We start from the raw sequence: 144,179 nt of genomic DNA on the forward strand, positions 1-144,179 counted from the left end.
TGAGTGACCTGACCTGACCTTTTCAATCTATTCAATATACATATATACTTACTGTAACTTACTTATCTATTATTATTATTATTTTCTTTCTGTAGTATCACGTATTGCATTGTACTGCTGGTGCTAAGTTAACAAATTCCATGACACATGCCTGTGATCATAAACCCGATTCTGATCACAAGCAAAAGAAAATCTGCAGATGCTGGAAATCCGAGCAACACACACAAAATGCTGGAGGAACTCAGCAGGCCAGACAGCATCTATGGAAAAGCGTACTGTCGACATTTCGGGCCAAGACCCTTCATCTGATTCTGATTCTGAGTTCTGGCTGCCCCGTTATAGGAAGGATGTCAAGGCTTTGGAGAGGGTGCAGGGAAGTTTTAGAAGGATGTTGCGTGAACTTGAGGGCATGTGCTAAAAGGAAAGGTTGTTTTTTTTTCTGGAGCAGTGGAAGCTGAAAGGAGATCTGATAGAGGTTTATAAGATTATGAGAGGCATAGATAGACAGTCTGTATATTTTTCCCGGGGTTGAAACGTCTAATACCGTTTAAGGTGAGAGAGGGTAATTTCAAAGGAGATGTGAGGGGCAAGTTTTTTTACACAGAGAGTGGTGGGTACCTGGAATGTTTTGTCTGGGGTGCTGATAGAGGCAAATACATTAGGGGCTTGAAAGAGACAATTAGACAGACACATATGAATGTGAGGAAAATGGAAGAATATGGACATGGGGCTGAAGAGATTAGTTTAGTTGGCCATTTGATTATTTATTGATTACTAATTTAATTGGTTCAGCACAACATTGTGGGACAAATGGCCTGTTCCTGGGCTGCACAGTTCTATGTTCTGTGTTTATAGAAAAGAGTATTTTTGACACAATATATTTTGGGGGAGAAAATTTCAGTCAGTTCTGTTTAGCTTGCATGAATAGCATTTGATGACTTTCCGTGCAACTGTGGCAGGGCTAAAAATCAACAACCTGTTTGGCTTTCAAAGAGAACAAATACATTAATTGATTTCTGCAGTAGGAAAAAAGATGAAAGAAAGCATGAAAGCGAGATCAGTGGTGAGATCAGAGATCTGCACTCAACCATAGGTCAACACCTCAGCAGGTACTTGGTGACCTTCCTGTGAACACAGAGAGAGACTAACTCCTTAAGCTCTAAGTCAACAGAGCGTTTTACAAAAATAACAATCACCTTTCATTTACATTATGCTTTTACAGTGCTTTTGGGCTTTATTTGCAGGCATATAGACCACAAGGCCGTGCTGCGACAGTATCAGGCACAGGGCACCGCTTTGAACTTATTTGGAGAGGGATATGTTTGTACTGGAGGCACTCCAGAACAGATTGGCCAGGATGGTTCCTGAGGTGGGTGAGTTCTCATGTCAGGGGAAGTTCAGCAGTTTAAGTTTGTACACACTGGCACTCAGAGGAATGAATAGTTGGTGATCTTACTGAAGCAAGTGAGATCCTGAGGGGGTTTAACCTGTTAATATTAAAAGGCCTAGACAGAGTGGATAAGGAGAAGATATTTCCTATAGTTAGGTAATCTAGGACCAGAGGGCACAGCCTCAGAATAGAAGGACGGCCCTTTAGAACAGAGATTAGGAGGAATTTCTTTAGCCAGAGGGTGGTGAATCTGTAGAATTCGTTGCCATCGATGGCTGTGGGAGCCAAATCACTAAGCGTATTAAAGTGGAGGTAAATAGGCTCTTGATTAGCAAGAGAGTCAAAGGTTACGGGGAGAAGGCCGACGAATGGGGTTGAGAAGGATAATAAGTCGATTAGGAATGGCAGAGCAGACTCAATGGGCCAATGGTCTAATTCTGCCCCAATGTCTTATGGTCTTATGGTCTATGGTGGTAATGGCATAGATGCTGAGGATGAGGAAGGGGGGAATCAGGAAAGAGGGGGTCCACACAGGAGAACTGCAGCAAAACAGACAGTTTATCCTCAGCCTCACCCACAGCTGGGTTAAGACCAAAGGAAACTAAAAGATGAACAAGGGGAATCTTTTTTCACTCAGAGGGTGGTAAAAGTGTGGAACAAGCTGCCAGCTGAAGTGATGGATGCAGGTTTGATTTCAAGGCATGGGAGGGGTATGGAGAGCTGTGGTCCAGGTGCAGGTCAACAGGACAAGGCAGAGTAATAGATTGGCACAGACTAGTTGGGCTAAAGGACCTGTATAAGTGGTACAGTGCCCTACGACTCTACGACTTTAACACATCATATTCTACCCATGTAGTCTACAACCCAGTGCTGTGATTGTTGAATTTTGCAACTTCAGGTAATCTGCATTTCTTGTGCTCCCTTCTCTCCCCTTTTGGTCCACACAGGTTCTGCACTCCCCACTCAGTTCCACCTGCCTGTCACCCACACACCTACTGGGTCTTCTATTCCCTCCCCAATTAATTCCATCTCTCCATCGTTCCTCCTTCATCTGGTTCCACCTATCACCTTCCTTACTCAGCAGATTCCAGCATATGTCGCCTTTTGTGTCACTTCTGATCTTCCAGATCTAAGGCAAGAGGTATAAAGGCCTTAGATCCCACACCACCAAGTTTAGGAACAGTTATTATCCTACAAACATCAGGCTCCTGAACCAGCGTGGATAACTACACTCACTCCAAATCTGAACGGATTCCACAACCTACAGACTCACTTTCAAGGAGTCTACCACTCTTGGCTTTCAGTGTTATTTTACTTGCGTAATCTGTCTTCTTTTCACCTTGGTTGTCTGCAGTCCTTATCTATAGTAGTTTTTGTAAATTCTATTGAATTTCTTTATTTTTCTGTAAACACCTTCAAAAAAACTGAAACAGGTTCAAATTAAAGGTTGAAGGCGGAATACAGGGTTAATGGCGAGTTTCTTAGCAGTGTGAAGGAACAGAGGGACCTTAGGGTCCATGTCCATAGATCACACAAAGTTGCTGCCCAAGTGGGTAGAGTTGTTAAGAAGGTGTATGGTGTGTTGGCCTTCATTAGTCAGGGGACTGAGTTCGAGAGCTGCAAGGAATACTACAGCCCTACAGAATCCTGGAGAGACTACACTTGGAATACCGTGTTCAGTTCTGGTCGCCTCATTATAGGAAGGATGTGGGAGTTTCAGAGATGGTGCAGTGGAGATTTACCAAGATGCTGCCTGGATTAGAGAGCATTTCTGATGAGCTAGGGCTAGGGCTTTTCTCTTTGGTGTGAAGGAGGATGAGAGAGAGGTGTACAAGATGAAAAGAGGCATTAATCGAGTGGACAGCCAGAAACTTCTTCCCATGGTGGAAATGAATAAGACCAGGGAGCATAACTTTAAGCTGACTGGAGGAAAGTATAGGTGAGGGGGATGCCAGAGGTTAGTTTTTCACACAAAGTGTGGTGGGTGCATGGAATGCCCTGCTAGGTTGGAAGTAGTAGCAGATACATTAGGGGCATAGGCACCTGCTTACTTACTGTATATACGTGCCTTGGACTTTTGCAAAGTACTGTAAGTCTGACAGCAATAAGGAACCAGATAAGGATTTTGAAACCACTGTCCACTTGTTTCCACAGATGCTGTCAGATCCTCTGAGTTCCTCCAATAGGTTATTTTTTTGCCTGAGATTCCAGTATTTGAATTTGCTTCAGACTCAGAATTGGAATCGGGTTCATTATCACTGACATATGTCATGATATTTGTAGATTTTTGGCAGCAGTACAGTGCAAGACATAAAACACATTCCTGTAAATTACAATAAACATACAAAAGAGGAATAGGGAGATAGTGTTCATGGATTCATAGACTGTTCAAAAATCTGATGGCAGAGGGGAAGAAGAGATGGAGTGTGGCTCCTGTACCTCGTCCCCAATGTAGTAACGAGAAGAGGATATTTCCCCAGATGGTGAGGGTCTTTAATGATAGATGCCACCTCCTTGAGGCGTTGCCTGTCGAAAATGTCCTCGATGGTGGGGATGATTGTGCCTGCGATGGAACTGGACTCTTCAGATATGACAATTGGCTGACTTAATCTCTGAGCCAAGAACAAGCCCAGTCTCTAATCCTACCCACTACTAGCTCCACGGTTTTATACTTACCATGGCCTGGATTTACTGGGACGGGCCCAGTGGTGAGAGATATGTCGATGACCTGGAATTGTTCTTGTTCAGCAGAAAAGGTGGAGAAGTGATTTGACGTTATTATTTTACCAGCAGCTGGTGATTTTCAATATCAGGTCTTGACAACCAGGCCATTTTTTTTGAGGATTTCATTACAATTCTGCTCTCATACAGGAGATTAAAATCAGGGCAGTGATTGAAAGTTCAAAGTTCCCCGATCCACTTATCAGACAGGATCTGGGATCGAGAACAAAGTTCTCAAAGCTGAGAACGCTGACGTCTCTTTCAAATTAAACAAGGTGACAAGTAATGATCAATTGAGGGACACAAAACATCTGACATTAATGTAATGTTTGCCCTAAGGCTTTTCGCACAGTGGTTTCACCACTGTAATGATATTACACAAATGTGTTATCATATGTCTACACTGAGAATGCTTTTGGATAAATAAAAGTTATCAAAAGAATACAAACATAAGAACCTAAAGCAAGAGAAGGCCTGTCAGCCCCTCAAGGCTGTTCTATCATTCAGTAAAACTGTGGCAATCTGCTGAAGGAATTTAGTGAGCTGAGCAGCAGCTGTGGGGGTGGGGAAGGAATTGTTGGTATTTCAGGTCGAAATGTTCCATCAGGACTGGTTGCAAGGTTTCGACCAAAGACATCAACAATTCCCTCCCCCCACAGATGCTGCTCAACCCACCGAGTTCTTCCAGCAGATTATTTGTTGCTCCAGATTCCAGCATCTGCAGGTTCCTGTGTCTCCTCTGCAGCTGGTTTGAGCTCTTCAATCCTACTCTCTCTTGGTACCCCTTGACATTCTCTAGTTCAAGAATCTGTCATTCCTTGCCTTGAATATAGAGCTTATATGGTCATGGAGTCATTCAACGTGGACGCAAGCCGTTCGGCCCACTGATTCTGTACTGACCACCAAACCTCCATATTACTCAAGTCCCATTCTAATTTCAATTTTATTCTCCCCACATCACCATCTGCGTGACAGCAGCTATATTTCATTTGGAGCTTGAGGAGATTTGCTACGTCACAAAAAAAAACACTCGCAAATTTCTACAGACGTACCGTGGAAAGCATTCTGATTGTATCACTGTCTGGTATGGGGGGGGGGAGGTTGGGGGGATACTACTGCACAGGATCGAAGTGAGCTACAGAGAGCTGTAAACTTAGTCAGTCCCATCATGGGCACTAGTTTCTGTAGCATTCAGGACACCTTCAAGGAGCGATGTCTCAAAAAGGCAGTGTCCGTCATTAAGGACCCTTATCACAGGTCATACCTTGTTCTCATTGTTACCATCAGGGCGGAGGCACAAAAGCATAAAGCACACACTCGATGATTCGGGAACAGCTTCCTTCTCTCTGCCATTCATTTTCTGAATGAACATTGAACCCATGAACACTACCTCACTACTTTATTTTATTTCCTATTTTTTTGCACGACTTATTTAATTTATTTTTCATATATATATATATATTTGCTGTAATTCACAGTTCTCTTTTTCTCTCTGTTATTATGTATTGCTGCAAAGACAATTTCACGACATATGCCAGGCTGGTGATATTAAGTCTGATCTGTTTCTGATCGGCTACCCACCCAGATTCTAACACTCACATCTACGTAATTCAAGATTCAAGACTGTTTATTGTTATTCTTCAGCACAAGAGTGTAAAAGAGAATGAAATGATTGTTACACTGGACCTGATGCAGCATAAAAAAACACAATTAGACGTCGACTGTAAGATAGAGGAGCAGAATTAGGCCATTTGGCCCACTGAGTCTGCTCCACTATTTCATCATGGCTGATCCAATTTTCCTCTCAGTTCCAATCTCCTGCCTTCTCCTCCTATCCCTTCATATCTTTAACACTAAGAATTTATGAACCTCTGCCTTAAATATACAATAGGACTTGGCTTCCACAGCTGCCTGTAGCAAAGAATTCCACAGATTCACCACTCTTTAGCTAAAGAAATTCCTCATCTCCGTTCTAAAAATACGTCTCTCTATTCTGAGGCTGTGTCCTCTAGTCTTAGACTCACCCACCACAGGAATCATGCTCTCCACATCCACTCAATCAAGGCCTTTCACCATTTGATAGGTTTCAATGAGCTCACCCCTCATTCTTCTGAATTCTAGTGAATACAGGCCCAGAGCCATCAAACGCTCTTCATAATGACAAGCCATTCAACCCTGAAATCATTTTCGTGTACCTCCTTTGAACCCTTTCCAGCATAAAGAACTCAATAAAGAAACAAAAATACAATAAATAGGAATATAAATACAGCAATCCTCTGAAACACAATGTACAGGTAACAACTATATTCAGAGATTGATTGTGTGTGCAAATGTCTTGGGCACACAGATGTAGCTAGGGTGCCTAAGACCTTTGCACAGTACTGTATTGGTCAATGTGAAGCAGAGAGGGAGTTTGTAAATCTGGCGGGAGAAAAGGATGTTGGGAACGGTGAAGGTAGGGCTCTGGGGGAGTGATATGGGACAGGTGGCAGAGAAGGTGTGTCAGGAATGAGGTGTGGTCAGGTGCAGAGACACCCAGCAAAGTCATTTGATTCCGGACAATTGGTTTATTGACCATTACAGAATGTCTCTCTGGTGCTTCCTGCAACCTCCCCTCTCCCTTTACTAAACATGATTCTCCTCTCCCTGACCCCTTTTCCACCTCCATTCCACTATAGAGACCCATATCAGAATCCGTTTTATCATCACTTTCATGCCATTAAGTTTGTTTTGTTTGTGTGTGGCAGCAGTACAGGGTAATACATAAAATTAATACAGTACTGTGCCAATGTCTTGGGCACCCCAGCTATAATATGTGCCCAAGACTTTTGCCTAATTCTGCGTGTAAAGTGGCGCTGGGTGATGTGTATGTAGTGGTGGTGGGATTCGTTCATGTGTGGAGGTGTTGATCAGCCAGACGGCTTAAGGAAAGTAACTGTTTTTGAGTCTAGTGTGCATGCTGTGTAGCTAGCCTCATACCTGCTGAGAGTGGGACAAACAGTCCTTAAGCAGGGTATTACTGGCCTTAATGATATTGCTGGCCTTTTTCCAACACAAACAGTGCCTACAAAAAATTATTCACCCCCTTGGAAGGTTTCAAGTTTTGTTGTTTTACAGCATTGAATCACAGTGGATTTAATTTGGCTTTTTTGACACTGATCAACAGAAAAGACTCTTTCGTGTCAAGTGAAAACAGAACTTTACAAAGTGATCTAAATGAATTACAAATATAAAACATAAAATAATTGATTGCATGAGCATTCACCTTCTTCAAGTCAGTATTCAGTAGATGCACCTTTGGCAGCAATTACAGCCTTGAGTCTGTGTGGATAGGTCTCTATCAGCTTTGCACATCTGGACACTGTAATTTTTCCCCATTCTTCTTTACAATACTGCTCAATCTCTGTCAGATTGCATGGGGATTGTGAGTGAATAACCCTTTTCAAGTCCAACCACAAATTTTCAAGTCCAACCACAAATTCTCAATTGGACTGAGGTCCGGACTATGACTTGGCCACTCCAGAACATTAACTTTGTTGTTTTTAAGCCATTCTTGTGTAGCTTTGGCTTTATGCTTGGGGTCATTGTCTGTATTTTGCTGCATTCATTTTACCCTCTACCTTCACAAGCCTTCCAGGGCCTGCTGCCGTGAAGCATCTCCACAGCCTGATGCGGCCATCACCATGCTTCATGGTAGGGTTGATGTGTCTTTGATTATGTGCCGTATTTGGCTTACACCAAACATAGCATTTAGTCTGATGGCAAAAAAGCTCAATTTTGGTTTTATCAGACTATAGAAACTTTTTCCAGCCGAGTTCAGAGTCTCCCACATGCCTTCTGGCAAACTCTAGCTGAGATTTCATTTGAGCTTTTTTTCCAACAGTGGCTTTCTCTTTCCCACTCTTCCAGAAAGCTGTGACTGGTGAAGCACTGAGGCAACAGTTGTTGCTTGATGCAGTCTATTCCATCTCAGCCCATCGAAGCTTGTAACTCCTCCAGAGTTGTCATGGTCTCATGGTGGTCTCCCTCACTAGTCCCCTTCTTACACGGTCACTCTATTTTTGAGGACGGTCTGCTCTAGGCAGATCTACAGCTGTACCATACTCTTTCCATTTCTTGATGATTGACTTAATTATACTCCAAGGGATATTCAGTGACTTGGAAATTTTCTTGTATCCATCTCCTGACTTGTACTTTTTAACAAACTTTTCACGGAATTGCTTGGAGTGTTCTTTTATCTTCATGGTGTAGTTTTTGCCAGAATACTGACTCACCATCAATTGGACCTTCCAGATACAGGTGTATTTTTACTACAATCAATTGAAACACCCTGACTGAACACAGGAGATCTCTATTTAACTGATTATGTGACTTCTAAAACCAACTGACTGCACCAGTGATGGTGTGTCTTATTAAGCGTGTTTTATATTTATAATTAATTTCAATCACTTTGTAGAGATCTGTTTTCACTTTGACACGAAAGAGTCTTTTTCTGTTGATCAGTTTCAAAAAAATGCTAAATTAAATCCACTGTGATTCAATGTTGTAAAACAATAGAACATAGAACATAGAATAGTACAGCACAGTACAGGCCCTTCGGCCCACAATGTTGTGCCGACCCTCAAACCCTGCCTCACATATAATCCCCCACCTCAAATTCCTCCATATACCTGTCTAGTAGTCTCTTAAACTTCACAAGTGTATCTGCCTCCACCACTGACTCAGGCAGTGCATTCCATGCACCAACCACTCTCTGAGTAAAAAACCTTCCTCTAGTATCCCCCTTGAATTTCCCACTCCTTACCTTAAAGCCATGTCCTCTTGTATTGAACAGTGGTGCCCTGGGGAAGAGGCGCTGGCTATCTACTCTATCTATTCCTCTTATTATCTTGTACACCTCTATCGTGTCTCCTCTCATCTTCTCTCCAAAGAGTAACGCCCTAGCTCTCTTAATCTCTGATCAGAATGCATACTCTCTAAACCAGGCAGCATCCTGATAAATCTCCTCTGTACCCTTTCCAATTCTTCCACATCCTTCCTATAGTGAGGTGACCAGAACTGGACACAGTACTCCAAGTGTGGCAGTAAAACGTGAAATCTCCCAGGGGGGGCTGACTACTTTTCGTAGGCACTGCCTGTCCTTGATGGCGGGTGGACTGGTGTCGATGATGTGATGGGCAGGTTAACTACCTGCTGTACTGGGGGCAATTTACAGCGGCTGATTAACGGACCAGCCTGCATGTCTTTGGGAAGTGAGGGAAAACCAGGGCACCCACAGGAAGCCCACGTGGTCACAGTGAGAACGTGCCAACGCCACCTGAGGCTGGGATTGATCCTGGGTTTCTGGAGCCTTGAGGCTGTGGGCCAACTAGCTAGTGGAGTTGCACAGAGCAACAACCACTCTGCCTCCTCAGCTCTCTTGCACCGCATATATAGGTGACACAGAGGCAAACCTATTAGCATAATGCTTTACAGCGCTCAGTTATCGTGATCGGGTTAGATTCCCGCCACTGTCTGTAAGGAGTTTGTACATTCTTCCCGTGACAATGCGGGTGCTCCAGTTTCGAAGTTGTACGGGTTAAGGTTTATAAATTGCTGCCATGCTAAGTTGGTGCCCGAAGCATGGCAACACTTACAGGCTTTCCCCAGCACCTCCTTGGACTGTGTAGGTCCTTAATACAAAACTTTACTTTACTTTATTGTCGCCAAACAATTGATACTAGAGCGTACAATCATCACAGCGATATTTGGTTCTGCGCTCCGCGCTCCCCGGAATACAAATCGATAGTAAATATTAAAAATTTAAATTATAAATCATAAGTAGAAAATAGAAAAATGGAAAGTAAGGTAGTGCAAAAAAAAAACGAGAGGCAGGTCTGGATATTTGGAGGGTACGGCCCAGATCCCGGTCAGGATCCGTTCAGCAGTCTTATCACTGTTGGAAAGAAGCTGTCCCCAAATCTGGCCGTACGAGTCTTCAAGCTCCTCAGCCTTCTCCCGGAGGGAAGAGGGACGAAAAGTGTGTTGGCTGGGTGAGTCGTGTCCTTGATTATCCTGGCAGCACTGCTCTGACAGCGTGCGGTGTAAAGTGAGTCCAAGGACGGAAGATTGGTTTGTGTGACGTGCTGCGCTGCGTTCACGATCTTCTGCAGCTTCTTCCGGTCTTGGACGGGACAACTTCCATTTCACTCTATGCTTTGATGCTTTGATGCACATGTGACAAATAAAGCTAATCTTTAACAATCTAGAGAGTTCGAAACTTTCATAGTCCTCTGAAAGAAGAAATTCCTCCTTGTCAACATCTGAGATGGGCAACTCCATATTCTGAAACATCGACCCCTAGCACTGGATAATCATGCTGAGGGAAACATCTCTTCAGCATCCACTCTGTCAGTCCTTACGCAGAATCAGGGGTAACTTTAGTTATATTGCCTCTCATTGAGTCGTAGAATAATACAGAAACAAAAACTAGCCTTTGAGACCAAATGATTCATGCCAACCAAGATGTCCATCTAAGGTAGTCCCATTTGCCCATGTTAAGCCTATATCCTTCTAAAACTTTCCTATCCATGTACTTGCCCAAATGACCTTCAAATGTTGATATAGTTTTTCTCTCAACCACTTCCTCTGGCACCTCATTCTATATATGCACCACCCTCTGCACAAAGAAGTCTGTTTTGAGTGTAATTTCCTGGTTAAGATTTTTACTGCTAATGCTGTAGGATATTTCATTTAGTAGCGTGTTTCCTGCTGGTGGAATATTTTGGTTTTTGCTAAAGATGTGGAGCTATGATGTTCAACTTAGGAATGTTGTGTCAGCCGATCAGGATGGTGGAATTGGCAGAAGGTTATAAAGAGAGCTGGGTGGAGAGAGATTTGTGATGGATACTGATGGGGTTTATGTTCTTTCAGCAGGAGAGGCTGAGCAGAGAAGATCGGGAAGATGGCCAATAGGATTTGATCGGATGGTAAGATGCGATTGCAAGGAGTGCTTCGCAGGATGAAGGAATCCAAGTTGGGAAGCTCTACTGATGATTGGTGATGAGAATTCAGTGCCATGAGTAACAGTCATACCCAGCTTTTGGACAATACGAGCTCCAACAATGTACACATTGAGACTGGTTTAATTGTAATGGGCCCTTTGAGTTTTTTTCTCTTAATGACTGGTTGATAAAGCTGAAATTAGTAAATACACTTTCTTTATAATTGTATGTGGTGTACCATCTGTTATTTCTTGCCGAATGATAATTGTGTATCGTCAGTATCCGCTCAAATCAGGATTCTGTTCATTGAAGCATCCCAGCTTTCCTGTTTGGTTGAACCAAAATTATACTAACCTGAGATGTATATTTTTTAAGTGACCTTCTGACTGCTGAGACACGTGGCTGTTAGCAGAGTTCGTTATCAAGCAAAGTTTTCATACGAGCCCTGTGAGGGGGTTACATAAAATTTTCTCCCTCATCTTAACCTATGTCCCTTAGTTCTTGATTCCCCAGCCCCGGGGAAAAGTCTGAGCACACTCATCCTATTAACGGTCCTCATGGTTTTATACACCTCTCTAAGATCACTCTCCAGTAGTATAACCTCCCCATCCTCTCCAAATAACTCAGGATGTTGAGTCCTGTCAGTATTATCATAAATCTTTGCCCTCTTTCCATCTTAATGCTCATCCTATGACAGGGTCACCAGAACTATGCTTCTATTGAGTACAGGTCCGACCTGATCAGCCTTTCCTGATACATTATCTGCTTCATGCAGGAATCAACCTGGTGAACTTCCCCTGCCCTGCATCAAGTCAAGCACTTCTTCCTTTAGGTGGGGAGAAAAAACTGTATACAGTATTCCAGGTGTGGTCTCACCACTGCCCCCAGTCCCATACGCTCTGGTGAGCAACTTTTAAATGTCACCTCACTGAATCCCTTTTGAAAATGCACATAAACAACACCCAGAGGTTCTCTTTACTCCAGTCTGTTTGTTACAGAGAGAGCTCAAAGAACTCTGCTACATTTGTCAAACACACTTTTCCTTTCATAAAGTTATACTGACTCTATTTGATTGTCTTATTTCTTGTCAGGACCACAGACTTGACTACGCCATGGGTGCCCCCGAAGGCAGGCAGCTGAACGGGGTCGGCAATCACGTTTCTGAGTATGCACATTCCAGCCAATCATTGTTTCATTGTGGTTGTATTTAACTCCATTCCTTTTATTTCAATCTTGTCAAGTCTTGACCAAAGAACGGCAATGGCAATGCTCCCTGCTTACTATTCTGGGAAAGAAGAAGATTACAATTTAGACTGGTGCTGCAAAGGAGCGATATTAATTTAATATTAAGTTACGGCCCCCAAGATGCAGTGACGGTATCAGCTTTAAGTTCGAGAGTTTAGCTAGTGGCCCTGTTGTCCTGTTGTCCTGGCACTTATTATTTTCGATTCTTCTCCAACCCTTTATCTTTCTCACCCACCTGCTTTCACCTATCACCTTCCAGCCAGCCTCCTTCCCTCCCCTCCACTGCTCAATTCAGGCATCTCCCTCCTTCCATCTTAGTCCTGATGAAGGGTCTCGGCCTGAAATGTCACCTATTTACTCTTTTCCATAGGTGCTGCCTAACCTGCTGAGTTCCTCCCGCATTTTGTGTGTGTTGCGTTTTATTTTCCTTTCCGTCTGTACAGTTCAGAATCAGGATCAGGTTTAATATCACCAGCCTATGTCATGAAAGTTGTTCTTTGTGGCATCTGTACAATGTGATACATAATAATAGAAAATAACTGTGAATTATTGAAAATAAAACGTGAACTGGTTAAATTAAATAAGTACTGCAAAAATACAAAATAAAAAAGTAGTGAGGTGGTGTTCATGGGTTCAATGTCCATTCAGAAATCAGATGTCAGAGGGGAAGAAACTGTTGCTGAATCGCTGAGTGTGTGTCTTCAGGCTTCTGTACCTCCTTCTTGATGAAGCAATGAGAACAAGGTTTAACCTGGGTGATGGGGGTCGTTAATGATGGACACCGCCTTCCTGAGGCATCGCTCCTTGAAGATGTCCTGGATACTTGGAGGCTAGTGCCCATGATGGAGCTGACTAAGTTTATAATCCTCTACAGTTTATCTTGATCCTGTGCCATAGAAACCCCCGCCCCCCCCCCCCCGCCAACCGCTATACCGGACGGTGATGCAGCCAATTACAATGCTCTCCATGGTACATCTGTAGAAATTTACGAGTATTTTTGGTGACACACCAAATCTTCTCAAGCTCTTAATGAAGCATAGCCACTGTCGTGCCTTCTTTGTAATTGCATCAATATGTTGGTCCAGGTTAGATCCTCAGAGATATTGACACCCAGGAGATTAAGTTTAAAACTCAGTGAACTGTTTGTTCTGCTTCTGTGTCTCTCCCTCTGCTCTTGGGTCATCATCACACATCCTGCCATCTCATTATTGTCCTGTTATTACTTCTTCAATAATGGATTTCAGAATTTGATTCAATGACAGATATACCCTCTTTCCACTTTAATATGCACCTAACAAAGTGGCTAGTGAGTGTACGTTTGTGGTCTCCAGCTGTTGTAGCCCATCCTCTTCAAGGTCTGATGAGCTGGGCATACAGAAATGCTCTTCTGTACTCCAGTAGTACTAAAGGTCCAGGTATAGTCGAAAGTTCTGACTTAAAGTGGCCCTGGAGAACTTCAGCAACTTCTGGTTGGTGGCTAATGAAACTAGGAAAACAACTAAATACATTGATAATCACACTTTTCCTGGCAAACGATCATCACAAATAATAGTCTGTAATTTCCCTTTGTACTTGAAGGCAATTCAACATGGCAGAACCAAGGCGAGGCGAGGTGAGGTGGCGGGCCCATTGCCAGTGGCGAGGAAGACCGAAGGTTTCATCGATTTGAGCGCTGTGCCGAAGGCTGAACTGAGGTGGCAAGGTCCAGGCACCAGATTCGACTGAGCTCGATGTTTGCACAGAGACTTAAGCGCTGTACCTAATCGGAAGTGTCAGTTACAGGCTGAACCAAAGCAGCGAGGTCTGGGCCCCAAAGCGTATCAAGGTGATCGGACCTGATGTTTGGATGAGGATTTAGGCGCCGGGCCGGATTGAAACGGTCAGGATGTCAGGTCCCGAGCTGAGGGATGGGTTGGTTCAGGTCACTGCTCCAGGAGGTTTACTCGGTGCTGTTCTGAACTATTCTGAACTATGGGACTCTCTTGCAGACTTAAGAACGCAATTTGTTTGCGTTTTTTTCTCTCTGTACATTGGGTGTTCGACAGACTTTTTTAAATATGGTTTTTTTGGGAATTCCTTTATTTGTGGCTGCATGTTGGCAGACAAATCTCAAGCTCGTAAAATGTATACATACTTTGATTGTAGGTGTACTCTGAACTTTGAACATTGTTGTAGTGCATAGTTATTTGAGTTACTGTTGTCTTCCAGTCAGTTTGAATCAGTCTGGCCAATCACCTCTGACCTCTTTCATTAACAAGATGTTTTCGTTCACAGAGTGCCGCTCACTGGATGCATGTTGTTTATTGCACCATTCTCTTTAAACTCTAGAAACTGTTGTGAGTGAAAACCCCAGGAGATCAGCTGTTTCTGAGATACTCAAACCACCCTGTCTGACACCAACAATTATTTCACTTAGATCACATTGCTTCCCCATTCTGATGTTTGGTCTGAACAACAACTGAACCTTTTGACCATGTCTGCATGCTTTTATACATTGAGTTGCTGCCACATGATTGGCTGATTAGGTATTTGCATTAACAAGCAGATATTCAGGTGTACCTAATAAAGTGGCCACTGAGTGTAAGCTGAACAGACTTACAGCTTCCTATTTTCATTCTCCATTCCCTCCGTCCCTTTCTTAAATCTTGTCATTATATTTGCATTTTTCCCAATTTTTTGAAATCTGTCAAGAATCCCATGTATTTTGGTATATTTCAATAAGTGTAGTCACTATCTCTGCAGCCACCTCCATTATTACATAGAAACATAGAAAATAGGTGCAGGAGTAGGCCATTCGGCCCTTCGAGCCTGCACCGCCATTTATTATGATCATGGCTGATCATCCAACTCAGAACCCCGCCCCAGCCTTCCCTCCATACCCCCTGACCCCCGTAGCCACAAGGGCCATATCTAACTCCCTCTTAAATATAGCCAATGAACTGGCCTCAACTGTTTCCTGTGGCAGAGAATTCCACAGATTCACCACTCTCTGTGTGAAGAAGTTTTTCCTAATCTCGGTCCTAAAAGGCTTCCCCTCTATCCTCAAACTGTGGCCCCTCGTTCTGGACTTCCCCAACATCGGGAACAATCTTCCTGCATCTAGCCTGTCCAATCCCTTTAGGATCTTATACGTTTCAATCAGATCCCCCCTCAATCTTCTAAATTCCAACGAGTACAAGCCCAGTTCATCCAGTCTTTCTTCATATGAAAGTCCTACCATCCCAGGAATCAATCTGGTGAACCTTCTTTGTACTCCCTCTATGGCAAGGATGTCTTTCCTCAGATTAGGGGACCAAAGCTGCACACAATACTCCAGGTGTGGTCTCACCAAGGCCTTGTACAACTGCAGTAGTACCTCCCTGGTCCTGTACTCGAATCCTCTCGCTATAAATGCCAGCATACCATTCGCCTTTTTCACCGCCTGCTGTACCTGCATGCCCACTTTCAATGACTGGTGTATAATGACACCCAGGTCTCGTTGCACCTCCCCTTTTCCTAATCGGCCACCATTCAGATAATAATCTGTTTTCCTATTTTTGCCACCAAAGTGGATAACTTCACATTTATCCACATTAAATTGCATCTGCCATGAATTTGCCCACTCACCCAACCTATCCAAGTCACCCTGCATCCTCTTAGCATCCTCCTCACAGCTAACACTGCCACCCAGCTTCGTGTCATCCGCAAACTTGGAGATGCTGCACTTAATTCCCTCATCCAAGTCATTAATATATATTGTAAACAACTGGGGTCCCAGCACTGAGCCTTGCGGTACCCCACTAGTCACCGCCTGCCATTCTGAAAAGGTCCCGTTTATTCCCACTCTTTGCTTCCTGTCTGCTAACCAACTCTCCACCCACACCAATACCTTACCCCCAATACTGTGTGCTTTAAGTTTGCACACTAATCTCCTGTGTGGGACCTTGTCAAAAGCCTTCTGAAAATCCAAATATACCACATCCACTGGTTCTCTCCTATCCACTCTACTAGTTACATCCTCAAAAAATTCTATGAGATTCGTCAGACATGATTTTCCTTTCACAAATCCATGCTGACTTTGTCCGATCATTTCACTGCTTTCCAAATGTGCTGTTATCACATCCTTGATAACTGACTCCAGCAGTTTCCCCACCACCAACGTTAGGCTAACCGGTCTATAATTCCCCGGTTTCTCTCTCCCTCCTTTTTTAAAAAGTGGAGTTACATTAGCCACCCTCCAATCCTCAGGAACTAGTCCAGAATCTAACGAGTTTTGAAAAATTATCACTAATGCATCCACTATTTCTTGGGCTACTTCCTTAAGCACCCTGGGATGCAGACCATCTGGCCCTGGGGATTTATCTGCCTTCAATCCCTTCAATTTACCTAACACCACTTCCCTACAAACATGTATTTCGCTCAGTTCCTCCATCTCACTGGACCCTCTGTCCCCTACTATTTCTGGAAGATTATTTATGTCCTCCTTAGTGAAGACAGAACCAAAGTAATTATTCAATTGGTCTGCCATGTCCTTGCTCCCCATAATCAATTCACCTGTTTTTGTCTGCAGGGGACCTACATTTGTCTTTACCAGTCTTTTCCTTTTTACATATCTATAAAAGCTTTTACAGTCCATTTTTATGTTTCCTGCCAGTTTTCTCTCATAATCTTTTTTCCTCTTCCTAATTAAGCCCTTTGTCCTCCTCTGCTGAACTCTGAATTTCTCCCTGTCCTCAGGTGAGCCACTTTCTCTGGCTAATTTGTATGCTTCTTCTTTGGAATAGATACTATCCCTAATTTCTCTTGTCAGCCACGGGTGCACTACCTTTCTTGATTTATTCTTTTGCCAAACCGGGATGAACAATTGTTGTAGTTCATCCATGCAACCTTTAAATGCTTGCCATTGCATATCCACCGTCAATCCTTTAAGTGTCATTTGCCAGTCTATCTTAGCTAATTCACGTCTCATACCTTCAAAGTTACCCCTCTTTAAGTTCAGAACCTTTGTTTCTGAATTAACTATGTCACTCTCCATCTTAATGAGGAATTCCACCATATTATGGTCACTCTTAACCAAGGGGCCTCTCATGACAAGATTGCTAATTAACCCTTCCTCATTGCTCAAAACCCAGTCCAGAATAGCCTGCTCTCTAGTTGATTCCTCGACATGTTGGTTCAAAAAACCATCCCGCATACATTCCAAGAAATCCTCTTCCTCAGCACCCTTACCAATTTGGTTCACCCAATCTACATGTAGATTGAAGTCACCCATTATAACTGCTGTTCCTTTATTGCACACATTTCTAATTTCCTGTTTAATACCATCTCCGACCTCACTACTACTGTTAGGTGGCCTGTACACAATTCCCACCAGCGTCTTCTGTCCCTTAGTGTTACGCAGCTCTACCCATATCGATTCCACATCTTCCCGGCTTATGTCCTTCCTTTCTATTGCGTTAATCTCTTCATTAACCAGCAACGCCACCCCACTTCCCCTTCCTTCATGTCTATCCCTCCTGAATACAGGCTGAATACCCTGGAGTACAGGCTGCCAAATTCAAAGACACTTCTCAACCTTTGAGAAGCAGGAGAATTTTGTTGCGAGGCAAAGTAAATCAGCCATTATCAAATGGTGGAGGAGACTTGGTGGGCTGAATGGCTAATTTTGCTCCTTAGTCTTACGATCTATGAGCTTATCATCTTTAGGAACATTAGTTGTCGTAACAATCTTTTTTTCGTGACTGAGGTTGTCTCAATGTCCTCCCTTTGAAAGCATTTGATTATTTACCTTTCTGGGATATTCTTTGTGAGTTCTGATGGTGAAGATTGAACCAAATACTCATTTAGAATCTGTACCATTTCTTTCGTTGTCATTATTAATTCTCCAGTTTCAGCTTCTAAGGGACAAATGATTACTTTAGTTCTCTCTCTTTATACCTGCAGAAGCTACAATTATATTATTTACAAATTTACCTGGTCATTCTCTCTTCCGCTCCCCCCCATTGGGCGGAAGCTATAAATCTCTGAACCACCAGGCTCAGGTAGAACTGTTATCCCTCTGTTGTAAGACTATTGAATAAGGGAAGGGAAGGGGAATGTCGTCGACTCAGACCATGAGAGGCCTGCGTCGGGCATTTTCATGTCTTACAAGGCGCAGATTGGAAGTCTGTGTGGGGCTCCACTCCTCGCACAGACATTTGAGCAACGTGTGATTAAGTGCCTTGCTCAAGGACACAAGCACGCTGCCACAGCTGAGGCTCGAACTAGCGACCTTGAGATCACTAGACGAATGCCTTAAGCACTTGGCCACGTGCCCAACACAACAATAAGGTGGACTATTAACCCTACAACCTACCTCATTATGGCTTTGCACCTTGTTGCCTACCAGCACCGCACTTTCTCAATAACTGTAACACTTCATTCTACGATCAGTTACTGCTTTCCCTTCTACTACCTCAGTGCAATTTGTAATAAAATTATCTTTACGGATGACATACAAAACAAAGGTTTTCAATGCACCTCAGTCATGTGGCAATAAAAAACAAGTTTGTCAATTTATCAATCTACTGGGGCTTCTCCTCCTCATATTTTTTTCAGTAATCCTTTCTTGCTTTCTAAAAATCTTATTGCATATGACCAGCCTTAAGAAAAGTTAAGGGCTAAGGGGATCTGGCACAGAGACAGAGTTGAGGACTGGGGTAGATCAGCCATGGTCCTATTAAACTGTGGATATGTTTAAGGGGCAGAGTGGCCTACACCTGCTCCTATCTTATTGTGTTTATTGTACTTCACAGCACTGCATCATCCTTAACGTCCTTGGCTATCCATGGATGGTGCATCCTGCAAGGTACACAATACCCTTCCAGAGGGCCAACATCTCAGACAATCTATCCTAGGCCCAACACCGTGATATTCCTGCTCTTGTCTGTAGGGTCTCCCCATTTCCACGTGGGTTTCTTCCAGGGGCTCCTGTTTCCTCCCACATTCCAAAAATGTACTGGCTTCAAAATAGTGGATACAGCCCAGTCTGTCACCGGTAACGCCCTCCCCACCTTTGAGCACAACTACAAGGGCTGCTGTCACAGGAAAGCAGCAACCACCATCAAAGACCCGCACCATCCAGGCCATGCTCCCTTCTCACTGCTGCCATCAGGAAAGAGGTAAGGAAGCCTCAAGTCCCACACCACCAGGTTCAGCAACAATTATTGGCACTGAGTCATCAGGCTCTTGAACCAGAGGTAATAACTTCGCTCACCATAACACTGAAATGGTTTCACAACCTATGGACTCACTTCCAAGCACTCTACAACTTGTGTGCTCGATATTTATTGCATATTTATTTTTTCTTATATATTTTTTTCTTTTCTTTCTGTGTCTGCACAGGTTATTTTTTGCACATTGGCTGTTTGTCTGTCTGTCATTTGCAGTTTTTCACTGATTCTATTGTGTTTCTTTCTATGTACTGTGAATGCCTGCGAGAAAATGAATCTCAGGGTAGTACATGGTGACATGTATGTAGCTTGATAATAAAGTTACTTTGCTCTGGTTGGTAGGTTAATTGGTCACATGGGTATAACTGGCTGGAACAGACTGAAGGGCCTGTAACTGTCTTGTATCTGTATCTCTGAATAATAATAAAAAGCAATCACAAAGAAGGCACAGCAGCGGCAATAGTTCATTAGGAGCTTGGGGAGATTTGATAGGTTGCAAAGACTCCTGCAAATTCTCCAGGTGAATGGTGGAGAGCATTCTGACTGGCTGTATCACTGCCTGGTAGGGAGGCTCCAATGCACAGTATCACAAGAGGGTGCCGAGGGTTGTAGACCCGACCACTTACATCACAGGCATAATCCTCCCCACCGCCGTAGATATCTTCAGGAAACGGTGCCTCAGGAATCCATCACTAAAGACCCTCATCGTCCAGGACATGCCCTCCTCTTGTCACTACCGTCAGGGGAGCAGAAGAGAGAATGACCAGGTAAATTTGTAAATGATATAAACGTAGCTTCTGCAGGTATGAAGAGAGAGAGCTAAGGTAATCATTTGTCCCTTAGAAACTGAAACTGGAGAATTAATAATGACAACGAAAGAAATGGCACAGATTCTAAATAAGTATTTGGTTCAGTCTTCACCATCAGAACTCACAAAGAATATCCCAGAAAGGTAGATAATCGAAATGCTTTCAAAGGGAGGACATTGAGACAATCTCAGTCACGAGAAAAAGATTGTTACGAAAACTACTGTTCCTAAAGATGATAAGCTCATAGATCGTAAGAGAAAGGAGCAAAATTAGCCATTCAAGTCTCCTCCACCATTTGATAATGGCTGATTTACTTTGCTTCGCAACAAAATTCTCCTGCTTCTCAAAGGTTGAGAAGTGTCCTTGACTTTGGCAGCCTGTACTCCAGGGTAATAATGGAGGTGGCTGCAGAGATAGTGACTGCGTTATGTCTGGCACTGTAATTTACAGTATATTCTACGACCTGCACTGCACTGCTGCTACAACACAACAAACTTCATAGCATACGTCAATGATAATAAACCTGATTTCTGATTCCGATTCTGAAATTTAAAGAAGCAGCTTGTTCACTGTTTGACTAGAAGCTGCTGAGAGGCGTACTCACGATAGGTTATGATTCTAATGGAAGATTGCACTTCAACAAAACGACAATAACGGCCTCACATTGGATCACATAATTACAGAATCAGGGACTAGTACAGCACAGAAAGGTGTTCCTCTAGTCCTAGAAGTTAACGTCAGCTTTTTGTATAAAAGTCCCTTTTGTCCCACTTCCCTCTTTTCCCATTTAATGACGACATTTAAAAGACAGTTGGACAGGTACAAGGATAGGGAAGGTTTAGAGGGACAAAAGGGACTGGCTTTGATGGGGACCTTGGGCTGAAGGGACTGTTTTTGGTGCTGCATGACTCCATAACTTCTCCAAAGATCATCACCTTGTCATGGTGGAGAGGCTTGTGAGTTCCTGAGACCCCGAGAGTGATGCCACTTGGAGCTTCGCCACCTGGCATTTAGCTCCTGGTAGGGTCATCCACGGCAGAAAGGTCGGGGGGCGGGGTGGGGGTGTTTCCAGAGAAAGTCCTGTCCAACCAAGAGCTCAATGGTGGATCTGGTGGGAGACGATGCCACATCACAATGGCAGTGAAGATGGAGGGAGGCTGTCACAGTGAAGGGTCCCCGTGCATTCCGTGTCACTGGACCCTGACCCCGATCTGTCTCGGACTGTGCGGTGGCTCCCTGTGATCACCCTCCCCACATTAAACAAATTTATGCACAGGCGTTCTCCAATAAGTGAGTAACCCCTTAGGAGAACATCACAGTAAAAGTGTGGCTCGAGTGATCACACAGTTACTACGGCTCCCTGACTCTATTTCCTTGTAACTTACTTAAAGAGCAGTCAAAATTCATGTTGATTGCTCCTGTTGAATCTGACCCATGACCTGTCAGGTAATACATTCCAAACCTAAACCTTGTCTGTATAAATGTTCTCTCTCCTTCTTGTTGTCTGGCCCTTCAGCCCACCACCGAAAATCATACACCTTCTTGTTATTGATATTTCAGCCAGTCAAAGCAGCTTCTCAAATCCATCATGGTTTAAAACACTTCTGTGAAATTTCTAGGCCATGCCAACACTCCTGAAAACAACCTCCAGCTCCTGTATTCTACGCATATGACCATAAACCCAACTTCCTCTCACCAAATTCTCATCCTAAATGTTCTCTCCCTCTGCTACCAGCGCATTGTGAGTGCAGATTGTACTCCATGAAATCTCCTCTTGACTACCTCTGCTCTAAGAAAAAAACATTTTTAACATTCCTCTCTCCACAGGATTGCGATCCCTGCACCTACATTAACCGCCAACAATCTGTGCCCTATACAAAACATTCCCAAAATGTAAGTGCAATGTCTGGCACAGTCCTCTGACTGAGGCTGAACTTGGCGTAGTCCAGGGGTCTAAGACCTCTCAGTTAATGGCAGGGCTTAAAAAAGGTTGGTAACCCCTGGTTTAGCCTAAGAACCTTGCTGTGTCACTATGCACCCTGTTTATGAAAGCGGGGATCACATGACTTTCACTGACACAAGAGATTCTGCAGGTGCTGGAAATCCTGAGCAACACACACACAAAGTGCCAGAGAGTATCAGTAGATAGGTAGTAGGGAAGGCAAATACAATGTTAGCATTCATTTCAAAAGGATGAGAATATAAAAGCAAGGATGTAATGCTGCAAGACATTGGTCAGTCCACACTGTGAGCATTTCTCGTCCCCTTATCTAAGAAAGGATGTGCTGGCCTTGGAGATAGTCCAGAGGAAGTTCACAAGAATGATCCTGGGAATGAAAGGGTTAATGCATGAGGAGCATTTGATGAGGGGGCTTATCATTGAAACCTAAGAGAGAGTGTGTATGTGGAGAGGATGTTTCCAACAGTGGGAGAGAGCAAGGCCTCAGACTACAAGGACATTCCTTTAGAATAGAAGTGAAGAAGAATTTTTTCAGCTAAGGGGGTGGTGAATCTGTGGAATTCATTGCCACAGATGGCTGTGGAGACCAAGTCATTGGGTATATTAAAAGTAGAAGTCGATAGGTTCTTGATTGTTAAGGGTATCAAACGTTATGGGGAGAAGGCAAGAGAATGGGGTTGAGAGGGACAATAAATCAGCCGTGATGGTATTTAGAACATAGAACATTACAGCTCAGTGCAGGTCCTTTGGCCCGCAATTTTGTGCCGACCTTTTAACCTACACCATAATCAATCTAACACTTCCCTCCTGCATAACCCCTCCATTTTCTTTTCATCCACGTGCTTGTCTAAAAGGCTCTTAAATGTCCCTGATGTATCTGCCTCTACCTCACCCCCACCACTCTGTGTAAAAAAACTACCTCTGACATCCCCCTATACTTTCCCCCAGAGCTGAACATAATATCAAAGTCTGCTTTAAGCCATGACTTTGATATTATGGCTTTAAGCCATGGAATAGACTTGATGGGCCGAATGGCCTAATTCTGCTCCCTGTCTCTTGGGTCAGGCAGCATCTATGTTTGAGAGCGATATGAACAGTCTATGTTTTGTGCCAAGACCTTTGATCAGGACAGGAAAGGAAGTCAAAATAAGAAGGTGGGAGGAGAGGAAGGAGGACAAGTCAGTTGGTGATATGTGGGACCAGGTAAGGGAGAAGAAAGGTGGGTGGAGCAGGGCGGGGAATGAAATAAGAAGCTGGGAGGTGATAGGTAGAAAAAGTAAAGGGCTGAAGAGGAAGGAATCTGATAGGAGGGACAGTGGAGCTTAGGAGAAAAATAAGCTGTCCTTCATTAATTGCTTTACAAATCTGTCCTGCTTTCTTCAAAGATTTCTGCTTTCTCTCTCCTTGCACCCCTTTAAAACGTTAATTTATTGCATTGTCTTTCCTACTTTTCTCTATCCCAGTTATTTTATTGAGAGATTTTATTTACCACTTGCCCACTAATCCATTAGCCAGGAAATGCTCTCTTCAAGCGCCACTTCTCTGTTCTGTGTCACCCGAAAAATTGTGCCCTGTAACCTCAAGTCTAAATCACTGAAAAAATACAAAAATCACCAGTGATCCAAACTTTGAACTTTATGGAACTCCATTACTTACGAATGTTGTGATGACTCCCATTCCTGTTCCAATGCGCCAAGATGAGACCACCCTCAGGGTGGAGCGACCAACAAGTGAAAATGTAAGTGGGTTCCATCTACTAAATAAATACTTCATAGAATCTACCAAGGGAACAATATTAGCTTTATAAAGATCCGTATATTTTTAGTGATAACAACACCTAAATATCTAAAGGAATCCGTGACTTTGAAAGGAGTATTATCATATAAGATTATGAAGACATGTAGTCCTCTTTTATTGTCATTTAGTAATGCATGCATTAAGAAATGATTCATTATTTCCTCCGGTGTGATATCACAAAACACAGGACAGACCAAGACTGAAAAAACTTACAAAACCACATAATTAAAACATATAGTTACAAACAGTGCAACAATACCATAACTTGACGAAGAAGTTCCTGAGCACAGTAAAGTTCAAGGTCTCTCAAATGCCCCATATCTCATGCAGACGGGAGAAGGAAGAAAAACTCTCCCTGCCATGCCGACCACAATCCGACTCTGAGTCGTCTGAAAACTTCGAGCTCTGATCAGCTCTCCAACACCGAGTACTGAGCGCCATCTCTGTCCGAACGATTCGACCTCCTTCTCGGTCGCCAAAAGCAGGCAAGGCTGGGGATTTTGAGGCCTACCCTCCGAAAGATTACTGACCACACAGTAACGACAGCAGCGAACAGACATTTCAGAAATTTCTCCAAATGTTCCTCTGTGCTTTCACGTCCATTCTCCATCAAATCAAAATTGTCCACAGCCCCTATTTAACAGATACAACATCATTTTTCAGCGGAGGGCTACGCACACGCAGGCACGCCGCCATCTTCTCCTCTCATATATAGAAACAGATTCATTTAAAGGAAACAGTTCACTTTTAATAAAATTTATTGTATATCCTGAAAAATCTCCAAATTCATTAAATAATTTTAGCAAGGCAGGAATAGATTCCTCGGGATTGGATATATAAACCAGTAAATCATCAGCATAAAGAGAAATCTTATGAATGGTCTCATTCACAAAAACCCCATAAATACCTTTAGCTTCACAAAGACCAATAGCAAGGGGTTCTAGTATTAAATTAAATAACAATGGACTTAATGGACAACCTTGTCTTGTCCCCTGTGAAAGCTGAAAAAAAGATCTACACTTATTAGTGGGCATGTCGCCATTCGACTAGCGATATGAAGGTCGTGAGTTCGAGCCCCAGCCAAGGCAGCGTGTTGTGTCCTTGAGCAAGGCACTTAATCACACATTGCTCTGCGATGACACTGGTGCCAAGCTGTATGGGTCCTAATGCCCTTCCCTTGGACAACATCGGTGTCGTGGAGAGGGGAGACTTGCAGCATGGGCAACTGCCTGTCTTCCATATAACCTTGCCCAGGCCTGTGCCCTGGAGAGTGAAGACTTTCCAGGCACAGATCCAGGTCTCGTAAGACTAACGGATGCCTTTACTTACACTTATTAGTAATAACAGTAGCAATAGGGGTTTTATATATCATTCTAATCCAATTATTAAAATTAACACCAAACATTAAATAACTATTTCCATTCAACACGATCGAACGCTTTTAAGGATTCTTTTTTGAAAGGTGATTTACCCTCTACTTTTTATGAGGCTTCTATTTCTTTAATTCTTAAAAAGGATAAAGATCCTACTGATTGTGCCTCATATAGATCTATTTCATTATTGAATGTCGATGCTAAGATTCTGTCGAAGATAATGGCCAATCGGTTGGAGAATATTTCAGGTAAAATTATTTTTAAAGATCAAACAGGCTTTATAAAGGGTTGTTATTCTTTTTCAAATGTTCGGAGATTATTTAACATTATATATTCGTCCTCTTTTAAAACCACTTCTACTTTCTAATCGAGGGCCCGAATGGGGCTTAACTCTCCAAGCTGTGCTAACTCCCAGAATCTGGGAGGGAAAAGCGTGTAACAGTCCATGAAATGGTTTTGAAGTGTGGTTACTGCTTCAAGAAAGGTATGCAGGAGTAATAGTTTGGTGAAACAATTTGCTGGAGGACCTTGGGGGGTCAAGCAGAATGTGTGTGTGTGTGTGTGTGTGTGTGTGTGTGTGTGTGTGTGTGTGTGTGTGTGTGTATGTGTGTGTGTGTGTGTGTGTGTGTGTGTGTGTTATGTGTGTGTGTGTGTGTGTGTGTGTGTGTGTGTGTGTGTGTGTGTGTGTTATGTGTGTGTGTGTATGCACACAATTACGAAGGAATTGTCCATGATTTGAGTCATCAGGACTGAAAGTGGAGCAGCAAGATGGCCAGTGTAAAGAGGAGAAGGGGAGGATGATCTAGAAGCCCCAGGTGACAGGGGAACTGAGGGGGGATATAGCCCATAAGACATAGGAGCGGAATTAAGCCATTTCAAAGAATCAAAGTACATTTGTTATCAAAGTATGTATGCAGTATACATCCCTGAGATTTGTCTTCCCGCAGACAGCCACGAAACAAGGAAACACCATGGAATCCATACAAAGGAAAACATCAAACTCCCAACGCACAAAAAAAAAACAGGTCACTAAAATGGCAAAAACAACCAGCAAAATACACAGAATATAAAACATCAAACCACAAAGTCAACAAACCAGTCAAGGTGTGTTCAGCTTCAGTTCACGCTAGCGTAATGGGTGGTACAGTAGTGTGGTGGTTAGCACAACGCTTTACATAGCAGCAACCCGGAAACAATTCCCACAGCTGCCTGTTAGGCGTTTGTACGTTCTCCCTGTGAATGCGTGGGTTTCCTCCGGGTGCTTCAGTTTCCTACCACAGACCAAAGGCACAGCAGTTGGTAGGTTAATTGGTCATTGTAAATCGTAAATCAGGAGTTACTGGGCGTTGTGACTGGAAGGGCCAGGAGGGTCTATTCCACGCTGTATGTCAATAAATAAATAAGTAGATCTTGCGCTGAGTTGTTCGTCTACTGCAGGCCCCAGAGTCTGTCCACCCCGGTCAAAATCACACAAGTTAGCAACAAAAAAAGGAGTAACCATAAACCAAAAACACATCGTAACGTGAACTACAGAGTCCAATTCACAAACCGCCTCAATTAAACCTTGCCCGAGACCCATGACTCCAGCAACATCCCCCGGCAGCATCGAGCGGGGTGGGGGGGAGGGGGAGAGAGAGAGAGAGAGAGAGAGAAGGGGGGGAGGGAGAGGGGAGAGGGAGGGAGGGAGAGAGAGAGAGAGAGAGAGATACTGGTTGGGATAGGGCACCTTCCTCCGGGAGCAGCGAGTGACAGCGAAGGAGAGGCCGGTCACTCGCAGACAAATGGCGCTGAGCACCCGCTCTCCTTCCGCTCTCATCCTCGTTGATTCCAATCTTCCTTGATGCTTTACTCACTGAGATCAGCGGGAAAGAGAGTTGATCGTGGGCCCGCGCCCCATCTCCAGGCCGCACACTTTGTTGAAACCTCTCAAAGGTACTGCATAGCACCAGATCGCTCAATCAGCCTGAAAACACGCCATCAAAATGTAAGTCACAGGCTCCAACAGAAGCAGGATCAGATTTGAAAGAAGAAGAAGTTTTGCAAACTGTCTGAAGGATGTCGTCTTTGGTCACGTTGTTCGCTGGCACTACCTATTATTTGGCCCATAGAGTCTGCTCTGTCTTTCGGTTTTGCCTGATTTATTAACCCTCTCAATCCCATTCTCCTCCTCCTCCCCGTAACCTTTGATGCCCTTACTAATCAAGAACCTATCAACTTCCGCTTTAACTATACCCAATGATTATGAGATATTTGTGAATGTAGTGAGGGATGAGTCTTGGCCAGGAAATCAGGGGTTAATCCTGTTCAACTAAGGGTACAGTGGGACCTTTCATCAAGAGTACAGCCGATGGAAAAGACCCTTGGCACTATTTTGAAGAAAACCATAGGAGTTCCCCTTGGTGTCCAGACCTATATTTATCTCTCAATGACGTCAATAGATTCCCTCACCATTCTGTGGGAGAATTGGGTTTTGGAGTTATAAAGGAGTTTGTACATTCTCCCTGTGACCACGTGGGTTTCCTCCAGATGCTCTGGTTTCTTCCCAAATTCCAAAGACATGTGGGTTATAGGTTTTTAAACGCAAACAACAGGAATTCTGCAGATGCTGAAAATTCAAGCAACACACATCAAAGTTGCTGGTGAATGCAGCAGGGCAGGCAGCATCTGTAGGAAGAGGTACAGTCGATGTTTCAGGCCGAGACCCTTCGTCAGGACTGTAGGTTAATTGCTCACATGCATGTAATGGGGCAGCACGGGCTTGTTGGGCAGAAGGGCCTGTTACTGTGCTGTGTTCCTAAATAAAATAAATAAACAAACTATTTGTCAGGTTGCCGATACTGTGATAGTGTCTACTGTTCAAAAAGGTCTTCATTTGCAATAGCATATCCCCAGATGCGTAAAGTCCTTTGTGTGTACAAAAGTAGAATGCTGCAGGTACTGAAAGACCGGCAACAAAGCAGGACAGTGGTGGAAATACTCAGCATGTCAATCTGCTTGGGGAAAGAGAAACAGAGTTACCATTTTAAGTCAAAGCCAGAATCCAAGAAGTTGCAGAGAAGGGGAAGATTGGAGAGGTTATCACCAATCATCATCGTCATTATGTCCTGTGTCGTTTTGGCGTGGACAATCACGGTCTTTCCATAACCGTGACTATTCTTGGCAGACTTTTCTACAGAAGTGGTTTGCCAATGCCTTCTTCTGGGTAGTGTCTTTACAACAGGGGCAACCCCAGCCATTATCAGTACTCCTCAGAGATCGTCTGCCTGGCATCAGTGGTCACATAACCGGGACTTCTGATATGCACCAGCTGCTCATACACCATCCACCACCTGCTCCCATAGCTTCATGTGACCCTGATCGGTAGGGAGGGAGTGTGGTGGGGTAAGCAGGTGCTACACTATGCCCGAGAGAAGGAGCACCTTTACACCTCCTTTGGTCGAGACGTATCTCCACCCCGCCACCCAACATAACCAACACCTATCAATTATCAGAATCAAGTTTAACATCACTAACATATCTCATGAAATTTATTGTTTTGCAGCGGCAACATAGTGTAATACATAAAAGTGCCATAAATTACAACAGGAAATACATATTAAAAAGGTAAATTTAATAAGTAGTGCAAAGAGAGGGCAGAAATAGCAAAGAAGTGTTCGTGGGTTGGTTCATTGTCTTTTCAGAAATCTGACGGCAGAGAGCAGACGCTGTTTCTAAATGTTATGTGCCTATATATAGCTTCCCCTTGGTTTTGTTGAGATTGCCGCTACAGAGAAGGGAGCAGGGTGGTTATTATTTTAATGCTAAACAAAACTGGACGCTACTGGATTCTTGCTTGGATGTTTGATGCTCTGTGCATTGTGCACTTAATTTTTGCCATTTGTTCTTTTCTTCGCGCGCTGGGTGTCTGATGTTTTCTCGAACAGTTTCCATGGTGTTTCTTTGTGTTGTGGCTGCCTGCAGGAGAATACAGAGTTGTATTCTGTATACATACTTCGATAATATATGTACTTTGAATCTTTGAAGAGATTCTGCAGACGCTGGAATGTTGGCAGAACCCAGTAAGTCAGGCAGCATCTGTGGAGGGGAATAAATGAAGCTTCGAGCAGAGACTCTTCAGCAAGAGAAAAGATTGCGTGCTTTCACCATTCTGGTGTCCGTAATGCGGCGTGATACTCTATGTAAACTTACGTATCCCTTGTGCTGCTAGAGGCCTTGACTCATTCAGAAAGAGCAGCTCTGACTGAAAACCATTCCCTGCCCAGAAATGGTCAATGCATTTTGCTCTTCCTGAGTATGCGATCAAATATTTCCAAGAAGCGCCCAGGGTTTTTGTGCAATGTTTTGTTTCAAGTGACTATCTGATTTCATGACTAGTGATGTTATCAGTGATTTTCCACAGACCTGCAATCAATGGTATCAGATAGCTGTATGGCCACAGCAACTTCTATTGCAACATCACTGCAAAGGTGAATACTTTCAGGATTTCTGCGTAACCGATTGCCTAAGGTATGACAGCAAACTAGTCTAATTCAGGAATATCTACATAGGGACAATTGAGAAAGAACTATAAATACATTATCCTAGTCAAGTTCAGTTTACTATCATCTGCACAAGCTCACTTGCAACAGCATTACAGACATGTAGCATTAGAAATGAAAAACATGAATTATACAAGAGGTTATATTGCAACATTACAAAACTCTGGTTAGGCCACATCTGGAGTATCATGTACAGTTCTGGTCGCCCAACTATTGGAAGGATGTTGAGGCTCTGAAGAGGGTGCAGAAGTTTACCAGAATGCTACACACATAAAAGTTGCTGGTGAACACAGCAGGCCAGGCAGCATCTCTAGGAAGAGGTGCAGTCGACGTTTCGGGCCGAGGCCCTTCGGCAGGACTAACTGAAGGAAGAGCTAGTAAGAGATTTGAAAGTGAGGGGGGAAGGGGAGATCTGAAATGTTAGGAGAAGACAGGAGGGGGAGGGATGGAGCCAAGAGCTGGGCAGTTGATTGGCAAAAGGGATACAAGGCTGGAGAAGGGAGAGGATCATGGGATGGGAGGCCTAGGGAGAAAGAAAGGAGGAAGGGGAAGCCCAGAGGATGGGCAAGGAGTATAGTGAGAGGGACAGAGGGAGAAAAAGGAGGGAGAGAGAGAAAAAAAAATTAATAATAAATAAATAAATAAATAAATAATGGATGGGCTACAAAGGGGAGGTGGGGCATTAACGGAAGTTAGAGAAGTCAATGTTCATGCCATCAGGTTGGAGGCTACCCAAACAGAATATAAGGTGTTGTTCCTCCAACCTGAGTGTGGCTTCATCTTGACAGTAGAGGAGGCCGTGGATAGACATATCAGAATTGGAATGGGACGTGGAACTAAAATGTGTGGCTACTGGGAGATCCTGCTTTCTCTGGCGGATAGAGCGTAGGTGTTCAGCGAAACTGCCTCCCAGCCTGCGTCGGGTCTCGTCAATATATCGAAGGCCACATCGGGAGCACCGGACGCTGCCTGGTTTGGAGGGCACGTGCTATCATGAGAGACTGGATAAACTTGGGTTGTTTTCTATGGAGTGCTGGAGGCTGAGGGGAGATCTGATAAAGGTTCACAAGATGACGAGTGGCATAGATAGAGTGGACAGAGAGTATCTGTTTCCCAGGGTAGAAATGTCTAACACCAGAAGGCATGCTTTGAAGGTGAGAGGGGGTACGCTCAAAGGGGATGGAGGGGTAAGTTTTTTACTCTGAGAGTCGTGGCTGCCTGGTATGGTGGTAGAGGCAAATACATTGGTGGCAATTGGATAGGCACATGTAAGGAAGATGGAGGGATATGGACATGGTGTAGATAGCAGGGATTAACAGTTGGGGGAGTTTTGAGCTGCTTTTTAGCTGGTTCAGCACAACAATGTGGGCCAGGTGGCCTGTTCTGTTGTTGTACTATTCAATATTCTTTGTAATTGAGCAAGGAAGAACACAATTAGAACCAAAAAATATATACAACATGCATTTTAACACACACAAAATGCTAGAGGAACCCAGCAGCTCAGGCAGCATCTATGGAAAGGATTAAAGAGTTGGTGTTTCAAGCCAAGGCATTTCACTGTAAAAGTCAAAGTTAGTCATAGTGTTACGTTGGAGTGAAGGAGGATGAGAGGAGACCTGATTGATGTTTATAAGATGATGAGAGGCATAGACTGAGTGGACAGCCAGTGCCATTTTCCCAGAGCGGCAATGGATAATATGAGAGGACATACTATTAAGGTGAATGTCTATGTGGAGTTTTGTACACAGAGTGTGAGGAATGCAGTGCCTAGATGGTGGTAAAGGCAGATACATCAGGGACATTTAAGAGACTCTTGGACAGGTACATGACGAAAGTGTTAAGTGAAAGGGAAGGATTAGATTGACCTTAGAGTAAGTTAAAAGGTTAGTACGACATTGTGGGCCAAAGGGCCTGTACTGTGCTGTGACGTTTGATGCTCTATATTACTATACAGAACTAGTGATTAGGGTTGTGCAGGGTGGTTTAAGGGAAATAGCTGTTCTTGACCAAATGGTGTAATAAAGACCTACGGTCTGAAACATTGAACTCATTCAAGACCCAATAACAAGCCTCCCTGAGTCTCACCAATCCGTGAGCACATGTGGTAACTTAATGCATGTGTCAAGTCAAAGCCACCCATGCCTGTGAAAGTGAAAACCTGGAGCAGACTATGGACTATATCTTCACACTCTGTCCTTGATAAAAAAAGAACCAGAAGAGGTATCTTGGAGATCAAGCCCCTCTCTAGACAGGCCAAGCAGTGGTTTATGAAACTCATTTTGTAGAGGCTTCTCCAGCTAGAGGGGGAGCTATTTCACTCAGGAAGTAGTGAGGGTGTGGAACGAGCTGCCAGCGGAAGTGATGGATGTGGTTTGATCGCAACATTTAAGAGAAGTCTGGATAGGCGCATGGATGGAAGGGGTATGCAGAGCCATGGTCCAGGTGTGGGGTTCTGGGACTGTGCACAATAACAGTTCAGCTCAGACTAGATGGGCCGAAGGGCCTCCTTCTGCACAGTAGTGCTCTATGACTCTATCCAGGATCAAAATGCAAACTGAAACGATTGCTAATAGAAAGGAGGGGGTTAATGGAAGATGGGCATGTGTCTTTAAGCTACCATAAACCTTGTTTCACTGTTATTACATAAATAAATCTCACACAGTAACTAGTTTCTGAGGAGAATGGCTTTAAACAAAATGTTAATGATTGCCTCTTTAAGTCTATAAAGTTTAACTGCCGGTAAGTAAATAGTGCTGAATTCATAAAGCTGTCAACGAAGAGACTGCAGATATATAAGGGGGGAACTTTAACCAGATTTAGAGTATGGGAATCCAAAAGGATTGGGTGGAATGATAGTTTTTCCAGCCCTGCCTGTTATTAGCTTCTATTGATTCTGACTTGTAAAGTTACCATTGGATCTGAACCCATTTATTTTCCATTGTGTGGGCTGGGCTAAAATTGTTCCCTAGGCTCTTTATTTCCCGATTTGTTTCTCTATTTCTTTTCAGAGGTACTGTAACACACACAGACGTAATCTGAATTTTCTTGATTTCTACAGCAGGAGATCTGAATTGGTCCTGATCTTTCCCGAGAAACGCAGCAGAGGCAGACATATGCCTCGGAAGTTCGGGTGTCTCAATTTAAGTGGAAACCAATGGAAAACTCCCAAACATCCTCAATGTGGTCACTGACATTTTCACAAGTGTTCAAAGTTCAAAATTCCAAAGTAAATTTATTATCAAAGTACGTAAATGTCACCATACTCTTCCCTGAGACTCATTTTCTTGTGGGAGTTCACAGCAAATATAAAGCAACACAACAGAATCAATGAAAAACTGCACATAGCAAAGACTGACAAATAACCAATGTGCACAAGACAACAAATTGTGCAAATACAAAAAAGAAAAAGCAAAATAATAATAATAATAGTAAGTAATAATTACTGAGAAGATGAGTTATAGTGCCCTTGAAAGTGAGTCCACAACTTGTGGAATCAGTTCATTCGATCGGAGCTGAAAGTCTGCAAACCTTTTGCCAAGCTTAGCGACCTACCAAACTTCTAATCAGTTCAGTGTTGGGGTGAGTGAAGTTATCCGAATTTAATCTTCTCAAGGCCCAGTGGCAGTAGGTTCCATTGGGACATCCATCTGCTGACTCAGCTTCAGGTTAAAACTGTCGAAGTTTCAGTCATAACATTCATTCAATATGGGGAACAGATGCACTGGAGAGGGTTAAGTTTCAGACAATTTATGCTTTTACCCAATTAACTGCAATTAGTTAATGCAGTTAGCATTGATCAATGCCCGTAAGTGTCTTTATTATTAATTTAATCTTCTAATTAACAGTATGGCTAATTTTTAATTGATCTTGAATATCAGAGACACTCATATCCTCTCAATTATTTGACAGCTGGTTGAGCCTAGTTGAATTACTAAAATTACCCATTAATAGTTTGGAGTGAAATAGTTTGGCTGCTTGCAAAACTTAATTGTAGACTTTGTAGAACATAGAACAGCATAGCACAGAAACAGGCCCTTCGGACCACAATGTTGTAATGAACCAATTAAATTAGTAATCAAATGGCCAACTAAACTAATTTCTTCTTGCACAGTACCTATATCCTTCCATTTTCCTTACATTCATGTATCTATCTAAGCATCTCTTAAAAGTCCCTAACGTATCTTCCTCTACCACCTCCCCAGGTACCCACCACTCTCTGTGTAAAAACTTGCCCCTCAATCTTCTTCAAACCTACCCCCTCACCTGCAATGCATGCCCTCGTGTTTTAGACATTTCAACCCTGGGACAAAGATACTTCCTGTCTACTCTATCCATCTGTCTCATAATCTTATAAAATTCTATCAGGTCTCCTCTCAGCCCCCAACTCTCCAGAGGAAACAGCCCAATTTTCTCCAACTTCTTCTTTTAGCACAAGCCCTTTAATCCAGCCAGCATCCTGGTAAACCCTTCCTGCACCCCCTTCAAAGCTTTGAAACCCTTCTTATAATGGGGAGACCAGAACTGTATGCAATACTCCAGATGCGGCCTAACTAGAATCTTATTAAGCTGTAACATAACTTCCTGCCTTTTCAACTCAATGCCTCGATTAATAAAGGCAAGTATGCCATATGCCTTCTCAACCACCTGAGAGTGAAACCACTCTCAGGGAGCAATGAACTTGGGCCCCAGATCCCTTTGTTCATCAACGCTGTTAAGGGTCTTGTCCTTAACAGTGTACTGTCTCTTCACATTTGCCCTATCAAGATGCAACACTTCACATTTGGCAGGGGTAAACGCCATCTGCAATTTCTCTGTCCATATCTGCAACTGATCTATATCATGCTGTATTTTTTGTCAGTCATTTACACTAGCAACAACTCCACCAATCTTCATATCATCTGCAAACTTACTAACCCACCCATGTACATTTTCATCCAGGTCATTTATATACATCACAAATGGCAGAGAGTACAGATCCCTGCTGAACACCACTAATCACAGACCTCCAGCTAGAGTAAGTCCCGTTGTACATCACCGTCTGTCTTCTATGCATAAGTCTGCCCTGAGTCCAAATGGCCGATTCACCGTTAATCTCATGCTTCTTAATCTTCTTGATGAGCCTCCATGAGGGATCTTGTCAAACACCTGACTAAAATCCATGTAGGCAACTTCCACAGCTCTACCTTCATCAATCACCTTCGTCACTTCATCAAAAAGCTCAATCAAGTTAGTAAGACATGACTTCCCCTCACAAGTCCATGCTGCCTCTCCCTAATTAGGCCACGGTTTTCCAAATGCTCACTAATCCTATCCATAAGAATTCTCTCCAGAACTTCCCCACCACTGATATGAGATTCGCCAGGCTATAGTTTCCAGGATTTTCCCAGGTTTCCTTCTTGAATAATGGAACGACGTTAGCAACTTGACAGTTCTCCAGGAGCATGCTGTGGCTAGTGAGGACATACAAATATTGGTGAAGTAATCTCATCTCTTGCCTCCCTCAATAACCTGAGGTATATCCCATCAGAACCTGGGGACTTATCTACCTTAATGTTCTTTAAGAGATCCAACACCATCTCCTTATTTACCTCAAAATGCCCCAGCATATCAATACACACAGCACAGAACTCCTTATCCTCTACTTCCTTCTCCTTGGTAAATACTGATGTGAAGTGCTCATTAAGGACCTCACCTACACCCTCCACATCCAAGCAAATGTTTGCCCTTTTACCCTTGAATGGTCCTACTCTCTTCCTAGTTATCTTCTTCCTCTTATGCACACAGTATGTACAATATGTAAAAGAAGACGAACAGTGTTAATACAATAAATGATATATATATAAAATACTGAAAACGAGTTGTAGAGTTCTTGACGCAAACACGAGGAAATCTGCAGATGCTGGAAATTCAAGCAACAGACACAAAATGCTGGTGAACGCAGCAGGCCGGACAGTATCTATAGGAAGAGGTACAGTTGATGTTTTGGGCGAAGACCCTTCGTCCCCCTCCTCCTCCCACTTTCAAATCTCTTACTATCTCTTCTTTCAGTTAGTCCTGACGGAGGGTCTCGGCCTGAAACGTCGACGATTCCTCTTCCTATAGATGCTGCCTGGCCTGCTGCGTTCCACCAGCATTTTGTGTGTAGAGTTCTTGAAAGAGATTTATTTATCACATGTATTTGAAACACGGTAAATGCATTATTTATGTTAGCAACCAACACACAAGGATGTGCTGGGGGCAGCCCGCGAGTGTAGCCTCACATTCCGCACAATTTTGTGGCCAGCATGTGTACACCAACCTCCCGCATGCAGGGATCTGACAATCATCTCCTTCCAGGTATTACTTGAGAGATAGCATGACCAGGCTCGGGGGAAATCCCTTCGGCGCACAAAGCAAGCACCTTTAAGAACATGTGCTTGTGTGAACATGACACACCTAAAAATGGGGATCTTCTACCAACAGGAAATTACAAAGCGGTGAATCTCTACTGCAGTTTACAAACGTTGGCAGAAGCAATTAAACAGCTAATAGCACTAAGTGTGACCTCTGAACTTCACTGCATGCTTCACATGAAAAAGCCTCTTCAATTTAGATGAAGAACAGTGATTTATAGGCAGGATGTTGAGTCATTACTCAGCTATGCAGTCACATCTCATTAGCAAAATAGTCATGTCACACATTCTGGTCAAACAAGTCCGTTGTTGACTGCTGAATAAAGAGATAATCACAGGAATTTATGGCATTTTTTTAAAGTTGGTGCATTGTGTTTTAAAGTCTTCTGTGAGGCCACTGAAACCTCTCAAGGGCTCCCTCTAATGGTGCAATGGAAAATGACAGGTCTCAAACAAACTATCACAGAGACTGTAGAGTATCAAAGTTCAAGGTTCAAAGTTCAAAGTTAATTTATTATCAAAGTATGCACGTCACCACATACTACCCTGAAATTCATTTTCTCGCAGGCATTCATAGTAGAACAAGGAAATACAACGGAATCAATGAAAAACTACATACAAAGCACCAGAATCAGGATCAGACTTAATATCACTGGCATATGTCGTGAAATTTGTAAACTTTACGGCAGCAGTATAACGAAATACATGACCAAAGACGTGACTACAGTGCAAAAGATGACAAACTGCATAAATACAAATAATAATAAATAAGTAAATAATTAAGTACTAAGAGCATAAGTAGTAGTCCATAAAAATGAGTCCAAAGATTGTGGAATCTGTTCAGAGTTGAGGTGAGTGAAATTATTCATGCTGTTTCAAGAGCCGATCATTGCAAAGTAATAACGGTTTCCGAACCTGGCGGTGTGGGTCCTAAGGCTCCTGTCTTCCCAATGGCAGCATTCCTTGTAGATGTGTTCAGAGGTGGGGAGGACTTTCCCTGCGATGATCTGGGCTGCATCCATCACAATTTGGAGGCTTTTCCATTCTTGGAATCTGGAACAACACACAAAGTGCTGGAGGAGCTCAGTGGGTTAGGCAGCATCTATGGAGGGATATGTGCTGTTGATGTCTTGGGTTGAAGCTCCTTATCCAGACTGGAAAGCAAGAGGGGGGATTGGAATCTGAATGTCACTGACATATGTCGTGAGAGGTTTGGTTTAAGACAGTGCTGGTGAAGCACAGCGACGACTTGCTGGCAGCAAAAATTTTTACTAATCAATGTTTTTCTATGAAATGATCACTGCAATCAATAGCCTGCAACCACCCCTTCAGAGCTGAGCTTTTGAACCACCTGGTCAACCTGGCATTTTTGCTCTGTAAGCTCAAAGGTCTCAAAGGTGTGGGATGGTTGTGGTGTGGCATGCACAGGCTCAATTGAGGTGACCTTCTATAGCCTCTTTTGATCCAGTGCATTGGAGCCTCGAAAACAGTTTGATTAGATATGAGGACACTCAGTCCTCGTTTACTGTCATTTAGTAATGCATGCATTAAGAAATGATACCATGTTCCTCCAGTGTGATATCACAGAAACACAAGACAGACCAAGACTAAAACTGACAAAAACCACATAATTATAACATATAGTTACAACAGTGCAAAGCGATACCATAATTTGATAAAGAACAGACCATGGGCACGGTAAAAAAAAGTCTCAAAGTCCTGATAGCCCCATCATTTCACCCAGACGGTAGAAGGAAGAAAAACTCTCCCTGTCATGAACCTCCAGCGCCGCAAACTTGCTGATGCAGCACCCTGGAAGCACCCGACCACAGCCGACTCTTGAGTCAGCCCAAAAACTTCGAGCCTCTGACCAGCCCTCCGACACCGAGCACCGAGCACCATCTCTGCCGAGCACTTCAACCCCGCCCCGGCCGCCGAGCAACAGGCAAAGCCGAGGATTTAGGGCCTTCCCCTCCGGAGATTCTGGATCGCACAGTAGCAGAGGCAGCGAAACAGGCATTTCAGAAGTTTCACCAGATGTTCCTCCGTGCTTCTCACATCCGTCTCCATCAAATCAGGATTCTGCACGGTACCTGCTTAACAAATAACAGATATTCATTGTGGAGTGGCCACTGCGCGCTGCGTCACGTCGCCATCTTCTCTTCAAGGTGCAAACAGTCAGAAAAAGGCTAGGTTCAAAGGTTCATTTTATTATCAAAGTATGTATGCAGAATGCAACTCTGTGATTTGCATTCTCCAGATAGCCATAAAATACAGAAAGCCATCTAAGTAGTAGAAAGAGAGACATCAATCCCCCCCGCGCAAAAAGAAAAAGAAACAAAAACTCGCAAACCCCGAACACCCCCAACTCCTCCCTCACAGGAAAACTAATAAATCACTCAAACCCCCAGCCCACCAATCCGCACCAAGAAATAAATCACTCAAACCCCCAGCCCACCAATCCACACCAAGAAATAAATCACTCAAACCCCCAGCCCACCAATCCGCACCAAGAAATAAATCACTCGAACCCCCAGCCCACCAATCCACACCAAGAAATAAATCACTCAAACCCCCAGCCTTCCAATCCACACCAAGAAATAAATCACTCGAACCCCCAGCCTTCCAATCCGCACCAAAAAATAAATCACTCAAACCCCCAGCCCACCAATCCACACCAAGAAATAAATCACTCGAACCCCCAGCCTTCCAATCTGCACCAAGAAATAAACCACTCAAACCCCCAGCCTTCCAATCCACACCAAGAAATAAATCACTCAAACCCCCAGCCTTCCAATCCACACCAAGAAATAAATCACTCGAACCCCCAGCCTTCCAATCCGCACCAAAAAATAAATCACTCAAACCCCCAGCCCACCAATCCACACCAAGAAATAAATCACTCGAACCCCCAGCCTTCCAATCCGCACCAAGAAATAAATCACTCAAACCCCCAGCCCACCAATCCACACCAAGAAATAAATCACTCGAACCCCCAGCTTTCCAATCCACACCAAGAAATAAATCACTCAAACCCCCAGCCTTCCAATCCACACCAAGAAATAAATCACTCGAACCCCCAGCCTTCCAATCCGCACCAAGAAATAAATCACTCGAACCCCCAGCCTTCCAATCCACACCAAGAAATAAATCACTCGAACCCCCAGCCTTCCAATCCGCACCAAGAAATAAATCACTCGAACCCCCAGCCCACCAATCCACACCAAGAAATAAATCACTCAAACCCCCAGCCTTCCAATCCACACCAAGAAATAAATCACTCGAACCCCCAGCCTTCCAATCCGCACCAAGAAATAAATCACTCAAACCCCCAGCCTTCCAATCCACACCAAGAAATAAATCACTCGAACCCCCAGCCTTCCAATCCGCACCAAGAAATAAATCACTCAAACCCCCAGCCCACCAATCCACACCAAGAAATAAATCACTCAAACCCCCAGCCCACCAATCCACACCAAGAAATAAATTACTCGAACCCCCATCCTTCCAATCCACACCAAGAAATAAATCACTCGAACCCCCAGCCTTCCAATCCGCACCAAGAAATAAATCACTCAAACCCCCAGCCCACCAATCCACACCAAGAAATAAATCACTCAAACCCCCAGCCCACCAATCCACACCAAGAAATAAATTACTCAAACCCCCAGCCCACCAATCCACACCAAGAAATAAATTACTCAAACCCCCAGCCCACCAATCCACACCAAGAAATAAATCACTCGAACCCCCAGCCTTCCAATCCGCACCAAGAAATAAATTACTCAAACCCCCAGCCCACCAATCCGCAGCAAGAAATAAATCACTCGAACCCCCAGCCTTCCAATCCGCACCAAGAAATAAATTACTCAAACCCCCAGCCCACCAATCCGCAGCAAGAAAGAATGGGCAAGAACACAGAACCGAAAGAGGCCAATATGAACTACAGTCCAATCCATCAATCTGAGAATTTCTGAGAGCGTCAGGATCCCGTGGCCCCTCTGACGACAATGACTCTAACCAGCGGCTCTTTTGATAGCAGCAATTTGAGCCAGCAGCCTCTCTTAGGGCAGCAACACAAACCAATGGCCTCTCCAAGAACCGCTCGCTCTCCTCCACATTTGCCTCGATGTTTCAATCTTCCTCGATGCTTTAATCAGCGAGAAATGTAGTCGATCACGGCCTCTCGTCTCGTCTCCGAGCTTCTCCTCGTGGTAGCTCATGCTTGCATTTCTCTCCTGGCGTTTTCTCGGGGAAAGCAGAGTGCTAGCTCACGTAATTGAGCTACAGACTGTAAGTCACAGGCTCCAATAGTTTCAAAAACAAAATTAAAATAAAAAGAATAAGTAGAAGATGTAGAAAAGCTGAAATGATTGGCAATCTGGAAGATGTCACTCGAGGAATCATTGTTTGCTGGTGCCATCTTGAACAATCAATGCTCTCCATTGTACATCAGTAGAAATTTGCTAAAGTTTTTGGTGGCGTACCAAATCTCCTCAAACTCCAAATGAAGTAGAGTCACTGGCATGCCTTCTTCGTGATCGCAGCAGTGTGTTGGGCCCTCTGAGATGTTGACACCCCAGAGCCTGAAACTGCAAACAGAGAGCAAAGTACTGAGGTAGTGTTAGTGGATTCCTGAACTCTTCAGAAATCTGATGATGGAGAGGAAGAAGCTGTTCCTAAATCATTGAGCCTTTGGGCTTCTGTACCTCCTCCTGATGGTAGTAATGAGAAGACGGTGAGGGTTCTTAGTGATGTCTGGCAACTTCTTGATACATTGCCTTTTGAAGATCTCATTGGAGTTTGAGAGTGTAGTGCCCATGATGGGGCTGCTGAGTTTACAACCCAATGCAGCGTTTCTCAATCCAGTTCTGTGGCCTCTCCATACCAGACAGCTATGCAACCAGTCAGAATACTCTCTATGGAGCATCTGTCGAAATTTTGGTGACATACCAAATCTCCTGAAACTCCTAACGAATTATATAGCCACTGGTATACCTTCTTTGTGGATTGTATCAATATGTCAGACCAGGATAGACCCATCGAGATGTTGATAGCCAGGAGCCCTTTTCACTGTTGAAAGGGCTCTGTATTCTTCAAACAGGCCAATTGATAATTAATACAATGGCAGTGGCTTTTGACTGGCAGATGATGTTAATCTTTCACACTTCGTTCCCCTTCCTGAAGTCCACAATCAATGCCCGGGTCTTGCTGATGTTAAGTGCAAGGTTGTGGCTTTGGCACTGCTCAACCAGCTGATCTTACCTCACTCCTGTACGTCTCTCGTCCCCATCTGAGATTCTGCCAACATCAGTGGTGTGATCGGTGAATGTATTGATCAGGTTTGAGTTGTGCACAGCCACACAGTCAAGAGTACATAATGAAGGTAGAGCTGTGGGCTAAGCCCACATCCCTCAGGTGTTTCTGTGTTGCTTGTCACTGTCAGGAGCTCAAGGGAATCAGCAGGAGTAAAAGACAAGTACTGGAGATAAATTCTCACAGACATGCATCCTAGATTTGTAAAGGAGGTGGCAGTGGTGAAGGTGGACATTCTTACACCAACTTTGGAAGGACTTTGGTCTTTTCCAAATTTCTATCGCTGTACGTGGAGAGCATTCTGACTGGCTGCACCACACCCTGGTATGGAGGCTCCAATGCACAGGATTGAAAGAGGCCACTTCTGCCACTTTCGCCACCTCTAACTTGACCCCACCACTAAGCACATCTTTCCCTCCCACCCCTACTTTCCGCAGGGATCGCGACTCCCTCATCCATTCATCCCCCCATCCCTCCCCACTGATCTCCCTCCTGGCACTTATCCTTGTAAGTGGAACAAGTGCTACACATGCCCTTACACTTCCTCCCTCACTACCACTCAGGGCCCCAGACAGTCCTTCCAGGCGAGGCATCACTTCACCTGTGAGTCGGCTGGGGTGATATACTGTGTCCAGTGATCTCAATGTGGCCTTCTATACATTGGCGAGACCCGACGCAGACTGGGAGATCGTTTCACTGAACACCTACGCTCTGTCCGCCAGAGAAAGCAGGATCTCCCAATGGCCACACATTTTAATTCCACATCCCATTCCCATTCTGACATGTCTATCCACAGCCTCCTCTACTGTAAAGGTGAAGCCACACTCAGGTTGGAGGAACAACACGTTATATTCCATCTGGGTAGCCTCCAACCTGATGGCATGAACATTGACTTCTCAAACTTCTGCTAAATCCCCACCTCCCCCTCGTACCCCATCCGTTATTTATTTATATACACACATTCTTTCTCTCACTCTCCTTTTTCTCCCTCTGTCCCTCTGAATATACCCCTTGCCCATCCTCTGGGTTCCCCCCCCTTGTCTTTCTTCCCGGACCTCCTGTCCCATGATCCTCTCGTATCCCTTTTGCCTATCACCTGTCCAGCTCTTGGCTCCATCCCTCCCCTTCCTGTCTTCTCCTATCATTTTGGATCTCCCCCTCCCCCTCCAACTTTCAAATCCCTTACTCACTCTTCCTTCAGTTAGTCCTGACGAAGAGTCTCGGCCCGAAACGTCGACTGCACCTCTTCCTAGAGATGCTGCCTGGCCTGCTGCATTCACCAGCAACTTTGATGTGTGTTGCTCGAAAGAGGCTGTGGAGGATTGTATACTCAGCCGGCTCCATCCCACCAATGCGGACATCTTCAGCAGGCCATGCCTCAAGAAGGCAGCGTCCACCACTTTCCTTTTGTGTTGTGCTTTGGTAATTTATAGTGATTTTATGCCTTTGCACTGTACTGCAGTCACAGAACAACAGGTCTCACATCATAAAAGTCAATGATATTAAATCTAATTGAGATTCTGACTCGTCTGTGTGGTTTCATTTGGAGCTCCGTGTGTAAGCAAAGTGAGATGTAAGAGCCAGGGGTCTGGGGAGTTTCAGCTTTATTCCGCAATAAAGACAGCTATCAAAGCTTGCAGTGGGATCTGGACCAGCTGGAAAAGTGGGCTGAGAAATGGAGATGGAATTTAATACAGATAAGTGTCAGGTGTAGGACAAACCAGAGCAGGGTTACACAATGAACACTGAGAAGAGTGGTAAAACAGAGGGATCTATGAAGGTAGATCGATAATTCCTTTAAAATGGCGTCAAGGGTAAATAGAGTCATAAAGAGAGCTTTTGGTACATTGGCGTCCATAAATCAACGTATTGAGTGCAGAAGTTGGGATGTTATGTTGAAGTTGTATGAGATGCTGGTGATGCCTAGTTTGGGAGTTCTGTGCACAGTTCTGGTCACCTACCTACAGGAAAGATATCAACAAATTTGAAACTATATAGAGAATATTTACAAGAATATTGCTGGGACTTGATGACCTGAGTTATAGGGAAAGGTTGAATAGGTTAGGACTGTTCCCTGGAGCATAAGAGAAGGAGGGAGAATTGATGGATGTGTGGAAAATTATGAGAGGTATAGATAGGGTAAACGGAAGCAGGTTTTTTCCAGAGGTTGGTGGAGACTAGACCTAGAGATCATAGGTTAAAAATGAAAGGTGAAATGCTTAAAGGTTAAAATAAGTATCCTGCAACTTCACCGCTTAAAAGATGTTGGATTCCTCATTCTGATCAAAGATCCTTGACCTCAAATATTGTGTCTCTCCACACAAGTTGCTTGACCTGCTGATTATTGGAATAATAATTAGAATCATGTTAATTATCACTGACAATTGGCACAAAATTTACTGATTCATGCAATGGATAAAAAAAAAGTTACAAGTTGCCTTCAAAAATAAATAAATAAATAAATAAATATTTCCCAAGAGGAATAGATGTACCGTGAACGTTTTTTGTTTGCATGTCAGACAGATCATTCATGATAAAGGGTCTTGGCCTGAAACGTCAACTGTACACTTTTCCGTGGATGCTGCCTGGCCCTGCTGAACTCCTCCAGCATTTTGTGTGTGCTGCTTATTCCATACATAAGTACATTAAGGCAGTAAATGAAAATCAGAATGCAGAATACAGTATAAGTGTCACAGAGTAAGTGTAGTGACAGTAGATAATAAGATGCAAGGGATAATATGCACCTTCTTATCTACCTGCCTGAAGATGATGCCTTATTGTGTTAACATATGTACAGCACAAATCAAGCCATTTGTTCCTTTAGGTTATCATAGCTGGTGGGGGGGGGGCGGCGGTGGGGGGGAGGTAGTGAGGAATAAGGTCCCACTATTATTAAATGTTCTCAATGAAGTTCATCTCAAATAGCCTCTGACAGCCAAGCCCAGCTCCTGACCTTCATGTGTGGCTTAGCTACTAACCGTTTCTATTGACAGAAGCAAGGGCAAAGGCAGGTTAATGGTGCCTTAAAACCAGTCAGTTCAGACAGATGGGGCTCACCAGCTGTACTTGTCAGCTCATTTAAAAGAAAGAAAACTCTAAAACTTCCACTGCCTTACAGCTATACCCAGTTATCCAGTGTGTACGGTCCCACGTTGTGCTCCATATCTGAGGTAAAGATGAGTTTTATGAGAACCATCAGGAATATCCCCAGAAAGGAACATTTTGTTCGCCTGGGTGACCTCAATGCCAGAGTGGGTGTATATCAAGACTCATGGCCCTCCTGCCTTCGTCACTTTGGCGTGGGCAAGATGAATGAAAATGGACAACAATTGAGGGAGTTCTGCACCTATCATAATCGGTGTATCACCAACTCAAACCTTCAGACCAAGTTTCAACACAAGGATTCCTGGAGTCACCGTTGCTCCAGACACAGTTGCCAGCTGGACTCGATCCTGGCCAGGCATTCCTCCCTCGGCAATGTGCTCTTCACACCTTCCTATCAAATCACAGACTGCGACACAGGCCACTACTGTGTTGCAAGATCAGACTACAGTCAAAGAAATTCCATCGCACTACACAAGAAGGGAACCCTTGCATGGATGTCAGCAAGATGTCTCACCTAGGACTGCTGGAGCAGTTTGCTAAATCCTTCAAGAAAGAACTGAGTGCCCAACTGTCTGGAAACCCTGTCGCAGAGAAATGGGAACTTCTGAAGAATTCCATCTACTGCACAGACTTAGCCACCTCTGAAAAAACAAATGATTGGTTCAAAGCCAAATTCCTCAAGATGACCCCCATTATTGAAGCAAGTGTGCTGTCCTAGCCCAGGATCAGCTTTCGCCAGCTGAGAGAAGCCAACATATCCTCAGGGCTGCTAGAAGTAAAGTTCAGCTGACTACTAGATGTTGCCCACCAACAAGTAGCGGGTGCAGCTCTGTGGCGACATCCAGACAGCAGTGCTGACGTGCAACATCAGCGGTATGTATGATGCCTCAAGAAAGCCCTCAGACCCCCTCAGAGCAAGATGGCTTGCCTCCAATTCAACTTTGGAGAAGAAATCACAGGCAGGGGCAAACACCTGGGGAGATGGGTAGAATATGACTCTGACTCCTACTCCAGAGTGAGCACCTCAGCCCTGGATGCCACTGAGTGCCGGCTGACGATGGAAGAACTGGATGCAGAGCCAGTCCTAGAAGAGCTCAGCAAGGCCATCGGCTGCTCAGCCTTGGGGAAGGCATCAGACAATGATGGGATCCCCACAGGCCTGATCACTGCATGACAACCCTACTGCCTGAAGTACTCTGTCAGTGCTGGCAGGAAGGAGCTGCACCACAAGATATGAGGGAAGCCAAGATCAATACCCTCTGCAAAAAGGTGAGAGAATTGTCTGTAACGACTACAGGAGCATCTTCTTCTTGAGTGTTACTGGAAAAGTCTTTGTTCAAGTCTTCTTGGTCTGCCTACAGAAGTTGGCTGAACGTGTCTACCCAGAATCACAGAGTGGTTTCTTTGCTGGAAGGACAACTGTGGACATGACTTTCTCTCTCGACCAACATCAGAAAAAAAAATGAATAGTCATAGTCATAGTTATATTTTATTGATCCCGGGGGAAATTGGTTTTCGTTACAGTTGCACCATAAATAATTAAATAGTAATATGTAAATTATGCCAGGAAATAAGTCCAGGACCAGCCTATTGGCTCAGGGTGTCTGACCCTCCAAGGGAGGAGTTGAAAAGTTTGATGGCCACAGGCAGGAATGACTTCCTATGACGCTCTGTGCTGCATCTCGGTGGAATGAGTCTCTGGCTGAATGTACTCCTGTGCCCACCCAGTACATTATGTAGTGGATGGGAGACATTGTCCAAGATGGCATGCAACTTGGACAGCATCCTCTTTTCAGACACCACTGTCAGAGAGTCCAGTTCCATCCCCACAACATCACTGGCCTTACAAATGAGTTTGTTGATTCTGTTGGTGTCTGCTACCCTCAGCCTGCTGCCCCAGCACACAACAGCAAACATGATAGCACTGGCCACCACAAACTCGTAGAACATCCTCAGCATCGTCCGGCAGATGTTAAAGGACCTCATTCTCCTCAGGAAATAGAGACGGCTCTGACTCTTCTTGTAGACAGCCTTAGTGTTCTTTGACCAGACTAGTTTATTGTCAATTCGTATCCCCAGGTATTTGTAATCCTCCACCATGTCCACACTGACCCGCTGGATGGAAACAGGGGTCACTGGTATTTTAGCTCTCCTTAGGTCTACCACCAGCTCCTTAGTCTTTTTTCACATTAAGCTGCAAATAATTCTGCTCACACCATGTGACAAAGTTTCCTACCGTAGCCCTGTATTCAGCCTCATCTCCCTTGCTGATGCATCCAACTATGGCAGAGTCATCCGAAAACTTCTGAAGATGACAAGACTCTGTGCAGTAGTTGAAGTCTGAGGTGTAAATGGTGAAGGAAAAGGGAGACAAGACAGTCCCCTGTGGAGCCCCAGTGCTGCTGATCACTCTATCGGACACACAGTGTTGCAAGCACACGTACTGTGGTCTGTCAGTCAGGTAATCAAGAATCCCTCTACATTGTGTTTATTGATTTCACCAAGGTACTTGACTTGGTCAGCAGAGCTGGGTTCTTTCAGATCCTCTGTAAGGTGGGCTGCTCACCAAGACTACAAAGCATGATCAGATCCTTGCACAGCCACATGACGGAGACTGTGCAGTACAACGGCAGCTCTTCAAAGCCCTTAGGCAGCAATGCAAGGGCTGTGTCCTCGCCCCAAAACTCCTTTGCCTTTCCCGTGAAGTACGTATTTCTCCTGAGGTACACATTTGGCACTGCAACAGAGGGGATCTACCTCCACGTTACATCAGATGGCAGGCCTTTCAACCTTGCCAACCTACGAGCCAAAACCAAAGTGTGCGAGACTATGATCAGAGACACGCTGTCTGTTGATGGTGGGGCAGTCACAACCCACACTGTGCAACACCTCCAGAGCTTGATGGATCCCTTCTCCCAGGCTGGCAAGGAATTGGTCTGACCATCAGCCTGAAAAAGACTAGCATCTTGGGACAAAACATGGCGGTGCCACCATTGATAACTATAAACTGGGTGTTGTCCATCAGTTCACACACCTGGGGTCCATCATCAGTGAAAACCTCTACTTAGACACAGAAATCAGCAAGCACATCTGGAAAGCTACAACGACTCTTTTTGCAACAACTGTTTGATTCTATTTTCCTAAATCTTACACATACTTCCTTTTTCCTCTCGCCTAAATTCACCACCTCCCTTGGCATCCAAGGTTCTCTTACATATCCATCCTCATGCTTCCTTCTTACATAACTCTGCAGTTGATTTTTAAACATCCTTCTCGTGTCAGATGTGGACTTGCACAAAAACAACAGTTCCAATTAACACCTAATACTCTCATAATTTACACTGCTTCAATTCAGTACTTTCCTACAAGGGCCATAGTTACCCCTACCTAAAGCTAACTTAAAACTTAAGGAGTTTGATCACTGTTCCCTCAATATTCTCCCACTGAAAGGTCAGTCACCTGTGCTGGCTCATTTCCCAACACGAGGTCTAGTATGGTCCCTCCACTTGTTGGACTATCTACATACTGATTTAAGAAACTTTCCTGGATGAATCAAACAAGTTCTACCCCATCTAAACCATTTGCACTAAAGGGATCCCAGTCTATACCGGGGAAGTCGAAGATGGAGTTGGACTCAGTAAAGGACTACACTCAGTCTCTTCCTAGAGAAAGAGGTTGTTGTGTTTATAGATGCTTTGGGACCAGTGACCATAATTTTATTGATTTCAGGATAGTTATAGGGACAAACCCATGTGATGATCTCCTTCTTATAAAGTTCATGATTTCATAAACCTCTAAAAGGTTACACATCAACCTCGTTTACTCCAAAGAAAACAATTCCAGCCATCTAATCTCTTGAGATAATTCAATCCCTCCAGTCAGGTAACATTCCCGTGAATCCTTTCTGCATTCTCTCCACCTTAATCACATCCTTCTAATAGCATGGTCGTCCTTATCCTTCCAGTCCAATAAATCTATGTCGCATCCTTAATGGCATATCACTCCCTTCTTGGTCAATAAGACCAAAACTTAGTACTTCATGTCTGGTCCCACCCAGGCCCCCTAAACTACAGCAAGGCATCTCTATTCTTATACTCAATTCCTTTCATCAATGTGAACAAAGATTATAAAGTCATAGTCAAATTTATTGACATATTAGACAACGGGGTGACCCATTGGGGCACTCTTTGAGAGAAGGGTAGTGCAGTCTGATGTGACCAGAATGAACATTAAATTTTCCTGAATGCTATTGCTATCTCTTTGATTTGGAAATTAAAGAAGAAAAACTCAGCTTATTAAAGAAAGATGCATAGCAAGACAAATATGTGACCAGAATGAACATTAAATATCCATGAAGTAAATTTGAAGGAATCGAGCTTGCTGGGCCGGGTCTGGAATTAAATGTTGGATGTGATGATAGATTTGGCCTTGAATAATCACAGAAGGATTCCATCAATTCATAGTTGGAATGACTTCCTTGGCACCAAAGGATGTCATTTGGATGAGGCAATTGTATTGTCTAATGTTCTTCCTGAACTCATTTGCAATAGGTTCATCATTGTTGTACAAATTGAGGAGTTCATTAGGTAGAGGCTGCAAATTGCCCATCCTGACCTTTCCCTTCATACAGCAGAAATGTGCGGTTTCTCCAGTGAATAGGAAGGCACGACAGTGAGGGCATACTCTGGTCATCGAACCAACATCAGCAGAAATGTGACGGCATGCCAGTCGTGCATTTTGCCTTGCTCTTTCTGTCTTTCTTTCAGTCTCTTTCTGACTGGGAAGATCAGGTTGGTACTGGACCCCAAGAAAGGGAGTTTGTGGAGTGTCTCCGAGATGGATTTTATTTTTTTATTTTTTTATTTTTACTTGGATAAGGAATTCACAAGTGTCATGAACTTTTTTCACATGTATAACCTTTTCCATTTTTTATATATGTATAAATCTGTAAGTATTTATACATTCCTAAGTACACATTGAGATGATATAAAAAGTAATTAGGCACTTAAATAGATAATTATGTGCAGTTGTAATTCTACTCTATTAGGCTAAGTAATGATATTAGTTGTTAAGAAAAATAGTAATAATAGTGGATTAATAATAATTTCCATATATCTCTTCTGGACCATTTCTTCTGGTCCAAAATATTGTATGTAAACCTATGTAACTACCATTGTAGGTGTTTATATCCTAACTTGTTCATGTTTGCTCCTACCCCCAAACATAATTATCCAATCCCTATGTACTTATTTACTTAATTTTATCATTTCTTTCCCTTTCCCAAATCTTTTCCTTTACTTGTGTTAATTCTCCGTTTTCCAAAAAAAGAAAAAAACAGTAAACATTTGGACCATGGATGCTTACATTAGCAATATTACTGTGTTGATGAGCGCAATATAAATCATTAGGAGAGTCATCTAAAGTCTGCTCGCTTTGGGGTTAGATATTCAATCCATTTATTCCAAATTTGATAAAATTTTTCTTTTTGAATTCTCAGAGAGTAAGTTATCTTTTCCATTTTAAATATTTCCAAGATAATTTTGTGCCAATCTTCTAATGTAGGTGGTATTGAATTTAGCCACTTTCCAGTGATTGATTTCTTACTTGCCGCTAAAGGGGCCTGCAGCAACTTTATATCTTTCTTCTGTTCAAATAGAGCGTCTCAAAGTTCAGAGGTATCTGGGTCTTAAGGACCTTAACTAATGTTCTATGAATACCTTTCCAATATAAACTTAATTTAGGGCAATCCCAGAAAATATGGAAATGATTTGCCTCCTTGGAGCCGCACCTTCTCCAACACATCACGTTTGTGTCTTTATATTTTTCCTGATATGGGGTCTTGAAGTATCTTATAATGTTTTTCCAACAATGTTCTCTCCAAGTCAAAGAGTTAGTCGAAGACCACTGAAAGCTGCATATTTTCCCCCAAGCCTCCTCTGAAAGTACCAACCCCACTTCTTTCTCCCACTTCTCTTTAATAGACAATGTCTTTACATTTTTAGCATAGGAGAGTGCATTATATAATCGAGAAACTGATTTACTTGGTATTGAACTGCAAGCCGAATTTAGAATCTTGAAAAATTCTAATTCTACTGTTGATAGGTCTGTATATCTACAACTCTGGTTAACATAGTGTCGTACTTGAAGGTACCCAAAAAAGTCGTTGTGTTCTAGGCCATGTTTGTCCTGCAGGAATTGGAAACTTTGTAATACTCTTTTATGTATAAATGAGAGGTAGGTTGTAAGACCTTTCTCTATCCATACTTCAAATCTTTTATCTCCTCTGTTGGGAAGGAATTCGGTATCATATGCACACCATCTGAAAAGTTTTAACATGTTATTGATTCCACATAAATCAACCACCTTCTGCCATACTTTTAACGTAAGATTTATCCAGCTGCTTTTAAACTTTTCCAATTGGGCCATCAATCCTTTGTCAGCTATTGAGGCCTGTAGAGGAAAACTGTCAACTAATCCAAATTCTATTTCCTTCCATTTAGCCTTATATTCCCTATTACACCAATATAACAGAGGGGTTATCTGTGAAGCATAAAAATAATTTCTCAAGCAAGGAAGTACCATACCTCCTCCTTCCTTCTCTAACTGTAAGGTGTTATATCGAATTCTAGCTTTCTTTCCTTGCCAGATAAAGCGGGAAATCCATTTGTCCCATTCCCTGAATTGATTATCATCCACCTCCACAGGTAAAGTCCGGAAAAGATAGAGTAACCGAGGAAGAATATTCATTTTTATGGTATTAATCCTTGAATTTAAACTTAAAAAGGGGATAGCTGCTTTTATCTCTGAAATTAATCGCCCATAATTTACCTGTGACAGCATTGAAAGATCCTTCGGCAGGGTTATTCCTAAATATTTTTATGATTTAGCTTCCCACTTAAGATCATATGTATCCTGAAGTTTTTTGGATGGTGAATAATTTAGGGACATAACCTGCGTTTTCTTTACATTTATTTTATAACCTGATATTTTCCCAAAGTCATCCAATAGTGTAAAGCATCCTATAAGTGATTTTTCTGGTTCACTCAGAGAGACTAAAACATCATCTGCGAATAACGCCACTTTCTGTTCAAACCCTGCCACCTTGATAGCTTTTACAATTTCGCTCTGTCTTATTAGTTGGGCAAGCGGTTCAATGTATAGCACAAAAAGGAGAGGAGAAATTGGGCATCCCTGTCTAGTGCCTCTCTCTAAAATAAAGGAGTCAGAGAGGTTCCCATTTATCTTAATTCGAGCTGTAGGGCTGTCATATAAAGTCTGGATAACTCTAATAAACTTTTCTTGAAAGCCGAATCTTCCTAACACTCTGTATAGGAATACCCAACTAACTGAATCAAAAGCTTTCTCAGTGTCTAATCCCACTACCATTATCTCTGTCCCATTCTTAGTAACCTGTTCCAGTATATGTAGAGTTCTCCTTATGTTGTCCTGTTTTTGTCTTTGTTGAATAAATCCAGTCTGGTCTAAATGGATTAGGCCAGGTAAAAGCTTTTCCAATCTGCGCGCTAATATAGATGTAAATAGTTTGTAATCTAAATTAAGAACACTAATTGGCCGCTAATTGCCACATTCTAGTTTATCTTTACCCTCTTTAGGAATAACTGAAATAATCGCTTCTCTCTAGGAAGGTGGAGTTTCTCCTCTCTGCAAGATTCAATTAAAGGTGTTAAGTAGTAATGGGGCTAACTGTGACTTCAGGGATTTGTACCACTCTGAGGTAAACCCATCAGAACCCAGGGTTTTTCCAGCCTAGAGATGGCCACGTTCAGTTCTTTGGCAGTTACTGGTTCTAATAAACTTACATTTTGTAAATCTGTAAGTTTAGGTAGATCTAAAGAATTCAATAAACTGTCTATATAGGGCTCACTGGGGGTCTGGGGTTGGGAGTACAGCTCTTGATAATATGTTTCAAAGCTCTCTTGAATTTTCCCTATTGTACTCTCCACAAGCTTTGTCTTTGAATTCTTTATTTTATGAATTGTATCGTCTGCTTGTTGTTTACATAATTTATATGCTAATAATCTAGCTGATTTACCTCCTACTTCATAATTCTTTTGTTTCAGGTAAAGAAAATTTCTTTGAGTTTCCAATGTATAAATATCATCAATTTCACTTTGCAATTTCTTAATTTCCTGTTTTAAATTAGAATTACTTTTGTTGCTATCTACAACTTGAAGTTGTCTTAATTTTCCTTGAAGGTCTGCTAATTTTTGTGCATTGATTTTTTTCATATGAGTGGTAATGGAAATAATTTTTCCTCTCAGTAGAGCTTTCAATGTATCCCATAAGATCACTGGTGATGTTTCTCCCATGTCACTAAGGTCTAGGTATTCTTTGATTTCTCCCCTTAATCTCTCCATTACTTTTGGGTTATTGAGTATATGTGAATTTAACCTCCATGGTGTTTTCCTCATTTTCCTTTCCAGGATTAGAGACATAGAGACTGGGCTATGATCTGACAGATCAATTGTTGCAATATTACAGTCTTTTATCCTGAGTCTATCTGTATTAAGTATAAAGAAATAGCCTATCCTTGAATAGGCTGAATGAGGGAAAGAGTTATGTGTATAATCTTTACTAGTGGGGTGTAATTCCCTCCAGACATCTATAATTCCCAACTCCTCCATCAATAAATTCATTTTCCGAATCAGAGGTTTATTCTGAGTGACTATTCTTGAAGAATCTAATGCAGGATTTAACCTAATATTAAAATCCCCTCCACAGATTACTACCCCTTGAGAACTGACCATTAGGTCAAAAATGTGTCTATAGAATGACCATTCACAACCTGGTGGAGCATAAACATTCAGCAATGTTATTTCTGTACCTTCTATTCTTCCTGTAATTTTTACAAATCGTCCATCTTTGTCTTTAGTCTCTGAAATATGTTCATAATTAAGAGTACTTGATATTAAAAGTAGCTACCCCTCTTTTGTGGCTCAATTTACATGATGAATAAAATATATGTTTAAAGCCCATTCTTTTTAATTTTCCATGTTCAGATTGGCTCATATGTGTTTCCTGGAGGAAAGCTATTTGTGCCCTCTCTTTTTTCAATTTAGACATAATCTTATGTCTTTTAATTGGATTCAAAACCCCATTAACATTATAGGAAATTATTTTTACCGGTTCAATTTGCATTTTTCTCTAGTAGAAAAAAAACACCATCCTTTTCTAACCAAACAGTAAGCAATCCCTTCCCAACAGTAAACAAAAACATATAACCATACCCTAGACATCTTTGAACATATAACATTTGAAAATTTTCCCCGACTTCCAACAGTGAGGCCTGAGCACCGACCCGTCTCAGTTCAGAGGGATAACCTCTATCCTCACCCTGTGTCAGAGGGCCCTCAGCAGTTTGAATAATCATAGAGAATTCTCTCCTATTTATGTCTCAACCATATTGCTATCATTCAAGTTATTCCATCTAGTTTATTTTCAATTACCAGCTTTCATTTTACCTTTAAGTCCGATTTACTCTTTTCAGTCATTTCTCTTAATTAATCTATACTATCTGTACGTTCGCATCTGAATATTTGCAGCTTTTCCTTGTAGTTTGACACTCTGGTTCGTGTGGAGCGTCCTCGCCGCACTAACTGCCACGACTTCTGCCGAATCCTCTCCGGTAGCGACTCTGGTTGGGTGATAACTTTAATAGGTAGTCCCCGGTCCGCCAGGTCCAACGTTGCCTCCTCCACCGTAGCGTAAGTTTTTGTCCCTTCGTCGTAAAAGACTCTCAGCCGAGCTGGATACAGGGTCTGGAATCTGATGTTGTTTTCCTTCAGGACCCTCCGTGTTTCTGCATATTCCTTCCGTCTGGCAAGGATTCCCGGTGCGTAATCATGGTCTAAACTGATATTACAGTTGCTCCACATGAAACCTTTCTTTTGCCATGCCCGTTTAAGCACCTCTTCCTTCGTTCTGTAACTGAGAAATCTGACCAGAATCGATCTGGGCTGGGTGCCTGCCAGGGGTAGTGGTGCCAACACGAGGTGGGCCCTTTCTATCTGTAGGTCTTTTGCGTCCGGTATATCAAGGTTCTCCCTAAGCAGCTTCTCCACGAAGGGAATCATCAATCCGGGTTTACCTTCAGTTCCTTCGGGAACTCCGTAGGTCCTCAGATTTTCCCTTCTTGAGCGGCCTTCTTGGTCTCTTAGCTTCTACTGGAGCTGCTCTTGTAGCTTTAGCATTTCTGCTATCGCTTCCTCTGCGTTTTGTAGCCTCTCCTCAGTCCCTACAATCCTCGCTTCGGCTTCATCTAACCTCAAGTTAGTTTTTACTATTTCTCCTTTAATATCTTCCAGCTGTTTGTTGCTATCTTGTCGGAACTCGCGAATCTCTCTGAGGATCAAAGACAGATTCACCGATTCCCCCTCATTATCTCCGTCCTGGCTTATTGTGGAGGAGCTAGGCCTGTCGCCTTGCTGCATCTCTTTGTGTTTATCAGCCTTCTGAGCGGACTTTTTAACCTTGTTCTTAGACATCATCCTTGCCCCTTTTATTAATATAGTTATACAATATTAAGTATCTGTCTAATTTTGATTTTAGGGCAGTTTACCTTCTTTTTTGTCGAGAGACCTTTTCCTTACGCCGCCATTTCCTTGATGACCCGGAAGTCCAAGCCTGAGATGGATTCTTAGAGCAGCTTGTACTGGAACCTACCAGGGAGAAGGCAATTCTGGATTTAGTGTTGCGTAATGAACCGGATTTGATAAGGGAACTCGTGGTAAAGGAGGCCATTAGGAGGTAGTGACCATAATATGATAAGTTTTAAACTACAATTTGAGAGGGAGAAGGGAAAATTGGAAGTGTCAGTATTACAGTTGAACAAAGGGGACTATGGACGCATGAGGGAGGAGCTGGCCAAAGTTGACTGGAAAGATACCCTAGCAGGGATGACAGTGGAACAACAATGGCAGGTATTTCTGGGAATAATACAGAAGGTGCAGGATCAGTTCATTCCAAAGAGGTAGAAAGATTCTAAGGGGAGTAAGGGGCGACCATGGCTGACAAGGGAAGTCAAGGATAGTATAAAAATAAAAGAGAAGAATAGCAAAGATGAGCGGGAAGCCATAAGACCATAAGACAAAGGAGCAGAAGTCAGCCATTTGGCCCATCGAGTCTGTTCCGCCATTTTATCATGAGCTGATCCATTCTCCCATTTAGTCCCACTCCCCGGCCTTCTCACCATAACCTTTGATGCCCTGGCTACTCAGATACCTATCAATCTCTGCCTTAAATACACCCAATGACTTAGCCTCCACTGCTGCCCGTGGCAACAAATTCCATAGATTCACCACCCTCAGACTAAAAAAATTTCTTCGCATTTCTGTTCTGAAAGGGCGCCCTTCAATCCTGAAGTCATGCCCTCTCGTACTAGACTCCCCCATCATGGGAAACAACTTTGCCACATCCACTCTGTCCATGCCTTTTAACATTCAAAATGTTTCTATAAGGTCTCCCCTCATTCTTCTAAACTCCAAGGAATACAGTCCAAGAGCGGACAAACGTTCCTCATATGTTAACCCTCTCATTCCCGGAATCATTCTAGTGAATCTTCTGTACCCTCTCCAACGTCAGCACATACTTTCTTAAATAAGGAGACTAAAACTGCCCACAGTACTCCAAGTGAGGTCTTACCAGTGCCTTATAGAGCCTCAACATCACATCCCTGCTCCTATACTCTATTCCTCTAGAAATGAATGCCAACATTGCATTCGCCTTCTTCACTACTGACTCAACCTGGAGGTTAACTTTAAGGGTATCCTGTACGAGGACTCCCAAGTCCCGTTGCATCTCCGAACTTTGAATTCTTTCCCCATTTAAATAATAGTCTGCCTGTTTATTTTTTCTGCCAAAGTGCATAACCATACACCTTCCAACATTGTACTTCATTTGCCACTTCTCTGCCCATTCTTCCAATCTATCCAAGTCTCTCTGCAGACTCTCCGTTTCCTCAGCACTACTGGCCCCTCCACCTATCTTTGTATCATCAGCAAACTTAGCCACAAAGCCATCTATTCCATAATCCAAATCGTTGATGTACAATGTAAAAAGAAGCGGCCCCAACACGGACCCCTGTGGAACACCACTGGTAACCGGCAGCCAACCGGCAGCCAACCAGAATAGGATCCCTTTATTCCCACTCTCTGTTTCCTGCCAATCAGCCAATGCTCTATCCACGTATGTAACTTTCCTGTAATTCCATGGGCCCTTATCTTGTTAAGTAGTCTCATGTGTGGCACCTTGTCAAAGGCCTTCTGAAAATCCAAATATACAACATCCACTGCATCTCCCTTGTCTAGCCTACTGGTAATTTCCTCAAAAAATTGTAATAGGTTTGTCAGGCAGGATTTTCCTTTAAAGAATCCATGCTGAGTTCTGCCTATCTTGTCATATGCCTCCAGGTACTCTGTAACCTCATCCTTGACAATCAACTCCAACAACTTCCCAACCACCGATGTCAAGCTAACAGGTCTATAATTTCCTTTTTGCTTCCTTGCCCCCTTCTTAAATAGCGGAGTGACATTTGCAATCTTCCAGTCCTCCGGAACCATGCCAGAATCTATCGACTTTTGAAAGATCATCGTTAATGCCTCCGCAATCTCCACAGCTACTTTCTTCAGAACACGGGTGCATTCCATCTGGTCCAGGAGATTTATCTACCTTTAGACTATTCAGTTTCCTGAGTACTTTCTCTGTCGTAATTGTGACTGTGCACACTTCTCTTCCCTGCCACCCTTGAGTGTCCGGTATACTGCTGATGTCTTCCTCAGTGAAGACTGATGCAAAATACTCGTTCAGTTCCTCTGCCATCTCCTTATCTCCCATTACAATTTCTCCAGCATCATTTTCTATCGGTCCTATATCTACTCTCACCTGTCTTTTACTCTTTGTATACTTGAAAAAGCTTTTAGTATCCTCTTTGATATTATTTGCTAGCGTCCTTTCATAGTTAATCTTTTCTCTCTTAATGACCTTCTTGGTTTCCTTTTACAAGCTTTTAAAAACTTCCCAATCCTCTGTCTTCCCACTAATTTTTGCTTCCTTGTATGCCCTTACCTTTGTTTTAACTTTGGCTTTGACTTCTCTTGTCAACCACGGTTGCATCCTTTTTCCACTGGAAAATTTCTTCTTTTTTGGAATATACCTGTCTTGCACCTTCCTCACTTCTTGCATAAACTCCAACCACTGCTGCTCTGCTGTCTTTCCTGCCAGTGTCCCTTTCCAGTCAGCTTTGGCCAGTTCCTCTCTCATGCCACTGTAATTTCCTTTACTCCACTGAAATACCGACACATCAGATTTCAGCTTCTCTTTTTCAAATTTCACAGTGAACTCAAGCATGTTATGATCACTGCCTCCTAAGGGTTCCTTCACCTCAATCTCTCTAATCACCTCCAGTTCATTACACAATACCCAATCCAGTACAGTCGACCCCCTAGTGGGCTCAACAACAGGCTGTTCTAAAAAGCCATCTCACAGACATTCTACAAATTCTCTTTCTTGAGATCCAGTGCTGACCTGATTTTCCCAATCCACTCGCATGTTAAAATCCCCCACAATTATCATAACACTGCCCTTTTGACAAGCCTTTTCTATTTCCAGTTGTAATTTGTAGTCCACATCACTGCAGCTGTTTGGAGGCCTGTAAATAACTGCCATTAGGGTCCTTTTACCCCTGCTATTTCTTAGCTCAACCCATAAAGATTCTGCACCTTCCAATCCTATATCACCTCTTTCTAATGATTTAATATAATTTCTTACCAATAAAGCTACGCCTCCCCCCTGCCTACCTTCCTATCCTTCCGATACACTTGGACGTTCAGCTCCCAGAGACATGCATCCTTTAGCCAGGTCTCAGTGATGAGCCAGAGGATTGGGAAACTTTTAAAGAGCCACAGAGGATAACTAAAAAGGCAATATGGGAAGAAAAGACGAGATACGAAGGCAAGCTAACCAAGAATATAAAGGAGGATAGTAAAAGCTTCTTTAGGTATGTGAAGAGGAAAAAATTAGTTAAGACCTTGAAGTTGGGCCCTTGAAGACAGAAACGGGTGAATTTATTATGGGGAACAAGAAAATGGCAGACGAGTTGAACAGGTACTTTGGATCTGTCTTCACTAGGGAAGACACAAACTATCTCCCAGATGTAATAGTGGCCAGAGGACCTGGGGTAACGGAGGAACTGGAGGAGATTTACATTAGGCAGAAAACGGTGTTGGATAGACTGATGGGACTGAAGGCTGATAAATCCCCAGAGCCTGATGGTCTGCATCCCAGGATTAAGGAGGTGGCTCTAGACGCATTGGTAATTATTTTCCAATGTTCTATAGATTCAGGATCAGTTCCTGAGGACTGGAGAGTAGCTAATGTTATCCCACTTTTAAGAAAGGAGGGAGAGAGAAAACAGGGAATTATAGACCAGTTAGCCTGACATCAGTGGTGGCGAAGATGCTGGAGTCAATTATAAAAGATGAAATAGCGGCATATTTGGATAGCAGTGGCAGGATAGGTCTGAGTCAGCATGGATTTACGAAGGGGAAACCATGCTTGACAAATCTTCTGGAATTTTTTGAGGATGTAACTATGAAAGCGGACAAGGGAGAGCCAGTGGATGTAGTGTACCTGGACTTTCAGAAAGCCTTTGATAAGGTCCCACATAGGAGGTTAGTGTGCAAAATTAGAGCACATGGTATTGGGGGTAGGGTACTGACATGGATAGAAAATTGGCTGGCAAACAGGAAACAAAGAGTAGGGATTAATGGGTCCCTTTCAGAATGGCAGGTGGTGACTAATGGGGTACCGCAAGGCTCGGTGCTGGGACCGCAGCTATTTACAATATACGTTAATGATTTAGATGAAGGGATTAAAAGTAACATTAGCAAATTTGCAGATGACACAACGCTGGGTGGCAGTGTGAAATGTGAGGAGGACGTTGAGATAATGCAGGGTGACTTGGACAGGTTGGGTGAGTGGGCAGATGCATGGCAGATGCAGTTTAATGTGGATAAATGTGAGGTTATCCACTTTGGTGGCAAGAACAGGAAGGCAGATTACTATATGAATGGTGTCAAGTTAGGGAAAGGGGAAGTACAACGAGATCTTGGTGTCCTTGTTCATCAGTCACTGAAATTAAGCATGTAGGTACAGCAGGCAGTGAAGAAAGGTTGGAGCGACTGGGCTTGTGTACACTGGAATTTAGAAGGATGAGAGGGGATCTGAATGAAACATAAAAGATTATTAAGGGATTGGACACGCTAGAGGCAGAAAACATGTTCCCGATGTTGGGGGAGCCCAGAATCAGAAGCCACAATTTGAGAATAAGGGGTAGGCCATTTAGAACGGAGGTGAGGAAAAACTTTTTCACCCAGAGAGTCGTGGATCTGTGGAATGCTCTGCCTCAGAAGGCAGTGGAGGCCAAGTCTCTGGATACTTTCAAGAAAGAGTTAGATAGAGCTCTTAATGATAGCAGAGTCAAGGGATATGGGGAGAAGGCAGGAATGAGGTACTGATTGTGGATGATCAGCCATGATCACAGTGAATGGTGGTGCTGGCTTGAAGGGCCGAATGGCCTACTCCTGCACCTATTGTCTATTGTCTATTGCCTATTGACTCCTGCCTGCCTCACCACATGAATCTGGAGGAACTCTAAATACACAGTCAAAAGAATAATGGCAGTGACAATGCTTGTGTCAACAGCACAATGCTGTACAGCAGCGAGACCTGGACAACTTACGATAAGCAGGAGAGAAGGTTCAACACTTGCCATTTAAAATGTCTGTGTAGCACTTTGGGCATCTCCTGAAGAGAGAGAGTATCCAGTGCTGAGGTTTTCTCTCGTGCTGACCTCTCTGGCGTGTACACCCCGCTCGGGCAGTATAGGCTGTGCTGGCTGGGCTTTGTCTGCCACATGTAAAAGACATCCTCAATGGTGAGCTGGTTTCAGTCAAAAGAACTACGGGCCCCTGTAACTGCGCTACAAGGATGTCTGGAAGTGGGACATGAAGCTGCAGGACATCAACATTGAGTCCTGGGAGGAACTTGCAGCAGAGCGCACCAGGCGGAGAAACACTCTGAAATAACACAGGCGATGAAGTGGCAGAAGACAAATGGGTCCATAGAACGAAACGCTGCAGCTCCACCAGAGCTGTGATCACTTATAGATGCGGTCTTTGCAACAGGGACTGTCACTTTCACTTTGGCCTTGTCATCCACAGGCAACACAGCACCGACAATGTAGATAGCTCGGACACAACTTCCATGGTCAATCTCGGCCAATGCAGGCCACTAGTATGTTGTGAGGTTTGCTGTCTTATGCAATACATAAAAAATTACTACTAGTTACAATTAAAAAACTAATTAATAAATAGTGTCAAAGAGGGATAGATGTATTAAGATACTGCGAAATGCTTTTGTCTGTCTGTCAGACTGATCATTCCATACATGAGTACATCGAGGTAGTAAAAAGAAAATCAGAGTGCAGAATACAGTGTAACGGTCACAGAGAAAGTGTGATGATAGATAATAAGATGCAAGGACATCGAAGTGGTACATCGAACATAGAACAGTACAGCACAGTTCAGGGCTATGGCCCACGATGTTGTGTTGAGCTTTTAACCTACTTCAAGATGAATCTCACCCTTCCCTCCCACAAAACCCTCCATTTTTATTTCATCCATGTGCCAGTCTGAGTGTCTCGTAAATGTTCCTAATGTTACTGCCTCTACCACCACCCCTGGTATTGCATTCCACACACCTATCACTCTCTGAGTAAAATCCTAACTCTGACATGCCGGCTATACCTTCCTCCAAACATCTCAAAATTATAAACCCTTGTGTTGGCCATTGCCACCCTTGGAAAAAGTCAATGGCTGTCTAGTGCATCCATGCTTTTTATTATCTTGGGTAGATGAGGTGGATTGAGAGATCAAGAAGTCATCTTTAATTGTATAAGAGGTCCATTCCAAAGTCTGATAGCAGCAGGCAGAAGTTGTCCTTGAGTCTGGTAATGCAAGCTTCTGCCATCTTCTGCCAATCGATTGGGTAACTGGCGATTGGATTACTTCCAGCCTATCCTGATTTTATTCCAAGTTCTCAGCAGCTGCACCTTTTTGCTTTTCAAATCTGTTTTAATTATGTCAGCAGAGGGGTAAGTATTGGATAAGATGGCAATGATTCCTCTGCAGCGTTGTGCTACAAGATCTTTCGCATCCGTCTAACAGAACGGTTGGGGCCTCAGTTTAATATCTCCTTCTAAAGACTGAAAAGATTATTGAGGACAGAGAGGAAAGAACAGAATGCAGCTTCCTGATGCAGGGGTAGGAAACGTTTACCTCTGTGAGCAAGTAGGAAATTGTAAATAGCTAATCTTCAAAACAAAACACTTAGCTTTTATCTAAAGGGCTGTGAGCATTCACTTACAGTTTATCTACCACTGTATATACACTTAGTGGCCACTTTATTAGGTACACTTGTACACCTGCTCGTTAATGCAAGTATCTAATCAGCCAATCATGTGGCAGCAACTCAATGCAAAAGAGCATGCAGACACAGTCAAGAAGTTCAGTTGTTGTTTGGACTAAACATCAGAATGGGGTATAAATATGATCCAAATGACTTTGAATGTAGAACGATTGCTGGTGCCAGACAAATAACCTTGAGTATCTCAGAAACTGCTGATCTCCTGGTATTTTCATGCACAACAGTCATGAATTTAGAGAGAATAGTGCAAAAAAAAATCCAGTGAGCAGCATTTTTGCAGGTGAAAATGCCTTGTCAATGAGAGAGGTCAGAGGAGAATGTCCAGACTGGTTCAAGCTGACAGGAAGGCAACAATAACCACGCATATGGTGGTGTGCAGAAACAGTATCTCTGGACGTTCAACAGATTAAACTCTGAAGTGGATGGGGGAAGTCCACAAGCAAACACTCATTGGCCACTTTATTAGGTACAGGAGGTACCTAATAAAGTGGCCACTGAGTGTTTCATAGCATATACTTTGAGCTCAGCCTTGGTTGCAAAAATTGGTTGGCATTAGGAAAGTGTAACAGGTAGATTGAATAGTTTCTTTCCATCCCTAAGTATCACTTCACCCAATGTCCCATAGATACAGGAAAAGAGTTGGCTCTTGGAGGTCTGTGTTGTTCCTGGGATCTCTTCAGCTCCACCTGCACCAAGCATCACGCACAGAAGCTTGCTCATAATTTGAGGGAGGGATTGGAGAGAGCTCCCCAAATATTTCGTTTACTCAGGGCCCCAAATTAAGCCTTAATCCAACACGGAGTGTGCATCAGCCGTTTTATCATTGCCAGTGAGTGTGCAATAGGAAAGAACGAATGGTCACACGAGATGCCTCCCAGCCAACAAGATTACATCCTACTGCTTTCTGTCATTCCGAGCAGCTGTGGCTGTCGCTATTGTCAGGAAATCTGATCAGTGCAGGAACCATTGTGGATTCCTCTCTTGACCCCATGTACTGTTCATAGTGAAAGATGAGTCAACAATGAGAGAGAAGCCGGAACACTTACCGACATAAACCAGGAAAAAAAAACAAGGTATTCTTTTGCAATATTTATTTATTTTTTAGGTGCTACACTGTACTAATGCGACCAAACAACAAATTTCATGACAACACACACAAAAGGCTGGAGGAACTCGCCAGGTCTCGCGACAACTGTGGAGAGGAATAAAGAGCTAATATTTCAGGCCATGACCCTTCATCAGGACTTGCAGAACCTCTTGTGTTTAAAATTTCACGACGAACAGAACTGAGCAAAAGCCTTGGGCACCCTAGATTTTTAATATGGCTTCAGATGATATGGCCTCTACAGAGCCCTGATCCCAACATCTTCAAGGCTGTCTAGGATTACCTGGCGAGACAGAAACAAATGAGACAACCAAAATCTGAAGAAGAAGTATGACAAGTTCTCCAAGCTGCTTGGAACAACCTTCCAGCCGATTTTCTTATAAAACTGCTCAATAGTGTACTTAAGAGAATTCATAAAGTTATAAAAGGCAAGAAGTGGTCACACCAAATATTGATTTGATTTTGTTTGTTACTGTTTACTTCTCTTTGTAGTAAATTCCCTGATTTTTAGAAACTTTAGATTTCATTAATTTTGAAAGCATCTTCACTTTACAGATTTTTTTTTACATGTGCCCGAGACTTTTGCAGTGATAATAAACCTGATTCTGATTCTGGTACTGGTACTGGGAAAAAAATGAATTTCATTCTCAAACAGAAATGCAGAAAACTTGGTAATGGGTTGGAAAATCCCATGATAAAATACATAATATATAGAACCACTCAGATGTACACCGAGTCATGTAGCACAGTGCAAAAAAATTAAATTCCCAATCCACATCTTCAAATCAAAACACAGAAACGCTGGAGGAGCTCAGACAGTCAGGCATCATGTATGGAAAGAGAAGCCAATTAATGTTTCAGAACTTCCTGAACTTCAAAAACTCAGTTACAAGGAATTGTCTGATCAGATTTATCAGTGCTGAACTGAAATACATTATCAACTACATAATCCCTTTTTACATCAGAGGGCTTTGTAATCTCATTTTACATGCATGATTGTACATTTACAGTTTTAAAGCAAGAAATAATCTATACAGATTGCTGCAGTCCACCGGCAGTGAGCCCCTTTGACTCTAGAGGGCACCACATAGTCAATCAGGTCAGAGCAATGCTGGCGTTTTCTCCTATCAGCAGCAAAATAGTTAGGTGTCTACATGGAGAAGATTTCTTTTTCTTTCCCTTGCCCCCTTCTGGGCCTAATTTAAGTCAGAACTTAAACTAGGTGACAACGAAAAGACGGAGAAAGAATGCTCTGTAAAAGCCTAAAACGCAAGAGATTCTGCAGATGCTGGAAATCTTCAGTAACACACATACAAAATGCCAAAGGAACTCAGCAGGTAGTTAATAGTGTTATTCCTACCCACTCTGTCTGCCACTCCTACATGGGAGGAGTTCACAAACTGTACAAGCCAGGTTTTCGATAGAGTTCAGCTGAGTATCATGCATGCTGCCATCATCGAATCATAGAGAAGTACGGCACAGAAACAGGCCCTTTGGCCCATCTAGTCCAAGACAAAACCATTTAAACTGCCTGCTCCCAGGACCATATCCCTACTATCCAAGTATCTATCCAAACTTTTCTTAAACATTGAAACCACTTGCACTGCCTTTCCGCACTCTCATGACACTCTGAGTAAAGGGAGGAGAAGATGGCAGCGCGCGCAGCTCTCCAGTGAAATGATATCGTATCTGTTAAATAGGGGCCGTGGACAATTCTGATTTGATGGAGGCAGGCATGAAAGCACAGAGGAACGTCTGGAGAAATTTCTGAAATGCTGGTTTGCTGCCGCTGTCACTGTGCAATCGAGAATCTTCCGGAGGGAAGGCCCCAAAATCCCCGGCTTTGCCTGCTGCTGGCGACCGAGGTTGTGGTCAAAGCGTTCGGATAGAGATGGTGCTCGGTGCTCGGTGTCGGAGGGCTGATCAGAGGCTCGAAGTTTTCGGGCGACCCAGAGTCGGACTGTGGTCGGGCATGGCAGGGAGAGTTTTCTTCCTTCTCCTGTCTGCGTGAGACGTGGGACATTCGAGAGACTTTGAACTTTTTTTACTGTGCCATGGCCTGTTCTTCATCAAGTTATGGTATTGTTGCACTGTTGTAACTATATGTTATAATTATGTGGTTTTTGTTAGTTTTTCAGTCTTGGTCTGTCCTGTGTTTCTGTGATATCACACTGGAGGAATATTGTATCATTTCTTAATGCATGCATTACTAAATGACAATAAAAGAGGACTGTGTGTCCTCATAATCTAATAAAGAAGTTTCCCCTTATGTTCCTCATAAATTTCTCATCTTTCACCCTTAAACCTCTAGTTGTAGTCCCACCTAACCTCAGTGGAAAAACCCTGCTTGCATTTACCCTATCTATACCCCTCATAATTTTGTATACCTCTAGCAAATCTCCTTTTAATGTTCTACATTCTAATGAATACAGAATTTGCACGCAATATTCCAAATTAGGCCTCACCAACAGGGGCGGTGCTAAGGTGGTGCTAGCTGGTGCTATAGCCCCAGCAGAAATTACAATAGCACCACCATAGCACTACTCAAGAAATTAACTGAAATTTCACATACAGATTGCAGCTGCTTGGCTTTCCCTGTATATTTTTGAATACAGCTTGTTTCTCCAGTTGATCTAGTGAATCAGCGTCCCCAATTACCATAGCACCCACGCAGCAATAAAGTTATAAACTCTGTCAGATCCACTCTACACTTCTGCTTATTCGTTTGTTGTCAATGTCTTGCTGTTGCTGTCCTCAAATCAGTTAAACTGATCTAAGATCACTTAAAGTGGTGACGTCTCTCACTCTCACTCACGTGGGAGATTGATAGTATACATCCAGGCGCAGATCCGTGGTCTCACGAGACTAATGGATGCCACACACACACATTGTGCTTTTACAAGCTAGAGTGGGCCTGGCACGTGCAATGTTTTGGCCGGCGTGAAAAATGGATCGATTTTTAGTGAGAAAACGACCTCGTCCAGAGGAATCAGTGGTCTCTCAGCCTGAGCCTGTCTTAATTGAAAGTGACATGCAGAAAGAAGTAAGTGGGGATGAGGACGACAGCAGTTCATCGAAGGAGTGTGAGGGCGAAGTAGAGGAACAAGAAATGGAGCGGGATTCGGAAGAGAACGTGAATGAAGCTGCTCTTAGTGCTAGTGGGAATACTGTCAGCGATGTTAGCCAGCAGCCTGAGGAAGGACCCCGTCAGCCAGCATTGAAAAAGTACCCTTCGCTGTTTGCAACAGTTTGGCAATCAGCAAAGGAGTTTTATTCATGGCTGGTTTGACCTGTACTCCTGGCTGGAATATTTGATCACAAAAGATATTACGTTCTGCTTCGCATGCAGGCATTTCCAGTGTGGGGGACATGGGTTCCATCCTGAGTCTACCTTCACTGTCACCGGTTATCGCAACTGGCAGAAAGCTACAACAGCTTTCAAAACCCACCATGTAAGTGCAGCTCATAAGTTTTCTATGGAGGCATGGGCCAAATTCAGATTGAGAAAACAAGACGGTTCAAGATTGGGAAATATGTTTGACAAAGGACATGCAAAGATTGTCCAAGAAAATCATGAGTGTATGAGAGCAGTGGTTGAGTCTCTAGCAAGGACAGACAGTGAATGACACAGTGGAATTTCTAGCTCTAATGAGACCCTACTGTGATGCATTTATAGATTTATACAAACTGATCTGCATGTCACTGACTCTACCTGTGACATCTGCCTCATGCAAACAGAGTTTCTCTTGCCTCAGATGCCTCAAAAACTACCTAAGGAATAGCAGCGGTGATGCTCGGAACAGCAACTTGGCCCTGTTGGCCATAAACAGCCGGAGGGCCAAAGCACTTGACATCCAGAAAATCATTGATGCTTTCGCCACCAATCACAACAACAGACGGATTGTGCTTCTCTGAAAACATCAATGGTGAGTGCAGTTGATTCTTTTTTAAATTTGGCCCAAGAATAATGCTGATTATTATTATTATTTTGTGGTGAATACCCCATAGTCCTTATGTTTCCTGCAAATCCCAAAATATTACATTTATTGCTATTAAGCATACTGGTTTGGCTTGGATTTCCAAGTGGCGATTCTGTTGATTTTTGTTTTAAATTCAGTAGCCGAATTAATTGAGGTATTGCATGGTCAGAGTACGATTTGTCCAACTCCTGGTAAAGCCTTGCATCTGTTATTTGCCTTATTTGACTTTAATAACGGTGTATCTTTTGGCATTGTCTGTCTATGTAATGCGAATAGCAGTGGATATTGTGGGTTAGTGTTGTGTTTTTCAGTTGAAAAGCACGCAATTGATGCTGATTGCGGGACTGGTGCGTGATTTACGTTGTGCACTGTGGATCAGATGCTCTGTTGGTTGGTTTGTTTGTTTCTGCTCTGTGTAGCCTGTGTTGTCCCTAATGCTGTTGACACTGTCACAGTTCACTTCTATATTATATTTATCAATTGCTGTTGCTTGTGAATCAACAAAGGCATTTATAGTAGGCACATAATGCTTGAAACTGACTTTTGAATGCCATGCATCTGGCCTTGCGAATACATATTACCATACAGTACATCCCTCAGCACCATCACTGAATAATTCAGCCCCACTGTAGCACCAGCAAGAAAAAGTCTCCGGCACCGCCACTGCTCACCAACCTCTCATACAACTTCAACATAACATCCCATTTTCTGTACTAAATACATTATTTATGAAGGCCAATGTGGCAGAAGCTTTCTATATGACCCTATCTGCCTGTAATACCACTTTCAATGAGTTATGTACCTGTATTCCCAGATCTCTTTGTTCTACCGCACTCCTCAGTGTCTTACTGTTCACTCTGTAACACCTACCCTGGCTGGTCCTACCGAAGTACAAAACCTCTCACTTGTCTGCATTAAGTTTCACCTGCCATTTTTCAGCCTATGTTCCAGCTGATGCAGATCCTCCTGCAAGCCATGACAGCCTTCTTCACTGTCCACTACACCCCCAATCTTAGTCATCCGCAAATTTGCTGATCCAGTTAACCACATTATCATCCAGACCATTGGTACAGGTGACAAACAACAAAGGAATCAGCACAGATCCCTATGACACACCACTAGTCACAGACCTCCAGTCAGAGAGGCAACCCTGTACTACCACTCTCTGGCTTCTCCCACAAAACCAATCTCTGATCTAATTTACTACCTCATCCTGAATGCTGAGCAAATGAACCTTCTTGACCAGCCTTCCATTCGGGACCTTTTCAAATGCCTTACTAAAGTCCATGTAGATAGTATCCACTGCCTTGTCTTCATCCGCTTTCCTGGTAACTTCTTCGAAAAACTCTTTAAGATTGGTTAGACATGATCTACCACGCACAAAGCCATGCTGACTATCCTTAATCAGTCCACCTCTATCCAAATATTTGTACATCCAACCCCTTAGGATACCTTTCAATAAGTTTCCCATAACTGGTTTCTGTTTAGAGCCTTGTTTAAACAGCAGATAACATTGGCTACCCTCCAATCCTCTGGTACCTCTCCTGTTGCTAAGGGTGTATTAAATATCTCTGCTAGGGCCCCAACAATTTTTGTATCCTGGTGTTCTCTGCACTATCCCTCAATAACGAATACAACATGGTGTGAGAAGTGGTTGATCATCGATGAATTGGTGTGACAAACCAAGTGAGATCTCAACAAGAAAGAATTTACTGTAAGACTGTTTTTGTTTGCATATATCTATGAAAAATATCTAGAGACTTATCAACCTAAACTGCCTGTGCTAGTTTGCTAACTGTATGCACCATGAGGCATGAGCTGAGAAAGGGCCAGGGTTGCTAGGCAACACCTTCAAGCTACAACCAAAATTGGATACACTGTAATAATCTGTGAGCCACTAGCCTGGGAAAGTGCACTGAGACACAGGCACATCAGAGAAGCAAGAGCAGTCAGTCAAACTCTCAGGGAGCAAAGGGAAGACTTTTGTACTCCAAATAAATAAGATAATAAATAAATAAACAAACAAACAGGAAAATGAAGCAAATCAGTATGTATATCTACTTACCCAATAAAACCCCCTGAGACATTTGATTTTTCTAAACCAGGGAACTTTGAGAGATGGTTCAAAGGCTTTGAGAGATTTACGGTTACAAGCAATCTCATGAAGGCTTCAGAAGAGCATAAAGTAAGCACACTGTACACTGCATGGGTGACAAAGCAGATGACATCATGGATGGATTAGGATTGACAGATGCTCAGAAAAAGGAGTACAAAACAGTGCAGGACAATTTCAAAGAATATCTCACAGGAAAGCACAATGTAATATTATAAGAGGCAGAGTTCAACTCCAGAAAACAGGAGCCAGATGAAAGTGTAAATTACTTTATCTCAGCATTATATGCCCTATCACACAAGTGTGCACATGGAAATCTGAGAGATGAACTCATTAGAGACAGTATTGTTGTTGGGCTACTAGACACCAAATTGTCAGAGAGACTTCAGTTTCAGGCAAATCTCACACTAGAGAAAGCTATTACTGTCGTCAGGCAGAGTGAGAATGTTAGTCAGCAACAAGCAGAACTCGGGCTTGAAAATGATGCTGAGGTAAAGCTAGAAGCTGTACAAAAAGAAGGGTACAAACAAGGTGCAGTCAGAAAGTTTCCAGAAAGAGGTAACAGTAGAGTTCATCTCAAACAAAACAGACAAGCAGAACAAAGAGCCGGTAAAACGTTCAACTGCAAGAGATGCACCATCTCCATTCCATCTCAAAGAGCTCTGTCTAGCAAAAGAAGTGAAATGCCACCAGTACAATAGAGTTGGCCATTATAAAAGCCAGTGTCACTCATTGACTTCAGGAGGTCAAAGAAAACCATGATTCAGATGAAGAGAGAGCTGTCCTTGGGGCTGTAGATTCAAATAGAGAAGGCTGGTGTACTACAGTTCAGTTGCAAACTGAGGCAGTGATGTTCAAAATGGACACTGGGACAGATGTCACAGCCATCCCCAAATGTCTGTTCACAAAACTGGTGAAGAAAACAGGCATTACGCTAAACCTAACAAAGAAAGTGCGCATGAGGTCAGGAAGACATAAGATCAGCGTGAAATGAATGATTACTAATTTTATCCAAAAAAAATGAAGAAGAGTTAAAAGATGATGTCTATGTCATTCAGAATCTCTTCTCGCCACTAATTGGGCAAGATGCCATCAAGAAACTAAACCTCATTGCAAGGTTCGATTCACTAAACAATGTTCAGTGGCAGAAGAAGTACCCAGAGTTTCTGACGGACCTGGGGTACAGAAAGAAGAGTACCTTACCTAACTGAGGCCAGGAGTGACAACGAGTTGCATACCAGGACCATTGATTAACAAAGTGGAGATGCGTGACATCATAACTAGAGTGAATGGACCTACTGACTGGTGAGTGGGCATTGTTCCTGTTTCCAAGCCAGATGGCACAGTGAGGGTCTAACAAAGTTGAATAATGCAGTGAGGCAGGAGACGTTTTTTCTGCCCTCTGTTGAGTACACGTTGGGTATGCCGGGTTAGGCGAAGTTCTTCACCAAACTAGATGCAAACTTAGGGTTTTGGCAGATCCATCTAGTTACTCAGTCATAGAAGCTCACAATCTTTATCACACCATATGGATGCAATGCCTTCAGAAAACTCCCATTTGGCATCTCACCAGCCCCTAAACTCTTTCAGATGAAATGAACCTAATTTTGGAGGGACTGGAAGGAGTATGATATAGTTACCTCAGACACATTAAGTGAGGAACATACAAAAAAGTGGAAGCTGCCTTGGAGAAACTGAAACAGGCTGGAATCACGCTGAACAAAAAGAAATGCCAATTTGCAAAGCTGGACATGGCCAACAACTGTCCCCAGAGGGACCGCAACCAGATTCAGACAAGGAGTTCAGAACGTGGAACAACCTAAGAATGTATCAGAGATCCGCAGTTTCCTTGGCATGGTAAACCAGCTGGGAAAGTTCATTCCAGGTCTGGCAGAGAAAACAAAGCCACGATGTGATATCCTCTCCCAAAGACCTGGGACACACCACAGGAGAAGTCATTCTCATCATTTAAAGCAGAGCTTATCTGCCTGCCAACATTGGCATTCTTTCTGAACAAAGCAACCATGGTCTCAGCAGATGCCTCTTCCTTTGGCCTAGGAGGAACGTTCATGTAATACTGCAGTGTTGTATGAAAACTAGTGGCATATGCATCAAGAGCACTGATTCCTACTGAACAATGTTACGTGGGCTTGTGAATGCTTCACCTATTTGATAGACACTGAATTCCTGCTTGAAACAGGCCACAAGCCACTTGTCAGCGTTCTCAGCTCGAAACACTTGGATGACTTACCTCCACGTCTGCAAAGGTTCAGAATGAGGCTTATGTGATATTTTATGACATTGAACATGTCCCCGGGAAATCTTTTACAACACCAGATACTCTGTCAAGGATGTCATACAAAAGTGAAAGGACAGAAGCTGACTTCACCCTCATGGAAGATACCAGCATCTACTTAGCTCAGGTACATGAAAGCTTTCCTACATCACAGAGTAAACGGGATGAAATGCACACCGAGTTGAAAAAGGACCAAATCTGCAGCAAAGTCATGTAATACCGTGACCATGGATGGATGGCTGGCTGTTCCAAAAGGAGCTCACAAACTCAGATTTTACTGGGTTGAAAGAGATAACCTCATCATTCTTGATGGTTTGCTGCTAAAGTGCTCTGGACTCATCATTCCTGCTTCTATGCACACCAAGATCATCAATCAAATCCACCAAGGGCATCAAGGTGTTGAAAAATGTTGCTTAAGAGCAAGACAATCCATGTGGTGAATGGTCTGAGCACACAGCTGGGAGATTATGTAAAGCAATGTGAAGCAAGTAGAAAAACTGCACAAAAATCATGCTGAACCTCTCTATCCCACAGAATTCCCAGACTTTCTATGGCAAATTGAAGGCACAGACATTTTCAAGCTGAAACGAGACAAATATTTTCTCACTGTGGATTACCGCTCATGGAATGTGGAGGTGTCCAAGCTGTCCGCTACATCCTCAACAGCAGTTATACAGCACCTGAAAGCTGTATTCACTCACCATGGAATACCAGAGACACTTGTGTCCACAATTAAACTCCTCAGATTCAAAGCCTTTGCTAGGGACTATGAGTTTGAACATCAGAGAAGCAGTCCACAGTACCTATGGGCAAATAGAGAAACTGAAAAAGCAGTCATCCTTGCTGGTGTTCCCTTCCAATCAATTTTGGCCAGTTCCTCTCTCATGTCTCTGTAATCCCTTTACTCCACTATAATACTGACACATCTGACTTTAGCTTCTCCTTCTCAAATTGCAGGGTGAATTCAATCATATTATGATCACTTCACCCTAAGGGTTCCTTTACCTTAAGCTCTCTAACCAATTCCGGTTCAATCCGGAATTGCCTTTCCCCTAGTGGGCTCAACTACAAGCTGCTACAAACCACCTCGTAGGCACTCTACAAATTCTTTCTCTTGGGATCCAGCATCAAACTGATTTTCTCAATTTACCTGCATATTGAAATCCTCCATGATTTTCGTAACACTGCCCTGTTGACATGCCTTTTCTATCTACCGTTGTAATTTATAACCTACATCCTAGCTACTGTTTGGAGGCATTTACATAACTCCCTTCAAGGTCTTTTCACCCTTGCATTTTCTTAGCTCTACCCATAATGATTCTACACCTTCCAATGCTGTTACCTCTTTGTAATGATTTGATTTAATTTTTTCTTAAACCAACAGAGCCACCCCACCCCCCTCTGCCTACCTGCCTGTCCCTTCAATACAATCTATATCCTTGGATGCTAAGCTCCCAGCTATAGTCTTTCAGCCACGAGTGAGTGATGCCCACGAAGTCATACATGCCAATCTGTAAGTGTGCTACAAATTCATCTACCTTATTCCATATACTGCATGCATTCAAATATAACACCTTCAGTCCTGTAATCACCCTTTTCAAATTTATCACCCTTCTGAGAGAGGTCAGAAGAGATTGGTTCAAGCTGATAGGAAGGCGCCAGTATCTCAAAAACCACACATTATACAAGTGCTGTGCAGAGGAGCATATCTTAGTGCATCATATGTCAAACCTTGAAGTGGACGGGCTACAGCAGCAGAAGACTACAGATATACACTCAGTGGCCACTCCTGTATCTACTGAGTGTAGATGAAGGTGATCGAATATATGGACCTGAGTCATTTGCCACAGGACTTTACTTAGAGATACAACGTGGTAGCAAGTCCTCCAGCCCAGTGAGGCCACCCCCCCCCCAATTACACCCATATGACCAATTAACCTACTAACCTGTAATCTTTGGAATACAGGAGGAAACCAGAACACCCGGAGAAAGCCCACATGGTCATGGGGAGAATGTACAAACTCATTATAGACAGTGGTGGGAATTGAGCTCTATTGCTGGCATTGTAAAGCATTACCCTACTGTGTCACCTACTTTACAACACCTTGTTCATGATTGTGAGTAGATCAAGTGGGTAGTAATTAGAGTGATTGGATTTCTCTTGTTTTACTGAACAGGACATACCTGGGCAAGTTTCTACGTTGTCAGATAAGTGCTTCCTCCAAGAGGACTACAACCTTGTCGTGGTTTGTTGGCTTGCATGCCTCAATGACCTGAAGAGCTATATCGGCTGGAGTCAGGGTTTTATTCTTTGGTACTTGGTAGGGTCGCCCATGCCAAACAAGTCAAAGGGTTGAGGCCAGATTAAGAGTGATCCATCGGTCCTTCAGACTCAGGGGTTCAGCTCAAGGCTAACAACCCTGACTGGTAGAACAAAACTGTGAGGGAAACAGCAATGAAGAATCCTACATCTGAGTGTGATGGTATTCCTGAGTCTCCACCCGGGACTTGCACGGCTGACAGTAGTGAAAACTGAGAGGAAGCTACTGGCATGATGAAGGAAGCCCTGAACCCCGCCAGAGATGTGTTACGAGATGCTCCCAACCACGCCAACTTCCAGGATTTAGACGTTCTAACACTCCAGAGTTACAGCACGGCCCCGCTAATTGGTAATCGCGATTTGGGTGCCAAGAATTGAGTATTTAAAGAGCACCTGAACTGAGGTTTGGTGTTCAATCGTAAACCCTACCGGTGATATTGTCTAGCGTTTGTTTTGTGCTCTGCTCTCAATCCAGTTTGATATCTTGACTCGATCCTCACTTCAGATACTCGAGCATTTGGGTTCAAACCACCCACATCAAGGATTCTCGTCACAAGATAGAGCACCTTCATTGCGGCCCTAAGTGCAAAAAGTATACCGGGCAGTAAGCTAAGCAGAAAGATGCTTGCATTGAACTGTACTGGAACAGTTCACCTGGCACATTGCTAGTTCCTGGAATTTAGATCCTCAGTGCTGAGACATTGTCTGATCCTGTAGCCATTGCTATTCCATTTGGCTCAGCTGCGTCTTGACATCGCGTGAAGTAAATCAGGCTGACTGGAGACTGGCTTCAGTGGTGATGGGGTCTCTGAAGGAAGCCTGAGTACAGACCGTACAGAAAAATACAGGAATAAAAAATTAATCAACAATTCATGTATTGTTAATGATAGAGTCTGAGGACATTAACAGATACAGAGTGAGAGAGAGAGAGTGATAGTAAGAGAGAAGCAGAATTATCTTGTCTGAAGATTTATTAAAAATGACTGAAAAAAAGGCATCTGTTAGTCTAGCGAGACCATGGATCTGCGCCTGGAAAGTCTTCACTCTCCAGGGCGCAGGCCTGGGGGCAAGGTTGTATGGAAGACCAGCAGTTGCCCATACAACTGACTAAAAATGACTAGAAATTTAAGAAGGCATCTCAAACCCTTATCTTCTTTCAAAGCCTTGTTTTGAATTTAAAGAGTCAATTTCTACAAAAGCAAATTTTTGAAATCAGCAGATTTAGTGCTTTTGAATAGATGAGCATAATCCATTCATGAGCAGCAAATTAATTGCTTCAATTTGCCAATATTCCGTTGCCAAGTTCATGTGAATATTTACAACTTAACATTCTCTTAGTACGTAAGCATCACTAGCTAAATCGTCTATCTGCCAATTTTGTAAATCCATTTAATTTGCTGCTATCTGGCCAATTATTTACACCATAAACCAGAGTCTTACCAAATAAATTAACAATCCTACTGCAGCACAATCCTCCTAAACGGATAAACTCTCCCTGTTAGGCAGGTGGCTGTTTCACAGTGCACTGCGTCATCTGGTGCCTTTGTCTACAGAAGTTTGAGTAGTTTCCTGTCAGATTTGAACCACCGTTAAGTTTCTTCTCCTTGTCTGCGGACAACACGAAGATAGGTGGAGGGGCAGGTAAGGTAGAGATGAAGAAGAGAGGAGCCTGCAGAAGAACTTAGAAAGATTAGGAGAATGGGCAAAGAAGTGGCAGATGGAATACAGTGTGGGGAGGTGTATGGTCATGCACTTTGGTAGAAGGAATAAAGTTGTGGGTTATTTTCTAAATGGGGAGAAAATTCAGAAATCAGAGATGCAAGGGGACTTGTGAGTCCTAGTGCAGGATTCACTAAAGGTTAACTTGCAGGTTGGTGGTAAGGAAGGCAAATGCAATGTTAGCATTCATTTTGAGAGGACTGGAATATAAAAGCAAAGGAGCAATGCTGAGGCTTTATAAGGCACTGGTGAGTGTACACTGGAATATTGTGAGCATTTTGTGCTCCTTATCTTAGAAAGGACATGCTGGCATTGGAGATGGTCCAGAAGAAGTTCATGAGAATGAATTTGGGAATTGAAGGGCTAATGTATGAACAGCGCTTGATGGCTCTGTCCCTGTATTCACTGGAGTTTAGAGGAATAAGGGAGGATCTCATTGAAATCTATCAAATATTGAAAGAGCTAAATAGAGCGGATGTGGAGAGGATGTTTCCTATAGTGCAGGGAGTCTAGGACCAAAGACATCTCAGATTACAAAGGCATCCATTTAGATCAGAGGTGAAGAGGAATTTCTTTTGACAAAAGGTAATGAATCCGTGAAATTCTTTGCCACGGATGGCAGTGGAGACCAAGTCATTAGATACATTTAAAGCAGGGGTTGATAAGTTTTTCATTAGTCAGGTGTCAAAGGTTTTGGGGAGAAGGCAGAGAATGGGGCTGAGAGAGATATTGAATCACCCATTATAGAATGGCAGAGCAGACTCAATGGGCCAAATGGCCAAAATTCTATTCCTATGTTTTATGGAAACGTCGGCCGTTTATTGCCCTCCATAGATGCTGCCTGACTTGCTGAGTTCCTCCAGCACTTTGTGCATCTTCATTCCATAGTTACAGCATTCCTTTTGAATTCCTCGGTAATTTAAGGCAATCATTCCAGGTTTCCAACTCCATGAGGCTTTTATTACCCTCTGCTATCACTTCACTGGATCATTTCTCCTTCCACCCCACTTAGTTAATGGACAAGTTAGAAGTGGTCACCGATAATGTGCACTGTCTCAGCCAACTGGTTTCACTTCTCCTCCTCCCAGCCCTCCCTCTGTCATAAAACTGGTTTATCTGCAAAATCTCACTTTTGATGAAAGGCCACTGATTAGAATTGCTGATTCCATTTTTTTTTAATCATCACCTCAGGTGCTGCCTAACCTGCTTAGTATTTCTGGAATTTTCTGTTTTTATTTTTGGTGAATGAGATATTACCCAATTCAATGATCTGGAGCTACCTTCGTCATCATTATAGGTGGAGGAGAAATTCCTAGAGTCTTATGGATACATAACAATTTTCAGTTAGAATTTAGAGTATTGAATAATATGCTTTTTTTTGTTGCTATGTGCGGGACAAGGATTGATTCATACAACTTGCACATATTACTCTCCTTGAGTGAATTGTTTTCCAGAAAGAACACTGTTGGCGCTAGTTTCAATTAAGCTTGAATTCAATTTTCTGCCACTCTTCTTGGAAATTCTGTACAACCTCGTTTGCTCTGGTTTTTTTTGTTGCATAACTTGCTATAAAATAACTGTCTGCTATGATCCCTGGTATAAGGACAAACCTATCTGCAAATCATTGTTTGATACAGAGCAAATTATCACATAGAACATCGAAATCTATGGCACATTACAGGCCCTTCGGCCCACAATGTTGTGCCGACCATGTAGCCTACTCTAGAAAGTGCCTAGAATTTCCCTAGCGCATAGCACTCTGTTTTTCTGAGCTCCATGTACCTACCTAAGAGGCTCTTAAAAGACCCTATTGTATCCGCTTCCACCATCATCACTAGCAGTGCATTCCACACACCCACCACTCTCTGTGTGAAGATCTCCACAGTGGAGATCTCCTGACATCTCCACCGTACCTTCTTCCAAGTACCATAAAATTATGCCCCCTTGTATTAGCCATTTCAGCCCTGGGGAAAAGCCTCTGGCTATCCACATGATCAATGTCTAATTACTGTTTAGCCCAGTGTAATATATTAAATAGCACTGTGGAACAGATTAAAATATTGTGAGCAGTTTTGGGCCTCTTATCCAAGAAATGATCTGCTGGCATTGGAGAGGGTTCAGAGAAGGCTCACAGGAATGAATCTGGGAACGAAAGGATTAACGTACGAGGAGCGTTTGGTGGCTCTGTGCTTGTACTTACCGGAGTTTAGAAGAATGAGGGGGGATTTCATAGAAACCAACTGAATATTGAAAGGGCTAGATAGTGCAGATATGGGGAGGATGCTTCCTACAGTGAGGGAGTGTAGGACCAGAACAAACAGCCTCAGAAAAGAAGGATGTCCCTTTAGAACGGAGATGAGAATGTCCCACTCCCTATACAGAACACTGTTGCAGGAGAACATATCTCAAGCCCTGATTATTAAATAAATCATGGTAACCTCACTCCTGTACTGTTCAAAATGGAGGGGGAACATGCAGAAAGGCAGCACGCACCTCAAGCCTCTACAGTGGGAACAATCATAGGAATATGCAGGCACGGGAAGGGCCACACAATATCCCAAAACAGCCATGCTGTCAGCCATCACCCATTCCTTCCTGTAGCACCTTCTGTGGTTGTCACATTGGACTCCTCAGCCACTCAGAACACACAGAACATAAGACCACAACACCATAAGCCATTATAGGTGGCAGAAATGGGCTATGCGAACCAGTGAGTTTGCTCCACCATTCAATTACGGCTAATTTATGGCAGAGATGGTGCACTGTGCTCGGTGTTGGAGAGCTGGTCGGAGGCTCGGAGTTTTCGGACGGACTCAAAGTCAGACTGTGGTCGGATGCTTCCTGGATGCTGCATCAGCAAGTTTGCGGCGCTGGAGGCTCACCGTCTGTGTGAGATGATGGGATTTTCGAGAGACTTTGAGACTTTTACCGTGCCCATGGTCTGTTCTTTATCAAATTACGGTATTGCTTTGCACTGTTGTAACTATACGTTATAATTATGTGGTTTTTGTCAGTTTTTTTAGTCGGTTTGTCTTGTATTTCTGTGATATCATTCTGGAGAAACATTGTATCATTTCTTAATGCATGCATTACTAAATGACAATAAAAGAGGACTGCGTGTCCTCATAATCTAATCTAATCTAATTTATTATCCCTCTCCATCCCGTTCTCCTGCCTTTTCTCCATAATCTTTGTTGCCCTAACAAATTAAGGATCTCTGCTTTAAACACACCCAATGACTTGGCTTCCACAGCTGTCTGCGGCAATAAATTCCACAGATTCACCACCCCTTGGCTAAAAACATTTCTTCCTCAACTCTGTTCTAAAGGGATGTCCCTCTATTCTGAGGTTGTTCCCTCTTGTCCTACACTCCCCGCTGTAGGAAGTGGGTGCAAGTCATGGCCAACCCTAAGAAACTGACTAAAAACAAAAACAAAAGTTACACCATGGAATATGTGCAATACTTTTTAGAGTGACCACTTCTTCCAATCATCAGCATGAAACAAGTTGCACTGAAAGAAAAGAATGTTTTTAATACTCAAAGATATTTATTAATTATTATATTAATTTTTTTAAGCGAGCTAGGGCTTTTCTCTTTGGAGCTAAGAAGGTTCAGAAGTGACTTGACAGAGGAAGACAGGATGATATGAGGTACAGACTGGTTGGATAGCCAGCAACTCCCATGCAGAAATGGCTAATACAAGGGGGCATAGTTTTAAGGTGATTGGAGGAAAGTATAGGGGGATGTCAGAGGAAGGTTTTTTACACTGAAATTGGTGAGTGCAAGGAGCACCCTAACAAGGGGTGACGGTAGAGACGATTACATTATAAACACAAGAGATTCTGTAGATGCTGGAAATCCAGAGTAACACAAAAAATGTTGGAAGAACTCAGCAGGTCAGTCAGCATCTATGGAGAAGAATAAGAGCTGAGGTTTCAAGCCAAGACCCTTCATCAGGACTGGAAAGGAAGGGTGAAGAATCCAGAATAAGAAGGTGGAGGATGGGATGGAGTACAAGTGAGAAGGTGATAGGTGAAACCAGGTGAGGGGGATGGTAGGTTGGTGGGGGAAGGTGAGATGAAGTGAGAAGCTGGAAGGTGATAGATAGAAAAGGTAAAGGGCCTGAAGATGAAGGAATCTGATAGGAGAGGTAAGTGGACCATGGGAGAATGGGAAGGAGGACAACCAGAGGGAGGTGATGGAAAGGGGAGGAGAAGAAGAAGAGTGACAGGGTAACCAGAATGGGGAATGGAAAATGAGAAGGGGAGGGGGAGGGAGAAATTTACTAGGTTAGGGAAATCGATATTCATGTCATAGACAGAGTATGAGGTCTTGCTCCTCCAACCTGAGGGTGGCCTTAACATGGAGGGATGTAGAGGAGGAATGTCAGAGGTGGATGGATGCACGGAACAGATTGCCAGAGGTGGTCGTAGAGACAGATACGTTAGGGACATTTAAGAGACTCTTAGATATGAACATGGATGAAAGCAAAATGGAGATCTGTGTGGGAGGAAAGGATTAGAGTGGTTAAAAGGTTGACACAACACCGTGAGACATAGAGCCTGCACTGCACTTGTTCTATGTTCTATCAGAGAAAATCACTTGAAAATTATTTGCCAATTTTAATCACTTAACACAATGGAGATAATTTTTCACTGAAGGAATCTATCCATTCTTCCATAACAGCTCCACAGTCCCCAGTTAAATCAATGAGACAGCCAATCCTGCACAAATTTTAACCTGGCATCATATGCAGAAACTAATTCCCCAGTGTAACTCTGTCAGAGCTTAGGACATGCAGGAGTTATAAATACACTCAGTGGCCACTTTATTAAGTTCAAGAGAAGTGGCCACTGAACATATTTCTGTATGTTCATGGTCTTCTGTCACTGCTGCAGCCCATCCATTTCAAGGTTTGACATGTTGTGCTTTCAAAGATTCTCTTCTGCACACCACTGTTGTAACACATGGTTATTTGAGTTATTGTCTGCATGAATTGATCTGGCCATTCTCCTCTGACCTCCCTCATTAACAAGGCATTTTCACAGAACTGCCACTCACTGGATGTTCCTTGTTTTTTACACTATTTACTATAAACTCTAAAGACTGTCCCAGGATATCAGCAGTTTCTGACATACTCAAACCACCGTGTCCGGCACCAACAATCATTCCACAGTCGAGGTCATTTAGATCACATTTCTTCCCCATTCTGATGTTTGATCTGAAGACCTGGACCATGTCTGCAGGCGTTCATGCATTGAGTTGCTGCCACGTGATTGGCTGCTTATGTATTTGCATTAATGAGCAGGTGTACAGGTGTACCTAATAAAGTGGCCACTGAGTGTAAGCAAACACTGAGCCATGATATCCCTTGAACACATTTAAAAGCGTTCTGAAAATGCACAGCTTACTGGTTACTCAACCTGGCACTCAACGTCAGTAAGATGAAAGCTGGTTGTGGACTTCAGGGAGGGTAAGACGAAGGAGCAAAGACCAATCCTCACAGAGGGATGAGAAGTGGAGAGAGTGAACAGCTTCAAGTTCCTCAGTGTCAAGATCGCTGAGGATCTAACCTGGTCCCAACATATCGTTGTAGTTATAAAGAAGGCAAGACAACAGCTATACTTTATTAGAAGTTTGAAGGGATTTGGCATGTCAACAAATACACTCAAAAACTTCTCTAGTTGTACCGTGGAGAGCATTCTGACAGGCTGCATCACTGTCTGGTATGGAGGGGCTGCTGCACAGGACTGAAGGAAGCTGCAGAAGGTTGTAAATCTAGTCAGCTCCATCTTGGGCACTAGCCTACCAAGTACCCAGCCATCTTTAGGGACCGGTGTCTCAGAAAGGCAGCATTCATTATTAAGGGCCTCCAGCACCCAGGGCTGCTCTTTTCTCACTGTTACCATCAGGTAGGAGGTACAGAAGCCTGAAGGCACACACTCAGCGATTCAGGAACAGCTTCTTCCCCTCTGCCATCCAATTCCTAAATGGACATTGAAGCTTTGGACACTACCTCACTTTTTTAAAATATACAGTATTTGCACATTTTAAAAAAAGTACCTAATTGATTTACATGTTTATTTATTATTATGTTTTATTTTATTTATTTTTTTCCCTCTCTGCTAGATTATGTATTGCATTGAACTGCTGCTGCTAAGTTAACAAATTTCACATCACATGCCGGTGATAATAAACCTGATTCTGATTACTGATCACAGGTATCTGCTGCAAGTTTTTCTGAGCCTTAACTGAATTTGATCTGCTCCTAGATTGGCTGCCAACTGCAGGACCTTTGCATCACCTCCTGGGGATGGGAGAGATGACGTGGAACTTCAAATTTCCATGCAGCCGATTGTGGCATTCACCTGGCAAAAACCTTTATTGGAAGTGCCCTTCCTCCCCCCCCCCACTTCAAATACCAATCCTCTATTCCAATAAATAACCATTAGACATCAGAGTTAATAACAGAAATCATTGCTAATTAAACGTGATCCTCGGTGAGTACAGAGCAGCTGCTGATATAGATCCATTCTGTGTAACACAAGATGCAAGAGGTTTCAGACAAAGGCAATTTTCTACCAGTTAGAAGGCAAAGATCCCTGGGGTGCTCAGGATCAGAAGGGGAAAAGGATATTGAAAATTAAAAAGTTGGGAATGAGTCCAAGGATGACAAGGAGCTCGTACTAAGCTTGAGGGAGTGTTAAGGGGAAAGGTACAGGTGGATAAAAGTCCTGATGAAGTCTTAGCCCGAAACATCGACTGTTCATTTCTCTTCATACATGCTGCCTGGCCTGCTGATCTCCTCCAGCACTTCCTGTGCATTACACTGATGGATAGTAAGGTGGGTTAGATACATATGGGGAAGAGAGAAAAGCTTTTCGGGAGGGAAAAGCGAAGTAAGGTGGGGGCTGCACATGTTATTGTTCTTCCTACCTGAAGCTGGCAGAACCGCAATCAGGTTTATATCACTGGCATATATTGTGTAATTTTTTTGATTTGCAATAGCAGGACAGTGCAATCCATTAAAAAAAACCTAAATTACAATAAGAAATATACACATATATATATGTAATTTCAAAATAAATATATTTCAGCATGCTGAAAGCAGCACCGGAAGTCACTGGGTGGTGACACAGCACAAGGTTTAAAAAGAACTTGCGAGTTTTTGGCTTCTTTTCGGCAGGCAACATTCAGCGCGGGGCCAATAAAAAGAAAGAAGATGTATGCGGAGCGGCTATTGTTGGAGAGGGACATTGTCGGAGTGGTCCAGCTTTGGCTCAACAGACTTGGTTTAGAACAGGCTTTGGGAAAGCACAGGCAGAGGGTTTAATTAAGTAAGAAAGTTTCTAGTAAGTTTATTTTTCTGTTAGTACATAGCTAGTGTGCTGAGAAGGGGTTCGGATATAGTGGTATATTCCTTGTGTGAGATGTGGGAAATCTGGGAGAAACCCCCCACCCCCCGTCTCCCTGATAACTATATCTGCATGAAGTGCATCAAGCAGCAGCTCGTTAGAGACTGTGTTAAGAAACTGGAGCTGTAGCTGGATGACCTTTGGCTCACATGGGAAAATGAGGAGGACTTAGGTGCTACAGGGAGGAAGTCATCCCCCAGTTGCAGGATGCAGATGCTGGAGTGACTGTCGAGAGGGAAGGGAAATAGTTAACCAGTGCAGAGAACCCCCGTGACCATTCCCCTCGATAATAAGTATTCAGCTTTGGATACTGTTAGGAGGGTGACCCTCCGGTGGGAAGCTGTGGCGACCAGATCTCTGGCACCGAGTCTGGCTCTGTGGCTCAGAAAGAAAGGGAGGAGAAGAGAAGTGCAAATAGAGATTGGAGATTCCATAGTTAGAGGAGCAGAAAGCAGATTCTGTGGACGTGTGAGAGACACCCGGATGGTAGGTATGTTGCCTCCCAGGTGCCCGGGTCAGGGTTGGCTTGGATCAGATCCCGAGCCTTCTACAGGGGGAGGGGGAGCAGCTGGAAGTCATATATTGGTACCAATGACATAGGCAGCAAGAGAGGAGATTTTGATGGAAAAAATATAGTGAGTTAGGCAGAAAGCTGAAAAGCAAGACCCCTAAGGTAGTAATCTCTGGACTGCCGCCTGTGCCATGTACCAATGAGCATAAGAATAGGATGATTTGGCAGATGACTGCACGGCTGAGGATTGGTGTAGGGGGCAGGGTTTCAGATTTCCAGATCACTCGGATCTCTTCTGGGGAAGATATCACCTGTACAGAAAGGACGGGTAACACCTGAATCCAAGGGGACAAATATCCTTGTAAGCTGGTTTACTTGAACTGTTGGGGTGGGTTTAAACTAATTTGGCAGGGGAATGAGACCAGGGAGATAAGGCTGAGGACGGGGCAGTTGGTATACAAGTCGATGCATTTTGTAGTGAGACTGTGATGAAGGACAGGCAGAAAATAGGGCAAAAATTGCAGTCAGTGGGATGAGTTAGAGTGTAACAGGGAGCCAAAATTGAAAAGGGTGATGAGTACAGGATTGAAGGTGTTATACTTGAATGCACGCATTATAGGGAATGAGGTAGAAGAACTTGTGGAGCAGTTAGAGATTGGTAGGTATGACTTTGTGGGCACCTCTGAGTCTTGGCTGAAGGAAGATCATGGTTGGGAACTTAACATCCAAGAAAACACATTGTATCGAAAGGACAGGCAGGTAGGCAGAGGTGGTGGGTGGCTCTATTGGTAAAATTTGATTTCATTTTTTACCAATAGAGCCACCCACCACCTCTGCCTGAAATCAAACCCTTAGAAAAAAGTAACATGATCAGAAGATGTAGAATCCTTGTGGATAGAGTTAAGAAACTGCAAGGGTAAAAATATCTTAATGCAAGTTATATACAGGCACCCAAACAGTAGCCAGGATGGGAGCTACAAATTACAATAGGCGATAGAAAAGGCATGTCAAAAGGACAATGTTGCAATAATCATGGGGGATTTCAATATGCAAGTATATTGGGAAAATCAGGTTGGTGCTGGATCCCAAGAGAGAGAATTTGTAGAATGCCTACAAGATCACTTTTTAGAGCAGCTTGTGGTTGAGCCCACTAGGGGAATAGCGGTTTTGGACTGGGTGTTAGTAATGACCTAGATTTGATTAGGGAAGATTAAGATAAAAGACCCTTTGGAGGCAGTGATCATAATATGATAGAACTAACCCTGCAGTTTGAGAAGGAAAAGCTAAAATTAGATGGTGTTATGCTGGACTCCATGGAATTATTGAGGCATGAAAGACGAGCTGGCCAAGGTTGATTAGAACCTGACCCTAGCAGCGATGATGGCAGAACATCAATGGCTGGTGTTTCTGGGGAAATTTCAAAAGATGCAGGAAAGATACATTCCAAAGAAGAAGAAGTATTCTAAACAGAGAATGAGGCAACCATAGCCAACAAAGTCAAAGACAGCATAAAAGCAAAAGAGAGGGCATATAATATAGCAAAATTTTGTGGGAATGTAGGATTGGGAATCTATTAAAAAAACAACAGAAGGCAACTAAAAAAGCCATAAAGAGAAAAAAGGTGAATTACGAAGGTAAGCTAGCCAATAATATCAAAAAGATACAAGAAGTTTTTCCAGATATATGAAGAGTAAAGGAGAGGTGAGAGTAGATATTGGACTGCAGTAAAATGATGCTGGAGAGCTAGTCATAGGGGACAAGGAAATGGTGGACAAACAATAAGTATTTTATCTCAGTCTTCACTGTGGAAGACGCTAGCAGAATGCTAGAAATCCAAGAGTGTCAGAAGACTGGAGTGAGTGTCATTGCTATTACTAAGGAGAAGGAGCTTAGGAAGCTGAAAACCTGATGGTAGATAGGTCACCGGGACCGGATGACTACACCCTAGCGATCTGAAACAGGTAGCTGAAGTGATTCTGGGGGCATTAATAAAAATCCTTCAAGAATTCCTAGAATATGGAATGCTTCTGGAGGACTGGAAAACTGCAAATGTCACTCCACTCTTTAAGAAGAGAGGGAGGTAGAAGGAAGGAAATTATAGGCTAGCTGGCCTGACTTCAGTGGTTAGATATATGTTGGAGTTTATTATTAAGGATGAGGTTTCAGGGTACTTGGAGGCACAGGATAAAATTGGCCAAAGTCAGTATGGTTTTTTAGGGGAAATCTTGCCTGACAAATCTGTTAGAATCCTTTGAGGAAATAACAAGTAGGATAGACAAAGGAACATCAGTGGATGTTGTGTACTTGAATTTTCAGAAGGCTTTTGACAAGGAGTTGCACATGAGGTTGCTTTCCTGGTATTACAGGAAAGATACTAGCATGGATAGAAGATTGGCTGACTGGCAGGAGGCGAAGTGTGGGAATGAAGGGGGCATTTTCTGGTTAGCTGCTGGTGACCAGTGGTGGTCTACAGGGGTCAGTACTGAGATTGCTTCTGTCAATGGTTTGGATGATGGAATCAATGGCTTTGTGGCCAACTTTTGCACAGCGCTGTATATTGGTTTAAACTGGAAGGTGATTGGGAAACAAAAATAAGAGTACTTAGCTTTGTATTAGCTCCGTAGTATTAAATGTCATTTGGTAACTGGAAAGACATAACATACAGTCCTGTGTAAAAGTCTTAGGCACTTTAGCTATATATATATATGCCTAAGACTTTTGCACAGTACTGTAGACAGATTGAGGAAATGGACAAAGAAGCGGTAGATGGAACATAATATAGAGAAGTGCACAATCATGCACTATGGTGCAAGGAATGAAGGCGGGGACTATTTTCTAAATGGGGAGAAAATTCAAAAATCAGAAGTGCAGAGTGATTTGGGAGTCCTCGTGCAGGTTAACTTGCAGGTTGAGTCAGCAGTAAGATAGGGAAATACAAAGTCAGCATTCATTTTGAGAGGACAAGAACATAAAGGCAAGGATGTAATACTCGGGCTTTATAAGGCCTTGGTCAAACCACACTTGGAAGATTGTGAGCAGTTTTGGGCCCCTTATCTAAGAAAAGATGTGCTGGCATTGGAGAGGATCTGAGGAGGTTCACGAGAGTGATCTCCGGAATAAAAGATGAAGAGCGTTTGGTGGCTCAGGGTCTGTACTCACTGGAGTTCAGAAGAATGGGAGGGGATCTAATTGAATCCTATTAAATATTGAAAGGTCTAGATAGAGTGGATGTGCAGACGATATTTCCTATAGCAGGGGAGTCTAGGACCAGAGGGCACAGCCTCAGAATTGAGAGAAATCCATTTAGAACTGAGATGAGTAAAAATTTCTTTAGCCAGAGGGTGGTGGATCTGTGAAATTCTTTGCCACAGATGTGTGTGTGCAGGTGAAGTCGTTGGATATACTGTATTTAAGGCAGAGGTTGATAGGTTTTTGATTAACCAGGGCGCCACAGGTTACGAGGAGGAATGCAGGAGAATGGGGTTGAGAGGGATGATGGATCAGCCATGATGGTGTGATGGAGTAGACCCGATGGGCCGAATGGCCTAATTCTGCTACTATGCCTTATGGACTTATGGTCTCATATATATACACACACAGAGACACACACACACACACACACACACACACACACACACACACAGAGACACACACACACACACACACACACACACACACACACACACACACACACACATTTTTATATATATATAAAAAATATTGAGGTAGTGTTCATGGGTTGATTCAATGCCCATTCAGAAATCTGATGGCAGAGGGGAAGAAGCTGTACCTGAAACATTGAGTGTGCATCTTCAGGCTCCTGTACCTCCTCCTCGGTGGTAGCAATGAGAAGAGGGCATGTCCTGGGTGATGAAAGTCCTTAACGATGGATGCTGCCTTTTTGAGGCATCGCCTTTTGAAGATTTCCTCGACCCTGGGGAAGCTAGTGCCTATGATGGAGCTGGCTGAATTTGCAACCTTCTGCAGCTTAAACCTGTGTATTGGAGGCAGCATCCACCTCATTATTAATTCCGGCTGAATCTTGCTGCCACTTTCTTGCTCAGCGGTATTAAGTTAAGACGATTTTCCAAAATATTTTTGCCTAAGAATTGACAACACTCTATTTTCTCTCTAAGAAATTAGAGTGGAATAAGAAGTGTGGCAGCAGCATATTTCTTACTCTGGTGCGTAAAATCAGCACACAAATTATTTCTAAACTGCAAAATTATAATGAGCACTCACTGCCAGACGCAAAATCATTGAAGGGGTTAAGTGCTACAGATGTCACTGTACGGGGAACAGCTGGTGCTGTTATCCACAAGTCTCTATTTTTCCTGAAAGTGTCAGACATACCATGCCTGACTGACGGTGTCTTAAGATAATAATCTCTTTTTGTCTCGGCTGGGAAGTTAAAGCCACGGGGGTCACACTGTAGGGGGACTGTTGCAGTTAAATCCTTGAAAACATGTGGTTATTTCTTAACAAATGTTAATTGTTAACTGATCTATAGTCAGAGTTATGTTTCCTGTCCTGTAAAAGTAGGCATGGGATTAATAATCATTTTCAGCTGTTTTTTTTCATGATGAATTATTTTTGTTTTCATTTTAAGTGCTTTACATGAATGAGAAGAGCTGCTGAACAAGAGACCTTCTATCTGTACTGAAGAGAACTGCAGTACTGTGATTTACCCCACTGCAGCTTTTCCATTCATCTGCACTGAACGCTTTGCCAAATGTCAGACTGCTTCATCCAGTTTGGGAGCACAGGGCTTTTCCTTCATCTACAATCAGAATCAGAATCAGGTTTATTAACACTGACAAGATGCTGGAGGATATCAGCAGGTCAGGCAGCATCTATAGAGAGGAATAAACAGCCAACGTTTCAGGCTGAGGTCCTCCATCAGGACTGGAAAGGAAGGGTGAAGAAAGCCAGAATAAAAAGGGTGGGGGAGGGGAAGAAGCACATGCTGAAAGGTGATACCAGGTGAGTGGGAAGGTAACACACATAAAAGTTGCTGGTGAACGCAGCAGGCCAGGCAGCACCTCTAGGAAGAGGTACAGTTGATGTTTCGGGCCGAGACCCTTCGTCAGGACCAACTGAAAGAAGAGCTAGTAAGAGATTTGAAAGTGGGAGGGGGAGGGGAGATCCAAAATGATAGGAGAAGACAGGAGGGGGAGGGATGGAGCCAAGAGCTGGACAGGTGATTGGCAAAAGGGATATGAGAGGACCATGGGACAGGAGGTCCGGGAAGAAAGAAAAGGGGGAGGGAAGAAGCCCAGATGACGGGCAAGGGGTATAGTCAGAGGGACAGAGGGAGAAAAAGGAGAGAGAGAGAGAAAGAATGTGTGTATATAAATAAATAAATAACGGATGAGGAACAAGGGGGAGGTGGGGCCTTAGCGGAAGTTAGAGAAGTCGATGTTCATGCCATCAGGTTGGAGGCTACCCAGACGGAATATAAGGTGTTGTTCCTCCAACCTGAGTGTGGCTTCATCTTGACAGTAGAGGAGACCATGGATGGACATATCAGAATGGGAATGGGATGTGGAATTAAAATGTGTGGCCACTGGGAGATCCTGCTTTCTCTGGTAGACAGAGTGGGAAGGTAGATGGGTGGGGATTTTCTGCCACATTCCTTCTTCTTCATCTGTTAACCTTTTCCACCTATTGCCCTCCAGCTTCTGAGTTCACCCCCTCCTCCACCCACCTATCCTGCCCCTCACCAGCTTCCCCTATTGCTTTCCAGCTGTACTTCTTCCCTTTCCCCACCTTCGTATTCTGCATTCTGCCCCTTTCCTTTCAAGTCCTGACGAAGGGTCTTGGCACGAAACATCGGCTCTTTATTCCTCTCCATCGGTTCTTCCTGACCTGCTGAGTTCATCCAGCATTTTGCATGTGCTAATCCGGATTTCCAGCATCTGCAGAATCTCCTGTGTTTATATACACTGACATACACCGAGCAAGTTTCTTGTTTTGTGGCAGCTGTACAGTGCAAGAAAATAAAAGGTACAACTAAAAATAAATATATAAATAGTGCAAAAAGGGAATAGCGTGGCAGTGTTCATGGACTGTTGCATGACAGCGGAGGCAAAGAAGTTGTTCCTAAAACATTGAATGTGGGTCTTCAGGCTCCCATACCTCCTCCCTAATGGCAGTATGGCATGGAATTTACTTATAGTTTATAATACAGCCTGGTGACTGGCTCCATGGACTATATGGGCTCTTCCCAGCTTTATCAAAGTTCAAAGTAAATTTATTATCAACCCTGAGATTCATTGTCTTTAATCACCTCACCTTATCAGTATAACAGTCTCATAAAATCATAGATCTAATTGCTTGGTCCAGTTCCTGGAATTTCCCATCCATGTGAACAGTGGGAACACCTTCACGGATTCATAGCAGAATTCAGCACAGAAACAACTCTCCAAGCCCAACTCATCCATGTCGACCAGGAAGCCCATCTAAGTTGGTCTCACGTCACTGATTTTCGAAGTTCAATGTAAATTTATTACCCAAGTACACACAGATCACATATGAGACACATTTGCTTATGGGCGTTCACAGTAAATATAAAGAAACACAATAGAATCAATGAACTGCAGGCAGAAACCAAATTGCAAAAGACAACAAATTATACAAGACAAAAGAAAGACAAGATAATAATCATACTGTAATAACCAAATAAGTGATAAATAATGTGGAGGACAGGAGATGCAGAGTCCTTGAAAGTGAGTCTGTAGATTGTGGAATCATTTCAGTGTTGGGGTGAGTGACGTTATCCACTTTGGTTCCAGACCCTGATGGTTGAGGGGTCATAACTGTTCCAGAACCTGGTGGTGTGAGACCGAAAGCTCCTGTACCTCCTTCCCAATGATAGCAACGAGAAGAAAGCATGGCCTGGATGCTGGGGAGGGGGGAGGACCTAGATGATGGATGCTGCTTTCCTGTAACAGTGCTCCTTGTAGCTGTGCTCAATGATAGAGAGAGCTTTACCTGTGATGGATTGGGCTGAGTGCTCCCTGTTCTCCGCCTCCATCAGGCAGAAGATGCAAAACCCTGAAAGCAAGTACCACCAGGCTCAAGGGCAGCTTTTGGCCCACTGCTACCTCTTGCATGATAAGATGGATTCCTGGCCTCACAATCTACCTCGTTATCATCTTGCACTTTATTGTTTATCTGCACTGCAGGTTTTTGGTGGCTTTTCCACTTTATTCTGCATTGTTATTGTTTTACCTTATTCTCGCTCATGCTCTGTGTAATGAGTTGATCTGTATGGACTGTCGCCAAGACAGGCTTTTCACTGTACCGCTGTACATGTGAGAATAACAAACCAATACCAATACCTATATTAGAGACCTGGGTTTCCAAAGAATAGTGTGGCTTCTATTTAAGAATAGTAACCAAAGAACTCATATGAAAATTCGATGGGCAAGGCTACAAAGAAGACCACAAGATCATACTGTAGGGCCAGAATTAGGTCATTTAGCTCATCGAGTCTGCTCCACCATTCCATCATAACTGATACATTATACCCCTCAACCCCACTCACTTGCTTTCTCTCTGTGACCTTTGATGCCCTTACTAACAAACAACCTATCAACCTCTGCTTTAAATATACAGTACCCAATGACCTGGCCTCCACAGCTGTCTATGGCAAAAGAATTCCACAGATTTACCACACCCTCTGGTTAAAGAAATTCCTCCTCATTTCTCTTCTAAAGGGATGTCCTTCTATCCTGAGGCTGAGTCGTCTGGCCCGAGACTCCCCCACCATAGGAAACATCTTCGCCATGTTTACCCCATCTAGGCCTATCAATATTCGATAGGTTTCAATGAGAATGGTGATTCAAGATTCAAGATTGCTTTTTGTCATTCATCAGCAGGTCAGGCAGCATCCATGGAGTGGAATAATCAGTTGACCTCTCGGACCAAGAACCTTCGTCACGCTGGGCGATACAGTAGCATGGTGTAATGCTACTACAATGCCAGTGATCTGGGTTCAATTCCACCACTGTCTGTAAGGAATTTGTATGTTCTCCATGTTAAGGCATGGATTTCGTGCTCTGGTTTCGTCCCACATCTCAAAAATTTATGGGTAAGTAAATTAATGGGTCACATGGGTGTGGCGCATGGCCAAGTGGTTAAGGTGTCGGTCTAGTGATCTGAAGGTCGCTAGTTCAAGCCTCAGCTGAGGCAGTGTGTTGTGTCCTTGAGCAAGGCACTTAACCACACATTGTTCTGCAACAACACCAGTGCCAAGCTGTATGGGTCCTAGTGCCCTTCCCTTGGACAACATTGGTGGTGTGGAGAGTGGAGACTTGCAGCATGGGCAACTGCCGGTCTTCCATACAACCTTGCCCAGGCCTCAATCAACATTGAAAATCGATGGACAGCCGAAGGGTCACATGGGTATAATCGGGCAGTGCTGGCTCATTGAGCCAAAAGGGCCTGTTACCATGCTGTACCTCTAAATAAATCAGAACTTCATCAGAACTTTACTCATCCTGATGAAGGGTCTCAATCTGAAACATTGACTGCTTATTCCTTTCCATAGATGCTGCCTGACCTGCTGAGTTCCTTCAGCATTTTGTGTGTGTATTGCTCAAGATTTCCAGCATCTACAGAATCCCTTTTGGTTTATGTTAAAAATTAAATCGGAGATAAAAACGGAAAATACTTGGAATACTCATCAGGCCAGGCAGCATCTGTGGAAGGAGAAACTGAATTAATATTTCAGCTCAACAGCCTTTCGCAGAAACCAGATAGAGAGAAAATAAGTTAGTATCAAGTCACATTTCAGACTCACTGCCAGTCGATAAAGTAATTTGTTGACACTAAGTAATTTGGAGATGTCCTCAGGTCATGAAAAGCACTACATAAATGTCAGTTCTCTCTCCAAAGTACAGACTGTCCCTTGGTTGCTAACACCACCTATATACGAGTAAATTCCCATAATATTACTAAATTCAAAAGATTGATCATGCATACACTAAAACTTTGACAAACTTCTATAGATGTGGAGTGGACAGTATATCGTCTGGCTTTATCTCAGCCTTGTATGGAAACAACAATGCCTTTGAACAGAAAATCCCACAAAAAGTAGTGGATACGGCCCAGCTATCACGGGTAAAGCCCTCCCCACCAATGAGCACATCTACATGAAACGCTGTCACAGTAAAGCAGCATCCATCATGAGTGTCCCACACTACCCAGGGCATGCTCTTTTGCCATCAGGAAGAAGATACCGGAGTCTCAGGACTTAAACCACCAGGTTCAGGAACAGTTATTACCCCACAGCCATCAGGCTATTGAACCAAAGGGGATAACTTCACTCAACTTCACTTGCCCCATTATTGAAATGTTCTCATTACCAGTGTTGACACTTTCAAAAGCACTTCATATCACTTATTTATTTATAATTATTATTATCTCTTTCTCTTTGTTCTTCTGCACTCTGGTTGAACACCTTAATTGGGCAGTCTTTTTGATCTGTTATGGTTACTATTCTGTAGAGAGGAAAAAAACCAAGTACTCTGAACTGGCAACTGAAGCTGCCCAGAATGGCTGAAAGACCAAGATTTTTCCTGTCGAAGTGGGATGCAGGGGATTTGTTGCTACATCTATGATGAGTCTATTGAAGAAGATGGGGGTGAGGGGACCCTCCCTCCAACAAGAAATCAAGTCCTCGTCAAATGCAGCAGAAGAAAGCAGCAACTGGATTTGGATTAAAAGGAAAGACAACAACTGGGCTGCAAGATGAAGACAGGAGGGTATGGAACTGAGGGGGTGTATCTGGGACGCCAGGTAGCACTGTTGAACCCTCTGGAGACGTCGTGGGCTTATCAACGAAACGTCAAAGAAGGAGGGTGCCCACCTGATGACCCCGATGACGTACCTACCCTCCCTCCTTGTCACCACTCCAAACCCACTGCCAACATCGAGAGTGCCGACTTACCATAGGGATTGAAACATCAAGTCCTAGTAGCTCTACGATAGATTTATTGAGTATGTCCAGAAGAAAATGAAAATCAGGGTTGTATATGGTGACATAGATATATATTTCAATAATAAATTTACTTTGAACTTTGCACATTCATTCCTATAAGCAGCAGAGCTAGTTTCCTCTCTCCCTCTCCACATTTAGTAAATCATTCCTTTTTATCAGTGTTACGCGCTTTTGGTGCCATTCAATTCAATAAACTGGAGAGATGGTTACCAAATTGAGCGACTTTTGTGTATTTTCCAAATTATAGACAAAGTCAACTAGCGGACATCTGCAAAAAAGGAACCCATTCGTTACCCTGAGACAACCTATGATATCCTGATAACTGAAGATCTTTAACAATGCAGTTGAACATCACAGACTGTCTCTGGGTAACAAATATATTCTCTGGGTGGGAAAGTTGCCCCTCAGGTTTCTATTAACTCTCTCCTCTCTCATCTTATTGTACAAGTCTTATAGAACATAGAAATCTACTGCACGTTACAGGCCCTTCGGCCCACAATGTTGTGCCGAGCATGAAACCTGTTCTAGAAACTGCCTAGAATTTCCCTACCGCATAGACCTCTACTTTTCTAATCTCCATATACCTATCTAAGAGGGTCTTAAAAGACCCTATTGTATTCGGCTCTACCACCACCGTTGACAGTGCATTCCACGCATCCACCAATCACTACGTGAAAAATTTAACTCTGACATCCCCCTACTTCCAAGCACCTTAAAACTATGCCCCCTCATGTTAGCCATTTCCATCCGGGGGGGAAAGCCTCTGCCTATCCACATGATCAATGCCTCTCATCATCTTATACACTTCTATCAGGTCACCTCTCATCCTTCATTGCTCCAAGGAGAAAAGGCCAAAGTTCACTCAACCTATTCTCATAAGGCACACTCTCCAATCCTTGTAAATCTCTTCTGCACTCTCCCTAAAGTATCCACATCCTTCCTGTCATGAGGTGACCAGAACTGGACACAGTACTCCAAGTGGGGTCTAACTAAGGTCTTATATAGTTTTAACATTACCTCACAGCTCTTGAACTGAATCCCACGGTTGATGAAGGCCAACACACCATACGCCTTCTTAATAACACTGTCAACCTGCGCAGCAGCTTTGTCCTATGGACACAGACGCCAAGATCTCGTTGATCATCCACACTGCCAAGAGTCTTACTACGTATTAATATTATATTCTGCCTTAAAATTTGACCTACCAAGATTTGTCAGGCAAGATTTCCCCTTCAGGGAAGGCACGCTGTCTTTGCCCTATCTCATCATCCGCCTCTGCGTACCCAAAAGCTCATCCTTAATACTGGACTCCAACATCTTTCCAAGCACACCACATCCAGACTAACACACCTGTAATTTTATCTCTCCACCTGCTCTGCCTTCTTAAAGAGTGAAGTGACCTTCGCAATTTCCATTCACCCTGAATGACCAGGTATCTGGTGATTCTTGAAAGATCATTACCACTGCCCCCATATTCTCTTCAGCTAACTCCTTCCGAACACTGGGGTGTAGTCCATCTGATCCAGGTGCCTTCAAACCTTCAATCATCCCAGGCACTTCCTCCTTAGTAATAGCAGCAACACTCATTCCTGTCCCCTGACACTCTCACATTTCTGACATACAGCTCGTCTTCCACAGTGATGATTAACACAAAATATTAAATAAGTACCTCTGCCATGTCTTTTTGTCATATTTCTCCTCTCCAGCGTCATTTTCTAGGGATCCAATATCCACCCTTGCCTCTCTTTTACTCTTTACATTTTTGTGTCCTCGAGTACAGTTGGCAAGAGTTCCCTCATATTTCATTTTCTCTCCTTATGGCTTTGTCATTGCTTTCTGTTGATTATCAAAATCTTCTCGATACTCCAACATCTTGCTAATTTTTGCTCTACTGCATGGCTTCTCTTTCGCTTTTAGCTTGTCTTCGACTTCCCGTGTCAAACACGGTTACCTCATCCTCCCTGTATGATACCTCTTCATATTTGGGATTTATTTATCTGAATTGCCCCTGGAACTCCAGTCTTTGTTGTTCTGCAATCATCCCTGCTCGTGTCCCCTTCCAATCAACTTTGGTCAGCTCCTCCCTCATGCCTCTGTAACTAACTTTTCTCTGCTGGAATACCGATACATCTGACTTTAACTCCCTCTCAAACTCTGGGGTGAATTCTATCATTTTATGATCACTGCCTCCTAAAGATCCTTTTACCTTAATCATATCTGGTTCATTATACAAATCCCACTCCGGAAGTGCCTTTCTCCCATCGGGTTCAACCACAAGCCGTACTAAAAAGCCATTCGGGGGCATTCTACAAATTCCCTCTCCTGGAATGCAGCAGCAACATGATTTTCCCAATCTACCTGCACGTTGAACACCCCCCCCTCCCCCCATATTCCAATCGTCACCTTGCCCTTTTTTCTATCTCCTGGTGTAGTTTGTATCCTATTTCTAGCCTGTCTACTATTTGGAGGCCTGTATATAGCTCCCATCAGGGTCTTTTTACCCTTGCAGTTTCTTAACTCTACCCACAATGATTCCACATCTTCTAATCCAATGTCACCTCTCTCTAATTATTTTATTTCAATATTTTTACCAACAAACCCTCCCCATCCCCTCTGCCTACCTGACTGTCCTTTGAATACAAGGTGTATCCTTGAATGTTAAGCTTCAAGCCAGGATCTCCTTTCCGCCACAACTCAGTGATGCCAACAACGTTGTACCTGCCGATCTCTACCTGTGCTGGAATATCATCTACCTTATTCTGTATAGTGGTGCATTCCAATATACACACCTTCAGTCCTGTATTCATCAGCCTGTTCGACACTGTCCACATGCACTTAAGCCAGGCCTTTGATGTTGATGATAGACCACACTGGGGGTATTGTCTGCATTTCCGGTTCCCAGAATATGGGGAGGATGTCATTACACTGGACAGGAAGCTTCAGGAGGATGTTGCCAGGACTGGGGGGCTTGGGATAAAAGCAGAGGGAGGATAAGCTTGGACTATTCAGCTGTAGTGTAGGATGTTGAGGGGATGACCTTTTACTGAGGTAAATACATTGATAAAGGGCTTGATAAAGTGTATTATTTTCCAAGAAATGGGAGTACAGAACCTGAGGGCTCAGATTGAAAGTAAGAGGGAAAATTTTTATGAGGGATCTACCAGGGTAACATTCTCACAGAGAGGGAGGTGGGCAGATGGAATTTGCTGTCAGAAGCTGCAGAAACAGGTATAATTAATATATTTTAGAATAAATTTAGACAGGTACATAGGAAATGGTTAGCGGGATATGGGGCAAACACTCACAAACGGGACATGCTCAAGAAGACATTTTAGTTTCGCAGATGTATGAAGTGGGCCGTGGATTCAACATCTGTCAAACCCTCCCACATCATCCTCCGATGAATCTCATCTTGGAGCTGGTCTGTGAACTGTTGATGTGACATCACATCAGAGGGCAGCTCAGTGCCTCAGAACAGACAGACCGGGTAAGGACAGCACATTTCATTCCTAAATGGGAATTTGTGCCTGTCTTTTTAGCCGTGTGTCACACCCTGATAGTATGTCTGTGTATGTGTTACTCTATGAGTGAGTGTGTGTGTGTGTTGATTGTGGTAAATATCAGTGTGGTGTGTGTACACAGTGAAGGAGAGTGTACACATTGAAGTATTTGTGTGTTACAGTCTGATGCGTGTCAACAATGTGTGACATGTGCGTGAGTTCTTTAAATAAATAAATGACTGTGTCTGAAGAGGATGCTTTCCAGGTTACTGAGGGAAATAACAACGTACTACTGACTACAATCTGCCAATCCTTCTTGTGTATGTGTGTGGGGGAGTTTTGCCAGACTGGTTATGCTGTGTGTGCTCTCGAAACGAAATCTTGACTGATGTCAATGCAGGCTGGTGTGTCTGGGCTCATTCTCACAATGCTTCTGATAACCATAAGACCTTAAGACATAGGAGCAGAATTAGGCCATTTGACCCATCGCGTCTGCTCTGCCATTTCATCCTGGCTGATCCTTTTTTCCCCTCCTCAGCGCCACTCCCCGGCATTCTCCCCATAACCTTTGATGCTGCATTCAATCTAGAACCTATCAAGCTCTACCTTAAATACGCCCAGCAACAACATCAACAGCTGCATGAGGTAACATGTTGCACAAGTTCACGCCCTTCCAGTTAAACAAATTTCTCCACATCTCTGTTTTAAATGGACACCTGTCTATCGTGAGACTGTGCCCTGTTGTCCTAGAATTTCCCACCATGGGAAACATCCTTTTCAAATTTACTCTGTCTAGGCCTTTCAATATTCAAAAAGTTTCAATGAGATCCCCCATCTCATTCTTCTAAATTCCAGTGAGTACAGACCCAGAGCCATCAAATGATCCTCGTATGATAACACTTTCATTCCCAGAATCATCCTTGTGCACCTCCTCTGGACCCTCTCCAATGCCAGCACATCTTTCCTTAGATGAGGAGCCCAAAACTATTCACAATACTCAAGGTGAGGCCTCACCAGTGCCTTATAAAGCCTCAGCATCACATCCCTGTTCTTGAATTGAATGCTATTCTAAACCTCTATAATTGAATGATAACATTGGATTTGTCTTCCTCACCTGCAAGTTAACCTTTAGCATGTTCTGCAGAAGGACTCCTAAGTCCATTTTCATCTCAACTTTTTGGATTTTCTCCCCATTTAAAATTTTCCAGCACTGTATTTCATTTGCCATTTTCTTGCCCATTCTCCTCATCCAAGTCCTTGTGCAGCCTACCTGTTTCCTCAACACTTCACCAGTCTTCGTATCATCTGCAAACTTGACAACAAAGCCATCTATTCCATCATCTAAATCATTGATATACAGCATAAAAAGCAGTCCCAACCGACCCCTGTGGAACACCACTACTCACTGGCAGCCAACCAGAAAAGGATCCCTTTACTCTCATTCACTGTTTCCTACCAATCAGCCAATGTTCTAACTATGCCAATAACTTTTCTGTAATACCGTAAGCTGTTAACTTGGTAAGCAGCTTCATTTGTGGCACCTTGTCAAAGGCCTTCTGAAATTCCAAATATACAACATCCACTACATCCCCTTTATCTATCCTACTTGTATTTCTCCTCAATGAATTCCAACAGGTTTTTCAGGCAAGATATCACTTTAAGGAAGCCATGCTGACTTGTCTTATCTTGTCTAGTGTCACCAAGTATTGCATAAACTCATACTTAACAATTGACACTAACTTCTTCCCAACCACAGAGGTGAGACTAACAAGTCAATAATCTCCTTTCTGCTGCCTTCTTCCTTACTTAAAGAGTTGAGTGACATTTGCAATTTTCCAGTCCTCTGGCACCATGTCGGAGTCCAATGATTTTTGAAGGATCATTGCTAATGCCTCCACAATGTCTACTGCTACTTCTTTCAGAACACTTGGGTACAGTTCATCTAGTCTGGATGACTTGTGTACCTTTGGGTCTTTCAGCTTTTTTGAGCACCTTCTCCCTTGTAATTATAACTGCACCCACTTCTCTTCCCTCGCACCCTTCAGCATCTGGAACAGTGCTGGTGTCTTCCACAGTGAAGACTGATGCAAAGTACTCATTTAGTTCATCTGCCATCACTTTGTCCCCCGTTATTACATATCCAGCCTCATTTTCTAGCAGTCTTATATCCACACTCATCTCTATTTTATTTGTTTTTACAATACTTGAAAAACAATTTGATATTGTTTGCTAGCTTGTTTTATAAAGACAGGTGTGTAAAAAGGGTCCAAAGGATTATTGGAGACCCGAGTCATCCCAACCACAAAATGTACCAGTTGCTACCAACCGGGAAACGGTATCACAGCATAAAAACCAGGAGCAACAGGCTCCGGGACAGCTTCTTCAACCAGGCCATCAGACTGATTAACTGAACTGATTGACACAACTGTATTTCTATGTTACATTGAGTAGCATGTTATACATATTATTTATCATAAATTACTATAAATTGCACTTTGCATGTTTAGACAGAGATGTAACGTAAAGAATTTTACTCCGTGTATATGAAGGATGAAAATAATAAAGTCAATTCCATTCAAAAAAAAAATTTGACCTACCGAAATGAGCAACTTCATAATTATCTGGGTCAAACTCTATCTGCCACTTCTCAGCCCCGTTCTGCATCCTATCGATGCCCTGCAGTTACTCCTGACAACTCTCCAGATTATCCACAACACCCCCAACTTTTGTGTCATCAGCAAACTTACTAACCCACCCTTCTACTTCCTCATCAAGGTCATTTATAAAAATCACAAAAAGGAAGGGTCCCAGAACAGGTCCCTGCAGAACACCACCGGTTGCCGTCCTCCATGCAGAAGACGAACCATATAACACTTCAGCAGTATTATAACAGCACCTTAGAAGTTGTCCTTAAGCCTGGCAGTACATGTTTTCAGGTTTTTCTATCTTCTGCCTGATAAGAGAGAGGAGAAGAGGGAATGTCCAGGGCGGATGGAGTCCTTGTAATGTTGGCTGTTTTACTGAGTGTAGTAGAGTCCACAGAGGCTGTTTTTCATGATGTCTTAAGCCTTTTCTTGCAATATATATATAAAAAAATCCAGCAATATGAGGAAAGGAGGACACATTCCTGAGCTGAGGCTGATGAGCAAATGCTTATGTCAAATTTAAATTGCATCAAAATCCAACTGAACTATGTATTGTCCAAATTCAGACTGCAATGACAATCAGAATTTAAAGATTATGCAAGAGTACAACTTAGAATCGTGGATTAAAATTTAGAAAATGAGAGTTGGACAGCAAAAGCTTATCCTTACTTAACAAATCGAGTGGAGATGTCAGTTGTAGGCAATACCATCTCTGAATGTACAGCACAGCAAATTTTGATGTGGATGGACTACAACAGCAAGATCAAGAACATACACTCAGTGGCCACTTTCTTAGGTACAGGAGGTATTTAATAAAGTGGCCACTGAATGTATTTCTCTCTCTCTCTCTCTCTCTCTCTCAATTGCACTAATGTTAAGTTCATTTTGTTGTAACTGTTATGTATAATTTGTTTATGCTAATTTATGCTTGTATGTTGCTGAATAAAGCTAATTTCCAAGGCATTTATACCCTGTTAATGTATGCCTATGCAATAATAAACTTAAACTTGAACTGCGACGTAGAAGTAAGAGTCTGGGAATGGAAAGAGATGATCGGTTCAGAAGTCTGACTACAGTGGGGAAGAAGTTTGTCTTAAGTCTTGACATCTGGACTTAAAAGTTCGTGTACATTTTTCACAAGAGATACTGCAGATGCTGGAAATCTGGTTTGTGGGGGGTGGGTAGACACTGCACAGGATAGAAAGAAGCTGTAGAAACTCGTGAACTCAGTCAGCTCTGTCATGGGCACTAGCCTCTCCACCATCCAGGACATCTTCAAGGAGCAATGATTCGAAGAGGTGGCATTCATCATTAGTGACCCCCATCACCCAGGCTATTCCTTCTTCTCATTGCTACCATCAGGGAGGAGGTACAGAAGTCTGAAGGCACACAGTCAGCATTACAGGAACAGCTTCTTCACCTCCGCCATCAGATTTCTGAATGGACAATGAAACCATGAACACTACCTCACCACTTCTCTCTTTCTGCACTACTTACTTAAACTTCTTAAAAATATATATACTTCTTACAGTAATTTGCAATGTACTGCTGCTACATAACATGAAATTTCATAACATATGCCAGTGATATTAAACCTGATTCTGACTCTGGAGCAACTTAACAACTGTTTATTCCCCTCCATAGATGCTGCTTGACTTCCTCAGTTCCTCCAGTATTTATTTTTGGACTCTGTTATTCATTTACTTTCTATATTATTTCCCCTACAGTTTTGGGTTGTATCCATTCTGCCAAGGTTCTATACGTTTCTGTTCACTTTTTGTCCAATATTATTCTGAAACAAAAACTGTGGGTTCAGATTCTGTCTGAGGAATTTGGACACAGACTCCATGAGCACATTCTATTGTGAACTGAGAACCCTGTACTATTGGAAAAACTACCATAGAAGGTGTGTTAAACTGGGAACCCATTGATCCATAATCTGCCTTGTTACTTTCACAGAAGTAATCCCAGACCTCTGTGTTCTTGTACCCATTTTTAACATTGATCCCTCTGGTATTGTTCTTATCAAATTTCATCCTTTTGCCTTAAAGCAATGCCCTCTTGTTTTTAATTCCCCAACCCTGGGAAAGTCTGTGTGTTGACCCTAGCTATACCCCTTCTATGCTTCTCCTATTATAGGTATATTAATTGATCTTATAACAGAACATTAAACAGTCCCCTAGTACGAAAAGATGGACTCTGGGCCTCATAAACTACTTCATTATGATCTTGCACCTTATTGTTCACCTGCACTGCACTTTTCTGTAGCTGTTAAACTTTACTCTGCATTGTTATTGTTCTACCTTAATATAGTACGTTGTCTCCTGGACATCAGGGACCAGGATATCTCAGACCAAGTCCTCAACATACTTGGGTGGGAGAGTGAACAGCCAGAAATCATGGTCCATGTAGATACCGATGAAATAGATAGGAAGAGAGAGAAGGTTCTGCAAAGTGAGTTCAGGGAGTTAGGTGCTATGTTAAAGGGCAGGACCTCCAGGGTTGTGATCTCAGGATTGCTACCCATGCAAGGTGCTAGTGAGGCCAGAAGTAGAAAGATTATATAGTTTAACATGTGGCTAAGGAGATGGTGTAGGAGGGAGGGTATCAGATTTTTGGATTATTGGGCTTTCTCCCAGGGAAGCTGGGACTGTATAGAAGGGATGGTTTGCACCTGAACAGGAGGGGGACTAATATCCTAGCAGGAAGAGTTGCTAGTGTTGCACGTTGAGAGGTTTAAACTAGAGTTGCAGGGGAAAAGGAACCAGACAGCCAGGCAGAAAGTGGAGAGGTTGTAGAGATTGATGTTGCTAAGACCGCAGACAAAGTCAGGGGTCAAAAGGTTGACCATGGTGTGACTGATGTCCCGATCTGTGCATATTTCAATGCAAGAAGTATCATCGTGAAGACAGATGAGCTCAGGGCATGGATCAACACTGGAATTATGATATTGTATCCTTTAGTTAGAACTGATTGCAGGAGGGATAGGACTTGAAGCTCAATATTTTGGGGTTCTGTTGTTTTAGACACGACGGAGCAGTGGGGATTAAAGGAGGAGGAGTGGCGTTAATAGTTAGGGAAAATTCACACCAGTGCTCAGTCAGGACAGACTGGAGAGGTCTAGTGAGGTATTATGGGTGGAACTGAGAAAAAAGAAAGGCATGACCATGTTAGTGGGGCTCAGCAAGGACCTGGACCCATTACAATTTGCCTATCGCCACAACAGGTCAATGGCAGATGCAATCTCAATGGCTCTCCATATGGCTTTAGACCACCTGGGCAACACAAACACCTACAGTATGTCAGGATACTGTTCATCAACTGTAGCTCAGCATTTAATACCACCATTCCCACAATCCTGACTGAGAAGTTGCAGAACCTGGGCCTCTGTACCTCCCTCTGCAATTATATCCTCGACTTCCTAACCGGAAGGCTACAATCTGTGCGGATTGGTGATAACATCTCCTCCTCGCTGATGATCAACACTGGTGCACCTCAGGGGTCTGTGCTTAGTCCACTGCTTTACTCTCTATATACCCATGACTGTGTGGCTAGGCATAGCTCAAATACCATCTGTAGATTTGCTGACGATTCAACCACGTTGGTATAATTTCATGTGGTGACAAGAGGGCGTACAGGGGTGAGATATGCCAACTAGTTGAGTGGTGTCATAGCACCAACCTGGCACTCAACATCAGTAAGACGAAAGAGCTGATTGTGGACTTCAGGAAGGGTAAGATGAAGGAACACATACCAATCCTCACAGGGGGATCAGAAGTGGAGAGAGTGAGCAGTTTCAAGTTCCTGGGTGTCAAGATCTCTGAGGATCTATCCTGGTCCCAACATATCGATATAGTTATAAAGAAGGCAAGACAGTTGCTATACTTCATTAGGAATTTGAAGAGATTTGGTATGTCAACAAATACACTCAAAAACTTCTATAGATGTACCATGGAGAGCATTCTGACAGGCTGCATCACTGTCTGGTATGGGGGTGGGGGGGGGCTGCTACACAGGACCAAAAGATGCTGCAGAGGGTTGTAAATTTAGTTGGCTCCATCTTGGGTACTAGCCTACAAAGTACCCAGGACATCTTCAAGGAGCGGTGTCTCAGAAAGGCAGCATCCATTATTAAGGACCTCCAGCACCCAGGGCATGCCCTTTTCTCACTGTTACCATCAGGTAGGAGGTACAGAAGCCTGAAGGCACACACTCAGCAATTCAGGAACAGCTTCTTCCCCTCTGCCATCCGATTCCTAAATGGACATTGAAGCTTTAGACACTACCTCACTTTTTTAATATATAGTATTTCTATTTTTTGCACAATTTTTGATCTATTCAATATATGTATACTGTAATTGATTTAGTTATTTATTATTATTATTTTATTTTGTTTTTTTCCTTCTATATTATGTATTGCAATGTACCGCTGCAGCTAAATTAACAAATTTTACATCACATGCCAGTGATAATAAACCTGATTCTGATTCTGATTACAGACCACCCAACAATCCAAGGGATTTAGAGGAACAAATTTGCAGAAAGATTGCAGACTATTGAAAGAAACATAAGGTTGTTATCGTAGGTGATTTTAATCTTCCTCCTGTTGCCTGGGACTCCCCTACTGTAAAAAGACTAGATGGGATAGAGTTCGTCAAATGTGTTCAAGAAAGTTTTCTTCATCTGTATGTAGACAACCTAATGAGAGAGTGTGCAATACTTGATCTGCTATTAGGGAATGAGTCAGGGAAGGTGACAGAGGTTTGTGTAGGGGGATATTTTGGATCTAGTGCTCACAATGCCACTAGTCTTAAAGTAAATATGCAAAAAAATAGGTCTGGTCACTGGTTGAGATTATAAATTAGAGAAACATCAATTTTGATGGTATCAGAAAGGATCTGGCAAGTGTGAATTAGGACAGGCTATTCTCTGGCAAAAGTTTACTTGGTAATTGGGAGACTTTCAAAAGTGAAATTTTGAGAGTACAAAGCTTGTATGTGCTAGTCAGAATAAAAAGTAAAGTTAACAGGTGTAGGGAACCTTGGTTTTCAAAAGATATTGAGGCCCTGGTTAAAAAAAAAACAGTGGTACATTGCAGGTATAGGCAGGTAGAAATAAATTATGTGCTTATGGTGTACAAGAAATTCAAGGGAACATTTAAGAAAGAAATCAGGAGGGCTAAAAGAAGGTGCGAGGTTGCCCTAGCAGACAAGGTGAAAGACAATCCTGAGGGATTCTACAGCTTTGTTAAGAGCAAAAGGATTGTAAGGGACAATACTGGTCCTCTGGAAGATCAGTATGGTAATTCATGTGTGGAACCAAAAGAGATGGGGGAGATCTTAACGAATTTTTTTACATGTGTATTTACTCTGGAGACAGACACAGAGTCTATAGAAGGGGATGAAGAGTGGCATCAACTTCAAGGACTCTATGCAGATTACAGAGGAGGAGGTGATTGCTATCCTAAGGCAAATTAGTGTGAATAAATCCCCAGAGTCAGACAAGGAGTTCGCTCAGACTCTGTGGAGACAAGTGCAGATTTTGCCAGGGCCCCAGCAGATATATTTAAATCATCCATAGCGAAATGAGAGGTACCAGAGGGCAGATGATAGCCAATATTGTTCTGTTGTTTAAAAAAAGGCTCTAAGCAGAAACCAGGAAATTACAGGCCAGTGAGTCTGAAATTAGTAGTGGAAAAGTCATTGGAAGGTATTCTAAGGGATTGGATATATACGTATTTGGATAGACAGGGACTGATTAAGGATAGTCAACATGGCTTCGTTTGTGATAGGTGATGTCTAACCAATCTTAAGGAGTTTCTCAAGGATACTACCAGGAAAGTTGATGAAGGCAAGGCAGTGGATATTGTCTATGGAATCTATAGCAAGCCACTGGACAAGGCCCCTCATGAGAGGTTGGTCAAGGTTCAATCGCTCAGCATTCAAGATGAGGTAGTAAACTGGATTAGACATTGGCTTTGTGGCAGAAACCAAGGAGTGGTAGTGGATGGTTGCCTGTCTGATGGAAGCCAGTGACTAGTGGTGTGCAGCAGGGATTGGTGCTGGGTCCACTGTTGTTTGTCATCTATATCAATGACCAGGATGATAATGCGGTTGACTAGATCAGCAAATTTGCAGATGACACCATGAGTGGGGGTGTAGTAGACAATGACGAAGGCTATCATGGCTTACAGCAGAATCTGGAAAAATGGGCTGAAGACGTGGCAAATGGAATTTAATGCATTTTCAAGGTCAAGGAGGAGGAAGAGTTGGATCTCCTAATGAGTATTAAGGTGGACAAGTCCCCAGGGCCTGTTGGAATCTACCCCATGTTATTGAAGGAGGCAAGAGATGAGATTGCTGGGCCCTTGACCAGTATCTCCATGTCCTCTCTAGCCACAGGCGAGTGGCTAATATTGTACCCCTATTTAAGAAGGGAGCAAGGAAAATCCAGGAACTGTAGACCGGGGAGTCTCATGTCAGTTGTAGGGGAAAAAAACGGAAAAAAAATCTTAGGAGTAGGATATATGAACTGTTGGAAACTCATGACCTAATTAGGAAGAGCCAGCAGGGCTTTGTGTGTGGCACATTGTGCCTTACCAACTTGATAGAGTTTTTTGACAAGAGAGAGATTGGTGAGGGTTGGGCAATGGATGTTATCTACATGGATTTTAGTAAGGTATTTGACAAAACTCCTCATGAGAGGCTATCTATAAGATTAAGATGCATGAGATCCGAGATGAATTGGCTGTTTGGATTCAGAACTGGCTTGCGCATAGAAGTCAGAAGGTAGTGGTTGAAGAGACTTATTTGAACTGGAAGTCTGTAATTAGTGCAGTTCCGCAGGTATCTGTGCTGGGACCTCTTCAGTTTTTATTGTATATAAATGACCTGGATGAAAACATAGATGAATGGGTTAGTAAATTTGTGGACGATACCAGAATGGGTAGAGTTGTGGATAGTGTAGAAGACATGTAAAGAATACAGCATGATATCGATCATTTGCAGGTATGGGCTGAGAAATGGCATGTGGCATTTAACCCAGATAAATGTGAGGCATTGCACCTCGGCAGGGCAAGTGCAAGGAGACAGTATACTACTAAGGGCAAAGTCCTTAACAGTGTTGCTAAGCAAAAAGATCTTGGAATCCAAGTTCACAGCTAGATTTTACACAGGTCGATAAGGTGATTAAGAAGGCTTATGAAGTGCTTGCTTTTATTAGTCGAGGCATTGAGTTCTAAAGAGGTTATGTTGCAACTTTATAAAACTCTGCTCAGGCTTCACCTGGAGTATTGCATACGGTTTTGGTCACCCCCACAATAGGAAGGATGTTGAGACTTTGGGGAGGGTGCAGAAGTTTTCCAGGATGCTGCCTGGTTTAGATGGCACGAGAGGCTGGATAAACTTCATCTGGCCCTGATGAAGGGTCTCGGCCTGAAATGTCGACTGTTTACTCTTTTCCATAGGTCCTGCCTGGCCTGCTGAATTCCTCCAACATTTCGTGTGTGTTGCAAAAATTTGGGTTGTTTTTTCGGGAGCAGTGGAGGTTGAGGGGAGACCTGATAGAGATTTACAAGATTATGAGAGGCATAGATAGAGGGGACAGAGAAGTGTTTCCCATGGTTGAAATGTCTGGTACCAGAGGGCATGCACTGAAGGTGAGAGGTGGTAGGTCCAAGGTAGATACGTATGAGGGGTAAGTTTTTTTACTCAGAGTCATAGATGCCTGGAATGCACTGCCTGGTATGGTGGCAGGGGCAAATACATTAGAGGCGTTTATGAGACATTTGGATAGGCACAGGGATATAAGGATGATGGAGGGATGTGGACATAGTATAGGTAGGAGGGATTACTGTTTGGGTGTTTTTGATTTGCTTTTTAGCTGATTCAGCTCAACATTGTGGGCCGAATGGCTGCTCCTGTGCTGTACTCTTCTATATTCTATGTTCAGACAAGTACAAGGTGCTGCATTTCGGTGGGACCAACCAGGGTAGGTCTTACGCAGTGAACGGTGGGGCACTGAGGAGTGTGGTAGAACAAAGGGAGCTGGGAATACAGGTTCATAATTCATTGAAAGTGGTGTCACGGGTAGATAGGGTTGTAGAGAAAGCTGTTGGCACATTGACCTTCATAAATCAATGCATTGAGTACAGGAGATGGGATGTTATATCAATATAATATGTTATATTATATTGAAGTCGTATAAGACATTGGTGAGACTATGTAAATAAGGTGGAAAGAGTAAAGAGAAAATTTGCAAGGATGTTCCCGGGTCTGGAGGACCTGAGTTATAAGGAAAGATTGAATAGGTTGGGACTTTATTCCTTGGAATGTAGAAGATTGAGAGGTGTACAAAAGTATGAGGGGTATAGATAGGGTAAATACAAGTAGGCTTTTCCACTGAGGTTGGGTGAGACTACAACCAGAGGTCATGGGTTAAGGATGAAAGGTAAAATGCTTAAGGGGAACATGAGGGGAAACTTCTTCACTCAGAGGGTGGTGAGAGTATGGAATGAGCTGCCAGCACAAGTGGTGTATAAGAGTTCAATTTCAACATTTAAGTGAAGTTTGGTAGGGATATGGAGAGCTATGGTCTGGGTGCAGGTCAATAGGCGTAGGCAATTTAAATGGTTCAGCATGGAATAGATGGGCCGAATGCCCTGCTTCTGTGCTGTACTTTTCTATGACTATGATTCGATCTGTAGAAACAGTATGAAAGACAAGCTGTCACAATAATTGAGTACATGTGACAATAATAAACCAATTCCAATTCAATTTCCTTGACTTGATGTCTATCAAATGGTAAAATGTTACATTTCATCTGTGATAAAATAATGTGCTATGTGTCTACTCATTCAATATCTTTCTGAAATCCGTTATAGTTACCTGCATTATATCTTCTCATTGTTTGAAGTTGACATCATCCACAACTTTGGAAACTGTGCATTTATAAATTAACATTAAGGTATATAAAGAAAATTGGTGGTCCTCCACTGGACATAAAGTTTTTAACCGTGCAGATAAGAAAGTTGATCTTGGCTGACGTATTCTCCTCCTGAATTTTGGAAGTCGATAAGACAATAACCTTTACCTTCTGACTAATCAAGAACCTGTCAACCCTTGCTTTAAGTAAACTCAATCACATGGCTTCCACAGCTATCTGTGGCAATGAATTCCACAGATTCACTACCCTCTGGCTAAGGCAATTCCTCCTCATCTCTGTTCTAAAGGGAATAAGCCTTCTATTTTGAGGCTGTGCCTTCTGGTTCTAGACCCTCCCACTATAGGGAAACATCCTCTCTGCATCCACTCTATCCTTTTCATATTTGATAGGTTTCAATAAGATCCTCTCTCATTCTTTAAACTCCAGCGAGTACAGACCCTTCTTGTCTGTAGAGTCAGTACATTAACCCTTCCAGTCCCAGGATCCTTCTCATGAACCTCCTCTGGACCCTGTCCAATGCCAGCACATCTTTTCTTAGAAAACGGGTCCAACACTGCTCAGCAAATTCCACCTTGCAGCTGGTGAAGCTACAGCTTGCAAATGTTATGCTCCAGTAGCAGCTGAGGAGAGATGACTTATCAGAGAAAGATGATGAGAATTCAGTTTGAAGGATCATCTGAGAAAACCAGAGGGTTAAAAATCATACTCTTTAAATTCAGCTATGACACTGCAGTGTGAAATTTGTCGGATTATTATGTGCTAATAAAACCAGGAGAAATCAGCCAACAGCTCCTTGTAGCCAATTTTAGCATCTTTGTTCTCGTTATGGTTAGAGTCCAGCTAACATCAGCACATTAAACCTGACTCCTTTACGATCTGTGTGACTCAGCTGTTAGCGGAATAAACCAGTTAAGTTATTGAGCAACTGTGGCATTATTTTTTAAATGGTCTCCATCAGATAAATAGGTTAAGAGTAATGTTATTGGTTGCCCTGAGCTTCACTGAATTTATCACACTGGTATTCTTCACCCTTTACCTGAGAAAGACTCAGCACAATTTACACTAGGTGATCAAATCTAGGAGCACTGCTTGTATAATGCTTGATATTCATTTTAATGTACTGTATCCCTTTACAGAATGTGGGCACCAGATGAAAGCTTTCATGGGAACACTTCACCGGTGAGTCTGTTGGGGTCATCTACTGTATCCGGTGCTCCCAGCATGGACTCCCGTATAACGGTGAATCCAGATGTAGATTGGGTGACCGCTTTGCCGAGCACCTGCGCTACATCTGCCAGAAAAAGTGGCATCTCCCATTTCAATTCTACTTCCCATTCCCATTCAAACATGTCAGTCCATGGCCTCCTCTACTGTCGCAATGAGGCCACACTCAGGTTGGAGGAGCAACACTTTATATTCCGTCTGGGTTGTCCCCAACCTGATGGCATGAACACCAATTTCGTGAACTTATGGTAATTGTGCCACCCACCCCCCACCCCCCACCCCTTCACCATTCCCTGTTCCCATTTCCTTCTCTCACCTTATCTCCTTACCTGCCCATCACCTCCCTCTGGTACTCCTTGCCTTTCCCCTTCTTCCATGGCCTCCCTTCTCCAACTCTTCATCTCTTTCACCCATCAACTTCCAAGCTCTGTACTTCACCCCTCCCCCCTCCCAGTTTCACCTATCTCCCTTTACCTTGTACTTCTTCCTTCTCTCCCCCACCCACCTTTTCACTCTGACTTCCCCCCTTCCTTTCGAGTCCTGATGAAGGGTCTTGGCCCAAAACCTCGACTGATTCTCCATAGATTCTTCCTGGCCTGCTGAGTTCCTCCAGCCTTTTGTGTGTACTACTTTCATGGGAGAACCTAGAACTAGGAGTCACTGTTTAAAAAACAAATTTAATGAATATCCTTGAGGCAGAGCTAGATAGCCCAGGAAGAGAAAGTGGTAGATTCCAGTCCATCACAAGCAAAGGCCTCCCCACATTGAGTAGAGTTACATGGAGTGCTGCCACAAGAAAACAGCATCCAACATCAAAGACCTCTTCTCGCTACTACCATCGGGCAGGAGGTACAGAAACCTTAGACCCCACACCACCAGGTTGTGGATAACCTCACTCACCACTATTCTGTTCTGACTCTATGACCTACAGACTCACTTTCATGTCTCCTTACAACTCATGTTCTCAGTTTGTCTACTTTTAAACATTGGCTGTTTATCAGTCTTTGTCTGCTTATCTATAGTTCTTCACAAATTCTATCATATTCCTTTTTCCTCTGCAAGAAAATGAATCTCAAGGTAGTATATGGTAATATGTGCTTGTTTTAATAAAAAATTACTTTGAACTTTTGATTTGATAAGCAAACGGTGAAAGATTACATGGGTAGAAAGGGATGTGAGATTGAGATTGCATTCAAATTAGCTTTGGTCATTGAATGTTGGAGCAGGATTGAGGTGCTGAGAGTCCGATTTCTGCATGTTTATATAAGGAACATGACCACTGGCCAACTGAACCAGCTCCGCCACTCAGTAAGATCATGTCTGACCTGGGCTGTTGTCTTATCTCCATTGAATCCCATTGTCCTTCATTCCCAAACCGCCTCCCTTTGCATATATTTAATGGTAACATTGGGTTTGGGAATAGGGACATAATGTTTCAGTTATATAAGTCATTGATGAGAATGTACATGAAGTATTGTGTACAGTCTAGTATGGGGTGGGGGCTTACTGCAGAAAATAGTATAGAGCATAGAAAAGTACAGCATAGTACAGGCCCTTCGGCCCACAATGTTGTGCCGACCCTCAAACCCTGCCTCCCATATAAGCCCCCACCTTAAATTCCTCCATATACCTGTCTAGTAGTCTCTTAAACTTCACGAGTGTATCTGCCTCCACCACTGACTCAGGCAGTGCATTCCACGCACCAACCACTCTGAGTAAAAAAACTTCCTCTAATATCCCCCTTGAACTTCCCACCCCTTACCTTAAAGCCATGTCCTCTTGTATTGAGCAGTGGTGCCCTGGGGAAGAGGCGCTGGCTATCCACTCTATCTATTCCTCTTATTATCTTGTACACCTCTATCATGTCTCCTGTCATCCTCCTTCTCTCCAAAGAGAAAAGCCCTAGCTCCCTTAATCTCTGATCATAATGCATACTCTCTAAACCAGGCAGCATCCTGGTAAATCTCCTCTGTACCCTTTCCAATGCTTCCACATCCTTCCTATAGTGAGGTGACCAGAACTGGACACAGTACTCCAAGAGTGGCATAACCAGAGTTTTATAGAGCTGCATCATTACATCGCGACTCTTAAACTCTATCCCTCGACTTATGAAAGCTAACACCCCATAAGCTTTCTTAACTACCCTATCTACCTGTGAGGCAACTTTCAGGGATCTGTGGACATGTACCCCCAGATCCCTCTGCTCCTCCACACTACCAAGTATCCTGCCATTTACTTTGTACTTTGCCTTGGAGTTTGTCCTTCCAAAGTGTACCACCTCACACTTCTCCGGGTTGAACTCCATCTGCCACTTCTCAGCCCACTTCTGCATCCTATCAATGTCTCTCTGCAATCTTTGACAATCCTCTACGCTACCTACAACACCATCAACCTTTGTGTTGTCTGCAAACTTGCCAACCCACCCTTCTACCCCCACATCCAGGTTGTTAATAAAAATCACGAAAAGTAGAGGTCCCAGAACAGATCCTTGTGGGACACCACTAGTCACAATCCTCCAATCTGAATGTACTCCCTCCACCACCACCCTCTGCCTTCTGCAGGCAAGCCAATTCTGAATCCACCTGGCCAAACTTCCCTGGATCCCATGCCTTCTGACTTTCTGAATAAGCCTACCGTGTGGATCCTTGTCAAATGCCTTACTAAAATCCATATAGGTCACATCCACTGCACCTCCCTCATATATATGCCTGGTCACCTCCTCAAAGAACTCTATCAGGCTTGTTAGACACAATCTGCCCTTCACAAAGCCATGCTGACTGTCCCTGATCAGACCATGATTCTCTAAATACCCATAGATCCTATCTCTAAGAATCTTTCCCAAGAGCTTTCCCACCACAGACGTAAGGCTCACTGGTCTATAATTACCCAGACTATCCCTACTACCTTTTTTGAACAAGGGGACAACATTCGCCTCCCTCCAATCCTCCGGTACCATTCCTGAGGACAACGAGGACGTAAAGATCCTAGCCAGAGGCTCAGCAATCCCTTCCCTTGCCTCGTGGAGCAGCCTGGGGAATATTCCGTCAGGCCCCGGGGACTTATCCGTCCTAATGTATTTTAACAACTCCAATACCTCCTCTCCCTTAATATCAACATGCTCCAGAATATCAACCTCACTCATATTGTCCTCACCATCATCAAGTTCCCGCTCACTGGTGAATACCAAAGAGAAGTATTCATTGGGGACCTCGCTCACTTCCACAGCCTCCAAGCACATCTTCCCACCTTTATCTCTAATCGGTCCTACCTTCACTCCTGTCATCCTTTTTTTCTTCACATAATTGAAGAATGCCTTGGGGTTTTCCTTTACCCTACTCGCCAAGGCCTTCTCATGCCCCCTTCTTGCTCTTCTCAGCCCCTTCAAAGTAAGTTGCAGAGAGTTGTAAACTTGGCCATCTCCATAATGGGCACTAGCCTCCATAGTATTCAGGCCATCTTCAAGGAATAGTTTCTCAGAAAGTCGGCGTCCATCATTAAGGACTTCCACCACTCAAGATATGCCCTCTTCTCATTGTTACTGTCAGGAAGGAGGTACAGAAGCCTTAAGGCACACATTCAATGATCCAGGAACAGCTTCTTCCCCTCTGCCATCTAATTCCTGAACGAACGTTGAACCCGTGAACACTACCCCACTTCTTTTTTAACTTCCTATTTTTTTGCACTGTTTATTTAATTTAATTATTTAATAAATATATGTTCACTGTAATTCACAGTTTTATTTTTTCTCTCTATTATCATGTGTTGCATGATACATGATACTACCTCACTTTTTAAAATACATAGCGTTTCTGTTCTTTGCATGATTCTGTTTTTTGGTCGGAGGCTCGAAGTTTTCGGACGGACTCAGAGTCGGCTGTTGGGTGCTTCCAATGCATCGGCAGTTGGCAGTTGTTGGTGCTTGGAGGTTTATGGCAGTGAGAGTTTCTCCCGTTTTGCCGCCTGCTATCGGGGACTATCGGAGTTGATCGGGACTTCATATTTTTTTTTACCGTGCCCATGATCTGCTCTTCATCAAATTATGATATTGTTTTGTACTGCTGTAACTATATGTCATAATTATGTGGTTTTGTCAGTGTTAGTCTTTGGTTTGTCCTGTTTTTCTTTGTGATATCACTGGAGGAATATTGTATCATTTTTTAATGCATGCATTTCTAAATGACAATAAACGAGGTCTGGGTGTCCTCATAATCTAATCTAATCTAATTTTTCATCTATTCAATATACATATACTGTAATTGATTGATTTACTTATTATTATTATTTTGGTTTTTTTTCTTCTATATTATCTATTGCATTGAACTGTTGCTGTTAAGTTAACAAATTTCACAGCATTTGCCGGTGATATTAAACCTGATTCTGATTCTGAATTTGGTCACCCTGTTATAGGAAAGACATCATCAGGCTGGCTCTGGGTGCAGGAGAGATTTATAAGGATGCTGCCTGGGCTAGAGGGCCTGAGTTATAAGGAGAGATTGGCCACGCTGATCCTTAATCTCTGGGATGCAGGAGACAACCTCTCAGAAGTTTATAAAATCATAAGGGGTATGGATAAAGTGGACAGTCAAGGCCTTTTCCCCAGGATTGGAGAGTCCAAAACCGAGGGACAGATACAACACAAGAGATTTAAAAGTGAACCATGAGGCAACCTCTTTACACAAAGGGTAGTGAACATCTGGAATAAGCTGCCAGAGGAAATGGGTACAATTGTAACACTTAGGAGGCATTTAGATAACTACATGGAGGGGAGGAGTTTGAAGGGTTCTGGGCCTATCATGGGCAACTACGACGAAGGGCTTGTCTCTGTATCCCATTAACCCTATATTCCTGTGACTCTAAAATCATACTCAGAATGGCCCAGGGCTTGAATATGTCTCTGTCCCTGGTTGGATTTAGCTTTAGTGACCATGCAAGCCCCAATGTTCCCAGTGCCTCACTGCTGCAGTCGTCCTGGGAAATGGAACAGTCTAGAAGGGTTATCTATTCCTTAAGTAGCAAAACTCCGATTTCCACAACCGGATCAGACTGAACTTGGGAGTATTGCAAGCAGTTTTGTGCCCCTTAACTAAGAAAGAAGGTGCTGGCATTGGAGATGGTCCAGAGGAGGTTCATGAGGTTAATTCTTAGAATGAAAGGGTTAACGCATGAGGAAAATTTGATGGCTCTGTGTCTGTGTTTGCTGGAGTTTAGAAGAATGAGAGGGGATCTTATTGAAGGCTATTGAACATCGAAAGGCCTAGATATAGTGGACGTAGACAGGATGTTTCCCAAAGCGGGGGAGTCTCGGACCAGGGGACACAGCCTCAGAATAGAGGGATGTCCTTTTGAAACTGAGATGAGGAAGAATTTCTTTAGTGAAAGGCTGATGAATCTGTGGAATTCATTGCATGGCTTTGGAGGCCAGCTCATGGGTATATTAGAAGCAGAAATTGATAGGTTCTTGATTAGTAGGGAGAAAAGATTAGGGGGACAAGTCAAGAGAATACAGTTGAGAAGGATAATAAATCAGCCACGATTGAATGGCGGAGCAAATTCAATGGGATAAATGGCCGAATTCTGCTCTGATGCCTTATAGTCTTTTGGTCTTATAAGCCATCACGTGAAGGAACAAAGAAAGATTTCTGCACAAAGTATAAAACACTGCAGAAGATGAATGAAAGTGTAACCTAAGCTATTAAATATAATACTTCAAGTTAACCACAGACAATTTGGTTCTGTCTGTGATCAGCACAATCGTCTCCTATCTATCAACTCTTCAAAGAAAAGGAGCAGACATTTTGTAACATGACAAGGCAAGGATATATAATCTGCCTGTGAAGTGGTAGCGTGTTCACTGTGTAAGCTTGAAATTACTTGCTCTGTCAATGCAGAACTACTAGTGCGATCACTCGAGTCCAGTTGTGTACGACAGTTGTGCACGACGTTCTCCTAAAGGGTTGTCAATGGAGAATGCCTGTACGTGACTTTGTTTAACGTGAGGAGGCTGGTACATGAGCAGCTGCCACATGGTTCTTGACAGATCGGGGTCAGGATCCGGGTGCATGGAGTGCAGGTTGACTGGGGACCCTTCCCCCGCCTTCACTGCTGTTGTGATGTGTCATTATCTTCCAGCAGCTCCACCGTTGAGGTCTTGGTTGGATCGCTCTTGGTCTTGGTCTGGAGTCTTTCTAGCATATGTGGCCCTACCAGGAGCTAAGCTCCAGATGACTTCAGGAACTCACAAGCATCTCCACCACAAGATGGTAACCCTCAGAAAAGATTACACAACAAATTGGAGGAGGAAAAGATGGCGGCGCGACGCAGCGCGTGCAGCCACTTCGGTGGTGATGTCTGTTATCTGTCAAGTAGGGGACCATGCACAATTCTGATTTGATGGAGACAGACGTGAGAGTACGGAGGAACATCTGGAGAAACTTCTGAAATGCCCGCTTCGCTGCCGCTGTTACTGTGGGGTCCGGAATCTCCAGAGGAGAAGGCCCCAAATCCTCGGCTTTGCTTGTTTCGGCGGTCGGGGCGAGGTCGAAGACGCTCGGCAGAGGATGGTGCTCAGGAGGCTGTATTGGAGAGGCTGGTCGGAGGCTTGAAGTTTTCGGACGGATGGACTCAGTGTTGGCTGTTGTCGGGTGCTTCCAATGCATCGGCAGTTGTTGGTGCCTGGAGGTTTATGTCAGGAAGTTTCTCCCTTTTGCCACCTGCTATCAGGGACTCGGGAGTCGATCGACTCGGGACTTTTGAGACTTTTTTTTTACCTTGCCCATGTTCTGTTCTTTATCAAATTATGGTATTGTTTTGCACTGCTGTAACTATATGTTATAATTATGTGGTTCTGTCAGTGTTAGTCTTTGGTTTGTCCTGTTTTTCTGTGATATCACTCTGGAGGAACATTGTATCATTTCTTAATGCATGTATGCATTTCTAAATGACAATAAAAGAGGACTGAGTGTTCTCATAATCTAAACATTGTGCACAAAATGATGCAGGGTGGAGATAGGGTAAATATATGCAGGCTTTTTCCCCTTGAGGTTGGGTGAGAATGGAACTAGAGGTCATAGGTTTAGGGTGCAAGGTAAAGTTTTTGAGGGGAACCTGAGGGGAAACTTCTTCACTCAGAGGGTGGTGCAAGTGGGAAGTGAGCTGCCAATGGAAGTGCCAGATGAGGGTTCAGTAGTAACATTTAAGAGAATTTTGGGTAGGTAACACACATCTAAGTTGCTGGTGAACGCAGCAGGCCAGGCAGCATCTCTAGGAAGAGGTACAGTCGACGTTTCAGGCCAAAACCCTTCGTCAGGACTAACTGAAGGAAGAGTGAATAAGGGATTTGAAAGTGGGAGGGGGAGGGGGAGATCCAAAATGATAGGAGAAGACAGGAGGGGGAGGGATGGAGCCAAGAGCTGGACAGGTGATTGGCAAAAGGGATATGAGAGGATCATGGGACAGGAGGCCCAGGGAGAAGGAAAAGGGGGAGGGGAGGAAAAAACCAGAGGATGGGCAAGGGGTATAGTGAGAGGGACAGAGGGAGAAAAAGGAGAGAGATAAAGAATGTGTGTATATAAATAAATAACAGATGGGGTACGGGGGGAGGTGGGGCATTAGCGGAAGTTTGAGAAGTCAATGTTCATGCCATCAGGTTGGAGGCTACCCAGACGGAATATAAGGTGTTGTTCCTCCAACCTGAGTGTGGCTTCATCTTTACAGTAGAGGAGGCCGTGAATAGACATATCAGAATGGGAATGGGGTGTGGAATTAAAATGTGTGGCCACTGGGAGATCCTGCTTTCTCTGGCGGACAGAGCGTAAGCGTTCAGCGAAACGATCTCCCAGTCTGCGTCAGGTCTCGCCAATATATAGAAGGCCACATCGGGAGCACCAGATGCAGTATATCTCCCCAGCCGACTCACAGGTGAAGTGTCGCCTCACCTGGAAGGACTGTCTGGGGCCCTGAATGGTGGTAAGGGAGGAAATGTAAGGGCATGTGTAGCACTTGTTCCGCTTACAAGGATAAGTGCCAGGAGGGTAACCTCCAACCTGATGGCATGAACATTGACTTCTCAAACTTCCGCTAATGCCCCACCTCCCCCTCGTACCCTATCCGTTATTTATTTATATACACACATTCTTTTTCTCTCTCTCTCCTTTTTCTCTGTCTGTCCCTCTCACTATACTCCTTGCCCATCCTCTGGGCTTCCCCCCTCCCCCTTTTCTTTCTCCCTAGGCCTCCTGTCCCATGATCCTCTCATATCCCTTTTGCCAATCACCTGTCCAGCTCTTGGCTCCATCCCTCCCCCTCCTGTCTTCTCCTATCATTTCGGATCTCCCCCTCCCCCTCTCGAATCTCTTACTAGCTCTTCCTTCAGTTAGTCCAGACGAAGGGTCTCGGCCCGAAACGTCGACTGCACCTCTTCCCAGAGATGCTGCCTGGCCTGCTGCGTTCACCAGCAACTTTGATGTGTGTTGCCTGAATTTCCAGCATCTGCAGATCTCCTCGTGTTTGGGTAGGTACATGGGCAGGAGGTGAATGGAGGGCTATGGTCCAGGTGCAGAAAGATGGAACGAAGCAGAATAATAGGTTAGCATAAACTAGATAGACCAAAGGCTGTGTTCCTGTGCTGAAGTACTTTACAACTCTGTGACATTATAATATGAACATTTTTCATTTATCTTTCTGGTGTAGTCACATTAATTATCACAAATCCTAGCCTGACTGTCAATGTAAGTTTTAGGCATCAGGCCATTGAAACTCAGAAGGATATTACTGTGGATTTAATTACTTCAAAACCATCCTATTACTTGGAGCGCCTTTTAACATTTCAACTCTGCATCGATAAATCGGGAAATTGGTTGAATAATACAGCATCTATCAATGTGGAATCTCAGAGGGTTTTAATTATACTGTCCATCAAATCTTAAGAAAATAAACACAGGAAATTTGGGAAGGAATTAATGTGTCATGTGGTAGAGGGAGCTAAGTGGACAAAAGATCAGATCACAGCTCAGTACATCTGGTCTATGCCAACCTAATCTTCGGCCTAGTCCCACCTACCTGCAGCTGGAATATATCCCTCCAAACACCTCCCATCCATATACATATCCAAACTTCCCTTAAATGTTACAACTGAACCCTTATCTGCCACTTCTGCCGGCAGTTCACTCCACACTTGCACTATCCTCTGAGTGATAAGAGGGATACAGGCCAAACATAGGCAAATGGACTAGTTTAGAAGGGCACCTTGGTCAGCATAGATGAGTAGAGCCAAAAAAAGAGCTGTCCTACTCTATGACTATGACACACTTACATTTTGCACATGGATACTCCTGTTCAGTCTTTGAAGATGACCAATGCTTTAGGGTAAAGTCTCATGAGAGATTGCATTGGGTGAGAACAGCTGCACCCCATCCTCATTCTCCCTATCAGCCATTGGCCAAAGCCATCCAACCAATCCAATTGCCCAATCCTATCTCTAGAAAGGCCTAGATAGATGGGTGTGGAGAGGATAGTTCCTACAGTGAAGAAATCTTGGAGCAGAGGGCCTCAGAATATAAGGATATCCCTTTAGAACAGAGATTTGGAGGGGTTTCTTTAACCAGAGGGCAGTGAATCTGTGGAATTCATTGCCACAGACAGCTGTGGAGGCCAAGTCATTGAGTATATTTAATACAGAGGTTGGTATAGGTTCTTGATTTTTCAAGGCATCAAAGGATACAGGGAGAAGGCAGCAGAATGGAGTTGTAGGGGATAATAAATCAGCAGTGCTAGAATAGCAGAGCAGACTCAATGGGCTGAATGGCCTAATTCTGCTCCTATGTCTTATGATCTTATGGCCTTAGCAATCTACTTTGTTAGTAATATATTATCATATTACCAGATGAGGAGAGTTGATGTCAGAGAATCTTAGCTAATCCCAAAGAGACGCATATGGATGACATTGGCAAGGATAGAATGTATTGTTCATTGCCAAGTGGCCCTGAACAATTTCAAAAGGCAACTAAAAATCTACAACATTGACAAGCCCAAATTCACACAGTGGCCAGAGGAGCTAAAGATCTCAGATTTCCCTCTCTGGAGAGAAGTAGTGAACCTGTTCAGGGTGTTTTGTTTTACAAGGAGGACGTTACTGGGGCTAACTTTCTAATCTACAGTTTTTTTAACCTCCCACAGCTCATGAGGTGGGATTCAAATCACTCCTCCTTGCTGTTCCAATAATTTAGCCACCAGGCAATCAGACAATAGCTCAGAGATCATGATTAGACTGGTTGACTGCCTTGGCTGTAAAGACTCACACTTTGGCTTGTGTTTTCAACTTCATCGCAGGTGCTAACAGTTACCTCGTTTTTGGCCTAACTGAGAAAGAAACAACTAACCTTCATACATTTATATAGCGCCTTTCAGCATCCCAGAACACTTTTAAGTACTTTGAGGTAGTGCAATCTCTCGAATTGAGTATGATGTTCTCCTAAAGGGCTGTCTATTGGTGGGTCCTCAGGTAGCGGCTGATCTGAGCTTCACATATTCTGGTGCAGTGTGGGCAAGAGTAAGAGGTGTCTGTGGTTAACGGTGGGGTCTTTTGGCTGTTCCGTCTCTCCTTTCACAGCTGCTTCTGTTCTGTGTGGCACAGCAGAAGTTGCTCGCATGTAGCACTGCTCTGTCCTGAACAAATTTCCTTTGTGTGTATCTAGTGAGTGAAATGTCTTCCCAGTTTTTAGATGTAATGTTTTGGATTTTTCACTGTTCAACAGCCCACAAGAAAATGATTCTCAGGCTAGTATATGGTGACATATATGTACTTTGATAATAAATTTACTTAGAACTTTGAATCTAGGCAAAACAGAAAAGTGGTTAAGTGATCGGATTATTGGTTTTCATAAGACCATAAGACCATAAGACAAAGGAGCAGAAGTCGGCCATTCGGCCCATCAAGTCTGCTCCGCCATTTTATCATGAGCTGATCCATTCTCCCATTTAGTCCCACTCCCCCGCCTTCTCACCATAACCTTTGATGCCCTGGCTACTCAGATACCTACCAATCTCTGCCTTAAATACACCCAGTGACTTGGCCTCCACAGCTGCCTGTGGCAACAAATTCCATAGATTCACCACCCTCTGACTAAAAAAATTTCTTCGCATTTCTGAATGGGTGCCCTTCGATCCTTAAGTCATGCCCTCTCGTACTAGACTCCCCCATCATGGGAAGCAACTTTGCCACATCCACTCTGGCCATGCCTTTCAACGTTCGAAATGTTTCTATGAGGTCTCCCCTCATTCCTCTAAACTCCAAGGAATACAAGGAATACATAGCGTTGATTAAGGGTTAAGATTGATATGGACACTAGGAAGTATTCCACCTGCCGAAAAGATAGGTGAGGATCAAAGAATATACTAACATCTGCTCCGCCAGCCTTCTACCTTATCAGAATTTGTACCTGCATTTCTTGATTCATTTAATATCTTGCAACTCCATCAATCTAATCAAGTCTCCACTACCCCAAAGATCCCAAAGGTTTAATGCATCTCCTCCTGAGAAATAACCCCGACGCCCCAGTGGAATTCCTCGAGCCACACTGAGACCAAACCAATAATAAGGCATTTCCTCAATGATGTGGACAAACCTCAAGCTCATCAGGAAATAATTCGCCTTTCTTATTTTATATGCAGCCAGCTGCTGGATCTGTTCCAAAACCCTGCTCAAAATCAGACAGCTTTCACTCCTCATGAGTTTCCGGTGCTGTTTGTCAAATATAATACAGTTCGACAATTGTTTGCATTTTTTAAGAGTTTTCCTGTTAAGGAGCGAGTTGTATGTATTATATCAAATGCCATTTGCACCACAAAGTTGTGCTTCTATAAATAAACCATATATAAGGTCAGTTAGAGTACGCTTTCTCAACATTTTTGAAGCCATCTGGTTTCATTTCTTTTTTTGATATGTGTGACACAAAACTGCCAGACTGACAAACAACGACAGCTGATGTGAGGCCGATAAATCTCCAAGTGTATTGACATGGGTGGGCATTCCCTTTCACTGTCAGCTTTCCTCTTTCAAATTACACCACAACTTGCTTGAGAAACTTGGTCAGTTAGAATACAAGGGGCAGTATGTATCTAATGGAGTGATAAGGCGGACCGGAAGGCTCTACAAAGGATAGTCAAAACTGCCCAACACACCACCCTCACCAGCCGACTCACCATCGAGGACATGTACACAGAAAGTTGCTGGAAAACGGCCAGCAATATCATGAAGGATCCCACCCACCCTGCTCATGGACTGTTTGTCCCACTCCCTTCAGGGAAGAGGCTATGGAGCATCCACACCAAGACCACCAGACTCAAAGACTTGAGTCCTGAAGGTGGGTCTCAGCCCAAATCGTCGCCTGTTTATCCATTTCCATAGATGCTGAGTTCCTCCAGCGTTTCGTGTGTGTGTGTTGCTTTGGATTTCCAGCATCTGCAGGATTTCTCATGTTTAAGACTCAAAAACAAGCAGTAAGGTTGATCAACACCTCCACCCATTACCCCACCCCTCAACACACCCCACCAGCATTACTTTATTATTTCTGTCAGTTACCTAATGTACAAATACTCCTTTACCTAGCATCGCTTTATGAACATACAATTTAGGTATTTAAAGAACTTGTCTATTTTTACTTATTGTGTTTTATTTATTATAATTGCATTCATTATCTTACTATGTTTTTATTTATGTTGCATCAGACCCAGGTGAACAAACATTTCATTCTCGTTTACACTTGTACACTGGAAATGACATAAAAAAATCATAAATCTTGAATCTGGAAAATGCCTCCAATTTATAACAGCACCAATTAAGCAAGTTTCTTTTAAGCAGTGAGGAATTTCAAAGGGTTTCACTGGAACAAAGAAACACAGGAACTTAAGGGGGGCATTCATCCCCTCAAGCATGCACAGCCTCTCATTAAGATCAGGGCCAACATTTGACCTTACTCTGTGTATCGCTACTTTCTGACATTCCTTGATTCTAAGTCACTCCACCACAGATTAAATTGGTACATGGGTTTACCACCACAGATTAAATTGGTACAAGGGTTTATTATTGTCACGGGTCCTGTGGTACAGCGAAAAACTTTGCTTTGCATGCCATCTGCACAGATCATTTCATCATACCGGTATAAGCCATCAATATCACATCAATATAACATCAAAAGTTTAAAAAGATTTGTCACATGTACATGGAAACGTACAGTGACATGTGTTGTTTTATGTCAATAAGCAACACAGCCTGAAGATGTGCTGGGGGCAGCCCGAAAGTGTTGTCACGCTTCCAGTACCAATGTACACAACTTACTCACCCTAACCCATACGTCTTTGGAATGGGGAGGAATCTGGAGCACCCGGAAAAAATCCTTGGGAGAAACAGGGAGAATGTACAAACTCCTTACAGACAATGGCGGTAATTACTTAGATACACAGCATGGAACAGCCCTTCCAACCCAACAAGCTCCAATCTTCTGTTCAATGGCACTGTAAAACAATAGGCTAACTGCCACACTACCATGCTGCCCAGTCAGGTAATAGTATTGGGTTAGTGCAAAGGAAAACAAGAACAGAATGCAGAATAAAGTAGACAATAAAATGCAAGGCCATAATGAGGTAGATTGTAAGGTCAGGAAGTCCATCTTATTGTACAAGAGATCTGATCAGGAGATTGGCAACAAAGGGGTAGGGGTTGTCATTGAGCCTGATGGTACTTGCTTTCAGGCTCTTGTATCTTCTGCTCGATAGGACGGAGAGAAGAGAGAGTGTCCAGAATGAATGGGTTTTTTTGATTACCGCGGCAGTGAGAAGTACAGACCATCAACAAAGAGTCCAATGCTGCTTAAGGATGAGAATTCCAGAGCTCCAGTATTTTTGGAGTGTATCCTAACTTCACTCCCTAGAGGACAGGGTTTATAGAGACACAGGGCACTACAGCACAGAAACAGGCTCTTTGGCCCATCTAGTCCATGCTGAGCCATTATTCTGCCCAGTACTTCCAATCAACACCTGGGCCATAGCCCCCCTATACATGTCCCATCCATATACTTATCCGAACTTCTCTGAAATGTTGCAATTGAAACCCCATCCACCACTTCTGCTGGCTGCTCAGTCCACACTGTCATCGCCCTGTGTGAAAAAGATCCCCTTCATTTTAATTTTCATACTTTTCTCCTTAGCGCTAGACTTCTTGGTGCAAAGGGGTATTATTAGATGTATTTTAACAACTCTCTCAGGACGGGTGACCAAAAGAGTTAGGCTTTTAAGTAAGAATTTAACAGTATACTGAGGGGAAGAGGATTACGTGGAGGGAAATCTCGAATGAGACCAAGAATGCAAAGGAAATGGTCATGCACAAGAGGCCAGAATTGGGTGAGATCTTGAAAGGCTGCGCAGATGGACCAGCTTAGAGAGATAAAGAGGAGCAATGTCACTGTGGAATTTGAACACAAGGATGTGAACTGCACTCTAACGGGAGAAAGAATGTGAGAAGCACAAGGGTCACAGCAGCCCACAGAAAAATGTAGGGAATGGAACATGTTTAAAAGCTTTCTCACAGGGCCTATTGAGTTCTCTCTTTGCTCGACCAATCACACAAAATCTCATTCTGTTTAAAGTCCAAGCAGATGTTTAAAACCTGATGAGTGGCAGTGGGAAGACTTTTAAACTGTTTATTACCCCTGTTTATCTGTTTTTTTCCCTCTGTTTACTTACTGAAAGCTTCTCAGTTGGCATACTTGCATGTAACTCTATGTAAAAGTCAAAGTAGAAAGATGTAATCATACGAGCCATATAAGCACATTGTCAGGTTAATGTTAGTCCACATGCATGTTCTGAATAGCCGGCGCTTCTGGAAAGTATTATGATTAGTTTACCTGTTTAAGCTGATCACCCCTACTGGGGTAGAAGCTGCCAACAGCAGCTTGCCGGAGTCCCTGTCCTGGACCAGTCTTTCCACTTGTCCCCAGGTGATTCACATCTCCGAAGTTGCTTCCTCTCCTAGGGGTAAGGTCTTTGTAGTTTCTGCTGGTGTTTCTGTGGCTCTGGGTTTCTATGGGATGGGGTTGTGAAGCCCTCCACTTTTGCAGCCAGGCTTGGGACCATCCATGGCAGAGATATCATCAATAGTACTTACTCTAAATACAACACTGGTTCACAGACCAGGTTCAGCTACACCTAATAGAAACAGAAATTGCTGAAAATACTCAGAGGGTCAGGCAACATCTGAGGAAAGAGGTTAATGTTTCAGGTGTCAGAAACGGAAAAGAGAGAAGAAGTATTGCTGCAGAGGAAATGGACGAGGAATGACTAGAAATACCAGAACACAGAACAGTACAGCAAAGTCCAGGCTCTTTGGCCCACAATGTTGTGTCGACCTTTTAACCTACTTTACGATCAATCTAATCCTTCCCTCCCACATGGCCTTCCATTTTTCTTTCATCCATGTGGAAATCTAATAATTTCTTGAACTCCCTTAATATGCCAATGTGCCAATCTAAGAGAATTAGAATATACAAGCAAGGAAGTACTTCAGAGACTTAATAAGGCATAGGCAAGACTGCATGTGGAATATGGTGAGTAATTTTGGTCGCCATATCTAAGCAAAGACGTGCTGGCCCCGGAGAGGGTCCAGAGGAAGTTCATAAGAATGAAACCAAGAATGAAAGGGTTAACGTATGAGAAGTGTTTAAATACAGTTTATTCTATTTTTAATGATAAAAGTTTATGTTTAGATAAATGAATCTTAATACACATTTAGAACTCAGAGAGGATTTCTGAATTACAAAAGATTTGTAAACTACAAAGAATTTCCAAACACAGGTACAGTTCTTACAACCTAAAAGGACAAGCCAATAAGTTGCAGACAAATGGGTTCTGTCACAGAAACCAAAGGTTGAGGTATGAATTCCAGTGCATCATTCTGTCACCCCATTTTTCGTTCATTCGTAATAATCCCCAATGCTTTGTATCATTTATACTGCTTTGCTATTAGTTGACATTATCTGCATGTGCTGTTTTCCCAATATCTTTATCTGGCCCGCTGAATGTAATGTTTAATTCGATTAACGTGGTCCCCATTGTTTCTCTTGATTAAACCATGGGCCTTCGTGACCTCATTATTTACTTGTTTATCAGAAGAAGTTGAATAAGGAATATTGTTTAGGAGTTTAACTTTGTCAAGGCCTTTGGAAAGGTCATGCTGCTGGGCAAGAAAGCTGAGGTCAGCAATAAGCTTTTTGGGCCCTGGACAGTGAATATCCATCGTAACCCATTGAGCTCCTCCGGTACTTTGTGTATTGTTACAGATTCCATCCCCTACAGTCTCCAAGCTAATAGAGAGTCCTGATGAAGAGCTGTGCACGTTCTGCTTTGATTATAGAAAAGAATGGAGTCTTATCGAAAATGAATCACTATGAATCAGCAGTAAAGGGTGGGGGGGGGTGTTCGGCAGTAGAGTAGGGTAGTGGTTAGCTAGCCCAATCGCTTTACAGAACCAGTGAACGCTGATCTTGGTTCGGTTCCTGCAACTATCCACAAGGAGTTTGTACCTGTGACCATGTGGATTTCCTCTGGGTGCTCTGGTTTCCTCCCACATCCCAAAGACATACAGTTAGGGTTAGTGAGTTATGGGCAAGCTATAATGGTGTCAGAAAGCGTGACATTACTTACTGGCTCTCCTCGGACTTTGTTGGGCATTGACGCAAAAGTGATCCATTTCACTGTATGTTTTGATGTTTCGATGTATATCTGACAAAGAAAAGCTTTATCTTTATCTACATGGTTAGAACTATAACACGCATGCACTCACCATTACTTTGTCATGAGGCCATGCTCTCTGATGCAAAATTACCCCATAAAGTTGTCAACAATAAAAATGCTTGCGCCAACAATGGAATGAACTTTCACCAATGTTGATTGGGAAGATTGTTCAAATTTATTACTGATCACAGATTCCTATTTACCATTCCACACTCCAAAACATGATTTCAACCATGGCAGTCTCTGGAATGTTAAAACATATTTACTTCTCACCTTTCCCATTGGAAGAAAATACAAAAGCCTGAAAACACGGATCACCAGACTCGAGAACAGCTTCATCCCCGCTGTTATATGTTCAAAGATTCAAAGCACGTTTATTATGAAAGAAGGTATAAATTATACACCTTGAGATTTGTCTGCTTACAGGCAGCCTGGATGTAAGAAACCCGAATAACCCAATTTAGAAAAAGACCGAAAACCAGTGTGCAGAGAAAGAGAGAAAAAAAACACAAAAATCATGCAAACAATAGACACAAGCCAGCAGCTTCCTGAACCAGACTGAGTCCCCAGATCAGCTCCAGGAGCATCCAGAGTAGACCAAAGCCTCGATCTCAGTTCTTCATACCAGTGGGGCAAAAATGCACAGTAGCCAGATCAGTTTACGGCCTCAGCGCTGCAGAGAAAGGAATGAACATTTGCGGGAGAGCGAGTGAAATCAGTCTGACACTCGGGCTTCCAGTCTATTTGGGCTGGCGTTAAAATTGTCTGAGCGCTGTTCGTGCCTCACTCTCAGATCCAGACACTGGGGCCATGATACAATTCGGCCGCCCACCCTGAGCCGTTCTCGATCTCACCAAATCGGCTCGGTGCTTGGAGCGACTCAACCTCACACCCAGGTTAGGTGGACGGGCATCAAAACTCTTCTGCACTGATTCATCACTGAATCACTCACTCCATCTCCAGCAGTGCTACCAACTCCATCTGCGAACCCGGCTCGAACACATTGCGCCTCGGAATGCCCTGGCACAGCTCATCCCCTGAACCAGCCTCGCCCTGCCCGCTGCCTGTCAGCGGCTATAGTTCACCACAATTTGCTTCAGAAAAGGTGTTATAAGTAATGTTTTCAGTTGAATTCCTGGCCTTTCGAACCACCAATAAGCCTTTGGTAGTGCCATCTTAAATCGGAACCAATAGTTCTGCAGTACAATAAGTTGAACTCTTGACTTCACAATCTAGCTCATTATAATTTTCAAAGGTTTCAAAGATACATTTAATGTGAAAGAAATGTATACAATATTAGATTAGATTATGAGGACAATCAGTCCTCGTTTATTGTCATTTAGAAATGCATGTAATAAAAAATGATACAATGTTCCTCCAGAATGATATCACAAAAAAAAACAGGACAAACCAAGACTAAAACTGACAAAACTACTTAATTATAACATATAGTTACAACAGTGCAAAGCAATACCATAATTTGATAAAGAGCAGACCATGGGCACGGTAAAAAAAAGTCTCAAAGTCCCGATCGACTCATCATCTAACGCAGGCAGCAGAAGGGAGAAACTCTGTCTGCCCCTCCAAGCGCCGCTAACCTGCCGATGCATTGGAAGCACCCGACCGCAGCCGACTCTGAGTCCGTCCGTTAATATACATCCTGAAATGCTTTTCCTTCACAACCATCCACGAAATCAGGGGATTGCCTCCAAAGAACGAATGATAGTTAAATGTTAAAACTCCGAAGTCCCCCGTAGCTCCCCTCCCTCCCGTGCGTAAACGGCAGCAAGCAACAATCACCTCTCCCACCATCAGCTAAACAAGCATCAGCACCCGCCACCAAGCACTCAAGCGTGAGCAAGGTGATAGCAAAACCACAGACTTGCAGTACTCCACTGCTCACCCGGCATTCAACATACCACAGGCTCTCTCTCTCCCTAATAAGGGAGAAAGAGGTGTCTCCATTTCACAGTGAGAGGGGAGACGTAACAAATAACTCGCTGGTTTACTATGTTAAAAGCCCATTGCATTGCTTTTTCCGAGATCTGTGCCTAAACACCTTGGGTCTCTGGGCACACAGGCTTAGATCTTCCAACTGCCACGACACACGGATCTCCTGCCCAGACACCGACCTCCGATCTCTCTGTCTCCAGAGCCACAAAATCTCGGTTCTCCAAAGGCGAGTGAAGCTCTTAAGCCGAGCCCTTGGCAAGCTGAATAACAGCCATTCATGAAACCCTGAGAGTGGGTCCCATTCCCACGAAGAACCATAGTCAGTATGTGACTCCAGGTCAGGGTCTTCAAAAGAACCCTGAAAGGGAAAAATAGAGATATTAAAGATGGAAATAAAGCTGTTTCCAAAGATGTAAGCAAAGGAGTCGCTATTAGGCGCCATTAGTCCTCCTAAGCTCCTCCCCTACTTGACTGCATTGTCTGCCTGCACTGCACTTTCTTTGCAACTGTTGTATCTTATTCTGCATTTTGCTATTGTTTTACGTTGTTCTACCTCAATGCACTGTGTAATGAATTGATCCATATGAACAGTATTCAAGACAAGCTCTTCACTGTAGCTCTGTCCACGTGACAATCATAAACCAATTCCAATTCTATTTTGCCAATACACTCAGTGGCCACTTTATAAGATATACCCATACACCAGCTCGTTGATGCAAATATCTAGTCAGCCAATCATGTGGCAGTAAATCAATGTATAAAAGCAAGCAGACGTGGTCAGGAGGTTCCGCTATTGTTCAGACCAAACATCAGAATGGGAAAGAAATGTGATCTAAATGACTTTGACTGTGGAATGATTCTTGGTGCCAGACAGGGTGGTTTATGTCTCTCAGAAACTGCTGATCTCCTGCGATCTTGATGCACCACAGTCTCTAGAGCAGGTTTTCCCAACTGGGGTTCCGTGAGAGATCATGATTAAAAAATAATAAACACTGTTTTTTGAACTTTGTGCAATGTGTAATGCTAGTGCTAACAATGGTGGGCAGTGGCCGAGCATCCTCATCAGCAATCTCATCAGAAGTCTCTCAGCCCAGTATGGCAGTGCACAGTAGGGCCACGTTTATTGGATCGAGTCCATTCACTGTTTTTAATGCGAGATAGGGGAAGCACTGTATTGCACAATCAGTAGGCAAATGAAGAGCGTGAAGCGCTTTTTCTGAGCATTGAATGGACTCGCCCATTTTTATATTTTATTAACCCCTGTGTTCTACAAACATGTCAGACGGTCCATTGTGGCGATTTTTGAATTAAATTCTTCTGAGTCATGTCACTTCACTAGTGCAGCCACAGACACAAAAACGTCCATCTTTACAATGAAAGCTACTTATCAATGGGTTTTGCATGGACTGGTGATCCAAGTTGTCCTATTCCTTTGTGCCTAGTCTGTTGCAAACAATTTACAAATGCAGCGATGGCTCCAGCAAAATTGTAAAGGAACTTAACTACAAATCACTGCCATATGACACATAAAAGTGCTGATTATTTTAAATGGCTATTGGAATCTCAAAACAAACAGAGTAAAGCTTTTGTTAATAAAGTCAGTCAGTTAAAGGGTCCAGGAAGCAAGTTTTTAGTAACAGAACTTGTTATCCAGAAAAGGAAAAGTCACACAGTTGGTGAGAACCAAATAATGCCAGCATGGAAAATTATAGTGGATAAAATGCTAGGACAAGATGCAGTACAAGAAATTGGAAAGGTTTCACGCTCAATGATGTGATGGCTGGTTCGTTGCTTGTGAAGATCAGGAGGGAAGAAGAATCCTCAGGAGCAATAGCATGATCGTTGGTGACTGTATTCTGGATCTGCAGACTCTGGAATAGTAGGGACACGGGAACAGTTGGGATGCAGGCGTTTGGGTAGTAGGATCTTTCCGGTGTCTCCTCTTCTCTTCAGCAGTCACACTTCTGGATTCTTCGTGGATCAGTGTCCTCCAGGCGGTCTCTGTCACAAGCCAGCTGGCTGCCACTCATTGACCTCAATATTTGCCTGGGAGAGCTGCTCTATAGATGCTGCCTGGCCTGCTGTGTTCACCAGCAATTTTTATGTGTGTTGCTTGAAATTCTAGCAGCTGCAGATTTCCTCGTGTTTGCGTTCTCTGTAAGGTACTGCTTTCGGTAACCTGAAGGTGGCCATGGCCTGGCCAGCGGAGCTGCTTGAGCAGCAAAGTGACTTCAATGCTTGGAAATTGAGCCTTCTTCAGGACTTCATTGTTGAAGACATGATCCTGCCAGCTGACACCCCTGATGGAGCGGAGGTAATGCTGATGAAAGTGCTCCAGCAACCGGATTTGCTTACAGTACAAGAGCCAGACTTCAGAGCCATATATCAGTGTTGTGACAATAGCACCCCTGTACACCTGGATTCTTGATGACATATGCAGCTGGTGGTTCTTCTGGACAGGTTTCTGGAGGTGCCTGAAGGCACTGCTAGCTCCGGTGAGTCGATTGTCAATGTCCGTAGGATCGTTGGAGATGACATTGCGGAAGTAGGTGAACTGCTCAACCATGGTGACAGGGTGGTCGTCAATGGTGATCTGAGGTGGGTTGTAAACACCATAAGGGGGATTCTGATGGAGGATCATCGCTTTCTTCAGACTGACTGTTAACCCTTACAGCCTTGGCGAACTGAGTGACTGCAGCCAGTAGGGCTCTTGCATGGTTTTGTTTGGGCAAGAAGGTGGCCATTCTCAAACGGTACGATAAGTCGACGTATTGATGACATGTCACAGGATGCTGAAAGGGTTTTGTGTGATAAACTGAAAAACAACAGCTTCTCTACCCAGGTAATGAGTCAACAGATTTCACCAATAAACATCATGTTGTAGCCTTTGTACTGTCGGTGAAATTCAAGAAAACTTTTCTGTTGCAAAGAGCTGCCCTGAACAAGCAAAGGCCATGATATATTTAATGTTTTGTCTTCATGTCTGGAAACAAAGTGTCTGTCTTGGAGGAACTGTGCTGTCACCTGTACTGTTGGTGCCCCATCGATGGTTGGCTCCATGAGAGGCTTTGTTTCTCTCGTAAAAAATTCTGACGTTGTCACACACACTGCTTTCTTCACAGAGAGGTGCTGATGTCAAAAATTCTTGGAGGTGAAATGAGAAAAGTTCTGGATGATGCTACGGAAATAATTAACGTTATTAAACAAAGACCAGTTCACTTGAGAATGTTTAAAAAACTGTGTGAAAACCTGGACAAAGAGCACACCAATCTCCTGCTACATACAGAAATCCGGGCTTAACAGAGGGAGAGTTATCAACAGGGTGTTTGAGCTGAAAGGTGAATTGCAGGAGTACTTTCAGGAAAATAGCAGACCAGATTTTGCTGAGTGTTTTGAAGATGAAGAATGGCTGCAGAAACTAACCTACTTAGCAGACATTTTTCATCATATGAACCAGTTGAACAAGTCTCTGCAAGCCCCTGGAGAAAATGTTTTGACTTCAAGTGACACAATTGTTGGATTTAAAAGGAAACTGAATCTTTGGAAAAATCATGTTGTAAAAGGAAATCTTGAACTGTTTCCATTACTGCTTGGGTTTGAGAGTGAGTAAGGATCAGAAAGTCTCGAGTCTTTTTGAAAACCACCTGAAAGGACTGTAGAACAAAATGGAACAGTATTTTTTCGTCCCTTTCAACACAAGTGTATGAATGGGTGAAGGATCCTTTTTCTGAATCTTCTGCTCAGCCTAAGAAGTTGACTTTGAGGGAAGAGGAAAAACTTTGTGAGCTGCACTCTGATCATGCATTCAAGATGCGATTTACTGAGCTGCCCCTGGACAAGTTCTGGATTTCTGTGAAAGAAGAGTATCCGATCATTCATAGGAAAGCAATGAACATTTTGCTGCAGTTTTCAACTTCTTACACGTGTGAGCAAGCTTTTGCTTGTTTAACAAGCATCAGGAGCAAGGATAGAGATTGTCTTGTTTCAGTTGAATGTGAAATCCATGTACACTTATCTCAAGTTTGACCCAGAACTGAGTATTTGTGCAGCAAAAAACAAACACAAGTTTCAAATGCTAGGCCAATATGAACCTGATCATGTCATTTAGTAGGAAAAATGTTTTTTCAAAGCCTTATATAAAGTTCTGTCTTAGACTATATTTTTATTCATATTGCTTTGGCTTATGGTTTTTAGTAACTTCACAATTCAACATTGTCAATAAATTTTCGTGTTGTAAATAGCACTAACTAAAATCAATTTACAACCTTTATTTAAAGTAAATCTACTGAGCCTATCTTTGGAAAAATTAAATCCCATTTTGGCTTAAGCCAGTTATTTAACAGAAATTTATTATGTTTCTATATGAGTTTTTAAAATTTATGAAAGGGGAAAAAAGAGATTAATTTTAAGAAAGGTAAGCTAAGTTTAACTATCTGTTTTTTTTTTCAAGAAAGGTTGGCCAAAAATCCATTCTCTATTCAAAAGAACATTGGCAATTATTTTTGGATTATTATATCTACAACTTACTGATCACACTAATGTACTGTGAGCTGTAGATTTAATAATCCCTGACAACTGGAAATTATATCAAGGCTTTCTACAGGGCAAAAAGGTTGAGAAAGGCTGTTCTAGAGTTAACAGCGAATGGTACAAAAAACAAAAAAAAATTCAGTAAGCAGCAGTTCTGTGGACAAAAATGCCTTGTTAATGAGAGGTCAGAGGAGAAATGCCAGGCTGGTTCAAGCTGACAGGAAGGCGACACTAACTCAAATAGCCGCATGTTGCAACAGTGGTGTGTGGAAGAGCATCCTTGAGTGCACAACATGTTGAACCTTGAATTAAACGGGCTACAGGAAACATCTAATCCAGTGGCCACTGAATATATATCTACTCTATTGGGAATCAGTTTACCAAACAGAACGCAATTCATGACACTTTATCTAGGTAATCATCATCATTTGTACGTACTTCCCAAGGACATTATTTTCCCTAACAGCTAGGGTACAGTGATTTCCTTGACTCAATGATATAAACTGCTGCAAAAACAGCCAGACAGAAATTAGAGACAAATCTGTGAGAATATTTCTGAATGACTGATCATTTCAATAGGAAAATGCAACCATACTGCAATCGAGATTTCATGTGTAACAAGTTGTGGATGTAGGTTCATTTTCAACATTTAAGACAATGTTGGATAAGTACACAGATGGCATGGGTATGAAGGGCTTTGGTTCTGGTGCAGGTCAACAGGCCCGGGCACAATAATATTACAGAGCTGACTAGATGGGCTGAAGGACTTGCCTGTGCTCTATGACTGTCTTCTCTACGACTGGTCACTAACATTGAAAGTAGAAACATAGAACAGTCCTCAGAAGATGAATCTTGACTGAATTATTTTCAGAACATATTGAAGCCGATTGTCAGAAGCGCCACAGGCCAGATGTTCAGAGTCAGACTCACATATCACATGTACGTTGAAACATATAGTGTAATTCCTCTTTTGTGTTAATAACTAGCACACCCATGGACGTGCTGGGGGACTAGTGCCGCCACGCATTTTGGCACCAATGTAGCGTGCCCGCAATATTCAACACACAACACATTGCATGACACAGAGTAACACAAGCAGCACCAACAACACAACAGAATCAAAACGAACACCTTTCCCACCAATCACCTCACATACACAAGCAGGCCTCCAACACCAGGCCTGAGAAAGCTCCAGTAAAATTAACTAGCAAGTGGAAAACTCTATCAGAAAGAAAACAACCAAAATCTCTGTGTCAGGTATGGAGGTGGTAGATGCGACTACTTCAAAAGTCTGACATCAATTTTGTCTGAAAAACAATGGCATTGTTCTGCTCCTTATCGTTGTTCATTCTAAATTGACTGAAGTCAGACATGTGTGATCATGCACGATGCAGAAGGCACAATTGAAGAGCTGAGACTGACTTTTTTTGAGTCTAAGATATAGCATAAAGTGCCAGTAGTGGTTTGTAATCATCAATGTCTATCAGATATGTTTGAACACCCTGTAGGGTAACGTAATGGGTGACAGATGACACATACTGTTCATAATAGAAACCTGTTCTACATAATTCAGAAACACCATAATTGAGTTGTTGTGTTCAAATTAAAAGACGGTGTCTTACGTAATGACGTCAATGAAAGGCGAAGAACAGGAATTCTGCTGATGCTGGAAATTCAAGCAACACACATAAAAGTTGCTGGTGAACGCAGCAGGCCAGGCAGCATCTCTAGGAAGAGGTGCAGTCGATGTTTCAGGCCGAGACCCTTCGTCAGGACTAACTGAAGGAAGAGTGAGTAAGGGATTTGAAAGTTGGAGGGGGAGGGGGAGATCCAAAATGATAAGAGAAGACAGGAGGGGGAGGGATGGAGCCAAGAGCTGGACAGGTGATTGGCAAAGGGGATATGAGAGGATCATGGGACAGGAGGTCCGGGAAGAAAGACAAGGGGGGGGGACCCAGAGGATGGGCAAGAGGTATATTCAGAGGGACAGAAGGAGAAAAAGGAGAGTGAGAGAAAGAATGTGTGTATAAAAATAAGTAACAGATGGGGTACGAGGGGGAGGTGGGGCATTAGCGGAAGTTAGAGAAGTCCATGTTCGTGCCATCAGGTTGGAGGCTACCCAGACGGAATATAAGGTGTTGTTCCTCCAACCTGAGTGTGGCTTCATATTTACAGTAGAGGAGGCCGTGGATAGACATGTCAGAATGGGAATGGGATGTGGAATTAAAATGTGTGGCCACTGGGAGATCCCCAAACAGTCCTTCCAGGTGAGGCAACACTTCACCTGTGAGTCGACTGGGGTGATATACTGCATCCGGTGCTCCCGATGTGGCCTTCTATATATTGGCGAGACCCGACGCAGACTGGGAGACCGCTTTGCTGAACACCTACGCTCTGTCCGCCAGAGAAAGCAGGATCTCCCAGTGGCCACACATTTTAATTCCACATCCCATTCTCATTCTGACATGTCTATCCACGGCCTCCTCTACTGTAAAGATGAAGCCACACTCAGGTTGGAGGAACAACACCTTATATTCCGTCTGGGTAGCCTCCAACCTGATGGCATGAACATCAACTTCTCTAACTTCTGCTAATGCCCCACCTCCCCCTCGTACCCCATCTGTTACTTATTTTTATACACACATTCTTTCTCTCACTCTCCTTTTTCTCCCTCTGTCCCTCTGAATATACCCCTTGCCCATCCTCTGGGTCCCCCCCCCCACCGTCTTTCTTCCCGGACCTCCTGTCCCATGATCCTCTCATATCCCCTTTGCCAATCACCTGTCCAGCTCTTGGCTCCATCCCTCCCCCTCCTGTCTTCTCCTATCATTTTGGATTTCCCCCTCCTCCTCCAACTTTCAAATCCCTTACTCACTCTTCCTTCAGTTAGTCCTGACGAAGGGTCTCGGCCTGAAACATCAACTGCACCTCTTCCTAGAGATGCTGCCTGGCCTGCTGCGTTCACCAGCAACTTTTATGTGTGTTGTTTCAATGAAAGGCGACTTTCTTTTGGTTTGTTGGTAATGGAAGGACCATGGCTTTTGTTCAGAATATAACACGACTCTTGCATATTTTATTCACAAAATCCTACATTGGTGACCTTGGCGCTCTTGGACAATTCCCGAGTTACTCAGCAACATGTTGATCAACACAGTCACTTTGAAACCGTCGGTGCTTTGGGAGCAGCACACTACCGTGTGGTTTGATCAAGTGAGAGCCCAGTTTGCACTCTGATCTCTGAGAAATCACCATGGACAATACCAAATTTGACTATGCTGTAGCATCACTACGTAGTTACACTACAGCCAGAGCGGTGAGACTACTGGAAGACCCACCTAAACGTGATAAATTTGTCACTCTGAAAGTACACCTATAACATGCTTTTGGACTGTCTGAGTCTGAGCACACCAAACAGTTCCTCTCCTATCCCAGCCTGGGTGATGCCAGGCCTTCAGAACCAATGGACCACATGCTATCTCTCCTGGGCAATCACCATACTTGTTTTATTTTTAAAGAACTCTTTATGCAACAAATGCCTGATCAAGTTCACACAGCCCTCGCTAATATATCAGTGAAGGACGAGAGGGAGCTTGCTAAAATGGTCAATAGTCTACACTCAGTAAGGCGTCGTTTCTCCTCGATTCCCTGGCAGCAGAGCCTCCAGCAGACTCGCACCCGAGACTCCAAACCGGACAATGCCAGGTCTATGTTTTGAACCACGCCAGCCTTGGCACGAACACCAACAAGTGCTGGCCGCCATGCAGCTTTCACAGTGCCGGTGCATGGGGACATCAGAGGTCTGTGAACACCAGAGTCAGCTATTGTTCATTGTGGACCCTCGCTGGAGGCTGTCAACAGCGGCAGGATCCTGACTTATGGGACAAGACGTGTGACGCCCTGCTTCAGTGAATGATGCTAAATACAGGATTTTGTCTTGGCCAAAGCTCTAGACCCCTGCTCAGCACAGATTTCCTGTACACCAATGGACTGTTAGTAGATCTTAAGAACTGCCGGCTGGTGGGTGCAAAGGACTTTGGGTCGTTACCCTGTACCCCAGGTAAGATCCCAACAATGACCCTGTCAAGCGCATGCACCCCCACATGGGAATTCACTCGCCTGCTAAGCAAATTCCCAAACCTCACCAAGCCCATATTTTCCACTACAGTTACAAAGCATGGGGTCAAACACCTCATTTCTACAACTGGCTTGCCAGTCCATGCCCGTACACATAGACAGGACTCAGAAAAACTGGCCAGTGCAGAGGCTGAGTTTGCTTGGGATTCACTACTCCATATGGTCTCTAAGGTAGTTGTTGTCCACGTGGTGATTACCATTGCCTTAAAGAGGCCACCACCCCGATCGGTAACAGGTCCCACATTTTCAGCACTTTCAGCTGGAAAGACTATTTTTTCTAAAGTGGGCTTAGTCGAGGGCTACCATCAGGTTTCTTGCGTGCACTGAAGACATTCTCAAAACCGCTGTTACAACCTTGTTTGGCCTATTTGAGTTTCTGTGCAATACCATTTGGGCTGAAGAATCTGGACAACACATGTGTCACCAGTGCATCAAAAACTGAACACTTGTCACATTGTCGCACACTTTTCAAGTGCTTAAGCCAACATGGCTGATTATTAACCCCTCTAAATGCCAGTTTGGGTTGTCCACCATTGACTTTCTTGGCCACTGCATCCCTGCAGAAGGTGCAATACCTTGCCATCAAAAGTTGCCACTATTATGGACTTTCCATTGTCCGCACTACAAGAGCTCAGGAAGAGTATTCAGATATGGTGAATTTCTATCACCATTTCATTCCTTGAGCTGCTAAACTTATGCTTACCTTGTATAATGTCTTTAAAGGCAGTGCCCCAGTTGCATTCTTGAATGGTCAGTGGACATGATCAGAGCGTTTGATGACACCAAATGGGCTCCTTTGAAAATGACCCTCCCGATGCACATAATTCTCCAAAACTTCTGCTACCTCCAACAGGATCCCACCAGCAAGCATATCTTTCCCTCCCCCTCCCCTCCCACTTTCTGCTTTCTGCAGGGATTGCTCCCTACGTGACTCCCTTGTCCATTCGTCCCTCCCCACTGATCTCCCTCCTGGCACTTAACTTTGCAAGCAGAACAAGTGATACACCTGCCCCTACACCTCTTCCCTCACTACCACCCAGGGCCCTAAACAGTCCTTCCAGGTGAGGTGACCCTTCACCTGTGAGTCTGTTGGGTCATTTACTGTGTTCGGTGCTCCTGGTGTGGCCTCTTGTATATCGGTGAGACCCGACGTAGATCGGGAGACTGATTCGCTGATCACCTACTTCCGTCCGCCAGAACAAGTGGGATCTCCCAGTGGCCACCCATTTTAATTCCACTTCTCATTCCCTTTCCAGTATGTCCATCCATGGCCTCCTGCACTGTCATGATGAGGCCACACTTAGACTCTAGGAACAAAACCTTGTATTCCGTTTGGGTAGCCTCCAACGTGATGGCATAAATATCAATTTCTCAAACTTCTAGAAAAGTCCCTCAATCCCCACCCCCCTTCTCCATTTCCCAAACCGGTTCCCTCTCTCATGTTATCTCCTTGCTCCGCCTATCGCCTCCCTCTGGTCTCCTCTCCCCCTTTTCTTTCTTCCCAGGTCTTCTGTCTCTTTCACCAATCAACTTCCTAGCTCTTTTCTTCATCCCTCCCCCTCCAGGTTTCACTTATCACCTGGTGGTTCTTTCTCCCCTCTCCCCCACCACCTTTCAAAGCTACTCCTCAGCTTTTTTTCTCCAGTATTGCTGAAGGGTTTCAGCCCAAAACATCAACTGTACTTTTTTTTCCATAGCTGCTGCTGGCCTGCTGAGTTCCTCCAGCAGTTTGTGTGTGTTTCACTATTATTATACACTCTGTTATTCTCCCTTCTGTGCTACCACGATGTACTCATGATGGAGTGATCTGATTGGATGGGGTAGGCACACAAAAGCTCTGTGGCTTGCTTCATGTGACAATAACAAACCCCACATTCCCAAATTTCCATTGTCAATGAGGACCAAATGACAACAGCAACAGGAAAAGAGCATCAAACATAGGAGTAGAATTAGGCCACCCAGCCCACTGAGACTGTTTGGCCATTCCATCAGGGCTAATTTATTATCCCTTTCAACCCCATTGTCCTGCCTTCTCCTGTAACCTTTGATGCCCTTACAAATCAGGAACCTATCAACAACTGCTTTAAGTACACCCAATAACTTGGCTTCCACAGCCACCTGTGGCTACAAATTCCACAGATTCACCACCCTCTGACACCCTCCTTGTGTCTGTTCTAAAAGGACATTCCTCTCTCCTGTGGCTACTCCCTCTGGTCCTCAACTCACCCACTATAGAAAATATTCTCTCCATATTCACTCTGTCCAGGCCTTTTGAAATTCAGTAGGTTTCAATGAGATTTCCCCTCATTCTTCTAAACTCAAGTGTGTGCAGCCCCAGAACCATCAAACGCTTCTCATATATTAACCTTTCATTCCCCGGATCATTCTCATGAACCTCCTCTGGACCCTCTCCAATGCCAGCACATCCTTTCTTACATATGGGGCCCAAAACTTCTCATGGTACTGCAAGTGCGGTCTGACCAATACCTTATTGAGCCTCAGCACTACATCCTTGGTTTCATATTCCAGTCCTCTGTATACCATTGCTAACATTGCATTTGCTTTCTTCACCGCCGACTCAACCTGCAAGTTAACATTTGGGGAATCCTGCACTAAGACTTCCAAGTCCCTTTACACCCAATTTCTGAATTTTCTGCCCACTTAGAAAACAGCTAGGGTCTTTCTACCAAAGTTCATGGCCATATACTTCTCTAAGCTGCATTCCATCTGCCACTTCTTTGCCCATTCTCATATCCTGTCCATAAAGTCGAACATATCAATGGTCAGCACAGAAATGGTGGCCAAAAGGCCTATTTCTTTGCTTTTCTGACTCTATGACTGAAGATGTGATGGTGAATTTATTCCAGAAATGGATATAGCACCAACTTTGGAACAGGAGACATGAGTCAACAGTGAGGTGAGTCAAGATGTCACACCATTTGTCAGATTTTAAAATAATTCTAATACCTGGAACTCAAGGACATTCGAGTTCAAATCAGCAGAGAAAGCTAATTAACAGAACAAACCTCAAATTGCTGTATTGTGTTTCTTCAAAGCGGGAAAGCCTTATGACATATTTGGATATAAATGAGGACTGTGCATGATGTCATCATAACTATGACACTTCTTAGTTCAGAATCAGAATCAGGTTTAGTATCACTGACAACTGTGAAATTTGTTGCTTTGTGGCGGCAGTACAATAAACCATAAATTACTCTATATAGTCATACTTTATTGATCCCAAGGGAAATTGGTTTTCGTTACAGTTGCACCAACTAAGAATAGAGTATAAATAAAGCAATATAAAACCACAAATAATTAAATAATAATATGTAAATGCCAGGAAATAAGTCCAGGACCAGCCTATTGGCTCAGGGTGTCTGACCCTCCAAGGGAGGAGTTGTAAAGTTTGATGGCCACAGACAGGAATGACTTCCTATGATGCTCTGTGTTGCATCTCGGGGGAATGTACTCCTGTGCCCAACCAGTACATGGTTAATAGTGGATGGGAGACATTGTCCAAGATGGCATGCAACTTGGACAGCATCCTTTTTTCAGGCACCACCGTCAGAGAGTCCAGTTCCATCCCCACAACATCACTGGCCTAACGAATGAGTTTGTTGATTCCGTTGGTGTCTGCTACCCTCAGCCTGCTGCCCCAGCACACAACAGCAAACATGATAGCACTGGCCACCACAGACTCATAGAACATCCTCAGCATCGTCCGACAGATGTTAAAGATGTTTTATATATATATAACATAGGTAGATAGATAGATAGATATAGTTGATTCCAGATAATTGGGAGGCATCAGGACTAGTACACTGTGGCCCAATTAAATAGCTGCCACAATTAGCCGAAATTTCACAGAAATAGTTAAAAAGATATTAAAAAAAGACAAACTACCATTTAACTGAGTATCAAATAATGTAGTTTAATGAAATATGAACACTATCAATACTACTACAGTACTATAAAACTGTATATTAGCTTCTAATAGTTATCGATAGAGGAATTAATCCAATGTTGCTGTTGTGTTCTTTTGATTGACTGTAGATTAATAAAATCAGCACAGACACCTAGAGCAGAGATAATGGACTGCCTACATAAAATGCTTTTGATAATTGCATTCTCCAAATCTTCATTTTCATTCTAACATTCATAATGAATGTCAATACCTTCAGATTCTTCATTGTCTAAATTGTTTAAATGTTGCTATCGTTTTATTTCCACTCCCGGCACTTTCTGGCATCTCCAAGCCTGAATGTTTGAAAGTGCAGTGAGTGAAACAGTTCTAAGTTGTTTTGCTGCTTAGTTTTTGCCAACTATCAGTAACAAAAATCACTATTTTTTGAACATAATTACATGCAACTGACAATATTTACTATTATCAATTAACTGAAGCTGTTTGGCAACAGTCTCCTGCCCCAATTAAATGGCACAGTGTCCCAAATAAATGAAGGGAATCCTGGCTATTTTCTTGATTAGTTTTTGATCTTTGAGTTGTCTCAAATAAACAGCCACCCTGATTAACCAATGGTCCAACTAACTGGAATCTGTGTGTATATATATATATATATAAAATAAGGAGTGCAAAAAGAGTGTAGTGAGGTAGTGCTCATGGGTCAGTTAATTATCTGTTTGAAAACCTGTTGGTGGAGTGGATGGCTTTCAGGCTCCTGTACCTCCTCAATGAGAAGAGGGCAAGTCCTGAGTGATGGGGGTCTTTAATAATGGATGCCGCCTTTTGAAGATGTCCTCAAACCTCGTGAGGTTAGTGCCCATGATGGAGCTCGCTGAGTCCGCGACTCTCTGAACTTTGCCCCTCCAGCCGGTGATGCAACCAGTTAGAAAGCTCTCCATGGTACATCTGTAGAAATTTGCTATAGTCTTTGGTGACATACCGACTCTCCTCAAACTCCTAATGAAATAGAGCTGCTGACATGCCTTCTCCATAATTGCATCAATATGTTGGGCCCAGGATAGACCTTCAGAGATGTTGGCATCCAGGAACTTGAAACTGCTCAGCCTCTCCACTGCTGACCCCTCGATGAGGACTGATGTGTGTTCCCTCGACCTCCCCTTCCTTCAGCACACAATCTAACTGACCTTGAGTTCAAGGCTGTTGTGACTTCACCCAACCAGCTGCTATTAGGCTTCCGTTTCCTTCTTCTTAGCCCTTCCCTCGAGATGGAGGATGACTTCCTTCCACTTAATGTCTCTCTCCAAGTGCAAAGAGGGACCAAGTGTTGGCTAATGGATGGGTAGGTGGGGGGATAGTTGTGAGGTGTTGCTCTCTCTCTGCCCCTTGAACCAGGCCTCTGCGTGCTCCAGCTCCGTAGCCTCAAGGCTCTTAACACCATCCCAAATGTTCCTTCTCCATTTTGAGACATCATGGACCAGTGATTCCTGGTGTTCAGTGTGGGTGTTGCATTTCTTCAAGAAAACTGTTCCTCTCGCTGTCCAGTAATCTCTTTCTGTAAATCATGGAATAGTCGTCCATTTTGGAAGTTCAGTGTTGGGCATGTGCCAGTGAGTGCAGTAAAATATACACAAACATTCTGAAGCTCCTGATGCTTCCTCGAGATGGAAAAGCACCGAGAAACTGACTTACAGACCACTTCCACGTACACTCCTTACATAAGTACTCAAAGGAAGAAAGACATTAACTGGCTAATCACATCTCTCCCAAGCATCCATCTCAATAAATTAGTTGGAACTGGAGTGATAATTGTCAAAATAAATTATTAGCGTAGGCGTGTAATAGATGGTATTTTCCTTGGGTCCTGGAGAAGGGTCTCAGCCCGAAGGATCAACTCTTTATCCATAGAAGCTGCCTGACCTGCTGAGTTCCTCCAGCATTTTGTGTGTGTTGCTTTGGAATTTTCCTTATTTGTGGTTGAATGGCCCGATGAAGATGTAAATAACTGATAAGGGCATAGTCGAGAACCGGTTTCCAAGTAGGTACCAGGCTACCTCTAAATGTAAGCTGTGAAGTTCAAACACCTCTGCCAGAGTGGGCACAAACTCTATTCTAAGCCCTGCTAAGTCCTAGGTGGCAAAGTATTCCTTCTCGTTGAGTGCACTGAGAATTTTACAGTAATTGTTTGATTTAATGGGATCTTTACCTTAGATTGCTGTCTCTGGACTGTTAGAGTCTTTTCCTCAGGGTGGAAATGACAATTGCTAGAGGGGGAAGATAAGAGGGGGAGAGTTTAGAGGAGACCTAAGAGGTGGGTTTTTTACATGAAGAGCGATCGACACCCACAATACTCACCAAGTGGAAGCAGACGTGACAGCAACATCCAGATGCTTTCAGATAGAATCATGAACAGGCAGGGATTGCTGGGATGTAAACCACATGCAGACAGATGGGATTAGTTTACATTGGCATCATTGTTAGTACAGCTGAAGGGCCTGTTCCTGTGCTCTAACTATGCATAGCGGTGAAAATTGGGGGCTCTACCTTCAACCAGCCTGGTTGTGGCATGGTAGCATAGCAGTTAATGTAACACTATTACGGTATCAGGGACTTGGGCTCAATTCTGCCATAGTCTGTGAGGAGTTTGTACTGTACATTCTCCCTGTGACCACATGGGTTTCCCCCAGATGCTCCAGTTTCCTCACAAAGACGTATGGGTTAGTAGGTTAATTGGTCACATGAATGTAACTGGGTGAAGA

Source organism: Mobula birostris, chromosome 4, assembly GCF_030028105.1.
Source record: "Mobula birostris isolate sMobBir1 chromosome 4, sMobBir1.hap1, whole genome shotgun sequence".
Lineage (NCBI taxonomy): Eukaryota > Metazoa > Chordata > Chondrichthyes > Myliobatiformes > Myliobatidae > Mobula > Mobula birostris.